At 35.1% G+C, this 144,179-nt stretch overlaps 1 protein-coding gene and 2 long non-coding RNA genes across 16 annotated transcripts; 1 reads left to right on the top strand and 2 right to left on the bottom strand.

Moving 5' to 3' along the window:
• The first annotated feature begins 4,613 nt into the window (after window positions 1–4,613).
• Window positions 4,614–67,254, top strand: LOC136041422 (uncharacterized). 14 transcript variants are annotated; one of them, XM_065726088.1, is made up of 14 exons: window positions 4,614–4,679; window positions 12,674–12,780; window positions 15,748–15,979; window positions 20,587–21,169; window positions 21,516–21,694; window positions 23,264–23,378; window positions 30,573–30,751; window positions 33,810–33,924; window positions 35,750–35,790; window positions 48,823–49,009; window positions 53,153–53,243; window positions 58,143–58,327; window positions 65,438–65,486; window positions 66,701–67,254. In XM_065726088.1, coding segments are annotated over exons 6-11 (597 nt in total). In that variant the 5' UTR covers window positions 4,614–4,679; window positions 12,674–12,780; window positions 15,748–15,979; window positions 20,587–21,169; window positions 21,516–21,694; window positions 23,264–23,305; the 3' UTR covers window positions 53,155–53,243; window positions 58,143–58,327; window positions 65,438–65,486; window positions 66,701–67,254. The 14 variants fall into 14 exon arrangements, 13 of the variants coding, with proteins under 13 accessions (XP_065582160.1, XP_065582161.1, XP_065582158.1 ...); XM_065726089.1 differs by having other exon boundaries at window positions 20,587–20,948; XM_065726086.1 differs by having other exon boundaries at window positions 20,587–21,694.
• A 154-nt stretch (window positions 67,255–67,408) lies between these two features.
• LOC136041425 (uncharacterized) lies at window positions 67,409–116,792 on the bottom strand. Its single transcript, XR_010621025.1, has 3 exons — window positions 116,578–116,792; window positions 104,351–104,512; window positions 67,409–71,129 (listed from the first exon to the last, which is right to left on the bottom strand). It is a non-coding gene; the product is annotated as an uncharacterized LOC136041425 (long non-coding RNA).
• A 14,159-nt stretch (window positions 116,793–130,951) lies between these two features.
• On the bottom strand, window positions 130,952–135,346 carry LOC136041420 (uncharacterized). Its single transcript, XR_010621023.1, has 2 exons — window positions 135,247–135,346; window positions 130,952–131,402 (listed from the first exon to the last, which is right to left on the bottom strand). It is a non-coding gene; the product is annotated as an uncharacterized LOC136041420 (long non-coding RNA).
• Between the last annotated feature and the right edge of the window lie 8,833 nt (window positions 135,347–144,179).

Consider the following 144,179-nt stretch of genomic DNA (forward strand, 5'->3'; position numbering starts at 1 on the left):
GAAAAACATCTAAACATGCATCTGTGATCTTGCTTGGTAAAAAATGCAAAATTCCATTTTTTTTTTTGAAACCTTGACAATAGGCTTCTCAGACATGCTGAATCTGATGGTATGATTTTTATTAAGATCACTTTATTTCTTTGGGGTGTTTCTCTTTTTTTTTAATTGGGCAGATGTTTTCAGGCTCGTAATGTTTGATGAGCAACATTAATATAGATGATTTTTAAGTATTTTGAATGAGTGCCAACATTTGATGATTGTTTTTATATATCCCCTGTTATCGAGAATCTGTTTTTTAGAGTTTGGTTACTATTGAATTGCATTGCTCCTTCTTTACAGTTTGTTCAATAGTAAAAAAAAAACTTCTCGTGAGGAGTTCAGACCAGCAGTTTAAGTAAAGCCCATTTTCAACCTCAAGTTTGAAAAACTTGATCGACAAACACTCACGTACCAACACTGTACTTACGACTATTTCTATTTTAAGAATGTTTGGGATATACCTTCTTTGACGTAAAGTTTGGAAACCACTTTTTGTTTATCAGGCTCAAGCTGACGTGGTCCTGAAAAGTTCGGGATATAATCCAAAGTAAAATTTTCGCGTTTAGACCATCGAGCAAGGTCTTGAGCGTCTAAGAACTCCTCTTCCCTTCAAAAACATCTTGAAATTCTAGAAAAGATGTAAACAATAGAGAACGTAAGACATTTGGTAAGAACATTTAAAAGTTTTAGATACTATATAAAAGTATTCGGGCAATAAATAAAAGTTCTGTAATAAAAGTTCTGTGTAATTTAGTGATTTTTACATGTAGGATATATCATTGGGAGAGGGAGGAGTGATTGGGCCTGGGTGTGTCCAAAAAGGTTAAGGGTATTAAGGTCAAATTTTGGCATATGTTGAGTGGCGTTAAGCTAAATCAAAAGAAACTGTGTGCACCTAGGTAATCAGAAAGACGTATTGTCAATATCTGAGGAGCGGATAAAGGTTTTCACCTGAAATTATCCGGGCTATTAATAATATGACTGCAAATAAAGTACTTGTGACTTGATTTTGTCCAACATCACGAACATTTTCTGAAAGTCTCGTTCTAACACATTGAGACATTTTTCGAGTTCCGGAATATAACATAGACTGGCTCTCAATTACAAAGCTTAAATGTGAATAATTTGTAAATCGTTTAATTTACAGCCCTTGCCTCAGAAGCAGTAGGAGTTGTTTCATCCTACGTAAAATTAGTTGACTTTTAGATTATATTTAACAAAATGGTTATCTAAAATAATTTATCCAATACCTTTGAAGTCAGAGTAGTTAAAAAGTGTGAGGAAAAGGGGTTGACTGTCTTCCTATTCCTTTTATCTGTTATAAGGAGGACTAAATCTTTCACTGTAGTGAGTCTCCTTCAAAGTTTTTCGACGACCCTTTTCAAAGAAAGTGGCTCTAAAATAAGATAAAGCATCTAATATTTATGCCCTTTTATTATAAGCAACACAAGAATATTGCCCCTGATCACAGATTTTCGTAAGTTCAATAATATTTAAATATTCCAGGCCTTTTCCAGTTTGTTTCATTGACCTGACAGCCTGTCCCAAGCCAGGGTGAGAGAAGAGGGTTGGGCGACAGGTTTACTACCTGTCCCTCTAAAAAGGATCCAGCCTCGGATGAACCATCTTCTTCCCTGATAACGTGACTGAACAGTTATCTGAGCAGTTCCTTCCCAGCTATCATAGACTGAGGAAATAATCAGAGAGATTAAACAGTACAATATTGACCTACTGGCCTTAAGTGAAATTTGGCGGAAAGGTATGGGCCAAAAGAACTTACAGGATGTATATGTGTTATTTTATAGTGGTGATGACACTCATCATAGCTCAGGGATAGGAATAATGATGCCACTCGAAGTTCAAAGATCTGTTCTCAAACCCACATCTGTGAATGACAGGATAATGTTAGCTCAATTCGTTACAGAGCACTCCAAGCTCTCAGTGATTGTGTGCAATGCGCCTACAAATAAGGAGGATGAGGATGTAAAGGACAGTTTCTATGAAACATTACACGCTGCCACTAAAGACATCCCCAAGCCTGATGTAGTGTTCGTTCTAGGTGACTTAAATTTAAAAGTAGAAAGTGGTAGACAGTGTTGTCCTGAAGTTGTAAGACAGCATGGACTTGGTCTCGTTAATGAAATGGCCCATTACCAGTGGATTATCTCTAAGTAATGATCTCGTTACTGCAGGAACCTTTTTCGATCACAAAACAGTGCATAAATACACATGGACGTTTCCAGACGGCTCAACTCGGAACCAGAGAGATCATTACCTGGTCGCCCACAGGTGGTGCATAAACTTTTTAGATGTGTGTGGATACAGAGGAGCTGACGCACAGTCTGATCATACGCTTATGGTGGCTCGCGTACAAGTAAACTTCTTGCTCCTCAGAAACCCAGCTCAAACCTAAAGAAGCCATATGATACAGAAAAACTGTATGAACATAAGGTTCAAATAGAGTTTTGCATAACTAGAAAAATAAGTTTGATGTTTCAGGAGTGGAAGCCGGCGAACCTGAAAGCATTGAAAGGAAGTGGGAGACTGTGAAAAGTGTATACACTACGGTTGCTGAAGAAAAGCTGGGTTTCAGGAAGAAACCAAAGGAAAGGTGGATCTTCGACACCAGGTGATAGTTAATTGACGAGCTTATGGTACTCAAGCAGACCTTACTGGCTGCTACCAAATGGAGTGCACAGGCAGCTTCACAAGGAAAGGACAAAGAAATTAAAAAGAGCACTAGGAAAGATAAAAGACTTTTCTTTGAATATCAAGCTGCTTTTTCAGAGGAAGCTGTTAGAAAGGGGGTTTCTAAAACTGTTTACAGACTAACTAAAGAGATGTTTGGGAAACAGAGCAGCCGAATAGCCTTGGTCAAAGACAAGAATGGAATGATTTTGTTAGATCCAGATAAAATAGACGAATGGTGGGTTGTTCACTTTGGAAAACTATTCAATAGACCGAGATCCAGTGACTAACAAAATGTACCTGATAAACCATTTTTACAGCTCGACATCAATACAGATCATGTATGCAGCAAAGAAGCTAAAAAACGGACGAGCTCTTGGCATAGATGGAATCACAGCAGAAATGCTAAAGTATCTAGTAAGAACACTTCTCTCAATGTGGCTCGCCCTTTTCACCAATATATGGAATATTGGGAAAATTCCCCTGAATGTAACAAGGGGATGTTGGTGAAAATGTTCAAAAAGAGATACACACCGTTGTGCGATAATTGGAGAAGCATCAACCATCTGCTGGTATCACGCAAACTATTGGCTTTTATTATATTTTACCGGATTCTAGATGCGCTAAATACACATCTGCAGGAAGAGCAGCATGGTCGTAGAAGCGGCAAATTGTCGAGGAATCAAAAGAGTCGAACACCAAAGTATATCTGCTATTTAAAAAAAAAAGGATAAAGATCCTCCAGAGCCATTGCTGGCTTCGAAGAGGCATTTGACTCGGTTGACTGAGAATGATTGTTGAGAGCCCTCAAGCATTATAGGGTGTCAGAAAAACTAGTGAGCATGATTATTTCCCTACACGAAAAGACTAAGTACTATGTCAAGGCTGGGAATGACCTACCCAGATTTTTCAAGATCACATCTTGTTTGCGTTAGGGATGTGCACTTTCCCTAAATTTTTACAATTATAATGGACTACGGATTAATAAGAAACTCTGGATATGGCCTAAAAGTAAGCAGTAAGCAACTACTAACTAAGATCTTGTGGACGACGTGGTTTTGCTAAAAGATTTTAAACAGGGGTTACAGCAGCTACTTGACGCAATTTTAGAAAATTTATAAAAAGTTGGGCTAACCAATAACATTGACAAATCAAAAAGTATATCCATCATAAACTCAGTGCTTGTTTTCCATCACAAGAAGACAAATATAGAACAGATAAAAGATTTCAAATACTTGGGCTACTGAATCGATTGTGACGGCGGGATAATGTCTGACATTAAAGGCAAAATTTGTCAGTCTACCGGAGTCAGCCTCTCATTAATATTGTTCTAAGGAATTTGAGGTGGGCATATTTAGAACATATACTCCATATGAAAGAAGATCGCCTTCCTTTGACAGACTACGACTGGAAACGAGGGAACAGAAGAAGACGGGGTCACCCAAAAAATACATTTGTGGCGAACTTTTGACGGACATTTGAGGATTAGTATCTGAATGAGAAGATTTCACCACTGCAATATCGTTCCGGGAAGAGTGGAGAGGCTTCTTCGACGCCCTATGCAACATTAATAGCGTCGGAGGAATTAAGGTAAGGCTTTCCAATAATTTGCCGAGTTAATTTTTAGTTCATCTAAATAACTCAAGGAAATAAACGTCACGTCTATGTTAAACTTATCCCAGGGTTTACATAGCCTTGGAAACATCCAGAGCGTTATTGTTTCAATAGAATGTGTTCATAACTGTATTAGTCCTTTTACCACACGAATGGAATTGGCAAAAAAGAAAAAACATAATTTTCACCAGAAATAATTTGGGCGCTCTTAACGCTACCTAGAATTTTCTCTAGATAAACTTCAAATTTTACTATTAACAACAACTTTCCCGCTTTAATAAGGTTAGGAAAATAAAGGAAAGAGAATGGACAAAGCGTGATTTCAGCTTAATATTTGTGTAGATATGTTTACTTGGTTCACAGAAATTCCTGTATTAAAATAATGAACAATAGGCCTACCTAACCATGTGGTAATATAGATTTAGGATAGCCTATTAAACTAGGCGAATATAATGATTGAAGCCATTATAGAAGAATTTTTAGGCATGTTGTCGATTATTTTCTTCCTAAACCACCTTTAAGGACAATTTTAGAGTTTGGTCTTGCCATTCAGCACTATTAAATGTAATGTTTTCTGGTTAACCAAAGTAGCTAGTAAAGACTAATAACACTAAAATAGATACATTCTGAATAAGAACTACCTTTCAAAGTACCTATGAAAAATGAGTAAAGTTAATGAGCCTAGATTCTTGATAATCCCATTGGAAAGTAGGCCTAGGCTATCCTATTTTCAGCAATAAATTTGCAGCTCAACCTACAACATAATTTGGCTAGGATGGTAGTGAATACATCACTTGTTGCATATTGTTATGTTCTTTTATAGTTTTGTCTCTGGGGTAAATTCCATTTTGATCCTTTAATAGGGCACCTATAGGTGACACAGTTCCCAAAACTTAAAAAAAAATGTAAGAAACAATTGTTATTTGAAGCTGATTTGGGTAATTATTGTATTTTAACCTCTATTTCATAAAATTTCATTTTAATTTGAAGAATATAATAGAGTAAGTCATAGGCTTGTCTCATGACAAATGAACAGTAAACACAACAACACACAAAGGATAATATACAAAACTGAACCCCTGAGTATTAAACTCCTTCAACCCCTAACTAATAAACTCCTTAGATCAAACACATTGCAAAAAAAGCAAACACACCAGAATGCACAAAGATACAAATTCATAAAACTCTTTTTAGAGTCAATGAGTAAAATGAAGCATACAAATGTCATAAATAGGCCCTATTATGATCCTGTATACTCTCATAAGGCAACAACTTCAAATAAGGGAAAAATTTTGGTGCTAATTTTTGCACTTTTTCAATAAGCTATGAATCAGATTTTCTTGTTAGATACAAATATGCAATGTTCAACTATTGGTTGTGTCATTGTCTTATACAGCTTAGCAAAGCTTTGCAGGTTAAATCTTCTAAACCTTCTTTTGATACAAAGCAAACTGTAGTTGGTTTTAGATGATTCAGCTATTGAACAACAAGTTTTCAGAATCTTTTAAAAGATCCTAAAGCCCTTCAAATATGTCATCACTAGGGTTACCTATCACTAGGGTATTTTTTAGGGTTACCTATCTCTTTGCAAAAACATTTGCATTTTTTTTTTTTAGGAATTTTGTTTACATAAAATTTCTGTAAATTTAGCCTTCACTTTGAATTAAAATATAAGGTCTCTTTGGCAGCAATAATTAAATTATTATAGAGCATGAAACAGGCATCATGTGATATTCAGTTTACATCAGAGCTAAAATGTGTTACAAACTGAAAATCTGCCTTTTCAGTATCCATCCCCTCATCTTCTAAGGACATAAAAGGGAAATATTGAGAAATGGATATACTGCTCATTAGAAACACAAAGCAAGGTAAATATTAAATGATTCACATACAGACTTAAAGATGATACTTTTTTCTTATTTTAGATGCAGCTCATATACCTCTGTTAGTGTCACTGTTGTTAAAAGTGATTAACCCATAAATTGAATCAGCAATGACAAATTTGAGAATCAATAAACACATGAGAAATTTTGTAAAAGGGCTATATATTATTGCCCTGCAGGCTATGTTTTTAGGTAAGGTTAAATTAAAATTGAATTTGTGCCAAAAAACAACATTATAAAAGTGGTATTTTTGCTTTATTTGTAGGTCTTTTATGGAATCATTTCTATCAGTAAAAGGGGTTTTGTGGAATAAATTTAGGTAGAGAACTTTTGATATCTTAGAAAACTGTATAGTTTAAGTTTAAAGTTACTGGCCCCTCTTCATCACCAAAAAACCTAAGCCTAATCTTCCACACTTATTACTGCCAATATTATGCACTAGATGCATTTGATTTGCAATGAGCTTCTAAAGAGCTAACTACAATAATAAAACACATATGATATATTAGAGTCTGATTAAATTATATAATCTGGACTATTAATTAGCCTAGAATGTGGTGCACATTGTAGAGGGAGTAGGAACTTGTTTTTTTTTTCATGTTGTAATTTGCAGAACCAAATGATCAGTTAAAGAAAACACCCTGCTCCTTCTAATCTAGGCCTATAAGATGTTTCATTAGGCTAGGCCATTTCATATAAGACAAAACTTTTTTAAGCTCTTAGGTATGACCAAACAGAGTAATTGATGAAACTGATTCAAAAAGATAAAAGTGGAGGGGGAACAAGGAAATTGATACTTGGTACATCGTTTTTTGGTTAGTTTTTAAAGAGCCTATTGCTATACAAGACCATTGAATGAGGATTGGGGATGAATTGTAATAAATATGGACCAAATCGTAAAGATGAACAAAAAATTAACAATGTAAAAACGTCCTTATTTTTGTTCTTCTTCTGGAGAACTGTTATTCTAGACTTTTGCACAGTCTATGCATTCTTTTTTAGCCACTTCACTTAATTCTTAGATAGACAGTATAGTAGTTAGGCTACCTACTGAACTTAGGTTATGGACAGGGACCTTTAACTTTCTTCCTAAGAGTCAACTCTAGGATATGTGAGTACATTTCACAATATTTGCAAGGATCTTCAAAGATTAAACAATTCTAATGGTTTGTCTGCATGCTGCTATTAAAGCAACTTGTCTGCATGCTGCTATTAAAGCAACTTGTCTGCATGCTGCTATTATAGGTTAAGCATAGAATATCTAAAAAAAACTAGACTACCTTATTATTGCCTTGGAAATGGAAGCAGTAGCTCAAGCTGAGTTACTAACTGCCAGTTATTGTGTATCAATTGTGTAACATTATTGTGTAACAATTCTAATGGTTTGTCTGTATGCTGCTATTAAAGCAACTTGTCTGCATGCTGCTATTATAGGCTAGGCATAGAATATCCAAAAAACCTAGACTACCTTATTATTGCCTTGGAAATGGAAGCAGTAGCTCAAGCTGAGTTACTAACTGCCAGTTATTGTGCATTGAATTTCAGAATTTGGTTAGCTTTGTCGAATTGCCACAGTATTATTTAGCCCTCTTTTAGTTCCAGTTTCTTCAATTAAAATTGAGGCCCATGGTTCATGCTGCTGTTTTCATACAAAAATAAAATTCTTTCATATTTGATCTATTTTTTGACTGTAAGTTTATGTGTCATGACAGTTCAATGACTGTGTTAAAATGTTTCTACTGAACTGTTAAAAAATTTGATCCATCATTTTAAATTAATGCTTTCTGCTCAATACAGTACAGATATCTTAGAAACCAATCACATTCATTAGAAGTCATCAACAAGGAACAATTGATCTTCTAGGTCTGGGAGAACATCACCAGGGAAATAAGCATGTTAGAAAATTATTATATTATTATTAAGATGCAGTTAGAATAGGCTAGCCTTTCAAAATATTTTCTTGGCTTCTAGAATTTGATCTAGTCTATTCCTGTGGTGTTAAAATGTATCATACCAGGCTTGGAGTTCAATGAATATATTAAACTGTTCTGTGTGAATATTTCTGCTATTTTCCTGAATTCGAGTGAACCAAGGATTAACTGACATAGTTTATTCTGTATTCATTTCTTTTTCATTCTACAATATGTATCAGATATAAAGTTTCCTTTCATGGCATATGTATCTCTAATTAAATTTACATATTGGACTTTTAATATCTTTTCATTACTTTCTATTCATTTCTTTTTAGTTCTACAATATGTATCAGATACAAAGTTTCCTTTAGTATTATATGGATCTCTAATTCAGTTTACCTATGAGACCTTTCAACAAATTCTTGACTTTGCCTTGTTTGGAACAAGCACAAATATTTTGAAATTAAGATAGGACTCAGAAGTTTGCATAGATGACAGCTCATCTGTTTTGAATTTAATTCTGGTTCAAAAATGTCAATTATTTCACCAATATTTTAAGTCATACCAAGGCCTTTTTTACCAAATTAATTGTTAAATTTACAATATTTTAATCTTGTAAGTGAAAGTTGAGGTTTAAAACATTCAACAAGGACAGGCTCCAAACACTTTCCTTCCTTGTGCCTTGTTTGAGCAGTACATGTATTTCTGTAGGTCACACTTTTATCACCTAAAGATTATAAAAGGCTTTAAAAGATCATGTTCTTTGAAGAAGAAAGGGTTAATAATTGTTAAGGCTCCAACAACACCCCTGATAATTTCTTTCAACTAACTCATACTTTCTAAGATTGCTGAAAGTTCTTCTCTTGAATCTTACCATGTCTAGGGCTATATTGGAGGTCATTGGGGGGGGGGGGATCTCAATTTTTATTATGTTCTTTATATTCTAATCAAGAAGTTTTTATTTTCTAATCAAGTGCTTTCATTATATTGTAACCATTGGTATATGTTATTAATCAGGTCATCTTTAAGAATATATATTTAGTAGCTGAATAATGCATAGAAGCCCTAAGATATTTTGATTGTCTCTTTGATTCTATAGAAAAAATTTACATGTTGTTAGGCAGTGTTATGCAAAGCTTCCCTTTGTTTGTTCTACTTTTTTAACTATATCAACACACTTAAACCAAATCTACTCAATTAAAAAACACCACAGATACCATAGAGTGATGAATAGGATACTATATGTCCCTCCTCCTTGATATGGCCTTGGCTAGGGCTAGGAAATATGGATTTGTTTTAGTCAGTATGAGTTATCTAATCAATTTTGTGACAGTTTGGGTTATAACTGAAAAGCAGTTTCATTGTTAATAATTTCAAGAAAATGGATAAAAATGTCAATAAAAAAATCTTAGCTAACAGGAAGAGCAAAATAGTCAGAAAAGTAATCTAACCAATAGAGAAATTCTGGTAACTGGTTTTATCAACTGCTATGTAAAGAACCATTGTATCCCCTTTCTTGATTATCTCTAGGAAATATGTATGTCAACACGTCTGGATAGATTTGACAGGATATATTCTGTTACTACATCCAACTCTTTCTTAAACATTCTCATCAGAAGAAAGGAAGCTGCTCCCTCCTGTTTATGATGAACCTCATGTTACAGCAAAAGTAATCAAATATGTAAAAGAAAAGAGTTGCTCTGTTCACCATCTCAATCATGAACTAAAATCTCTCAGCTTTGGATCTGTTTATTTTTTCAATAAAATAAACCCATGGATTGTTGAATTTAGTTTAACTCTAGAATAACTTGCTCAATTTATAGTATGATGAGATTGGTGGGAACAGCTTTCTCTTTTCTCTCACTCCTTCAAATTTCAGGAATGGGTCATTGGCCATTAAGTCCTACTGTTTTACCTGACAAAGATTTGGGTTTCTATTGTATCAGATAGGCAGGAGATAGAAAGATAGAGCCAGAAATATTTGGAAAGCTTAGAAGCTCTGGCAGAGGAATAAAAAAAGCTTGACAGCTTCTGAATCAATAAACATTTTAGCCTTCAGAATAGTTTAAGTAAAAAGTTAAAGGACTATAAATAAGAAATTCTGTTATTGGGAGTAAAAGGGTCATTGGAACAAGGGGGGGGGGGTCAAGTCACAATAAAGAAGGGGAACAGGGAACAAAGATATTTTATATTTTAAATGAAGACAAAAAGATTTTCTTATTTCAAAATTTGGGGAGTGAGCAATTTTTTTTTCAAAATGTCAAATTATGAAAAAAAGACATTATTTTAATCTATAGGTTGGGGAAAGGGTCAAGAAGGTAATTGTACCCTACCTAATCAGAACCCCTGTATTTGAAGAAAATAGGACTGGATTGAAGGGGGGGGGGTAGTTTGGTTATTCTACTTTATGCTTTTTTTGGAGCAATCAAATTGAGGAAAAATAATTATATTTCGTATTACTTATATTTTATATATTGTTATTTATTTTTTAATCGTTATACAAATTTATAGAAGCCATCAGTCAGTGCAGGCATTTTTTCCTCTTATGGGAGTCCTTTAGGCTTGTAGAAAGAAGGGGTGGTAAAACATAACTCATAGTCCATGCAACCTTTTAAATTATCTCCATAATTCTGGCCAACAGTAATTGGTCAATCCACTGCAGAGTCTGTAGAAAATGCTCAAAAATTCCATGCACTTTGGCTGATAGCCAAGTACAATAGATGTTGCAAACAGTTTCTTTAATTTATATGAACAAATTTAGAATATTAAAAAATTGACATAAGGTCAATTCAAAACATCAAAACTTATAAATATTTAAAAATTTGAGATATCTGTGTTTATAGAGCTCCTGTGAGAATGTTGAACTATTAAAGATCTATTTAGGGAGATGACAAATCTTTTTTAAAGGTTAAAAAAAGAAAATCAGTTATTATTGGAATGGGACTGGAAACCCCCCCCAAAAAAAATTATTGAATCTTGTTATTTTTAGCATACGCTGTCAGCCAGGAGCTTATCTTTGGGGGGGGGGCAAGAGGGGGTCCACATTCAGATGGACATGGTTTATCTTTCAGAGGGAAGCATTGATGGTTCTGGCTCCTTCAATTTGCTTACTGTCAATTATGTTTACTACTATATTTCAATAAAGTTAAAATTCACAAAACTAAAAAATGGTTATGAATGTTAGATTATTTATATCAGTTTTGTGCCCCTAAAATATCTGCGCCTGGGGCGAATGCTCCCTCAACCTCCACTTCTTAAACCACGTTTGGGGAAGGGGTGTTGGAAAATTTTTTGAAAAACACAAACCTAAATGTGTTATAAAGATATCAGAAAATTCAGATGATTCTATTCCGAATTTTATCCCTTTAGTCTAAAGGAAAATCAAGTCTCTTTGTTGAAAGGGGCCATGACAAATACAACCCAAAGCTGATGCTGGACTGTTAATTGAATCGTGTTTGTTAATTAATTTGGTCGAAGTTGAGCTGCTTCTGCTGTTAAGATTGTCTTCACTTTTTTTTGTGTTAGGGGCCCTTCACAGCCACTCTTACGTAGGATGATTATAGTCGCCCACCTTCAACAACAATGAAACACTTAGAATAGCATCTTTCCTAGCTGTAAGATCAATATGACAAAACCGACAAAGACTTAATCTTAATGGGCAATAGTTGGAAACAAAGTTATGTTAAGATGAACTTTTAAAACCAAGTTCTTCCTCTTCAAATTAAAACGTAGATGGGAATCAAGTCTCTTTTCAATACTTTATTTTTCTTCTTGTTCCACTTTCTATCGCTTTTTAAAAGTTAGTTCTGAGTTAAAGAAAGAAAGTAAGGAGCTTTGCCCTTTATTTGTTCTATTAGCTGTTATAACCAATTATAACTGGTACTAATTATATTTTGAATAACATTATAAAACACATCAAAATTGAGAGCTGGTTTGTGGGGAACTGGTCAAAGGAACCGAAAGTTCAGCCATCTTACATTGCTGAGCCTATGGACGCGCTTATTCTGAATTCATGATTTACATAATATGTAGCAGCCCACCTGTCCCTACCCTAGGACTAAATGCGCAATTCATCTTCCACCTGATTGGGGGGGGGGGGGTGTACCAGGCGGTTGTGATGTAAAGATAGCCCATTCCCACCCTTAATCTTCAGTAGGTCATTTTTCTTCAAGCAATAACAAAGAAAAGTTACTATTAAGTAGTGGGTTCAGTTTTTACTAAGGCTTTGATCAATGAGTTGCTGCAGACGATAGTAGTGTACTTTAAACAAGCTTTTTGGGTGGGTGATGGTGCGTTTAATAAGCTCAGCTTTTTTCCAGATTCATCGTTAATATACGTATCTCCCTTCTACCTCCTTCAACTCCCACGTCCATCATAGGAGACTAAGTCTCGCAGTTGAACTCCGCACTTTTCCTACAGCCCCGTGCATTGTCTCATCTCATAAAAAAGAAAAAAAATGTGATATCTGGGCCTTAGTTTCGAGCATGACATCATATGTAGTTATCTCTTTATGACTCTATATTTGCATTTCTTTAGGTAAGCAAGCTGCTAAGAAAGCCACACCGACCACACCTAGTCGACGGGGAAAGAAGGTGGAAGCTGCAAAATCAGAATCGGAAGAAGAAGCCGTAGAAGAACCTAAGGTACGTAATAAAGAAGAAACATTTTTATTAATAATATATCTCCTTTTCTAGAAAGAGGTAATATATAAGAAAATTTATAAAGTTGGGCTAACCAATAACGTTAACAAATCAAAAAGTATATCCATCATAAACTCGTGCTTGTTTTCCATCACAAGAAGACAAATATAGAACAGATAAAAGATTTCAAATACTTGGGTTACTGAATCGATTGTGACGGCGGGATAATGTCTGACATTAAAGGCAAAATTTGTCAGTCTACCGGAGTCAGCCTCTCATTACTATTGTTCTAAGGAATATGAGGTGGGCATATTTAGAACATGTACTCCATATAAAAGAAGATCGCCTTCCTTTGACAGACTACGACTGGAAACGAGGGAACAGAAGAAGACGGGGTCACCCAAAAAATACATTTGTGGCGAACTTTTGACGGACATTTGAGGATTAGTATCTGAATGAGAAGATTTCACCACTGCAATATCGTTCCGGGAAGAGTGGAGAGGCTTCTTCGACGCCCTATGCAACATTAATGGCGTCGGAGGAATTAAGGTAAGGCTTTCCAATAATTTGCCGAGTTAATTTTTAGTTCATCTAAATAACTCAAGGAAATAAACGTCACGTCTATGTTAAACTTATCCCAGGGTTTACATAGCCTTGGAAACATCCAGAGCGTTATTCTTTCAATAGAATGTGTTCATAACTGCATTAGTCCTTTTACCACAGGAATAGAATTGGCAAAAAAGAAAAAACATAATTTTCACCAGAAATAATTTGGACGCTCTTAACGCTACCTAGAATTTTCTCCAGATAAACTTCAAATTTTACTATTAACAACATCAACAAATGTTAACAGCTTTCCCGCTTTAATAAGGTTAGGAAAATAAAGGAAAGAGAATGGACAAAGCGTGATTTCAGCTTAATATTTGTGTAGATATGTTTACTTGGTTCACAGAAATTCCTGCATTAAAATAATGAACAATAGGCCTACCTAACCATGTGGTAATATAGATTTAGGATAGCCTATTAAACTAGGCGAATATAATGATTGAAGCCATTATAGAAGAATTTTTAGGCATGTTGTCGATTATTTTCTTCCTAAACCACCTTTAAGGACAATTTTAGAGTTGGGTCTTACCATTCAGCACTATTAAATGTAATGTTTTCTGGTTAACCAAAGTAGCTAGTAAAGACTAATAACACTAAAATAGATACTTTCTGGATAAGAACTACCTTTCAAAGTACCTATGAAAAATGAGTAAAGTTAATGAGCCTAGATTCTTGATAATCCCATTGGAAAGTAGGCCTAGGCTAGCATATTTTCAGCAATAAATTTGCAGCTTAACCTACAACATAATTTTATTTGCTCCACTATTGTTTTCAATATGATTATGTTATTTAAATTTGTTTTTTCTCACAGTATTAAAATCTCTTTTAACATCAACATGCTTAAGCAGTGGTTTCCAACCTATGGGGCACCCCCTTCCCCCAGGAAGGGGGAGTATGCAGCTGTTTCCAAAATATCGTTTTTGTATACAAACCAAAAAAGTCAAATAGGTGTAAAATAAAAAAATGAATCAGCAGTATATATAATCCACAGGATTTGGCTACAAATAAAGGATGATTTTACCTACTTTGACAAACGAAGCTTTAGAACAGACACCTTAAACAAGAAGAACAATAGAAATTTCTCAAGACAATGGGAAACAAATTAGAATGAATATTTCAGCCCTAGGTCCAAGGGCCATCCTCAGAAATTACAAAACGAAATGAAAATTTTGATTATTTTTTTTTGTAATTATTCAGAAAAAAGATTGCGGGCTTTTTAGGCCTATTTTCTGAGTATTTGCTACATTATTCTCTAATCTTTCTTTTGCATTGATATCTCATTGGCATAACAGCATAGAATAGAAAATGCGGCTGAACCTAAAAAACAGTTTTTTGGGTCCTATTTTTGGGAGGCCCATGTTCCTAAATGACTTTATTTGTCCATAAGTGTCTCTTGTCTTATTGACTTACTGCTGGTAGCTTAAACTAATGAGCAACAAAGTTTTTGGCCTATTTTTGAACCTCCTAAAAACATTTCCATCCCAACAAAAATACTGTTCCAGCTTTTTCTGTCCCTACCATTCCAGGCCACTTTACTTTTGGAATAGGCCATTATAATACAAAATTATTCAGTTTCCAATTAATTTAAAATAAGATACTATTAAATGGCTGTTTTATCTGAAGTACTAATAACCAACCAATATCTTACATACCCCAAAGGAGGCATGCAACAAACATCCTGAAGTATAGTATGTGCAGAATTTCTACTAAACCCTGATTATTAGGCTTCAATCAATACCTTACATACCCCAAAGGAGAAATTTTTCCTTTCTTAATGACTTGCTGTTGCCTGTCAAGGTTGTTTTGTGGTCTTGGGATGCAGGTTTTACCTCCCTAGATTTTTCCATCCTTCAGGATAAGACTAGGGTAAAGACTCCTGATACTTCTTACCAAACACTCATATTTTGTTGTTGAAATTTTACGTTTCTTTGAAAATATTATCAGCCCAGCATAAATCATTTGTTTTAGCTTACCTTTGTCCTAATTTATCATGTATTTCTGAGAAATTCTGTTTTTTTTACTCTTTTTGCTTTGGTAAAAATTGTGTTAGTCTTTTCTTATGTTTCTTATATAGAATTCTGAGGGGAGAGTTTGGAAGGTAAAGATGTATTTAGAGTAAGTTGAACCCCCTTCCAAAAACAATTCCTGAATGCATCATGGGTTTCCTTATTTGACAAAAGCATCAACCTTATTTTTGGAAATCCTGTAAAAAGTTTCAGTAATCCCTATGGAATTGCTTGTTTGTTTGTTGTTACAAAAACATACTTTATCTATAATATAGTTTTTGATCTTGCACTATTGCTTTTGAAAATATCAAAACTATCTTTTTGAAATTCTTTTAAATCTAAAAGAATAATTTTTCAGGAAAATGCACCACAACCTTAAATTACCTTTAATTGCATTGTTCAGCGAAATAAGGATTAAATCCTGTAGAATCTCTGGTTAGTGATGACGATGGTTGGACGTCTCAACGGCATCTCATTCAGTTCGCCATGGCTTTAATGACCATTCTACATCAACGGCTCTTTTAAAGACAGCAGTACTGGGGGGTAGTGACCATTTTTTCGGTGAGAGAATTCCACAAACTCACTATTCTGTAAGTGAAGAAGTTATTGCGTAGTCTAGTGGCAGCTCTCTTCTGATATAGTTTCCAACTATGCCCCCTAGTTCAGGCAGACTGGTCAAGTTGAAATAGCTTATTTAATGGGGAGTTATGATTCAGGAGCTTATGTGTCATAACAATATCACCCCTTTTACGTCTGTGGACAAGAGTGGGGAGTTTCATCCTCTTCAGACAGGATGAGTAGTTTTAAGTATGTGCATCCCTCAATTGCTTTCGTAGCCCGTCTCTGAACTTATTTTTGTTGGTAATATGTAAAATGGCCGAAATGAGTCTTGGAAAATAAATGGAGGGGTATACTGACATTATCGTCAGCATGAACTATAAAAATAAATCAGGCACATACAATTTTTTTTTTTATTTTGAAGGGATGGGGGATAAATAAAAATGATTTTATTTGATAACTTCAATAAAATTACAAACATGAAGCATCTTATTAAGTCTAGTTAAGCATTGTAGACTTTTCCCAAGTTAAATTATTTACCATTATTTTAATTTTCCTTTTATCCAGTTTTTTTTGCGTGAGAAAATAGAGCAACTCTTGTTTTTTATTCCTTTTCGCTGACAAATTGCCATTCTATAAAATAAAAATTGGTATTTTACACTATCACAATTAAAACATAAATAGCTAATCTATTATTCCATTTTTAGCCACGCATCGAAAATCAACTCCCACATTACAAATAAGACAATGAGTGGCGGCTAAAGCGAAATCGCTAAGACAAACCTAACATTTTATAGCAAAAGAGCAGATGGGGGATTGGGTACATACCCATCCAAAAAAGAGAGCCCCCCAATCGCTCCACTGGAGGTCTAAAACTTTTTTTTTTCAAGTTTTGCTATTTATAAAGGCCACTGGACCCGTTAAAATAAAAATAAACCCGATGAAAAGTTTCGTAAGTTCTAAAAAGGAGAAAAAAAACCCAGAAGAATAACGATAAAATGTTTTGTCCTGTCCCGCTTATTTGTTTTCACTATTATTAACGGCCTACGATTTTATTAAACAAGGCCTAAAATTTTAAACCGAACTACGAAGCGTTCATCTTTAATTGTGTTTTTATTCGAATAAGATTTTGAGCAGTAGGACAGTTACACCCTTTGAGATAAAATTGTCAACTGGAATTCATCAACAAGTACTTACCATGAGAAGGATGGAACGGCCCATAAGGAGTGTAGAAAGGTGGTATAAATAGTTGTCGGTATGGCATGGCTCCCCAGCCATGTCTGGGAACATAAGGAATTTGCATGTGAGGCATGTTTAAATGAGTGTGGGATACAGGGAAGACTTTTTTGAGTGCAACCTGCGCAGCACTTCTGGCAGCCTATAATATAATTTTTTATGAAGAAAAAAACAATATTATACAGAAACAGACAAACAAGAATGACTAACAGATAACTACAAAGCAAGGCCGTATCTAGGGGGGCTAGGGTGTTTGACCCACCCCCCCTAAATGTTAGTCCGGCTCATAAAAAACGTAACAAAAATGTATATTAACAAATTTCTGATGCGCTTTTTAAGGTGTTTTTCCCCCTCCCAAAAAAATTCTTTTGCGCCCCCCCAGAAAAAAAAATCCGGGATACAGCCCTGCTACACAGACCGACAGAATTTGCGATTGCTATGTGTCACTTGGTTAATACCAAGTGCCATAAAAATCAACTCTATTTGACACAAACAAAAATGACACAGAAACTAAATAAACATAAATACTACATAAGGGAAAGTATTATACCCTTTTAAAAAGTCTCTTTCATTGCTCCAATGCTACTCTGAGAAATTGTTTAAATCTTTCTACACTAACAAAACACTCGTCTCTCGCTATACCTGCCAGCCATCTTCCCCAAAACGTACAATCTGGATAAACTCCCTTTTGCAACTCACTCAATTCTTCACACGCTCTCATCATACAGCCGACCGTTTCATCCATATCTCCAAACATAGAGTAAATTGAAAATTTTCGCACAATTCTGGTTCACTAAGGTGCGATATTGCCCAACTTTATGCTAGACAGCCGATGGCGGGCGGAGCAAGGGGATGTGTGTGTCTATTGGAGGGGTCTCTCAACCGTATTAGTTCTATAGCCATGTTGATTAACAGCTCTTATGTGATTCCGGTCATGAAAGACGCAAGATGCCAGCTTTCTACTGTAAATAGCAAACTCAACTGAAATCATAGTCCCGTTATAATACAAGATGCCAACATTTTCGGGACCACGGGGAAGTGCTTCTTTTTCAATCTGTAAATAAACATTGAAAACAGAAATTGTAATATGAAAAAAAAAAAAAAAAAAACAACAAAAAAGGGCATTAACAATGCATTTGAAATATTCCACGACCCTTTCAAGAGCCAAAACATCAAAATCTACTTTGCTAAGTCTTATTGAGACTCCCGTTTTGAGACCAATAAAAATGTTTTAAAAAGTAGAGTTGAGAGAAAGTGTCAAATTTTAGCGTAAAGAGCGGGGCGTAGAGGAGGGAGTAGCCCCTTTCATTTACGAAGTAATTTCTGTTCGTTGTAAGTTTTAATGTCGCTCCTTGCTTTCAGTTAAAAAAGCTTGTTTTTTAATATATATATATATATATATATATATATATATATATATATATATATACATATATATCTATATATATAAAAATAAGTTGTCTCTGTGTGGATCTGTGGATGGATCAGGTGACGTCATGTTTGTTCGCATATGACGTCTGAATTATTTCACACTAATACAAAAGAAGAAAAAAACTAAAAAAGGTAAAAACTACAAAAAAAACTAAAAAGAAAAAAAAACTAAAAAAGCTAAAAAACTAAAAAAAACTAAAAAAAGGTAAAAATCTAATAACTAAAAAAAAACTGAAAAAAATAAAAAAAGGCAAAAACTACAAAAAAAATAAAAACTAATAAAAAAACTAAAAAACTAAAAAAACTAAAAAAACTAAAAAAAGGTAAAAAACTAAAAAAAACTAAAAAATAAAAAATAAAAAATAAAAAATAAAAAAAATAAAAAAAATAAAAAAAAGGAAAAAACTGAAAAATAAAAGAGAAAAAGAAAACTAAAAAAATATGAATAAATATATATAAAAATAAGTTGTTTGTGGGTTCTGTCTGTCTGTCGAGTGACGTCGTGTTTGTCCGCATATGACGTCTGAATTATTTCACACTAATACAAAAGAAGAAAAAAAACTAAAAAAGGTAAAAACTACAAAAAAAACTAAAAAGAAAAAAAACTAAAAAAGCTAAAAAACTAAAAAAAAACTAAAAAAAGGTAAAAAACTAAAAACTAAAAAAAACTGAAAAAACTAAAAAAAGGCAAAAACTAAAAAAAAACTAAAAACTAATAAAAAAACTAAAAAAACTAAAAAAAGGTAAAAAACAAAAAAAAAACTAAAAACTAAAAAAGAAAAAACTAAAAAAAAGGAAAAAACTGAAAAATAAGAGAAAAAGAAAACTAAAAAAATATTAAAAAATATAAATATAATATAAATTAGCAATCAACAAAGCACCGAGACACAAATGACGACCGGGACACAGGGAGTATAAATGACGACCAGGACATAAGTAAAAAAAAAACTAAAAAAAATGGTAAAAACTACAAAAAAACTAAAAACTAATAAAAAAACTAAAAAATCTAAATAAACTAAAAAAGAAAAAAAAGAAAAAAGGAAAAAAATAAAGGAGAAAAACAAAACTAAAAAACGAATGTATATACAGACCGGGACACCGGGATACAAATGACGACCGGGACACAGGGAATATAAATGACGACCGGGACACAGGGACACAACTACAATGAGGACGCCGGGGGGCACAGGGGGATATAAATGACGACCGGGACACAAGGAATATAAATGACGCCCGGGACACTCAAGGAGAAATCACAGACTGGAACACCGGGACACAAATGACGACCGGGACACAGGGAATATAAATGACGACCGGGACACAGGGACATAACTACAAAGGGGACGCCGGGGTGCACAGGGGGATATATAAATGACGATGGCGACTCAGGGAATGGTCGATTAGCAATCACCATCAACAAAGCTCAAGGGCAATCATTAGAATCATGAGGTATAGATCTGAATACGGATTGTTTTCCCATGGACCATTATATGTTGCATGTTCAAGAGTCGGTAAACCTGACAATCTATTTATATGCACAGACAATGGGACAGCAAAGAATGTTGTATATTCGCAAGTTTTACGTAGTTAAAAACATATATATATATATATATATATATATATATATATATATATATATATATATATATATCTATATTCACAGGTGGGACATAGGGACACAACTACAATGGCGCGTAACTAATATGGCGCGTAACGACTTACGCGCGCGGGGGGGCTTATATATATATAAGCATATATATATATATATATATATATATATATATATATATATATATATATATATATATATATATATATATATATATATATATATATATATATATATATATATATATATATATATATATATATATATATATATATATATATATATATATATATATATATATATATATATATATATAGAATGAACCAGAACCTTCTATTTTCTACTTTATATTTTTTTTTTTAGCAAGCTAAGGCTCAGGCAAAAGCGATGGAAGAAATGGATTTCAACACAAGGCCAGAATTAGAATATCAACGACTCCTTGCACCGAGCCCTCAGGCTGTACAGGTGCCACCACTAGGACCATTGACACCGCAGTCTCCTATGGTAGCTGCTTCCACTCCACAGCCAGTTTTACCACCTCCAAGTCCTGTGCCTCAAGCTATACCCCCATTTGTGATGCTATATTTTGTGATGCATCACAAATGGGGGTATAGCTTGAGGCACAGGACACAAGGCCAGAATTAGAATATCAACGACTCCTTGCACCGAGCCCTCAGGCTGTACAGGTGCCACCACTAGGACCATTGACACCGCAGTCTCCTATGGTAGCTGCTTCCACTCCACAGCCAGTTTTACCACCTCCAAGTCCTGTGCCTCAAGCTATACCCCCATTTGTGATGCTATATTTTGTGATGCATCGCAAATGAGGGTATAGCTTGAGGCACAGGACACAAGGCCAGAATTAGAATATCAACGACTCCTTGCAACGAGCCCTCAGGCTGTACAGGTGCCACCACTAGGACCATTGACACCGCAGTCTCCTATGGTAGCTGCTTCCACTCCACAGCCAGTTTTACCACCTCCAAGTCCTGTGCCTCAAGCTATACCCCCATTTGTGATGCTATACCCCATACCCATATATATACCTTTATACCCATATACCCCATCAGTGCCACCACTAGCGCCATTGACACCGCAGTCTCCTATGGTAGCTGCTTCCACTCCACAGCCAGTTTTACCACCTCCAAGTCCTGTGCCTCAAGCTATACCCCCATTTGTGATGCTATACCCCATACCCATATATATACCTTTATACCCATATGGGTATGGGGTATAGCATCACAAATCAGTGCCACCACTAGCGCCATTGACGCCGTTGCCTCCTATTGTAGCTCATTCCACTCCGACGCCGGTTTTACCACCTACCCCACAGCATGTGTCTGAAGTACCTCCATTTGTTTCTTCAACTCCAGCCTATGTGGCAGCAGAACAACCACTATTGATCCCGCCAGCGAATCCAGTGTATCAAACTGAAGGAAATTTGGAGGCCACAGCTCTTCCGACTCCACAAGTGAGTAATAGGCTAATGTATTGTCACTGAGATTATTTACTAAAAATCTATTCTTTGCACCATATTATTCTGGGGCTCTTTTGTTTTTTATGGCTGATAGTTCTGATAGTTTTATGGCTGATTGTTTTTTTCATATTTCAATTTCTGTTTTCAATGTTTATTTATAGATTGAAAAAGGAGCATTCCCTGTGGTCCTGAAAATGTTGGCAATATCGCACCTTAGTGAACCAGAATCGTGCGAAAATTTTCAATTGCTGTGATTTAAGAACCAAAACGGGCTATTGATCCCTCTAACAACGCCCCTTCTCCTCACTTACAACTTTTTAGTAGAAAGTTAGGCATGCTACATCTTTCTTGAACGGAAAATATGCAAGGATTTCCAATTCGTATTATTGAAGGACTTTCACGCTGGAATTGCCACCACTGCATTCCCACCACCTAGTTCTTAGCAGTAAGGTCGGCATGTTTTCTATCGGAGTAAAAGATTTGAACTTCTGGGACGATTACCTTGGGACAAAGGGATATCAGAATGATTACTTTCGGAATCATTTACTTTTTCTTCGACCTTTGGACGAATATACTAAAATCCACTAGAAGCTTGTGGGACAAGTGTCTTGAGTCAAAGAAAACTTCCAAGCCCTACTATCTTCCGTACCAAAATGCCTGGACTCTCTTGACGGGTACTTATGACCGGCGAACTTCGTAAAAGAAATATCAGACCGTTGACTTTTTCAGTCTCAACAACTAGGCTTCAAAATTTCATAGTTCGGGGATTGTTTTTCTATTACGGGAAGTGACTTGCCCCTCATAAATCATAAAGCCCGTTGATCCTTCGGGACAGGGGCTAGATACTATTGATGAGTGCCTGTTTTTTGTTTGTAGCATGTTTGCCGCTTTGGGTAAGAAGAATATATTTAGGGAGGGGGCAAGGGGATGACGGTCCTTATTTTTACTCTATGTTTGGAGATATGGATGAAACGGTCGGCTGTATGATGATTGCGTGTTAAGAATTGAGTGAGTTGCAAAAGGAAGTTTATCCAGATTGTCCGGTTTGGGGAAGATGGCTGGCAGGTATAGCGAGAGACGAGTGTTTTGTTAGTGTAGAAAGATTTAAACAATTTCTCAGAGTATCATTGGAGCAATGAAAGATACTTTTTAAAAGGGTATAATGCTTTCCCTTATGTAGTATTAATGTTTATTTAGTGTCTGTGTCATTTTTGTTTGTGTCAATTAGAGTTGATTTTTATGGCACTTGGTATTAACCAAGTGACATATAGCAATCGCAAATTATGTTGGTCTGTGTAGCAGGGCTGTATCTAGGATTTTTTCTGGGGGGAGGGGGCAAAAGATTTTTTCCGGGAGGGGGAAAAATATGTTAAAAAGCGCATCAAAAATTTGTTTATATTCATTTTTGTTACGTTTTTTGTGAGCCGGACTAACATTTAGGGGGGTGGGTCAAACACCCTAGCCCCCCTAGATACGACCTTGCTTTGTAGTTATCTATTAGTCATTCTTGTATGTCTGTTTCTGTATAATATTGTTTTTTCTTCATAAAAAATTATATTATAGGCTGCCGGAAGTGGTTATTGTCCCAGACATGGCTGTGGAGTCATGCCTTGTGTTCTCAGACATGGCTGGGGGGCCATGTCATACCGACAATTACTTGTGTACTATTTGTCAAATGGTAAGTACTTGTTGATGAACTTCAGTTGACGATTTTATCTCAAAGGGTGTAACTGTCCTACCGCTCAAAATCTTATTCGAATAAAAACACAATTAAAGATGAACGCTTCATAGTTCGGTTTAAAATTTTAGGCCATGTTTAATAAAATCGTAGGCCGTTAATAATAGTGAAAACAAATAAGCGGGATAGGATGATTTCATTTGTAGGACAATTTTGCTCTCAGGAAAATTACGGACGCGTCGATTAGCATAAGACTGAATTTTCTGAGAAAACACGCTAAATGCTAAAAGACCTCCAAAATTTTAGGTTTCTTGCGGAATATGGTCGGTTTCGCAAAAGCTCGCCGGAATTCACCTTCTATAGGTGATGCATATCAGATCAGTGCTTATGGGATGCTTGTCAAACCAGAACGGATATATGTCCTTGATGTTTGTAGCATAGTAATGAAACAGATTATAATTGTTGATGACACCAAATACCATGAAGAAGTTTTAGATTATTAACGTTTTGGAGCCTTGGAAAATGGAGGATATGTGAAAACAACTTGCGCCTTCAGTTGACGATTGATCCCTTCTTTACTTAAAACTTTTACAGTTACAGCGCGTATCCTCACCCCCCACCTATATTTTTAGGTATGCATCTGAAAAATATCCTCTTCTTTGAAGGGGGGGGGTGGTTATTTGATTGAAAAAACAATTTTTTGGTAATTTCATTGGAAAAAATTTCCTCCCTTCTATATTTTTCTGAATTGACATAACCGATTATTTGCGTTCTATTCTTCTTCCGCAAGTTCAATTTTATCGTTATTCTTCTGGGTTTTTTTTTCTCCTTTTTAGAACTTACGAAACTTTTCATCGGGTTTATTTTTATTTCAAACGGGTCCAGTGGCTTTTATAAATGGTAAAATTGAAAAAAAAAAGTTTTAGACCTCCATTGGAGCGATTGGGGGGCTCTTTTGACTAATTTTTTGGATGGGTATGTACCTAATCCCCCGTCTACTCTCTTGCTATAAAATGTTAGGTTTGTCTTTGCGATTTCGCCGCCACTTATAACTTATGCCTGATTTATTTTATAGTTCATGCTGACGATAATGTCAGTATACCCCTCCATTTATTTTGCAAGACTCATTTCAGCCATTTTACATATTACCTACAAAAATAATTTGTTTTTCAAATGATGGTAACAAGTGGCATTAAAACTGACAACAAACAGAAATCACCATTTTTCTTCTGAAACTTGCAAACAGTCTTCCTTTCAGTATTTTACATATTAAATTGAAATTAACAAATTTCCATATTTTACGAACATTCATGTCTCAGCTGTAGTTTCAACTTTTCAAACGAATCATCTTTTACTTGGCAAAACTTGTTGACATTATTACCTTCAAACCCTAAGAATATCAAAACAAAAACAACAGTAAATTTCGAACAACCCACAAATGCGCAAGTGAATGTCAATGATATGCCTACAATAAGAATGAACGTTTTCAAACCTTTTAAATGCAACTTATTATGTCAACGGTAAAAAGATATATACTTAGATGTGTTTTTTTTTTTCAAAATAATGCTGAGTTTAAACAGCCTTGGCATTGAAATAAGTTGCTTATATTCCTGTAGAAGCTGAGCCAGCCCCCCCTCCTCCCCCCGCCGAAATGATTTATAAGTTTTTTAGCTGGCCCTTTTTACAATCATTTAGTTACCTTCTTTTACCATCTTTTTTTAGTGCAACCTGAAGACTTTTTTGAGTGCAACCTGCGCAGCACTTCTGGCAGCCTATAATATAATTTTTTATGAAGAAAAAAACAATATTATACAGAAACAGACAAACAAGAATGACTAACAGATAACTACAAAGCAAGGCCGTATCTAGGGGGGCTAGGGTGTTTGACCCACCCCCCTTAAATGTTAGTCCGGCTCATAAAAAACGTAACAAAAATGTATATTAACAAATTTCTGATGCGCTTTTTAAGGTGTTTTTCCCCCTCCCAAAAAAAATTCTTTTGCGCCCCCCCCAGAAAAAAAAATCCGGGATACAGCCCTGCTACACAGACCGACAGAATTTGCGATTGCTATGTGTCACTTGGTTAATACCAAGTGCCATAAAAATCAACTCTATTTGACACAAACAAAAATGACACAGAAACTAAATAAACATAAATACTACATAAGGGAAAGTATTATACCCTTTTAAAAAGTTTCTTTCATTGCTCCAATGCTACTCTGAGAAATTCTCTAAATCTTTCTACACTAACAAAACACTCGTCTCTCGCTATACCTGCCAGCCATCTTCCCCAAAACGTACAATCTGGATAAACTCCCTTTTGCAACTCACTCAATTCTTCACACGCTCTCATCATACAGCCGACCGTTTCATCCATATCTCCAAACATAGAGTAAATTGAAAATTTTCGCACAATTCTGGTTCACTAAGGTGCGATATTGCCCAACTTTATGCTAGACAGCCGATGGCGGGCGGAGCAAGGGGATGTGTGTGTCTATTGGAGGGGTCTCTCAACCGTATTAGTTCTATAGCCATGTTGATTAACAGCTCTTATGTGATTCCGGTCATGAAAGACGCAAGATGCCAGCTTTCTACTGTAAATAGCAAACTCAACTGAAATCATAGTCCCGTTATAATACAAGATGCCAACATTTTCGGGACCACGGGGAAGTGCTTCTTTTTCAATCTGTAAATAAACATTGAAAACAGAAATTGTAATATGAAAAAAAAAAAAAAAAACAACAAAAAAGGGCATTAACAATGCATTTGAAATATTCCACGACCCTTTCAAGAGCCAAAACATCAAAATCTACTTTGCTAAGTCTTATTGAGACTCCCGTTTTGAGACCAATAAAAATGTTTTAAAAAGTAGAGTTGAGAGAAAGTGTCAAATTTTAGCGTAAAGAGCGGGGCGTAGAGGAGGGAGTAGCCCCTTTCATTTACGAAGTAATTTCTGTTCGTTGTAAGTTTTAATGTCGCTCCTTGCTTTCAGTTAAAAAAGCTTGTTTTTTAATATATATATATATATCTATATATATAAAAATAAGTTGTCTGTCTGTGGATGTGTGGATGGATGTGTGGATGGATGTGTCAGGTGACGTCACCTGAAAAAACTGGATTAGGTGACGTCAAAACTGAAAAAACTAAAAAAAGGCAAAAACTACAAAAAAAACTAAAAACTAATAAAAAAAATAAAAAAGCTAAAAAACTAAAAAAACTATAAAGGTAAAAACCAATAAAAAACTAAAAAAAAAACTGAAAAAACTAAAAAAAGGCAAAAACTACAAAAAAAAACTAAAAACTAATAAAAAAAGTAAAAAAGCTAAAAAACTAAAAAAACTAAAAAAACTAAAAAAAGGTAAAAAACTAAAAAAAATAAAAAATAAAAAAAAACTAAAAAAAAGGAAAAAACTGAAAAATAAGCTAAAATAAAGGTAAAAACCAATAAAAAACTAAAAAAAAAAAGGAAAAAACTAATAAATGACGACACTCAAAGAGAAAGCGACCAGGACAAAAAACTAAAAAAAAAGGCAAAAACTACAAAAAAACTAAAAACTAATAAAAAAAATAAAAAAGCTAAAAAACTAAAAAAACTAAAAAAAGGTAAAAAACTAAAAAAACTAAAAACTAAAAAAAAACTAAAAAAGGTAAAAACTAAAAGAACTAAAAAAGAAAAAAATAAATGACGACACTCAAAGAGAAAGCGACCAGGACAAAAGGAATGTTCGATTAGCAATCAACAAAGCACCGGGACACAGGGAGTATAAATGACGACCAGGACACAAGTAAAAAAAAAAAATTAACAAAACTAAAAAGAAGGTAAAAACTACAAAAAAACTAAAAAGAAAAAAAAACTAAAAACTAATAAAAAAACTAAAAAATCTAAAAATCTAAATAAACTAAAAAAGAAAAAAAAAGGAAAAAAATAAAGGAGAAAAACAAAACTAAAAAACGAATGTATATACAGACCGGTACACCGGGATACAAATGACGACCGGGACACAGGGAATATAAATAACGACCGGGACACAGGGACACAACTACAACGGGGACACCGGGGGAAACAGGGGGATAACCTGACAATCTATTTATATGCAAAGACAATGGGACAGCAAAGAATGTTGTATATTCGCAAGTTTTACGTAGTTAAAACCATATATATATATATATATCTATATTCACAGGTGGGACATAGGGACACAACTACAATGGCGCGTAACTATTATGGCGCGTAACGACTTACGCGCGCGGGGGGGCTTGGGGGGGGCGCGAAGCGCCCCCACCAACTAGGTGTTGGGGTGGCGCGAAGCGCCACCCCAACAGCTAGTATATATATATATATATATATATATATATATATATATATATATATATATATATATATATATATATATATATATATCTATATATATAAAAATAAGTTGTCTGTGTGTGGATCTGTGGATGGATCAGGTGACGTCATGTTTGTTCGCATATGACGTCTGAATTATTTCACACTAATACAAAAGAAGAAAAAAACTAAAAAAGGTAAAAACTACAAAAAAAACTAAAAAGAAAAAAAAACTAAAAAAGAAAAAAAACTAAAAAAAACTAAAAAAAGGTAAAAATCTAATAACTAAAAAAAAACTGAAAAAAATAAAAAAAGGCAAAAACTACAAAAAAAATAAAAACTAATAAAAAAACTAAAAAAGCTAAAAAACTAAAAAAACTAAAAAAAAACTAAAAAATAAAAAATAAAAAAAATAAAAAAAAGGAAAAAACTGAAAAATAAAAGAGAAAAAGAAAACTAAAAAAATATGAATAAATATATATAAAAATAAGTTGTTTGTGGGTTATGTCTGTCTGTCTGTCTGTCGAGTGACGTCGTGTTTGTCCGCATATGACGTCTGAATTATTTCACACTAATACAAAAGAAGAAAAAAAACTAAAAAAGGTAAAAACTACAAAAAAAACTAAAAAGAAAAAAAACTAAAAAAAGCTAAAAAACTAAAAAAAACTAAAAAAAGGTAAAAAACTAAAAACTAAAAAAAACTGAAAAAACTAAAAAAAGGCAAAAACTAAAAAAAAACTAAAAACTAATAAAAAAACTAAAAAAGCTAAAAAACTAAAAAACGGTAAAAAACAAAAAAAAACTAAAAACTAAAAAAGAAAAAACTAAAAAAAAGGAAAAAACTGAAAAATAAGAGAAAAAGAAAACTAAAAAAATATTAAAAAATATAAATATAATATAAATTAGCAATCAACAAAGCACCGAGACAAAAATGACGACCGGGACACAGGGAGTATAAATGACGACCAGGACATAAGTAAAAAAAAAACTAAAAAAAATGGTAAAAACTACAAAAAAACTAAAAAACTAATAAAAAAACTAAAAAATCTAAATAAACTAAAAAAGAAAAAAAAGAAAAAAGGAAAAAAATAAAGGAGAAAAACAAAACTAAAAAACGAATGTATATACAGACCGGGACACCGGGATACAAATGACGACCGGGACACAGGGAATATAAATGACGACCGGGACACAGGGACACAACTACAATGAGGACGCCGGGGGGCACAGGGGGATATAAATGACGACCGGGACACCGGGACACAAGGAATATAAATGACGCCCGGGACACTCAAAGAGAAATCACAGACTGGAACACCGGGACACAAATGACGACCGGGACACAGGGAATATAAATGACGACCGGGACACAGGGACATACTACAAAGGGGACGCCGGGGTGCACAGGGGGATATATAAATGACGATGGCGACTCAGGGAATGGTCGATTAGCAATCACCATCAACAAAGCTCAAGGGCAATCATTAGAATCATGAGGTATAGATCTGAATACGGATTGTTTTCCCATGGACCATTATATGTTGCATGTTCAAGAGTCGGTAAACCTGACAATCTATTTATATGCACAGACAATGGGACAGCAAAGAATGTTGTATATTCGCAAGTTTTACGTAGTTAAAAACATATATATATATATATATATATATATATATATATATATATATATATATATATATATATATATATATATATATATATATATATCTATCTATATTCACAGGTGGGACATAGGGACACAACTACAATGGCGCGTAACTAATATGGCGCGTAACGACTTACGCGCGCGGGGGGGCTTATATATATATAAGCATATATATATATATATATATATATATATATATATATATATATATATATATATATATATATATATATATATATAGAATGAACCAGAACCTTCTATTTTCTACTTTATATTTTTTTTTTTAGCAAGCTAAGGCTCAGGCAAAAGCGATGGAAGAAATGGATTTCAACACAAGGCCAGAATTAGAATATCAACGACTCCTTGCACCGAGCCCTCAGGCTGTACAGGTGCCACCACTAGGACCATTGACACCGCAGTCTCCTATGGTAGCTGCTTCCACTCCACAGCCAGTTTTACCACCTCCAAGTCCTGTGCCTCAAGCTATACCCCCATTTGTGATGCATCACAAATGGGGGTATAGCTTGAGGCACAGGACACAAGGCCAGAATTAGAATATCAACGACTCCTTGCACCGAGCCCTCAGGCTGTACAGGTGCCACCACTAGGACCATTGACACCGCAGTCTCCTATGGTAGCTGCTTCCACTCCACAGCCAGTTTTACCACCTCCAAGTCCTGTGCCTCAAGCTATACCCCCATTTGTGATGCTATATTTTGTGATGCATCGCAAATGGGGGTATAGCTTGAGGCACAGGACACAAGGCCAGAATTAGAATATCAACGACTCCTTGCAACGAGCCCTCAGGCTGTACAGGTGCCACCACTAGGACCATTGACACCGCAGTCTCCTATGGTAGCTGCTTCCACTCCACAGCCAGTTTTACCACCTCCAAGTCCTGTGCCTCAAGCTATACCCCCATTTGTGATGCTATACCCCATACCCATATATATACCTTTATACCCATATACCCCATCAGTGCCACCACTAGCGCCATTGACACCGCAGTCTCCTATGGTAGCTGCTTCCACTCCACAGCCAGTTTTACCACCTCCAAGTCCTGTGCCTCAAGCTATACCCCCATTTGTGATGCTATACCCCATACCCATATATATACCTTTATACCCATATGGGTATGGGGTATAGCATCACAAATCAGTGCCACCACTAGCGCCATTGACGCCGTTGCCTCCTATTGTAGCTCATTCCACTCCGACGCCGGTTTTACCACCTACCCCACAGCATGTGTCTGAAGTACCTCCATTTGTTTCTTCAACTCCAGCCTATGTGGCAGCAGAACAACCACTATTGATCCCGCCAGCGAATCCAGTGTATCAAACTGAAGGAAATTTGGAGGCCACAGCTCTTCCGACTCCACAAGTGAGTAATAGGCTAATGTATTGTCACTGAGATTATTTACTAAAAATCTATTCTTTGCACCATATTATTCTGGGGCTCTTTTGTTTTTTATGGCTGATAGTTCTGATAGTTTTATGGCTGATTGTTTTTTTCATATTTCAATTTCTGTTTTCAATGTTTATTTATAGATTGAAAAAGGAGCATTCCCTGTGGTCCTGAAAATGTTGGCAATATCGCACCTTAGTGAACCAGAATCGTGCGAAAATTTTCAATTGCTGTGATTTAAGAACCAAAACGGGCTATTGATCCCTCTAACAACGCCCCTTCTCCTCACTTACAACTTTTTAGTAGAAAGTTAGGCATGCTACATCTTTCTTGAACGGAAAATATGCAAGGATTTCCAATTCGTATTATTGAAGGACTTTCACGCCGGAATTGCCACCACTGCATTCCCACCACCTAGTTCTTAGCAGTAAGGTCGGCATGTTTTCTATCGGAGTAAAAGATTTGAACTTCTGGGACGATTACCTTGGGACAAAGGGATATCAGAATGATTACTTTCGGAATCATTTACTTTTTCTTCGACCTTTGGACGAATATACTAAAATCCACTAGAAGCTTGTGGGACAAGTGTCTTGAGTCAAAGAAAACTTCCAAGCCCTACTATCTTCCGTACCAAAATGCCTGGACTCTCTTGACGGGTACTTATGACCGGCGAACTTCGTAAAAGAAATATCAGACCGTTGACTTTTTCAGTCTCAACAACTAGGCTTCAAAATTTCATAGTTCGGGGATTGTTTTTCTATTACGGGAAGTGACTTGCCCCTCATAAATCATAAAGCCCGTTGATCCTTCGGGACAGGGGCTAGATACTATTGATGAGTGCCTGTTTTTTGTTTGTAGCATGTTTGCCGCTTTGGGTAAGAAGAATATATTTAGGGAGGGGGCAAGGGGATGACGGTCCTTATTTTTACTCTATGTTTGGAGATATGGATGAAACGGTCGGCTGTATGATGATTGCGTGTTAAGAATTGAGTGAGTTGCAAAAGGAAGTTTATCCAGATTGTCCGGTTTGGGGAAGATGGCTGGCAGGTATAGCGAGAGACGAGTGTTTTGTTAGTGTAGAAAGATTTAAACAATTTCTCAGAGTATCATTGGAGCAATGAAAGATACTTTTTAAAAGGGTATAATGCTTTCCCTTATGTAGTATTAATGTTTATTTAGTGTCTGTGTCAATTAGAGTTGATTTTTATGGCACTTGGTATTAACCTAGTGACATATAGCAATCGCAAATTATGTTGGTCTGTGTAGCAGGGCTGTATCTAGGATTTTTTCTGGGGGGGGGGGGCAAAAGATTTTTTCCGGGAGGGGGAAAAATATGTTAAAAAGCGCATCAAAAATTTGTTTATATTCATTTTTGTTACGTTTTTTGTGAGCCGGACTAACATTTAGGGGGGTGGGTCAAACACCCTAGCCCCCCTAGATACGACCTTGCTTTGTAGTTATCTATTAGTCATTCTTGTATGTCTGTTTCTGTATAATATTGTTTTTTCTTCATAAAAAATTATATTATAGGCTGCCGGAAGTGGTTATTGTCCCAGACATGGCTGTGGAGTCCTGCCTTGTGTTCTCAGACATGGCTGGGGGGCCATGTCATACCGACAATTACTTGTGTACTATTTGTCAAATGGTAAGTACTTGTTGATGAACTTCAGTTGACGATTTTATCTCAAAGGGTGTAACTGTCCTACCGCTCAAAATCTTATTCGAATAAAAACACAATTAAAGATGAACGCTTCATAGTTCGGTTTAAAATTTTAGGCCATGTTTAATAAAATCGTAGGCCGTTAATAATAGTGAAAACAAATAAGCGGGATAGGATGATTTCATTTGTAGGACAATTTTGCTCTCAGGAAAATTACTGACGCGTCGATTAGCGCATTCCCACCACCTAGTTCTTAGCAGTAAGGTCGGCATGTTTTCTATCGGAGTAAAAGATTTGAACTTCTGGGACGATTACCTTGGGACAAAGGGATATCAGAATGATTACTTTCGGAATCATTTACTTTTTCTTCGACCTTTGGACGAATATACTAAAATCCACTAGAAGCTTGTGGGACAAGTGTCTTGAGTCAAAGAAAACTTCCAAGCCCTACTATCTTCCGTACCAAAATGCCTGGACTCTCTTGACGGGTACTTATGACCGGCGAACTTCGTAAAAGAAATATCAGACCGTTGACTTTTTCAGTCTCAACAACTAGGCTTCAAAATTTCATAGTTCGGGGATTGTTTTTCTATTACGGGAAGTGACTTGCCCCTCATAAATCATAAAGCCCGTTGATCCTTCGGGACAGGGGCTAGATACTATTGATGAGTGCCTGTTTTTTGTTTGTAGCATGTTTGCCGCTTTGGGTAAGAAGAATATATTTAGGGAGGGGGCAAGGGGATGACGGTCCTTATTTTTACTCTATGTTTGGAGATATGGATGAAACGGTCGGCTGTATGATGATTGCGTGTTAAGAATTGAGTGAGTTGCAAAAGGAAGTTTATCCAGATTGTCCGGTTTGGGGAAGATGGCTGGCAGGTATAGCGAGAGACGAGTGTTTTGTTAGTGTAGAAAGATTTAAACAATTTCTCAGAGTATCATTGGAGCAATGAAAGATACTTTTTAAAAGGGTATAATGCTTTCCCTTATGAAGTATTAATGTTTATTTAGTGTCTGTGTCATTTTTGTTTGTGTCAATTAGAGTTGATTTTTATGGCACTTGGTATTAACCAAGTGACATATAGCAATCGCAAATTATGTTGGTCTGTGTAGCAGGGCTGTATCTAGGATTTTTTCTGGGGGGGGGCAAAAGATTTTTTCCGGGAGGGGGAAAAATATGTTAAAAAGCGCATCAAAAATTTGTTTATATTAATTTTTGTTACGTTTTTTGTGAGCCGGACTAACATTTAGGGGGGTGGGTCAAACACCCTAGCCCCCCTAGATACGACCTTGCTTTGTAGTTATCTATTAGTCATTCTTGTATGTCTGTTTCTGTATAATATTGTTTTTTCTTCATAAAAAATTATATTATAGGCTGCCGGAAGTGGTTATTGTCCCAGACATGGCTGTGGAGTCATGCCTTGTGTTCTCAGACATGGCTGGGGGGCCATGTCATACCGACAATTACTTGTGTACTATTTGTCAAATGGTAAGTACTTGTTGATGAACTTCAGTTGACGATTTTATCTCAAAGGGTGTAACTGTCCTACCGCTCAAAATCTTATTCGAATAAAAACACAATTAAAGATGAACGCTTCATAGTTCGGTTTAAAATTTTAGGCCATGTTTAATAAAATCGTAGGCCGTTAATAATAGTGAAAACAAATAAGCGGGATAGGATGATTTCATTTGTAGGACAATTTTGCTCTCAGGAAAATTACTGACGCGTCGATTAGCATAAGACTGAATTTTCTTTTGCTAAGCCGCAAAGGTCGCACAGAGTCAATGTATAGAGAATTTTAAAAGGAGAGAAAACACGCTAAATGCTAAAAGACCTCCAAAATTTTAGGTTTCTTGCGGAATATGGTCGGTTTCGCAAAAGCTCGCCGGAATTCACCTTCTATAGGTGATGCATATCAGATCAGTGCTTATGGGATGCTTGTCAAACCAGAACGGATATATGTCCTTGATGTTTGTAGCATAATAATGAAACAGATTATAATTGTTGATGACACCAAATACCATGAAGAAGTTTTAGATTATTAACGTTTTGGAGCCTTGGAAAATGGAGGATATGTGAAAACAACTTGCGCCTTCAGTTGACGATTGATCCCTTCTTTACTTAAAACTTTTACAGTTACAGCGCGTATCCTCACCCCCCACCTATATTTTTAGGTATGCATCTGAAAAATATCCTCTTCTTTGAAGGGGGGGGGGGTGGTTATTTGATTGAAAAAACAATTTTTTGGTAATTTCATTGGAAAAAATTTCCTCCCTTCTATATTTTTCTGAATTGACATAACCGATTATTTGCGTTCTATTCTTCTTCCGCAAGTTCAATTTTATCGTTATTCTTCTGGGGTTTTTTTTCTCCTTTTTAGAACTTACGAAACTTTTCATCGGGTTTATTTTTATTTCAAACGGGTCCAGTGGCTTTTATAAATGGTAAAATTGAAAAAAAAAAGTTTTAGACCTCCATTGGAGCGATTGGGGGGCTCTTTTGACTAATTTTTTGGATGGGTATGTACCTAATCCCCCGTCTACTCTCTTGCTATAAAATGTTAGGTTTGTCTTTGCGATTTCGCCGCCACTTATAACTTATGCCTGATTTATTTTATAGTTCATGCTGACGATAATGTCAGTATACCCCTCCATTTATTTTGCAAGACTCATTTCAGCCATTTTACATATTACCTACAAAAATAATTTGTTTTTCAAATGATGGTAACAAGTGGCATTAAAACTGACAACAAACAGAAATCACCATTTTTCTTCTGAAACTTGCAAACAGTCTTCCTTTCAGTATTTTACATATTAAATTGAAATTAACAAATTTCCATATTTTACGAACATTCATGTCTCAGCTGTAGTTTCAACTTTTCAAACGAATCATCTTTTACTTGGCAAAACTTGTTGACATTATTACCTTCAAACCCTAAGAATATCAAAACAAAAACAACAGTAAATTTCGAACAACCCACAAATGCGCAAGTGAATGTCAATGATATGCCTACAATAAGAATGAACGTTTTCAAACCTTTTAAATGCAACTTATTATGTCAACGGTAAAAAGATATATACTTAGATGTGTTTTTTTTCAAAATAATGCTGAGTTTAAACAGCCTTGGCATTGAAATAAGTTGCTTATATTCCTGTAGAAGCTGAGCCAGCCCCCCCTCCTCCCCCCGCCGAAATGATTTATAAGTTTTTTAGCTGGCCCTTTTTACAATCATTTAGTTACCTTCTTTTACCATCTTCTTTTTGTATTGTCTCTTTGTGTCTTCTGTTAGTTATTTTCTCTTTTTGTTTTGCAGTCAGACATCCACCTAGTCAGACGAACCAAGTTCCATCACAGGTAAATTTTCCTTAATTTTTTTTTTAATTTTCTTTTTAACTAACGTTAAGTTATAATTTTTACACAATACCACTTACGTTTTCGGATTCCTGAAGTCTGCCAATTTAATGTCCTTTTCCTGTAAGGACACAAATTTTAACTTTAACGCCATTCATGTTCTTTGTTTTGGATCGATGAATCATCTATGAAGTGAAAAGCATTATATTTTGTAAATTTCAAATTGATTTTGACTAAAATATACAGGTCAAAGAAAGGAGGTGGAATGATGCCGGACACCGAGCCACGTCCCTTTTGGGCAAGGGTTTTCTATATAAAGCTGTAGAAATGTTATTTATAATTTGAGTCATTAAATACCTTACGGGAATTTTCAATAAAGTAATTTTTCTTGTTGTTCAAGATCGGAGGTCGTTAATTTTCCAATGTAAAATATTCCGGTAATGGTGATTCTAATGGTGAAGTTTTCGTTTCGATTCGAAACTATTCGTGAGGTTTCATGCTATTTTTGAAATTCCTATAGATTTATTTCTTCAGCAAACTTATATATAGTTAATGATTCTCGAATTCCGAATTAATCATTCTCAAATCAGATTTAAATGGTAATTCTTTCTTATTTGACAGTTTTTTCTAAAACTAGTTTTTAAGTTTTTGGTTACTATGGGCTAGGGTTCGTTCTTTACTAGGTTGTAACTTTAGCTTCAATCATGATTAATATGCTAGTGCCTGGGTTGCTAGATCCACGTTCTTCACGAAGCTTTTTTACACGTTGAATCTGATGGTGTGATTTCCGTTAAGATTCTATGACTTTTAGGGATTGTTTCCCCCTATTTTCTAAAATAAGGCAAATTTTCTCAGGCTCGTAACTTTTGATGAGTAAGACTAAACTTGACGAAATTTGTATATTTAAAATCAGCATTAAAATGCGATTCATTATAAAATGTGAGTTCATTATGAATTCTACACAAATAGTTAAAATATAAGACAGACTGCGTCACAATGAGCATTTTCGTTTTGACCTAATGGCCAGCTATACTTAAAATATAATACTGACTTTTTTACAATGAGCTTTTTCATTTTGACCTAATGGCCAGCTATACTTAGAATATGATACTGAATATTTCACAATGAGCATTTTCATTTTGACCTGATGTCCAGCTATACTTGAAATATAATACTGACTATTTCGCAATGAGCATTTTCATTTTGACCTAATGGCCAGCTATACTTAAAATATGATATTGACTATTTCACAATGAACCTTTTCATTTTGACCCAACTGTCAATCAATGAGATGTGTCTATTGTATGAAAATGCTTACTTCCTATTCACAAAAGTCATAAGCTTGCCACCAGTAACTACATTGTATCTGACTCAAAACATGACATATCTTAGTAGATTGATTTCAGGAGGACTTGGTTTAGCATGGACATGCTTGGTTGCGGTAACTCAAACAACATTCATGTTGAATATCACAACATGATTGGAATTACCAAACCTGCCAGAGGAAAGGGATAAACTAGTGTCTTTTATCAGACTTTCGATTTGCGTTTGCTTTTGGAGATTTATTAAGGGGAGCTACTATTTTTTTTCTATTTAGCACATTATCATGTTTTTTTTTTCTCTTATTGAACACTTAGATTTATCCACTCGACTCCCTAATAAAGGAAAATGTCGGAGAGAATATGCTGTAACGGGAGGAGGAATCAGGAGGGGAATGACATGCGGGAGAATTTTAAAATGCCCAGCGTTACTAAAACGAGGGGATAATTTTAATACGAGAGGAGGAAGGTTGGATTTTTCATGTCTGAGAATTCTCAATAGAGAATCCTCCTTGGGGGCAATTTTTCTAGGGAGGTTGTTTTCCTCAAGAATAGAAATTCAGCGGTGTAAAGGATCTTCTTCTCTCTCTCTGCGTTCTCTTCTTTAGAACATTACGGTAGCGTTGGCCTACAGTATAGGGTTCGACCGGTGGAGGATATCTAGTATCTCTAACTCTCATAAAGTGTAATAAAAATGTTTATTTACACATATAATACATTAAATGTACACATGACGAGGACAGACACAGAATAAGAACTGACTAAAATAATCTAAAACGTTGGCTTATATACACTGAAACAACCATTGAAGCATGTGACAGGAATTGACCTAGTTTAATCTGTCAGTTACTACAAATACTCAGAATCTATAATATTAATGTAGTCATTTAGGAAGTAGGAATTTCAGAGAACTTAATTATGATTAGGAATTTAATTATATTATCTAACCTACTTTCACTACTTTCAAAGTTTACAGATTTTCCCTCGGGTTTTCAAAATCATTTTTTTCCAAAAAAAAAAATTATTTTCTATCCTCAAACAAAGGTACACTTAATAAAAACACAAAATAAAATAAAATACTGAACAACAAGACACAAGAAAATATTGTCCCAATTGACACTTTATTCATTTCACTTTATATTGTCACGCTCAGTTCGCACAGAATTCGCATAACTACTCCTAATAGAAAAAATTTGAACATCGAAAGATTATCTTTAAAAATAACTTATGTTTGAACATAAGACCTAAAAAAAAAATATGATAATTTCAAATTTAAATAAAACAATGATTTTTTTTTCTTTCTTTCACCAAAGCTTTAATTCTTCCAAAAGTATTCATTATATATAAAAAAGAAGTAAACTTGCCATTTGAGAAAGGTTACTACAAAGCCTTCACTTGCTATATTTATCTTTCTATATTCCCATCTCAAAGAAAGTGTTTCTTCTGTCTAGTTAATCAGCACAAAATCTATCTATCTATTCTATTCTAAAATATTTAACAGCCAAGACGCGAAATTATTATCTATTATTTTCCCAGGCACGGAACTCTTTTCCGCCCTATCGGCTGTTAATATCCCATGTACGGAACTCCTTTCCGCCATGTCAGCCGCTAACTCCTCAGGTACGGAACTCTTTTCCGCCCTATCGGCTGTTAATATCCCATGTACGGAACTCCTTTCCGCCATGTCAGCCGCTAACTTCTCAGGTACGGAACTCTTTTCCGCCATGTCAGCCGCTAACTTCTCAGGTACGGAACTCTTTTCCGCCCTATCGGCTGTTAATATCCCATGTACGGAACTCCTTTCCGCCATGTCAGCCGCTAACTTCTCAGGTACGGAACTCTTTTCCGCCCTATCGGCTGTTAATATCCCATGTACGGAACTCCTTTCCGCCATGTCAGCCGCTAACTCCTCAGGTACGGAACTCTTTTCCGCCCTATCGGCTGTTAATATCCCATGTACGGAACTCCTTTCCGCCATGTCAGCCGCTAACTTCTCAGGTACGGAACTCTTTTCCGCCATGTCAGCCGCTAACTTCTCAGGTACGGAACTCTTTTCCGCCCTATCGGCTGTTAATATCCCATGTACGGAACTCCTTTCCGCCATGTCAGCCGCTAACTCCTCAGGTACGGAACTCTTTTCCGCCCTATCGGCTGTTAATATCCCATGTACGGAACTCCTTTCCGCCATGTCAGCCGCTAACTCCTGGTCCCTCGGTCGACCGCAGTCCGCCCCTTCACCAGCCTCATCTCTCTCGACACAACGCCTCACTACGTCAGTGCCATAAAACAAATTGCTCATCATATTTATTTCCACAAAAATATCTGTCTAAAATATACATCTAACCCTGACATCCTATATAAAAAAAAAAAAAATCTACCTCTCCCCTGGTCACATTTTACGTCAGACCAGTTCTGACGGAGTCCCTTAATCTGTCCTGTCCAAATTCACCATCTACGGTTGCTAATAAAATTCCTGCTTTTCTTTAAGAAGTTTGTTTCAGTAGGGGATCCATTACTGACCCAATTACTCTTTGATTCACATTACCCTGGTTGCTGTTGCCCTCCATAGGTATATCTGTTAAATTAACCCCCGAAATATCTCCCATATTTATCCTGGCACTTTCTTTGGCCATTAAATTACCCACAGTTGTCAAAAATGTTACTACAGAATTCGGATTATAATCCCGACTTGTCGAATGAAAATTCAAAGGGGCTTTTAAACCTTTACTTTTTATATCATTCAAAAATAATAAAGCAATATCTCTATCAAATTCAGGATCAGAAGGATCTAAAATTGGAATTGCGCTCATAACTAAAAGAAATTGGTTAAGTTAAAGTTGTAAAAACAAGGCAATTTTTACTAAGCACTCCTAACAGATTTCCTGCTCGCGTGCGAACTTAAAATGCATGACTTACAATCATAAATTGTCCTTCGACGTTCTTCACTTTTTTCTCTCTAAAACCGGATTCTGCGGCGGGAACCTGGAGCTGGGACGGCGAAACTGGAACGGCAAAACTGGAACAACTAGAACGGCAAACTGGAACAAATAGAACGGCAAAACTGGAACAACTAGAACGGCAAAACGGGAACAACTGGAACGGCAAAACTGGAACAACTGGAACGGCAAAACTGGAACTGCAAAACAGGAACAACTGGAACGGCAAAGCTGGTATCCCCAACGACGAAAACAGCAACAGCTCTCAACTTCCGAAGTCAACCGACGACCAGCACACACCAATATCACGGTCGTGCACGAACCGAAGCAGCTCTCAGCGGAAAGTCTCCACGCCCCAACTACAGCTGACAATGACGGAGTCCACCAAATTTTGAAGATAAACAAACTCACGACACAACCTCGGACCGAAATCCAGAGGATGGTAAGAACTCTATCCTCTCCGGCGAAAACCGCTGCCACCACTTTGTAAAGGATCTTCTTCTCTCTCTCTGCGTTCTCTTCTTTAGAACATTACGGTAGCGTTGGCCTACAGTATAGGGTTCGACCGGTGGAGGATATCTAGTATCTCTAACTCTCATAAAGTGTAATAAAAATGTTTATTTACACATATAATACATTAAATGTACACATGACGAGGACAGACACAGAATAAGAACTGACTAAAATAATCTAAAACGTTGGCTTATATACACTAAAACAAGGAAACAACCATTGAAGCATGTGACAGGAATTGACCTAGTTTAATCTGTCAGTTACTACAAATACTCAGAATCTATAATATTAATGTAGTCATTTAGGAAGTAGGAATTTCAGAGAACTTAATTATGATTAGGAATTTAATTATATTACCTAACCTACTTTCACTACTTTCAAAGTTTACAGCGGAAAAGTGTTCCTGGGGTAGGGAGGTATTTTGTTTCCTTTTAATATCGCAGCAACGAGGGATGTCTAAGCTAGTTCACAATATTTTGGTAGTCGTTGAAAGGGTCAAGTTGAATCTTCGAGGGGTGCTGGAGAATCAGGTGGATTTATAACTATGAATTGGGGAGGGGGAGGTACAAATAAAATGTTCAGTTTACTGCACACGGATGAATGAGCTTAAATACTTCTCGAAGTTTCTTGGCAATCGGATGAACGGTGTAATAATGATATAGGACTAACCCAAGCATGCATTCTGTTTTATATATGAATAATTTCAAAAATCAGGTGCACATACTGTCTTTTGATTTACTCAGATAAGTTTTCTGTTTTCCAAAAGGCTTCGAGCTTGTCGACTATGTTGAAGAAAAATGACTGTTCCGAAATTTCGATCAGATCACTTTGAGATTGCAAAGGGCGAGTAGGGAAAAATGCAGGGGAGGGAGGTCTGTTGCTTGGAATATTGCTGATATCCCTGCAAATTGTTTTTACCTAATACAAATAACAGTTCAAATAGAGATAAATCCTTTTATTAAACAGTGAAAAACAATGACAAAAATTCTGGGGTTTTCGATCAAATGCACATTGACCGTTATCAGCAGATAACCGTCGCAGACCATGTGTTAATAATAATTCTTTTTAATTTTAAAGAAAAAGAAAGGTCGCCGAAATCAAGTATAAATCATCAGGATTGTATGTTAAAAGGCTAAAATACAAAACAAACATATACAATTTTTTTCATTTTTCGCGTCTTGGGGGCTATTTATGTTAAATTATATGTTAAAGAGGCTAAAATACAAAACAAACATATACAATTTTTTTCATTTTTTCGCATCTTGGGGGTTATTTTTACCATTTGTTTGACTAATCAGTAAAAGCTGATCAACTCTGGAAAACAAATAATCTTCCCGAGCTCCATTTAGAAAATTGTTATATAAATAAATTAACTTGTCCATGATGGTTTGTTGACTTAATAAATACTATCAGAAATTGAATTTTAATTTAAACAATGGAGTTTGGAGTTTCATGTCTACTAGTTGACATTATGGTAGCTGAAAGGTCTTTGCTATTATGTTAAAAGCTCTCATCCTTGCTAGAGTTCGAGCCTGTCTCATTGAAAAGGGTGACAAAATGAATAAGATAATAAAATTATTGCGAAACGAAGCTAATGGATGAAAAGTTATACGTGAACTAGAAACTTGTGACTTTTGCCACATTTGTAAAAAAAATTTTGGAAGAACAGGAAGATAAGTCTGCAAACGAAGATTAGAATATTGGAAAGTACAATGATGACAGTGGTCTAATTTGGTTCTGAAGCATGGCCGTTCCGAAAAAAACGGATGGAGATTTGCTAGATGTTTTCCAGAGAAATTGCCTACGGGCTGTTCTGGGTACCCGACTGACTGACTGTATTTCAAACAGTAGGCATTATAAAATATGTGGTTCAATCCCGCTTTCTAGGGCTGTAATGAGAGAAGGTTGAAATGGCTAGGGTACGTTCTATGGACGAAGGACGGCAGATTCCTGAAGATTGTCCTTTTCGGCCAACCGTGTAGGGCTAAACGGAAAGCCGTTTGTCCGCAGTTGGAGTGGGAGGATGTCTTAAAGGCAAATGGGAACTTCCTGGGAGGGTGTAAAGAGGGAGGCTTTTAATAAATTAGGATGGAGAAGGAGCTTGCTCTGCTGGGTTAGCCTCAGTTGGATTTGTGCGGCGATGAGTTGTTAGTTGTATTAGTAGGAGTTGTGCCTTCAATATAACATTCAGCTATCTCATGTCTGAAGGTAAACAGCTCCTCTCTGAAACGTTTCATTTATCCCCTCGCGCCGTAATGAAAAATATAATCCAGCCTTGTATTGCTTATTGCATGGTTCATAATGCGGAATGTGACCCCTAATCGTATATTTCCTTGGTCGAACGAAGATATGACAAAATGCAATACGTTGCTTGAGCTTGTTAATGCCTCTGTATCTGCCTATCTGTGCTTACTCTTATTTGTTGTAATGTGTTTCAAGACTGACATGGTCGGTCCCTTTATTATTTTATCATTTTATATTTCATTTATTGATTCATAGTCTAAACTTTTAAGTTCGATGGGATTATTCTTTTTTTTTGGCTAAAATCTAACTTATTCGTTATTAAGTGAAAAAAACAAGTTTTTTTAAGTTAAAGTAAGGAGCAACATTAAAAATGTAAACGAATAGAAATTATTCAATATATGAAAGGAGTCGCCCCCTCCTAAACGCCTCGCTCTTACAGCTAAAGTTTGACTCTTTCTCATAACTAATTTTTAACACAATAAAAAACTTTAGCGTAAAGAATGAGGCGTTGAGGAGGGGACGATCCCTTTCATATACGGAACAATTTCTGTTCATTTTAAGTTTTAATGTCGCTCTTTACTTGCCGTTAAAAAAGCTTCTTTTTTTATTTAATTTCTGAGCGTTTTGTAATTAATGCATGTTTGTAATTTGACTCACCGCACATGAATAGTTAAAATGAAATTTGCATATTAATTTTTTGGGTAAATGGGTTTTTCATAGTTTTGATCGGAAGATTTTGATAAAAAAAAGGGATAGGAGAGGAGGCCTAGCTGCACTCCAATTTTGGTTACTTAAAAAGGCTACTAGAACATTTTATTTTTTTACGGACGGTTTTATTAGCAAAGTTTTTTCGCCCCCACGTCAGTACCCCGCTCTTCACATTAAAGCTGGAATTTTGTCCCAAATCTTTTAGAATGACTCCTGAATCACAAAGGACGTAGAATAAATAGTTAAAATTACTAAAAACACTTAAGCGTAAAGAGTGAGGTATTGTGGAGGAGGTGATTCCCCTGCTATACGTAATAACTTTTGTTCGTTTTAGGCTCTCATGCTGCTCCTTACTTCCCACTGAAATTTGTTTCTCATTTTTTTTTAATAATGCTAGAAAATCCTTTGGCCTCTTCATGAAAATTTTCTTTCCTCATGTTGAATTCCTCCATTGAAAGATCCTCCCACGTAACCTCCTAAGTCCCCCTGAAAACGTCTGTACACTTCCCAAAAACCATTACTATATGTAAACAATGGTCAAAGATTGTAACTTGCAGCCCCTCCCCCGGGGACTGTGGGGATTAAGTCCTCCCGAAAGACATAATTTATAGGTTTTTCGACCATGCTGAACAGTTTTCAAAATTTTGATTCTGTGACTTTTGGGGAAAATGAGCATAGGAGGGGGCCTAGGTGACCTCCAATTTTTTGATCCCTTAAAAAGGCCACTAGAACTTTTATTTTTCGTTAGAATGAGCCCTCTTGCGATATTCTAGGACCACTGGGTCGATACGATCACCCCTGGGAAAAATAAACACGCATCCGTGATCTGTCTTCTGGGAAAAAATACTAAGTTTCACATTTTTGTAAATAGGAGCTTGAAACTTCTGCAGTAGGGTTTTCTGATACGCTGAATCTGATGGTGTGATCTTGTTAAGATTATATGACCTTTAGGGGATGTTTTCCCCTATATTCTAAAATAAGGTATATTTTCACGTAACTTTCGATGGGTAAAACTAAACTTGATGAAACTTGTATATTTAGAATCAGCATAAAAATACGATTCTTTTAATGTAAATATTGGTATCAAAATTCGATATGTTTTTTTCGGTTACTATTGAGACGGGTCACTCCTTACTGCAATTAAATAAAAAAAAAACAAGTTTTTTTAACTGAAAATAAGAAGCAAAATTAAAGCTTAAAACGAACAGAAATTACTTCGTATATGAAAGGGGCTGCTTCCTCATCAACGCCCCGCTCTTGACGCTAAAGTTTGACTCTTTCTCTCAACTCTTCTTTTTAAAACAGTAAAAAACTTTAGCCTAAAGAGCGGGGCGTTGGTGAGGAAGCAGCCCCTTTCATATACGAAGTAATTTCTGTTCGTTTTAAGTTTTAATTTTGCTCCTTATTTTCAGTTAAAAAAACTTATTTTTTTTATTTAATTTCTGAACGTTTTTCAATCAATGTATGTTTTGATTTTGGCTCTCCGCAGAGGAATGATTAAAACGAAATTTGCATATTTATTAATTTTTGTTGCTTAATGGCTTTCTCATAATTTTGATCGAATGATTTTGAGAAAAAAGAGCGGGGGAGGAAGCCTAGTTGCCCCACGATTTTTCGGTTAATTAATATAAAGGCAACTAAAACTTTTTTTTTTGTAAAAGATATGCGTAACTTATAAATTAGCTTACGTAAAGAAGTTTTGTATTCTCATGTTTTTATTACATATATGAGGGGGTTCGCCCCCTCGTCAGTACCTTGCTTTTTACACTAAAGCTTAAATTTTGTCCCAATTCCTTAAGAATGACCTCTGAATCACCAAAGCCGTAAAATAAATAGTTGAAATTATAAAAATACTTTAGCGTAAAGAGCGGGGTATTAGGAGGAGGTGAGTCTTCATATGGGTAATAATTTATGTTCGTTTGAAAGTTTTAATGCTTCGCTTTACTTCCAGCTGAAAAAAAAACTTTCATATTTCTTTTTTCATTGTTTTTTTTTTAAATAATGCTAGTAAATCCTGCGCTCCCTTCATGGAAATTTTCTTCCACCATGACAAATTCCTCAATGGAAAGCTCCCCCAGCCTATTCCCCTATTCTCAACCCCTCCCCCAACCAAAAAATTCTACTGAAAACGCCTGCACACTTCCCAATAACCATTACTAAATGTAAGCACTGGTCAAAGTTTGTAACTTGTAGCCCCTCCCACGGGGACTGTGGGGGAGTAAGTCGTCCCCAAAGACACAGTTATAAGGTTTTTCGACTACGCTGAATAAAATGGCTATCTCAGAATTTTGACTTTGGGAAAATAATTAGCGTGGGAGGGGGCCTAGGTGCCCTCCAATTTTTTTGGTCACTTAAAAAAGGGCACTAGAACTTTTCATTTCCGTTAGAATGAGCCCTCTCGCAACATTCTAGGACAACTGGGTCGATACGATCATCCCTGAAAAAAAAAAAAAAAAAAAAAAAAAAAAAAAAAAAAAAAAAAAAAAAAAAAAAAAAAAACACGCATCCGTGATCTGTCTTCTGGCAAAAAATACAAAATTCCACATTTTTGTAGATAGGAGCTTGAAACTTCTACAGTAGGGTTTTCTGATACGCTGAATCTGATGGTGTGATTTTCGTTAAGATTTTATGACTTTTAGGGGGTGTTTACCCCTATTTTCTAAAATAACGCAAATTTTCTCAGGCTCGTAACTTTTGATGGTTAAGACTAAACCTGATGAAACTTATATATTTAAAATCAGCATTAAAATGCAATTCTTTTGATGTAGCTATTGGTATCAAAATTCCATTTTTTAGAGTTTTGATTACTATTGAGCCGGGTCGCTCCTTTACAGTTCGTTACCACGAACTGTTTGATTTTTTTGCCAAGAGCTTGCATTTTGTTGGCTTTAAGTTTAATTTAATATATCACTGTCTTTTCGATAGTTATACGTTTTAGCATTGCTCTTTACTTTTCTTTAGTTTTTTTTTTTTGTGGGTAACGGGACACTTTTGAATTAGTTTCTATTCGTTATTATCGTGTATACTTTTATTGTGTGTTATTTGTAAGAATATGTGTAATGTTTTTTTTTCCGCTTTCATGCTTAAGAGACGAAATATTTAATTACCATTTAGAGCCGGGCAAAATTTGAATGTTCTGTCAAACAGCCCAAACAAACCTTGCTTTGTGCATTAACTTCTTAACAGTATTTTAATTAAGAAATTGAGCGTGGATGGGAGGGTTATTTTTAGTCATACAGATGGAAAATATTTTTGGCTTAAGATTTTCTATATTGCTATTGCCATCCTTACCCCCATCCTCCAGACACCTTTGATTATAGATATATTTGAATCCATAATTTTAATAAAAAGAATAGGCTTACTGTCACGATCGGTTTGTTTTAACTGCCCATTTGCTTAAATAAATGCATGTCTAGATCATTTATCAAAATTTCTTCTTTGTTTTTTTTTTCTTATAAAAAAAAATCGAACATTACGAACTAATACAGCCGTTCGGCAAAGTTTCTAGCTAATCAGAGAAAAAATTGGGCCATCTTGGGGTAAAATTTATAAAACTCTTTAAGTCTGTTTCGTCCTGTCAACTTACACAGTAAATTGCAAGCGGATCGGATTCAGGGGCTTATTTTGAATGTCACAATTTGGCACATTTTTTTTTTTTTTTTTTTTTTAATGTTACTTGTCTTTGTTGAAGTCTCTCTGTCTTTGTTCTGTGAGTTTCAGGCAAACTCACTGAAACTCACAAAGAGAAAATGCTCTGTGAGTTGCATTTTTTCAGATGTTCTTGGGTGAAGTTTCAAGCAAATTGAAAAAAAAAATTGTGTCCGACAAACCTATGTTTTTTGTTTTATTTTAGTTTTCTTTTGTATTGTGGTCCCCTCGATCCACTGATACAACTTTGAAGCCGGTGGAAAAAATGTCCTCCCCTTTCTTGGGTCCCATTTTATTGGCCCTTGACCCAGCCTATATCTTTGTTCCTGGATTTAGGGTCCCCTTGACCCAACCAATTAAAAAAAAAATTATTTGCCTTTTCTCGAGTCCTATTTTTGATGGTGCTTCTGGCAATTTTCATTTCTACGTTCAGGTCTTCTTGGCTGATCATAGATATAAAGTTCCGGCCTATTTTTGGGTATCCTAACACCCTTTCCCCTCAAAATTTTAGGATTTCTTGGCCACGAAAGTTTCAAGGAGACGGCCAATATCAAACATGCTCGACTTTTTTCTGCAATTAAATGAATAAAAAAAGTTTTTTCAACTGAAAGTAAGGAGATGCAATGAAACTAATAACGAACAAAACTCTAACAAATAGAAATAACGTATATGAAGGGGTTGCCCCCCCCCTCAACACCTCAATCTTTGCGCTAAAGTTGTTTTAGTACGTTAAAAAAGCTTCTTATTGTTCCAATTTAACGACTCTTGTGTTTCAGGAGTGATTCTTGAAAAATTGGGACAGAATTTAAACTTAAGCGCAAAGAGCGAGGTGCTAATGAGGGGCCAAACCCATTCATATCCGTAATAAATTTTTTTTAATGTCACTCCTTACTTTCAGTTGCAAAAACTTGTTTTTTTATTTAATTTCTGATAGTTTTTTAGATAATGCAAGGAAATCTGGCCCCACCTCCTAGGAGAATTCCACCTCCCTACGGAAATATCTTTCAGACAATGTAATCCCGGGGAAAATGTGCCGTGGACAATTACTCCTAACAGCTCCACGCGTAAAATTGAGGTGGAAAAGAAAAAGCAAGAAATACCACTGGGTTGATACGATCACCCCTGAAAAAAAAAACCTGCATCCGTGGTCTTTCGTCTGACGAAAAATACAGAATTCCACATTTTTGCAGATAGGGCTTGAAACCTTTACAGTTGGGTTCTCTGATACGATGAATCTGATGGTGTGATTTTCTTTATGATCAGTGGCGCCATTTGGGGGGGGGGGCAGGGGGGGCATGCCCCCCCCCCTGATTTCTGGAGGGGCCCAATTTCAACCACGTAATTCTTTGTTTATTCGTCCTTGTTCTACTTTTTTCTCTTTTTTTTTACCGTATTTCTACTGTGAATTATTACTAAATAGAAAATTCAAGATACTCGACGATTATTGCATTTCAAGAAAGTATCCTGTTTTTGCCGTTCTCTCTAATTAATTTATGGTCACCCTTTTGGCAGGGGTTTGTAAAGTCCTTTCTGGGCTCGGAGTACTTCTGTGACATTGAAGTCTCTCCAGTGATTAATGAATCCCGTCAGTCGGCACATTTATGTGTAGGCTAACATCTGGAAAAGAGGGTATCCAGACCAGGGTGTCATTCCAGTTTTGTATTTAGTTTCTCGTTACCCTTCATCAAATAAAGAACCGTGAAACAGTGTTGAGTTGTGTTCAAGTTCAAATCGGATTATTGAAACATGAGTTCATCCGGTGCGAGTGGTGCAAAAAAAAGGAAAATAAAAGCCCAAAGGAAAGAAGAAGAAATAAAGATGCAACGACGATTGGCTTCGTTTTTCAAACCGTCTGTAAGTAAATCTACCACATTTTAAATTTTGTTTCGTCGACCAATCTTACTGAACGAACCAGAACAAGAGCTACGAGCTCATATGGCACTTGTTACGAGTGTTTTTCTATTTAATTTCTGATCATTTTTTAAATAAAGCCAGGAAATCTGGCTTCACCTCCACGGAAAAATCCCCCTTGGAAACATCCTCTGAACAATACAATCCTGGTTAAAATTTACTGGGACAATTACCCTTAACACTTCCAAGCGTGAAATTGAGCCAGTAAATAGAAAGCAAGATATATAAAGAAATTTTGTATAGGAATTCTGGAAAATTTTTCCAGTACACAATTTCCCCTGAAAAGTTCATCCCCTAGAAAATTCATTTTCCATGGAAAATTCTCCCCGAGCTAAGTCCCCCAGCCAAAAAAATCGTCCTCCCCTTCCCACCCTAGAAATGTATGCATGCTTCCGAATAAGAAATACTATATGTAAACAATGGTCACATTTTTTAACTTGAAGACCTTTTCCCAAGAGCGCTGGGGTTTCATGTTATCTCCAAAGACATTATTATTAGGCCTTTCAACGATGTTGAACAAAATAGCTATCTCAGATTTTTGGTCAGGGGAATTTGGGGGGAAAATGGCGTGGGAGGGGGCCTAGTTGCCCTCCAATTTTTTTGGTAACTTAAAAAGGGCACTAGAACTTTGAATTTCCGTTAGAATAAGCCCTCTCCCGATGTCTTGGCCCACTGGTTCGATATGATCACCCCTGGGCAAAAAAAAATAAATAAATAAACACGCATCCGTGATCTTTCTTCTAATATGAAGCACAAAATTCCACATTTTTGCAGATAGGAGCTTGGAGCCTCTACAATAGGGTTCTCTTAATACGCTGAATCTGATGGTATGATTTTATTATGATTATATGAGTTCTAAGGGTGTTTCAGCCATTTTTTGAAAATCAGGCACATTTCTCAGGCTTGTAACCTTTGAAGGGTAAGACTAAACTTAACAAAATGTATTTAAAATCAGCATAAAAGTTTAGTTCTTTTGACATATCTATTGGTATCAAATTCCGTTTTTTAGAGTTATGGTTACTATTGAGCCGGGTCGCTCCTTACTTACAGCTCGTTACCAAGAACTGTTTATAAGATAATGCTCAGACAAATCTTGTTGAGTTTCTTCTTTTGAAGAGGAAAGATAGAACAAAAAGCGACAAAGATAAGAAATTTCAAACCTAATAAGTTTTCGTCCGCATGAATTACTATGGCTAGCTTCAGTTTACCTTGCTTCAAAAAGTGTTTAATCACCCGACAGCAGTACTCGTGCATCATATTTTGTGTTTATTGATTCTAGGTTAAAATATAGAATCAAGGGAATGATAGCTTTGCAAGGTAATCCTACATAAACAAAAAAATAAATAAAGAAGTGTATCACAGAAACCTATAAAACCTATAAAAACCTACAAAACATAAAATTGAATAGCACATTGGACTTAATTGAATGAAATAAAAAAGACATGTTTTTTCAACTGAATGTAAGAAGAAACATTAAAGCTCAAAACGGATAGCAATTTTTAAGTATATGAAGGGGTTCACCCCCTTGTCAATACTCGCTCTTTACGCTGTTCAAATTTGGTTCCAATTCTTTAAGAATGACTCCTGAATCTCAAAGGCCGTTTGATTAGAATAAATATCTCTTTTGAAAGTACTAACAAAAAAACTTTAGCGTAAAGAGCGAGGTATTGACGAAAGGGTGAACCTTCTCATATGTAATAATTTCTTTTCGTCTTAAGTTTCAATCCTGCTCCTTACTTTGAGTTGAAGAAACTTTTTTTTCATTTAATTTCTTATTCTTTTTTTAATAATGCTTGGAAATCCAGTGCCCCCTTGATCGAAAATTCAGCTCCCCTATGAAAAGTTTCTCCATGGAAAGATCCTCCTACATAACCTCCTCTGCTCGAGCTGCCCCCCCCCCCCCCACCAGAAAAAAACTGAAAACGTCTGTATACTTCGCAATTACCTATACTATTTATAAAAAAGGGCAAAGTCCACAAATTGAACACCTTCCCCCAGAGACTTTGGACAATTAAGACATCTTTAAAGACATATTTATTAGATTTTTCAAATATATTAAACAAAATGGCTGTTAAACAAAATGTAAATATATTTAAACAAAATGGCAAAATGCGGAGAGAGTTCTACGAGGTTTTGGACAGAGTGTTAAATGAGTTTGAAGAGCGCTTTTCTGTCCAGCTGCCAGTGCTAGAAGCCACACGTTGCCTTAACACCAAATCCAAAGATTTTATGGACTCAGATTTACTTCATGTGATCGCGACATACTTCGATCAGGCGGGAATCGATACTATGCAGCTGAAGTGTCAAGCTTTAATAGCTCGTGCATTTGTGTCGCAGCTTCCACAGAAACCGGCAAACGCTTTAGATGTCTTCGAACGCCTCGGAGGATTGAAAGAAGCTTATTCTGAGCTTATTAAGGTCGTCAGGGTAGTCCTCACACTCCCGCTCACAACGTGCTCAAATGAACGTTTTTTCTCTGTGTTGACGTTTGTGAAGGACTACCTCCGGACAACGATAGAAAACGAGCGACTTTCGCATTTGCTGCTTATATTCTCTGAGAAAGCTGCAGTGAAGGAGCTCAATTTTGAGAAGCTTGTCGACGACTTCGCAAAAATGAAGCAAAGGAGATATCCATTGCTGAAGTAACTGTACGTAAGTTTCTGATTTATACAGTAAATGTTCTATTTTGGTACTGTTTTTGGTCCCTAAATAAGCTGCAAAATGCGAACCCCAAAGGTAGTACGGTACCTAAAGGCATGTTCGAAAATTTTAAAATTTTTAAGGCTGGATGGGGGGCCCAAAATCGATTTTTGGCCCCCCCTAAGGTTTTCTGAAATGGCGCCACTGTTTATGATTCTATGACTGTTAGGGTAGTTTTCCCCCTTTTTAGAAAATAAGGCAGATTTTTTCAGACTCGTAACCTCTACTTTGTAAGACTAAATTCAATGAAATTTATATATTTAAAATCAGCATAATAAGCTGATTTTTTTTATATATCTATTGGTATTGAAATTCCATTTTTTAGGTTGCTTTCCAATCACCTTATGTCCTTGAAAAGAATTCTAATTTTCAATCGAATGAGCCCCCTTCCAAGTTTCTACGACAACTTTCTGAATGAAATGAGGAAAAATAATTCATGTGTGATGTCAGTGCATTTTTACTCTCGGTGTGGTATTATTTACCGGTATTAATATATAAGTACGGCATTTTTAGGCCCGATAAAAAAAAGAAACTAGTTAATCTATAAAATCTAAAATTAAAGTAAAAAAATAAAATCGAAAACTAAAAACAAAACAAACCAATATCTATGCATACAATTAATAGTATTTATTCGAACAATTACGTGTTGCTTTGCTTTTGCTTGTAACGAGTAATTCTGCTTTTGTATGGTCACGAGAGTTACTCGTGATTGGTCATGTAAATACTCTGTGGTGTATTTTATATATATATATATATATATATATATATATATATATATATATATAGATATTGGTTTCTTTTTATATTTGTATTTTTTATTTTTAGATTTTATATTGCAATTTTAATTTTATTGATTATTTTTGTTTTTTCTTTACTCTTTTAATTAGTTTCTTCTATGTTTAGCGCTGGAGACGCCTAGTTATATACTGGAGATATATCCATCTTTTAGTTCGTCTTTTCCTTTCCTTCTATTGGCCGTAGACCCGTTGTTTTCTTCTTCATTTTGAGATTTGTCTTTCTTTGTTTGTCGTGACTGGCCAGTTCGGCTTCTGATCTTTCATTTGAAAATTGCTTATGTAGTAGAGAATTTATAATAAACTTGTTAAATCACGAGTAACGCTGAATACAGACCGCTGCACAAAAATAAGACTATCAAGTCTTCGAGGGTTCCTGTACTAGCTTTAATTGAATAAAATAAATGATGCATCATTCCTTTTTCCGAAAAGCTGAATTACTACACATTGCAATCGTATCAAAAATTTAGAAAATTTATTTGATTCCAATTCCATTCCTCGTTTCTCACCATTCTGATTTCTGATATTGATTATTACCCCATCACTAATTTACTTCAATTATTTAGAGAATAAATTGGATTTAATTTCTTAGGAAGAATGGCATCAGTTAGTGCTAGTCAACCATTCATGGTAGTAGCTACGAGAATGTGCGGACAATTTGTGGGAAGGGAAAAACTTTATAAGTAAGTGAAATTTCATCTTTTCCATAGAAAGTTGTGACAAGTTCTAAAGTTTGTCAAGTTCTAAGTCTTGTTCTTTGCTCGATCTCGCAACGTCACTTAAAACTGTAATTTTACTTATGTAGTGGAGGTTAGAAAGCAAATTTCTTTGGTTCAGGTAAAGTATTAAAAGTTTGACTTTCTAAACTTTATACTAAACTATGTTTTGCAGTTACTGTTGTGTTTCTTATTATTATTATTGTAATTTTGAAGTCACTGCTTTTTTGTGATCTTAAAATGTGAAATTTTTTAAATAGTTGTTATGCAAAGTTTATTCGGAAGCATAAATGGCTGATACAACGGTTTCAACCTTGTAAAGAAGGTCATTTAAAGAATTCCACTCATTGTATTAAAGCTATTAAGGCAATTAAGAATGATAGATCAAGTAAGACCTTTTTTTCGAATTGTTTCACATTGATTCACGAAAAACGAATTAGTTGTAAAGAACCTGATCATTATTTGTCTGCAGCTGTCCAATAGATTCCAGTTTACAAACCAAGTTTAAAGCAAAACTGCAATCTAAGTAGTTATACAAAATGTAGATCTACCATATATTAAACATAGATTTACCATGGCTGAATCTCTGCGAGGCAGTGAAGCTAAGAATCAGTCTAAATTTTAGATTTTTCTATTGTTTCTTTTCAGCGTTAGGTAGACCAGGCTCTCCTTCTATTCTTCTGGTTTATTCAGTGTTATTTGACCGAGAACTTTCTTGAGCGAGATCGGCGGTTTCTTAGTTTCCGTATTTACATTTTTTTTCATAGAAGACAGCTATTAGTCATACAGCCGAAATATTTGGTGAGGTTGTATTTTGTAAACTGTTTTCCAAAATTTCTCACCGTGGTTTATGTTCCAACTGATTGGAGTTTTGGTCTGTTATTTATCTGCTCTCCGTCAGTTTTAATACATCAACAAGAAACATAAATTTTCCTATCATTCCATAGCTGAGGCTCAGATCCATCTATCTACCAAGTAAATTTTTGAAATTTGGTGCATATAATTTTTAAGGCACTTGGTATCTACCATGTGACATATAGCGATCGCAAATTCTGTCTGTCTGTCTCTCTTGGTTTTGCTACTTTAGGCACTTCCAGGTAAGCTAGGACGATGAAATTTGGCAGGTGCATTAGGAACCAGACCAGATTAAATTAAAAATTGTCGTTTCCCCGATTCGACCATCTGGGGGGGGGAGGACGACTAAATCGAAAAAATTAGAAAAAATGAGGTATTTGTGAGATACAAACGGGTGATCAGATCTTAATGAAATTTGGTCTTTTGAAGGATATAGTGCTTTAGACCTATTTCTCTAAATCCCGACCGGATCCGGTGACATTGAGGGTAGCTGGAGGGGGAAACCAGAAATCTTGGAAACTGGAAATTTTGGAAAAATACTTAGAGTTGAGAGATCGGCATGAAACTTGATTGGAAGAATAAGCACAAGCTATAGATACGTGATTGACATAATTGGAACCGATTCGTTCTTTTTTGGGGAGTTGGGGGTTGTTAATTTAAAAAAAAAGAAGAAAAATTGAGGTATTTTAACTTAAGAACGGGTGACCGGATCTTAATTAAATTTGATATTAAGAAGGGATTCACGTCTCAGAGCTCGTATTTCAAATCCCAATCAGATCTGTTGACATTGGGGGGGGGGGAGTTGGAGGGGGAAATCTTGGAAAACGCTTGGAGTGGAGAAATCGGGAAGAAGCTTGGTGGATAGAACAAGCAAATGTCCTTGATACGTGATTGACGTAACCATACTGGTTTTGCTCTCTTTGGGGAAGTTGTGGGGAGGGGTTCAGTGATTTGGCGAGTTTGGTGCTTCTGGACGTGCTAGGACGATGAAAATTGGTAGGTGTGTCAGGTAGCTGCACAAATTGACTTGATAAAGTCGTTATTCCAGATTCGACCATCCGGGGGGCTAACGGGAGAGGAAAAATTAGAAAAGATGAGGTTTTTATAACTTACGAGTGGGTGATCGGATCTTGATGAATTTTGATATTTAGAAGGACATCGTGACTCAGAGCTCTTATTTTAAATCCTGACCGGCATTAAGCCTCTGATTTTCTTTTTAAATCAATTTATTAATTCTTAGAATTTTGTTAGAGTTCATACCATATGAGCTCTTAGCTGTTATTTCAAATCCCGACCAGATCTGCTCACATTCGAGGGGGAAACGGGAAATCTTGGGAAACGCTTATAAATGTCGTATATGCTTGATTGACGTAATGGGACTGGATCCACTCTCTTTGGGGGAGTTAGGGGGTAGGGTTCTGTGGTTTGGCGAGTTTGGTTCTTCTGGACGTGCTAGGACGATGAAAACTGGTAGGCATGTTCTTTTAATCGGTTCAATCACTTTCAATCAGCATGTTCTTTTAATCGGTGATGTAGAGGTCTCATGGTACGACCTATATATGTATCACCACAACTGCAAGGAATCTCATATACCCCTGGTGGATCTGAAGTAATCTTATCCTTGCCTTTATTCAAGAAGGAGGAAATAGTTCTTCCAGAGGGAAGGACTTCTTGAACAAGCTTGAACAAGCTTCTTGAACTAGACAAAGCTAAAGGAGGAAGATAATTTCTCTGCATTGGCCCATCATATCTTTGAAAACCCTTCCCACTCCATTAAGTTTGACCAAGCCCAACTTATTGCTATTGTCCCACAACTCTTAAAGCAGAAAATCAGAGAAGCTTTGGAAATTGCTAAAAATAAACCAGCCATCAATAAAGACAATGGTGAGTTTCACATTAGCGAAATTTGGGAACCAATCACCCATAAATTGAAAACTAAAAACTCCACCCCTTTCCTAAAGGCCCAACCTCTTTAAGATCCACTAGGACAGCAGCCATCAACGCCTCTACCAAAATTCGGGCCATTGCACAACAATAACTCCAGGTTCGGCTCATAATTAGTGTTGTTCAGTGTTTTTAGTTTTATTTATTTAGTGATTTTACTTTCCGGCAAGATATTTGAATTAACCTGATGATGACAGGCACAGGTCCTGTCGAAAGTATCGTTAGAAGAAAAATCAATCACCTGACATCCATAGCTTAGGTAAGCTTATTACCTTCTATCATCATTAAGATTTCTCTCCTCCCCCCCCCCTCCAATCCCATATGTCCCCAGATCCGGTTTGAATTGAAAATTTTTGGTTTTCCCATCCAACTCTCCCCAATGTCACGGGATCTGGTCAGAATTTAAAATAAGAGCTCTGAAGCACAACATCCTTCTAAATATCAATTTTCATTAAGGTCTGATGACCTGTTCATGAGTTACAAATACATCATTTTTTCAATTTGTTTTAATTGCACCACCCCCACTCCTCCAAAGAGTGCCAATCCGGTCTGGTTATGTCAATCACGTATCTAGGACATGTGCTTATTCTTTCCACCAAGTTCATGATATCTCCACTCTAAGCGTTTTCCAAGATTTCCGGTTTCCTCCTCCGACTCCCCCCTCAGTGTCACCAGATCCAGTCAGGATTTAAAATAAAAGCTCTGAGACACGACGTCCTTCTAAATGTCAAATTTCATTAGGATCTAATCAACCGCTCGTAAGTTAAAAATACCTCATTTTTTTCTAATTTTTTCCGAATTGCCCGAATTAGGTCCCACTCCCCAAAGAAAGCGGATCCGGTCCAGTTATTTCAATCACGTATCTAGGACTTGTGCTTATTCACCCCACCAAGTTTTATCCTGATCTCTCCACTCCAAGCGTTTTCCAAGATTTCCGGTCTCCCTCATTTCTCCCCAAAGACTCTGGATCTGGTTGGAATCTAAAATAAGAGATCTGAGTTACGAGATCCTTGTAAATATCAAATATCATTACAGACCCAGTCATTCCATCGTAAGTTAAAGATACCTTATTTTTTTCGAATTTTTCAGGATTAACCCCCCCCCCCCACCACTCCCCCAAAGAGGGCAGATCTGTTCCGGTTATGTCAATCACGTATCTAGTACTTTTTTTAATTTTTCCCACCAAGTTTCATCCCGATCCCTCCACTCTAAAGCGTTTTCCAAGATTTTGAAGTTTCCCCCTCCAGCTCCATCTAATGTCACCGGATCCGGTCAGGATTTAAAATAAGAGCTCTGAGACACGATATCCTTCTAAATATCAATTTCATTAAGATCCGAGCTCCCATTCGTAAGTTAAAAATACCTCATTTTTTCTAATTTTTCCGAATTATCATGGTAAATACCAATTACCATAAAAAAGGAAAATATTCGCACTATCTGATGCACAATTTTGGTGCAAGTAATGACGAAGACCAAACTGTTTTTCCAACAACACTGCTTTTCTATCATACATAGTAAGAGAAGATAACAGTGAAAGTTGTAAAGATAGTGAGTAGCACAAACACCCTAAACTGATATTTTGGCTATATATGCAAGTCAATTTTGAAAGAGTCTTAGACATGGGTGGATCTGAGTCTTGGCCTTACCTATGGGAAGTGAGGACGCTGAGATTTTCGAAATTTTAGCCTGAAAATTTGTTTTATATATGAGTTTTTGAGTAAGTTGTTTCCTTTTCATTTTTTTAGTATCGTGTTCGCCGATGGTGACTGTTGCATACAGAGTCAAAATATCTGTTTAGATCGTATTCATGATTTGGTACGGTTGTATTGTGATTACAATGACATTCAATCATTAATCTTTGTTAAGTATGAAAGCCTCCACATTGTCTATCTCAATAAATATTATATTGGGAATTTTAAGAGTTTTAAATCTCTCAAGACCTTTTCAAGTTTTTCATTTTCTTTTTCTGTTTTATGAGTTAAATGAAAAACGCAAAGGTGCCTTACTCATCATTTGCTCACACTGCCATCACTGTATTTTGCTGCTAGATTTTTTTTTTCATTTTAGGGGAATTCTTCCGTCAGTTCGAGAAATCTTTTCGAGAGAAGGGATCCAGGGTTTTTTTTGGCGGGATGACTCCTCGTTTAATCGGGGGAGTCCTCGCTCTAGTCATTAGTGGTTCTGCGGCTTTTGCTGTCAATCAGTTTGTGAAGAGAGGAAGGACTAGAGAATATATATCTCTTGGTGTTTCGGTAACGTTTATTTTAACTATCGTTTTCTTTTAATTATGTGAAGCTACCAAATTTCGTAATCTTTGCTAATAATAGTATTTTAGCTTAGAAAACAAAATCGTGCGAATATTTATTTTCGGTACGTTTATCTTATTTTTTCTTAAAAGAAGTTTTGTTTGAATTAGACCGGTACAATAAAGTTAATTGCTATGAATGTACTGTTGGTGGCCGGCGTTTGACCCCCCCCCCACATCGTGGAAATACCCCCCCCCGGAAAATGCCCCCTGCATAAAATACTCCCCCTTCCCGGTAACTAACCCTCTGGAAAATACCCTCCTCCCCGTAGAAACTAAGGCTTTTGAAATTTGAGAATTTTAGTTTAAGTTTTTTTTCCGTAAGGGGAAGGAATTTTGGTACTTGTGTATTATGCGTCACTCACTCAAGTTTACGCTGTGTAAAACTCGAGAACGAACTGGTATCTTCGTTAGTTTTTTCGTTACTTAAGAAACAACTTTGGGCTATAGATTTGCACATTAAGGTACAGTCAGTCTGCATATTATGAAGAAAGAATTGAATTCGGACTTCGAACTGTCCAAATACTTTAAGAACTTTAGCGTAAAGAGTGGGACGTTGAGGAGGGAACACCCCCTTTCATATACGGAGTAATTTCTGTTCGTTTTAAGTTTGAATGTCGCTCCTTCCTTTCAGTTAAAAAAACTTGTTTTATTTATTTAATTTCTGGACGTTTTTGAATTAATTTATGTTTTTATTTTGGCTCTCTGTACATAAATAATAAAAAAAAATTTGTATATTGATTTTTTTTTGGCTAAATGGCTTTCTAATAGTTTTGATTGGACGATTTTGAGAAAAAAAGGAGGGGAGGGGAGTAGGCCTAGTTACCTTCCAATTTTTTGGTCTTGTAAAAAGTCAACTAGAACTTTTTACTTATTATGAACGTTTTTACTATTAAAAACATATGTAACTTACGAATTAACTTACGTAACGAACTTCTATATTCGTATGTTTTTATTACGTATATGAAGGTGTTCACCCCCTTGTCAATGCCTCGCTCTTTACACTAAAGCTTAATTTTTTCCCCTATTCTTTAAGAATTACCCCTGAATTATCAAGGCCGTAGAATAAATAGTTGAAATTAATAAAAATTACTTTAGCGTAAAGGGCAAGGTATTAGGAGGAGGTGAACCACTCATATGCGTAATAATTTCTGTCTGTCTTAAGTTTTAATGCTGCTCCTTACTTTCAGTTGAACAGACTTTCTCATATTAATTTTTTCATTGTTAAAAAAAAAAAAAATGCTAAAAGCCTTCGCCCCCTTCATGGAAATTTTCTTCCACTAAGACAAATTCCTTCATGGAAAGTTCATCCACATAAATCCCTCCCCCCCCCCCCCAACGAAAAAATCCCCCTGAAAGCGTCTGCACAATTCTCAATAACCATTACAATATGTTAACACTGGTCAAATTTTGTAACTTGCAGCACCTCCAATGGGGATTGTGGGGGAGTAAGTCGTCAGCAAAGGTATAACTATTTGGTTTTTCGACTATGCTGAATAAAGTAGCTATCTCAGAATTTACTAAATTGTCCCGAACAATGTGATTCCTTAAGACTTAGGAGGGGCCTAAAATACCAGAATAATATTTCAGGTTGCGATGTATGTACTTGCATTTCTAGGGCAACATTTTTTGGGGAAATGTGTCTTTGGGGAATGCCGCTACCTCCTTTTCCGCCTTGGTGCTAGTAAGTATAGGATGTGATATTTATTATAAAAATAGGAAATTACTGGATCATTGCAGCAAATAACATATTTGAAAAATCTACAATTTCCAGTGTGCTCTTTACGCATCCTGAGGATTTTGCCAATCCCTTTAATAGTAATATGTAAGTGTAGTTTTTACTTCACACAAAAACTATTTCTACAATAATAGAAGACCCATTCTTCCCTTTGGGATCGATTGTACATGCTTAGTTCCCCTTTATTATTCCGAATGAGAGCGCACTAGAGGTTAAATACCCTATATTTATCGATCATAAGTACTTTTCACCAAAAATTTGAAAGCTGGCCTTGAAAATTCACTTTTAGGCTTTTGTGAACTCCCTCCCCTAAAAACACTTTGACCTTCCAACCTCCCCCAATAGCGTGTATACAGTGGTCCAATGCTGCATATTTGTTTTAACCGATTAAACGCACTGTAATCATAGTCCTTGTTGTATTCGTGCATAGCCCATAGTCCGTTGTTTATGCACTCTGCAAACATTCGGGGTTAATATCATTTGGTAAAATGACCTCGGAGGAAATTCATATAGCTTTTCTATAGTTTTCTGAATTTGGCTTTCTGAAAATTTCTACTCGCTAGCATATTTGCCCTCTTTGGGGGAAAATTTCTGTTTTACAGCACAAAAAGGTAGAAACCTGCACTTGAGACTGGAAACTTATGGGCTATGTATATATATATATATATATATATATATATATATATATATATATATATATATATATATATATATATATATATATATATATATATATATATATATATATATATATATATATATATATATATATATATATATATATATATATATATATATATATATATATATATATATATATATATATATATATATATATGTATACGAAAAATTAGTAAAGAAAAAACGGGTTTAATTTCTATAAAGCAGTGAACAAAAATAAAATATATAAACTACACTTTAACTAAAAGAATAAAAATACTCCGAATATTTCGGCCCCACGTCCGGAGTCTTTCTCAACGGAAAAAAATTAAAAATTACAAACCTACAATTTAAAACATTTTTAAGACATAAAAAAAAATACCACGAAAAACACAACACCACGAAAAAAATATAAACAATAAAAAAATTAGAACAACTCACATTATAAAACAAAACTCCTGCACTGACGGTAATAACTTTAGAATAAAACTAAAGCAACTGTATATAATGAAACTTTCCTCTGCCACATTTGATGTATAAATGGGAGTCTATTAAAAATGAAAACTATAAATACCTGCAACAAAACAAAAGCAGGTCAACCAACCCCAAATCCAATCAAAATCTTACAGGTTAATGAAACAAAGTTATGAATTATAAATTGAATGGATTTTTTCATTGGCTATTTTAGCTGCAGTCCGTTGACTTCTTACAGCATTGACCTTGCTTTGACTTTCGTTCGCAAGGTTATCACTTGTCTCGGGACAATTATGCAAATCAGTACTCGTTGAAGTTTTTGACTGGTCTTTAATTTAACTACTATAAATTGAATGTAACTTAAAATCCCCTTCATCTCTATTAATACTAATAACCCATACATAATTTTTTTATTTCTATTATTTCTCTGAAACTTGGTAAAAGTCCTACAGACTTATCAACAATTTTTGTCTGATCAAGTAAAATATTGTGATGAGGAAAATTATACACGTGTTCTGCTATAGCGGATTCAAATGTTTCAGTTTTTTTCGGAATATTTTTATTTTTTTACTTAAAGTGTAGATTATATGTTTTATTTTTGTTCACTGCTTTATAGAAATTAAACCCGTTTTTTCTTTACTCAATTTTTTTGTAAATGGAAAAGCAGTGTGAAAGAGATATATATATATATATATATATATATATATATATATATATATATATATATATATATATATATATATATATATATATATATATATTGTTTTTTTTCCAGGGATGATCGTATCGATCCAATGATCATAGAATATTGCGAGAAGGCCCATTCGAACGGAAATCAAAACTTCTAGTGCTCTTTTGTGTGGCCGAAAAATTTAAGGGCAGCTAGACCCCCCTCCCATGGTCCCTTTTCTCAAAATCGTCCGATCAAAATTTTTAGATAGCCATTCGGTTCAGCATAGTTGAAACGCCGAATAACATTGCCTTTGAGTATTATCAAAGGTTTCTCCAGGGGCTAAAGGTTTCAAAAGTTACGCAATTTGCCCATTGTTTACTTATAGTTTTTGTTACTGGGAAGTATGCATACTTTTTCGGGGGAGGGGATTATCTGTTAGTGGAATTTTTCATGGGGAGAAAAGTTTCCATTTTCACCCGGATCGCATTGTCTACAGAATAAATCCTTAGGCAGGAGGGGTATTTCTCTGGAGGAGTGTCCATTTGGTACTCCTCGAAAACACCTCGCTCTTAACTCTAAAGTTTGAATTCAGTCCCAATTCTTTAAGGATGACTTGTGAAATACTGTGTTCATTTAATTATATTAATAAGTTTTTTTTTACAGTGCTAGAAAACTTTAACGTGAAGAGCGGGGTGTTTTAAGGAGTAATCCCCCTCATCCACATAATAATTTCGGTTCGTTTTAATGTTGCTCCTTACTTTCAGTCAAATAATTGTTTGTTTTTTATGAAAGGAGCTGCTTTTGATATATTTATTTCTATAAATACTTAATTATTTAGGTTTTCGGTTGCTATAGACCCGTGCAGTTCTTTACTTAGCCTAATATTATTACATTCCTACGAACATTTACTACGAACTGTTTGATGCTATAAATCTGTTTGCTTTTTACAGTAAGAATGGATGAAATGAATGGTTTTATTGCAACTTAGGTTTGTTAGGTCATATCCGTCAATTTTGTTTTAATCTGCGTAGGAATTTGTTGGCCTGAAAGCCTTTAGAGTTGTGCCTACTGTTTCTACTGGATCGAACAGGCCTGTCTACGAGACCTGTTTTATCCAGGTCTAGTAGACAGACCTTTTCTGTATACATCTTACGTTTTTTAGTGAATATAGCTCATTTCTAAAGAATGTTTTTTTTATTCAATGAAAAGAATATAAATTAAAAATCTACTAGAAAAAAAATACAAGCTAGTGTTTGTTTTATGCTTCAACATCTATAGACAAATGTCAAGAAAATCGATCAGTTTCAAATTTGCTCAAAACACAGTTTTATATGTACTTTGTTCGATCAATTTCTGATTTTGAACCTTTATTTTTTCAGATTTTTTACCACCCTTCAACCCTCTTAAAGGCTTGAGTGGCTTTTGTGATTTTCAACAGTCTGCCTTTTTATTATGGTGTCGGAAACATTAGTTACATTCAAAATTCTAGGTTTTTTTTATCATGAAGTTTAAAACTGTTACTGTCAATTCATTAATTTTGTATGATTTTAAATGAAATGAAGTCAATATAAGAGCGACAGAAAAGTGTCCTTTTGAAAATAGTAAAACTAAACTGAAATTCACAATTTTATTTGATCTTGGAAATAGTTTATTTTTTCCCCATGAACTTGATTATTGTTTGTTTCTTTTCAATCTTATGAAAAATAAAACGCACACTTTGTTGTTTTATGTAAAGTACAAATGACATCATAAGAAATGATGACAGTAGTCTCGCTGTTATTGGCGTGAATTTTTGTACGCGTTAACTTCTTTTTATTTAAATGTCATTTATTCATGGATAGCAATTTTTTTTGTTTTAAATTTGACTTGTTGCGTTGATTTATTTTGCTGGTCTTAATTTTTAATCCCTCTAAAGTTTTCTTATTATTATTTTTTTTACCGTCCCATCTTTTGAAAACAGATTTAAAGTGGTTAGGTTGTCTCTATGTGCCTAGAATTCCATTTATCTATTTAGATTCCATTTCAAATGTCTAAGTTTGTTTTTGAAGTATTTCAGTGCTCACCTTCATTAAAGCTAGAGAACAAAAAAATTGAAGATTGCAACCGAATTTCTATGTCACGCCCTATTTCCTCCTTGACTTTAAATCGTAACAGCCTCAAGATAAGATTTTCGTCTAACGGTTTTCTTTTTCTAAGCATTCTAAAGGACGACGAAAGAAGATTTCTGACTTCGCTTTTTTTACTTTTATTTTCTTTCTTTAAATGGGTGGTGAGGATTTATTTGGATAATTTATTGTATCATGGCGCTATGCACGTCAGGTGTAGTATGAACATCAGTAGGAACCATAGGGGTTAAACACAATAGTGTTTCCTCAGTAAAGAGTCATGTGTAGTTCCTTTTATTTTTTTTTGACCTCATTTAGAACGGAACGGATAGCCTTATAAAATCCAAGAAATCTCATTCAATCAATCATTTGGAAATTTTTCTTGTGCCCTAAGGATCGAAGTTGATCGAAGATAGCCTGGTGCCTCACATATTCCAAAGTCCCCTTTTAGCCCTCATTGAACCATATAAATACTTCAGCATTGCCCTTTTGATACGAGCAGTCGATAGACCACAAAACTTTCTTTTTTTTTGGGGGGGGGGATAATATGGATTTTATCACAAGGAAGAGCTCAAATTATGTAAATAGCCCATATAAAACAAAATCTTTATGTATGTCGCAAGTTTCTATATGAAATAAAGGTAAAGAATACAGCATTGGATTTTAACCATCTCGATTGGTGGTGCTGATCTCCATTTCATGGCTCTTCAGTCAGGAAGTGCAATGGGGGACAGGGGACCACCCTCTTGTGCTTTCCGACACCCTTCCTGTTTACGTTCCCCAGGTTTCTCTAGGTACCCTTTAGGGGTGGATCGACTCTGGCTGAGTTTATAGAGCAAATCAATGACCCCGTTCACATCAGTGACCGCGTTCAATCCAAATAATCAGCGACACTAAGTCCTCAGGGTTAAGGACAGTCCTCTAACCCCGTCCTAAGGGAAAAAGGGCCTCAGGTATCGCGTTGTCTTGATATGTTTATCAGTATGCTACCCACAAAAATCAAGGGCAAAATAAAGTGTACATAGGGCTTTTGATCACTTTCCCTGATAATAAACGATTTGCGTATTTCTCTCGATATCCAGTCGCCTGTCACAACACAGAGGAACTTAAATTTACGACTAACCACCGCTGAAGAATTTTGACCTTAAGTGGAATCATTTTAGTCGTACCTCACGATTCCTATGCACTTTATTGCTGAGAAGATTTCGTGAGTCGTTCCATCAATGCAGCTAAACTGAGTAATACCCATTATGGACACACTGAACATTTTACTGGTTAGCGTAATTTTGAATGCATATTATTATATGGAATTGCTGTGTATTTACTTGTCTGTATGATTATATAATAACGAAAATTACATTTTGATATTTTGTCCCGTGGATTATTGCCATATGTTCTTATTTCTAGGTTTTAGCTTCCAGGTTTTGTCAACAACGATGGCTATTAACAACTCAAGGTAACATTTGGCTGTACTCTATAGGAGTTTGAACATTGGAATGAATTATTTATTTCTCTTCTCAGTTTTCTTGATTTTTTTATTATTATTCAGGATTTATTTCTATTGCTCGGCGTCAAGGATTTTACAAACAGTATTTCTTAGGGGTGAAACGTCATTTAGCTGTTTTGATTTAAGGGATTGTTATTGACAATTTCTGTTGTTTTTAAAATAAAGTTATGGTTCGATAACATCATAGGAATAATATAAAAGGATGAGATCCTTTGGTACAATGTCTTCAACAGTCTGAGCTCAACTCGAAAACTTTTAAGGCTTAACTTTTAATGAAGGTAAATTAACTGTTTTGGTCTACTGTAATATTTTGTCATTGGCTTAGATGTATATTAAATGTTTTCCATCTTCCAACATGTTGGGGTGACATTTTTCAAATTTTCTAGTTTATAATAATTCTATAAGAATGTATTTAGCCTGTACATTTCTTTTAATATTTGTTGCCACATTGTCATATTTTGTGGGACGTGGCTGGTGTGTGTGTGTGTGTCAAATTTATTTTGCATAGTGTTTGGTCAATCTTTTGAGAATTTTCAGAGTAATTACATAATAAAAAATCGCTTAAAAGTAATGAGCGAAAACAGACAGATATTACCCTAAATGTGGTAGGGGTTGACAACTCTCTCCCTTCTTCCTTACTTTTTTCAAATATTTAACTTATGCTTTACTAAAGTATATATCTGTCCTGTGGTTGCGCAGTGATTTGACCTTAGCTTGGTAATACGGGACCCAGAGATCGAATCACGCTACAGGAATGCACTGCAGGGCCGATGCAGGGACCTTAGTAGTCAAGAAGCGTCGTTAATTCTTAAATAATAATAATAATAAAGTATATATCTACCCGTTAGAAAATGTGAATTAGAACAAAAAGATAGCATGATATCTATGCTATTACGTAATTTCAATAATAATTTTAGGAATTACAATGGAATAAGAGACGTATTATTTTAGAATCTGTGAAGGATAAATAGGAAAGAGGTATCTAATTCACATCGTAATTTCTTAGTTTCTTAGCCAGTCTATTTCAGTCCAATTATTGGTGCTGAAACTATAGATTTTGTAACTGGCTAGTGGGTTCTGGAGACTTATATATTGTTTTGGTGTATATCCTGCTTGTCAATGTTTGTGTCCTTGTAGTTCTATAGTCCTCTCTTACTTTTTAGGATTGTGGCTGGTTTGCCTCCTTTTACTCCTTTGTATGGAAACTGGTATGAGTGCTGGCGCGACCTCAAACAAAAAAACCAGTTGATGCGGGGAGCAACTGTATTTTTCAGAGTTGTTCCTGGGCCACAGATTATCATTAACGATGTTGCTTGTCCTAGGGGACCGACAGTAACAGAGCTACCAGATCATAAGATGCTTTAAGAAGATTGTTTAAGAGAAACATGCTCTGGGAAGTCTGCACTTTGTGGAATTTTAATTTTATAAGAATTTCGAATTAATATGGAATTTTCATGGCTACATTAAAATTATGAAGTGAAAAAAGGGTTATAATATCTCAAGTATCATATCTTATAGTCACTGCACACAATGGTTAACGCAATATAATTCATTTTTGACCATCAGAGTCGACACAGTGCGAAAATATGGGGATTTTAATGCTGCTTCGTCTTAGCTGTACTAATCTATCTTGCTCCGTGTAAGATTTACGCTTTATTTTGAACAATGAAGTGAAATACTAACCTAACATGAACTATAAATGCGCTGCCTGGGAAACGTGAAGTGTTGCAGCAAGCTTTGTTTGATTTCATTAACAAAAGTGTTTTGGGAGTAATTTTGTTTTTTTTTTCCGACGTAGTACCTTAAATTAGGTTGTTTTTTTTTTTTCAAGACGACACTGCCTTTCTATGACTAACAAATAAACGTTCAAACGAGGATAAGCATATTTATAAGACAGTGAAAACATATACAAAAGTCTGGTTATTTCGACTATATATGCAGTAATCGTCATCAGATATATTAAAGCATTAAAATTAAAACTAACATATTTATACCGAACAAAATCATTACTTCTGGTTTATTCACTAGATTTGCCTGAAAGAGGTCAATAACTGGGCTCATAATATGTTACTATAAATTCTAAAAAATGTCTTTTGCAATTAGAAGGCGAAGAAGATTTTGCCACCTTCATTAGAAATTCAGCTTACATTTAGGCAATATTAAAGGTGCAAATTTACGACTCAAGACTTTGGATGTTTTTTGCTTTTTTTCGCCATCGATCAAATCATTTGATGCCTTCTCTTAAAACTTTTAGATATGGTATGCATTTCCCAAGAAAATTGTTTTCTTCAAAAACAAAGGTGACACGTTCCTTAAACTATTGCTGCTGACAACACACCGTTGCAACAAGCCGCCTGATGCCAACACAGCTACGCACGCTCTTCCTCCATCACAGTCTATTCAAAACCTCCTTCTTTACACCCTCACAGGAAGTTCTCATTTTCTTTAAATCTTTATTTATGACATCCTCCCAACCCAGACAAGGACGACCTGCTTTCCGTTTAGCCCTAGACAGTTGACCGAAAAGGACACTCTTCGGTAATTTCTCATCCGCAGAACGGGCCCTAGCCATCTCAACCTTTCTTTCATTATAGCCCTAGAAAGCGGGAGTGAACCACATTTTCTTCATCCACTTTTTGGAGCTCCCGTGCTTCAGAGCCATTTTTGGCCTCTGTCATCGATGTAGCTTCTAATATTTGAATCTTGGTTTGCAGACTTATCTTCCTATTCTTTCAAACTTTTTTTTTAACTCTGAAAAAACACCCTGACCCTTGGCTAATCTACTTATAACATCTTCACTGCTCCAACCGTCTTTAATTATAATACTACCAAGGTAAGTGATGCTGCCCAGCTGATCAATTTTTTCGTTACCTATTGTCAACTTTTCATCTTCACTTATTCCTAGCCTTAGTGACTTAATCTTCTTAGCATTAATTTTCAAAGCTAATTTAACACCCTGACCTCTCAAAACCTCTAAAAGTTCATTCATTTTGCTCAAACTTTCATCTAGGATGCTTTAATCATCAGCATAATCTAAGTCCAGGAGACTTTTTCCTCCCAAATTCATTCAGTGGTCTCCCATCGCCTTTCTATCAAAATGATCCATATAAAGATGATATCAAACTACGCTGTTTCTTTTTTTGACCAAATTGACACCCAATCAATGTTGCTACTTTTATGAATGTGTTACCGTGAATGTTCAAATCTGGTTAGTATTGACATTCAAGGGTGAATATCCGAAATTCCTTTTTTTCTGCTTGGATTCAATTAGCTTTACGAGTCAGCTTTTTCAGTCTTATGCAAGCTTTGATGATAAAAGTTAAAGCTAGGTTAGTTTAAATTAGGCTATAAATATCAGAAATGGGTTAAAAACTTAACCTGTCACCACCAGACCTTGCATAAAACTGAAAAATTGACTTGCAACGCTGACTGAAATCGAGAAGAAGAAAAGGTATTTCGGACATTCACCGGTGAATGTCGGCATTTTGTCTAGAAATTAGAGAAAATTGCCATCACATTTGATTCAAAGGGGAAAAGAAAATCAAAATGACAAAAAAAGAAATGGCATTATCAAAACTGTCGAAATACATACTTAAGATGTAAAAAGAACGCATACAAGCAAAAAATATAATAGAAGCTGATCACCCAGTTTCGAAGTACTGGCCCAACACTTGATTCCGTGCATAATGTTTAACAAAACCCCTTAGAAAATGTCTTAGTAAATCAATCATATCATAGTTATCAACATATTTCTAAGAAAAGATGAGTTTAGAAACCCTTGTAGATCTTTCCACTTACAGGGAAAAAGAAACTTTCAAAGTAACTATCTATTTTTTTTTTTTGTCACTCCTTAATATTTTTATCTTAGGCTTAGTTTACATTGTCTGAAGTGACACATAAGAAATGTAGTGATTACATAAGACACAGAAAAATCAAGTGACATGAACACATATGACCAATTGGTTGAACACGTCAAACCCCAAAGAACAACAACTCTTTCAAACTTAAAAATAAACTTTTTAAACTTTCAAAATTGAATTTCGTTTGGCTAACGTACCTAAAAAAACAGATTTTAGTTGTTTTTTTAAAGCCAAAAGTTAATATAGATATACTAGAATTACCAAATCCAGCATCAAGCAGAAAATGGAATGACTAAGGCCAGAAAAAAAAGGTAGTTAGAAGATTTACTGACGAAATTCTGCCCCTTAATCTGTTTCTCCTATTCCAATAATGAACAAAATCACTAATTTATGATTTTCTCGAAGATTAGAAAAACACAGATAATAGCTTTTGGTAGAGGAAAGCCAACTTAAGGCTCAAAAAAAGAAGCTTAAAACAAGAATTAAAAAAAATATGCAGGTCTTTTTTCATTGATACTGGTATCAAATTTATAGACTTTTTTTGAAAATTTCAACAAAAAATCTAATGTTAGCAATTAAGTAAGCTATGTCAAATTAAAAAAAAAGAAGATTATTGCACACTGTAAAATAATCAAAACCGTGTTTTTTTTTAAATTTATAAATAAACAATTGGAATAAGAATAATATTATAGACTATAGACAAAATTATATAGACTTTCAAATTATAGCTTTTGTTTATGTTCTTAAAACCCTAAAAAGCCAATAGCAAGGGTAATTGTCCTATCCAAGGCCACCTGTAGCCTACTATCTATGGCATTTCATATTCAGAAGGGAACAAAAACCAGGATCATTCCGTCTAGTATTTCTTTTTCCATAAAAAAACAGTTAATTAAAATTAGTTAATTGAAATCAATTAAACAAAATGCAGTAAGATAAATAGAATTGAAATTAATATAAAAACTTGTGACTGAAAGAATTTAAATAAAGACCTTGGGAAAGTATACACAGCTAGTTGTAGGCGACTGTTTAAAGTTATGTATAATCATCTTTTGAAAAGATGCAGCTTCCTCATGATACATTACGTCAAAAACTGTCATGTCAGAAAATGTCATTATTATACACTATGTCTAAAGGCGTTACGTCAAAGCATCATTCCTTGTATTCATTTTTTATCTAGAACTTGGAGAAAATAATACCAGATTACCTAAATAAAAAATATTATGCATCTTTCCCTTGCTATATATTGATCCCAATTCAAGAGGTTGTCAACTCTCCTTTTTTTAAGAAAAAAACCCTTTGAAGTACTTATACAGTCGGCTATGCTCATATATCAATGCTGTGATTGCATTTAATTCTTGAACAACTCACAAATATCATCAAAACGACCAAGGTAGGTTATTTCGATCACAAAGATATCTCAATAATAAGAATCTGGTATTTTATCGTCGTTCCCAAGCAGTTTGCACTGATAGAAGTATCTCATCCTTGGGTATTCCCAACTAAAGTTGTATATTTGGCCTGACATTTTCAGTGCTAGCATTGGACTAACTTCAACTGTTATTACTCCTTCAGGACATTTTATCTTCATACGGTTGCGCTTCAAAACTTCAGCAACGACTTCATTTGTAGAGCACTGATCTTGAACAACGAAAACTAGGTTCTTGATTATATCTTCTGAGCACTAAACGTCTGAAAGACCGCAAATTACAAAGGGTAACCATGATGGACTAACCTGAAAAAGATTAAGATTCATAAATGAAGTTTAAAACTTTAAATAAATCATGGCATTGTACTAAGATAAAAACATAGATAAAAAAAGACAAAAAGAAAACGAAAAAAAAAGTTGATGTTCTTTCATTGGACAAATACACCATTGGAAATTATTAATTATGTGTGCGTATCAGACGAGAAAAAAAAATTGAATTTTCAAATGTTTTGCCAAAATTTCCAATTTTTAAGGTTTGCCACAGAGAAGTACTTAGAATACTTAAGAAAAAAAAAAGGTTCATCAACACCACTACCTTTTCTATTCCATTTTTTTTCTTACCATATTTGTCAGTAGAAGTCTTTAGAAGACTAAGAAAACAAAACAAAAAAGCAGCTTCTCCACTACCTTTCTGTTCTGTTTGTTTTTTCTTACCATCTTTGCCGTTTTTTAGCAGACTAAAAAAAGAAAAAAAGAAGGGAGCTGGTTTTCCACTACCTTTTCTGTTCATTTTTATTTTCTTAATGTCCGCCGCGTTTTAAGAAGACTAATAATTAAATAAAAAAAAAAAAAAAGTGGTCGTATGCCCTGATTCGCTAGAATTTGAGACTACTTTTACAGTTATCGGGAACTAAGTGAAATTGCATACAGTCATTCTCTCAGTGCCTCCAACTTTAGTACAAAATGAGAGTGCACGAAAGGAGTGGTCACAAATGACTGCAAATGTCTTAAGTTTTATTGCAGTTTTTTTTACCATGTTTTAGCCAAAATCCAACGGTGTCAACCCCTAATCCAGAGATGACCAACTATTATTCTCATTCCAGAAGATACAATTAAATACAGTAAGCGAGTAATAACCTGCTCTTTTAGTGGAATAAGCACCAATCATTACTCATTTGCAAAGCAGATTTGATGAAAAGGGTGTATTCAGCCTGTTTCTCCATGAAACAGCAAAGAGTGAAAAGACAAACGAGGGGCCAAGTGTCCGCTATTTCAAATAGTTAACACTGTGATGAATTGGCAGTATTTGTGGTAATAAAAATAGAATTTGTAAAATATACCCTAGACACCAACTGCAGGACACTGCTCAGACTATAATTAATTTTTAAGTACCAAGGACAGTGAAAATGAAATCTCACTGTTTGGCTTCGTTAAATGAAAACTTATACGCCCAGCGGATGGGGTGGGAAGATGTGGAAATATTTAAGGGAAATTGAAACTTCCTGGGAGGGTGTAAAGAGGGGGCTTTGAATAGATTGGGATGAAGGGGGAGCGTACATAGCTGTTTTAGCCTGATGCAGCTTGGTGCTAAATGAAGTTGTAGTGGTAGTAGTATACAGCCATATGTATTTTTCAAAACTATGATAAATTAAGAATAGGAACAAAACAAAAGTTCTTTAAATGCCGGCACACAGTTTTCAGTAGTAGCAGGCATCAAATATAAAAACAATTAACGCAGGGGGGGGGGGTGAGATTTTATCAATAAAAAATATGGCACCAAGCAGCCTTAAAAGATGTAAATTTCCTTTGAAAGTTAAGTTGTCTTTATGAATCAATAGGCTGTCATTAATTCATTTTTTTACGAAAATAAATTTTACTAACTATTTTCGTAACTTACTCTTATGATTCAACATGGCAACACTGATGAAATATGGTGTTGTCCCGAAATTTCAAAATTAAAAGAAAAAACAGAGAAAAATCTGAAAAAAAATTGCAGACCAATAAATTTTTACATTTTATTGTCCTTGGTACTTTGAGTATGAAACTAAATACTGAGAAAAGCCAATTTCAAGGATAAAGTAGCCTTTAAAGCCATTTTCTCTACAGAAACATCTTCTCTACAGGAGGGGGGGTGTATTTTTTTCGAAGAATAGTTTTACAAAGAAAAAACAACGCAAAAGCCCATCATAAATTTGTTTCCACGCACTTATGCTTGTTTTTGCAAAGGTGAAAAACCCATACGGGTGGCTTAAAACCTGGTACCCCCCCAGCTGGATATGGCCTTTTCAGAGCATAAAATAACAAGATCCAAGAGCTCATGTGGCACTTGTGACGAGACAAGAACAGCTAAGAGCCAGAGCTCATATGGTATGAGCTCTAACAAAATTCTAAGGATCAATAGATTGATTTAAAAGGAAAATCAGAAGCTTAATGCCGGACAGGATTTAAATAAGAGTTCTGAGTCCCGATGTCCTTCTAAATATCAAAATTCATTAAGATCCGATCAACCACTCGTAAGTTAAAAATACCTCATTTTTTCTAATTTTTCTCTCCCTTTAGCCCCCCAGATGGTCGAATCTGGGAAACGACTTTATCAAGTCAATTTGTGCAGCTCCCTGAAATGCCTACCAATTTTCATCGTCCTAGCACGTCCAGAAGCACCAACCTCGCCAAATCACTAAGCCCCTCTCCCAACTCTCCCAAAGAGAGCGAATCCAGTACGGTTACGTCAATCACGTATCAAGGTCATTTGCTTATTCTATCCACCAAGCTTCATCCCGATTCCTCCACTAAAAGTGTTTTCCAAGATTTCCCCCTCCAACTCCCCCCAATGTCAAAAGATCTTGTCGGGATTTGAAATGAGAGCTCTGAGACCTGAATTCCTTCTAAATATCAAATTTCATTAAGATCCGATCACCTATTCGTAAGATAAAAATACCCCAATTTTCACGTTTTCCAAGAATTCCGGTTTTTCCCTCCAGCTCCTCCCAATGTCACAGGATCTGGTCGGAATTTAAAATTAGAGTTTTAAAGCACAAGATCCTTCTAAATATCACATTTCATTAATATATGGTCACCCTTTCGTAAGTTACAAATACCTTCTTTTTCCAAATTACCGCCCCCCCCCCAACTCCACCAAAGAGAGCAGATCCAGTCCGGTTATGTCAGTCATGCATCTTAGACAGGTTTTTATTCTTCCCATCCAGTTTCATCCTGATCTCGCCATTTTAAGTATTTTCTAAGATTACCCCCCCCCCCCCTACTGCCTCCCCCAATGACGCTGGATCCTGTTGAGATTTAAAATAGGAGATCTGAGTTACGAGGTCCTTCTAAATATGAAGTTTTATGAAAGTCCGATCACTTCTTCGTAAGTTAAGAATACGTCATTTTTTCTAATTTTCATAATCAACCCCCACCCCCCCCAATAGATCAGATCCGTTCCAATTATGTAAATCACGTATCTAAGACTTCTGCTTATTTTCCCCACCATGTTTCATCCCGATCCCTCCAATCTAGGCATTTTCCATGATTTTAGGTCCCCCCCCCCAATGTCACCAGATCTGGTCGGGATTTAAAATCCCCAATCACTCGTTCGCATGTCAAAAATACCTCATCTTTTGTAATTTTTCAGAATTGACCCCCACCCCAACTACCCCAAGGAGAGCGGATCCGTTTCAGTTATGTCAATCATGTATCTAGGACTTGTGCTTATTTTCCCCACCAAGTTTCATCCCGATCCCTCCACTCTGAGTGTTTTCCAAGATTTTAGGTTTACCCCTCCCAACTCTCCCCCCCACCCCAATGTCACCAGATCTGGTCTGGATTTAAAGTAACACCTGTGAGACACGATATCCTTCCAAACATCAAATCAAACAGTTCGTGGTAACGAACTTGTCGGGTTCGTAAGTAGCGACCCGGCTCAATAGTAACCAAAACTCTAAAAAATGGACTTTTGGTACCAATAGCTACATCAAAAGAATCGCATTTTAATTCTGATTTTAATTACATAAGTTTCATCAAGTTTAGTATTACCCATCAAAAGTTACGAGCCTGAGAAAATTTACGTTATTTTAGAAAATAGGGGGAAACACCCTCTAAAAGTCATAGAATCTTAACGAAAATCACACCATCAGATTCAGCGTATCAGAGAACCCTACTTGTAGAAGTTTCAAGCTCCTATCTACAAAAATGTGGAATTTTATATGTTTTGCCAGAAGGCAGATCACGGATGCGTGTTTATTTGTTTGTTTGTTTTTTTCCCAGGTGTGATCGTATCGACCTAGTTGTCCAAGAATGTTGCAAGAGGGCTCATTCTAGCGGAAATTAAAAGTGCTAGTGCCCTTTTTAAGTGACCAAAAAAATTAGAGGGCACCTAGCCCCCCTCCCACTCTCATTTTTTGTTCAAAGTCACCGGATCAAAATTCCGAGATAGCCATTTTATTCAAAATAGTCGAAAAACCCAATAACTATTTCTTTAGGGACAACTTGCTCCCACACAGTTCCCGTGAGAGGGGTTACAAGTTACAAACTTTGACCAGTGTAACCATATAGTAATGGCTATTGGGAAGTGTACACACACTTTCCGAGGAAATTTTTTTGTTGGGGCGAGGGGTTGAGGGGAAGGGGTTACGCGGGGGATTTTTACTGTTTTTTACTGTTTTAAAAAGTAGAGTTGAGAGAAAGAGTCAAGCTTTAGCGTAAAGAGCGGGGCGTTGAGAAGGGAACAGTCCCTTTCATATACGGAGTAATTTCTGTTCGTTTTAAGTTTTAATATCACTCCTTACTTTCAGTTAAAAAAAACTTGTTTTTTTTATTTAATATCCACAAAAAGATGATTCATAGCTTAAATAGTTAACTTAATTAATATAATAGTTCTCATTTTATCTACTTTCGTTTTAAAACCTCGGCATATTCAATGAAAGAAGAATTTACATGCTCTTAGCTTTTTCTTTGAGCTTAATTTCCCCTTTCCCTCTTAGGTAGCTCAGTAGGCAATTTCTGTTTGAAAGGAATTCTTCATAAACATGGTTTCTTTAACAGAAGATTTATTACCAAGGATTTTGTTGAACTTTTGTTCCCAGCTGAGTTAGGTCGTTTATTCGTTTTTGATATTTTACGACCTCTACAGCTCACTCCCAGTTACTGGAATTACGGTTAAAGGAAATAATAAATCCTTAAGGGTTTCCTTATTTCTTGTTTTTACAACTCTAAAACCAATCTAAATAAGTCAAATTTTTAACCCTACGAGGTTTTAGTGACAATGCAATTTATTGGCTTTTAACCTGTTTAATTATGAGGATAAATATGGATGGGCACCAAATACCTCAAATACAGATGGCCACGAAATACCTCAAATAAGGATGGATACCAAATACCTCAAATATGGATGAGTACCAATTGCCTCAAATAGGGATGGACACTAAGTGTGGATGGGCATCAAATACCACAAATACGGTTGGGCGCCAAATATGGATGGGCACCAAATACCTCAAGTACGGATGGACACCAAAAACTGTCAACTTATTCAATACTGATCCCTCATAATTCTGAGATAGCCATTTTATTCAACGTAGTCGAAAAACCTTATAACTATGTCTTTGGAGACGACCTACTCCACCACAGTCCCGTGGGAGGGGTTACAAGTTCAAAACTTTAACCAGCGCTTACATATAGTAATGGTTATTGGGAAGTGTACAGGCGTTTTCAGGATGATTTTTTGGTTGGAGGCAGGGGTTGAGAAGAGGAGGATATGCTGGGGGAACTTTCCAGCGAGGAATTTGTCATGAGGAAAGAAAATTTCCATGAAGGGAGCGCAGGATTTACTAGCATTACTTAAAAAAAAACAATGAAAAAATAAATATGAAAAAGTTTTTTTTTCAGCTGGAAGTAAGCAGCAGCATTAAAACTTAAAACGAACAGAAATTATTACCCATATGAGGGACTTACCTCCTCCTAATACCTTGCTCTTTACGCTAAAGTATTTTTAGTAATTTCAACTATTTATTCTGTGGCTTTTGTGATTCAGGGGTCATTCTTAATGAATTGGGACAAAATTTAAGCTTTAGTGTAAAGAGCGAGGTACTGACGAGGGGGCGAACCCCCTCATATATGTAATAAAAACATGAGAATACAAAAGTTCTTTACGTATGCTAATTTATAAGTTACGTATATCTTTTACTTATAAAAAGATTCGTAAAAAATTAAAAGTTCTAGTTGCCTTTTTAATTAACCGAAAATCGGAGGGCAACTAGGCTTCCTCCCCCGCTCTTTTTTTCTCAAAAACATTCGATCAAAATTATGAGAAAGCCATTTAGCCAAAAAAAATAAATATACAAATTTCGTTTAAATTATTCCTCTGCGGAAAGACAAAATCGAAACATGCATTGATTCAAAAACGTTCAGAAATTAAATAAAAAAAAACAAGTTTTTTAAATGAAAGTAAGGAGCGACATTAAAACTCAAAACGAACAGAAATTACTCCGTATATGAAAGGGGCTTTTCCTCCTCGACACCACGCTCTTTACGCTAAAGTTTGTAATTGTTTAAAAAAGTAGAGTTGCGAGAAAGAATCAAACTTTAGCGCAAGGAGGAAAGGCCCCTTTCATATACGGAGTAATTTCTGTTCGTTTTAAGTTTTAATGTCGCTCCTTACTTTCATTTAAAAAACTTGTTTTTTTTTAATTTAATTTCATTAAGATCTGATCAACCGTTCGTAAGTTAAAAATACTTCATTTTTTCAATTGTTTCCGAATTAACGGGACCCCCACTCCCCCGCAGATGGTAAAATTTGGAAAAAGACTATTTCTGATTTAATCTGGTCCGGGTCCTGATACACCTGCCAAATTTCATCGTCCTAACTTAACAGGAAGTGCCTAAAGTAGCAAAGCCGGGACCGACAGAATTTGCGATTGCTATAAGTCACTTGGTTAATACAAAGTGCCATAAAAAACGGACGAATAAAAATAACACTTGGATTTTTTCTTTCATTTGACTGTGTAAGACTTTTGTGTTCTATTCTTATACTTTGAAATGACGTTTCAGCTCTTTGTATAAATTGATTAAAATAAGATTTTTTTCAACTTAAAGTAAGGTTCAACATTAAGACTTATAATGAGCAGAAATTAATGCGTATATGAGGGGGTTTCCCCCCTCGTCAATACCTCAATGTTTAAAGTAAAGTTTAAAATTTTTTTCAATTTTTTAAGAATGACCCCTGAATCACAAAGGCCGTTTAGTTAAGAGCAAGGTATTGAATTTAGTGTAAAGAGCGAGGCATTGACGAAGGGACGAACCCCCTCACATGCGTAATAATTTCTGTTCGTTTTAAGTTCTAATGTTCTCCTTAATTTCAGTTTAAAAAAAATGTTTTTTTATTTAATTTAAGATTGTTTTTCACATTGTTTGGGAAATTCAGCACCCTCTTTAGAGAAAAATCCTCTTCCCCAATGAAGAATTCCTCAATGGAAAGATGTTCCCACGTAAAAGCATGGGAGGGGGCCTATTTACCCTCCAATTTTTTGGTTAGTTCAATAGGGGACTAGAAATTTTAATTTTCGTTCAAATGAGCCCTCTCAAAATATGCTAGGACCACTGGGTCGACATTATCACCCCCGAAAGAAGAAGAAGAAAAAACAACAACAAAAAACACGTATCCGTGATCTTTCTTCTGGTAAAAAAATGCAACATTCCACATTTATGCAGATAGGAGCTGGGAACCTCGACAGTAGGGTTTTTGAATACTCTGAATCTGATGGTGTGATTTAGATGAATATGCCATTAAAATTCTATGACTTTTAGAGGGTGTTTTCCCTATTTTCAAAAAAGAAAACAAATTTTTCAGGCACTTAACTTTTGATGGGTAAGACTGAACTTGATGAAACTTATATATTTGAAATCAGAATAAAAATCTGATTCTTTTGATATATCTATTGGTGTCAAAATTACCTTTGTTAGAGTTTCGGTTACTATAGAGCCAGGTCGCTCCTTACTTACAGTTTTCACTACCAACTGTTTGATTTAGTGGCTTTAATTACTTGTTTCGCCCAAGTAGCGTTATCAAAATAAACTGAAAACGAATTATTGAAAACAGGTCGAAAATCAAAGAACAAAATAAAACTCACATTTCTTTCTCATTTAAAAAGCAACTGTGAGTGACTATGTGTTTTACAGTTTTATATTCTAATTTTATGCTTCAATTGCTGTTTGACCTTTTTGTATGAGCTTAGCAGGCTCATTTTTGATATTACCGCAAAAAAAAAGTGCTCCCACCAGCCAGTCCATAATCAATTTTTTTAATTAAGGACCTTATCTTCACGAGCTAACAGGGGATTGTTTATAACAACCGGGACGGCAGAAACAAATCTATGAGCTCAAATCATTGACAATTATTAACGTTTCGCACATATATTTCAATATATTTTTCTAGATTGTTTCTGTAGACATAAAGCACCAGGTCATGGACAAAATTAGAACGATCGCAAACAATAATTAACAATAGTTGGTGTCTAAGTTATGCCTCTTTCGGGAAGCCTTTCACCGCTCAGCATAACAATTTAATTCTCTGCAAATCCTCTCAACTTCCCTGATTCGACCAGTCTTACAAGATATTACATGTAAATGAAATAAAACAATACAATAAATATAATGTATCAATCCAAATAATAAGATACAAAAATAACAGAGGAAGAGATAGAAAAAATAAGTTACAATGATACTAGAAAGACAAATGATTGGGGTATCTAGGGCTTCCTCAATAAACATATTTAATAGTAATCAATTGCAGTTGGCTTTCTTCAAGGATTATTTGGTAATTAAATGTTAGAAATTGGATTAACATTGTTAGATCACCTTACCAGTGAAGAACGTCTTGGTTTACTTTATCCAACTTGTCCTCCATGACCCAGAAACAGTATTTAATAGGAGAAAAATACTTTTATTAGATTACTGGGGAGCATAAACTAAATTGTAACCATCGTGGTATCTACCAAAAGGTTACAGAGCCTTAAAAAATCTAGTCAGAAGTAACAGAATTGACTTAAGAAACAGAAATAATGTCAGGTTTACATTGGGTTTTCTTCTGATTAACATTAATCGGAAGAAAGACCCAATAAGAATGAAAATCAATTCTGATTACTGGATTAATTTTTACTGACCAATCATAGACCACTTTAAATTCTTATGATAAGTAGCTTATGTTATAAAATGGGAATGTGCATCCATTATAAGAAGCAGCAGAAGTAATTTAAAGAAGCAAATAAAAAGAATAATTAATAAAGGACTAAGAAACTGATAGAAGGGAGGCTGTAGAAACAAAAAACGCATGTTTGCTAATTTTTCAATAAACAGAGATACGGGCAACATAAATATTGACCCAATCTAAAATATTCTTTTGAGAAATGAACCGATAGTTAAAAAGAGATTTAGGATTTTACAAAATCACCTGGGGACGAGATTACAAATCAGACCAAGAAGAATAGTTCAATAATAGCTAACAATAAGATTATTTCACAACAGAATAATCATCTTCATTTCCATTTTTTATACTTATTTACTCAGTTGCTTTGGTGTTCTCATCAAAGTAACTCTATTATAGCGTCGTATATAAATTATGGTTGTTTAATCTGGGCTAGTAACTTTCAGTCTAATTACAGGAGAGTTCAAGTGCAACAGAATAAGCCAATTAGAATTCTAGGAAATTATGATCGTGGAAGCGCTAGCACTGTGTCTATATATAAGAAGTTTGATATTTTGGATGTTGGAAAAATCAGAGACATGCAGATTGGTATTTTAGTATATCAGTGTCTACATAATTTAGGGCCTGATATTTTTAATGATTTTTTTTAGCTTGGGTTCTTCCTACCATGATTATGACACGCGAAATTCAAATAATCTTGTTCATGAGTTTCGGAATACTTCCCGGTCGGCTCACGTCATCAGATACATGGGACCGTCCGTCTGGAATCCATTCCCACAGCAAGTTAAGGAATCAGAAAGTCTGCCTCAGCTGAAAAGACGCCTCAAGGCCCATCTTCTGAACAATTAGTAATGTTGAGTATTTTAGATTGAGAGAAGGGTATCTCCCCCCATTTTGTTAAATAGTTTTTGTTTTGTTTTCTTTTTTTGTAGTTTATTTTTCTTATTTATTTTTCTCTTTGATGCAAGTGAAATATTTTATAAAAATGGATCGTAATTGATGTCAGCTATGCTTACAGGCCATTGCGGCCTATTTTTTTAGCTGATGAATAAAATTGTTTGAATAAAATTACCTACCTACCTACCTTTTAGCTTCTGTGACCTACGTGGATCAGTTGCGAAATTGTGTTTTATTAATATAGGTGGTGGTTTTATTTGTATTTAGTTTCTTATTTTTTCCGTTTTTTATCTTTGTTTCTTGTCGCCTCGTTTACATACAGACGAAATATTCGCGTCGCATTAGTTTTACATCTTATTTCTCTACTGTGCATTGTCGTTCGTTATTTTTCATTGTTTTTTTTTTTTTTTTTTTTTATAGTTGGCCAGTTCGGCTTCAGATCTTTCATTTTAATTCATTGTTTTTCTTGCCATGGACAAGTATATTGGAAGCACCAAAATCAACAATGAGAGAATATAAGATGATCCTGAGATTCGTTAGCGAAACATATTTAGTACTAACTATTTACAGTTAATAAGTAAGTAAAATAGGTAAGACGGCACTAAACCCTTAAGGTCCAAACCGGCGGTGCTGATCTCCGTTTCATGGCCCTTCAGCCAGGAAAGGCAATGGGGTGGGGGGTAGGGGGCCAACCATCCTGTTCTTTCACACACCCTTCCTGATTACCTTCCCCAGATTTCTCCAGGTACCCATTTAGAGCTGGGTCGACTCTGGCTGAGCTTACAGAGTCACGCCACTAACCCCCATCCCAAACTAAATAACTGGTCATAACTGGGAATGAACCCGTGTCCCTTGGACACAGAATTCCCACGCCAATATGCCAACCACTCAGTTGGCTGTTAGTGAGGGCTACTAGGCGTATATAAATGTCAGGTTGAATTTTTTAACTACGTATTTTTTTTCTTTGCTCTAATCACAATGACTAACTATTGAAATATCTATAGATGATCACCAAAAACTAAAAAAAAAACATTTCGCCAAAACAAAAATAATGACCTAATTTATAATATAAGGAATGACAAAATATAAGGAAAACACAAAAATGTTGTGCAAAAATTTATGTTTATGTCTAGATGATGCTTACATATTTACATAATATATATATATATATATATATATATATATATATATATATATATATATATATATATATATATATATGTATGTATATATATATATATATATATATATATATATATATATATATATATATATATATATATATATATATATATATATATATATATATATATATATATATATATATAAACGTTGTAAAGTCTGCACATCGTTATTTTGAAAAACTCATCTTTAACTTGCAGACAGTACGATTTTCTAAGCTTTTCTGTCAACGCTGATATAGCAATTGTTTTAGAAGTTCTAATATTTGATCCAAACCTGAGACCTAAATAATTCAGAGAAGATAATACAGTAAAAGTTTCTGGGTGAACCAGTCCTGGGAAATATATAAGTAAAGGTACTTAAATAAAAAATCTGAGTACTTGTACTCTACTTAAGTAAAAATGTCTAAAGTGCTTAACACTTATACTTAAGTAAAAATTGAAGTACTTAAGGGTACTTAAGTACTTTCTACATGACACAGAAAAATTATACCGGCATGACGCAAGCCGATGCGACGAACTGAGCTGCCTATATATTAGTGGATGAATGGATTTTAGTCTTTGAGAACAGCGGCTCCCGGCCCGACGCAAAATTTCAAAAAGGACGCTAGCATGGCGGAATTTTCAGAACTGGGAACTACAATATATATTGAACGGAAAAAGCTTGAAACTAGAAAACATTACAATTAAGTTTACTCATTGTCAAAATATAGAACCTGTTTGAGATATCAGCAGAAGATAGAGAAACAGGGTGATTTAGGAATAGAAGCTATACTTTTAAGTATAGAAAATAGTAAAGAGAAGTTGAATCTCCCTCCAGATCCGGGGTTAGTTGTACCTGTCACCATGCACCTCAATGTGGTTGGTTATCAACAACATGGACAACTTATATTTGTGAGATTTCCCATTACCAATCAAGGACAGCCTGTGATTTTCCAGGATTTGCAAGTGAACCCACCTGCAAGTGTTTCTAGCTGCCAGGGACAAGGTCATTTTAGTCCCGTGTCAGGAGGATTAACAAATATCAGCCATTTTCCAATTGTGACAAACTATTCAGTGCCTACTTCAAATACATTTCAATCCCTTCAAGAATGGAATGAGGACTTCCCTCCTCTACCATCAAGTGAAAATAGTGAAGAAGAAATGAGGGCAGTGAACCCACTAGAAGCTTAAGGTGTTATCAGTGAGGCAAACCCTGACAATCCTACAAAACCTGGAATGAAAAGAAGAGATGTTTCACCAGTGTCTGAGAACCTGAATCAACCTCAAAACAGAAATTTGAAGCGGAAGCTTAATGAAGTACAAAGTAGCATATATCAGAATCCTACCATGTTGAACAAGAAAAGTGTTGAGATACAATATAGTGATCTTTTATCCATTTCTGTGGAAGCTCAAGCAACAGAGGATAACCAGAAGTCCCCAGATGATTTCACAATTGCTAAGTTTTTGAGCTCTATTTTTGGAAAGGAAAAGTTTGAATTTGAAGTTAATAAGACAAGAGGAAGACTTTTAATCCATACAGAAAAAGAGGAGATAGCAGCTAAACTGTGTACAATAAGTCAAATAGCAAAAACTAAAGTTAAAGTGAATAGACAAGAAAGCCTGACTCGAGGCACTGTGAAAGGTGTTCCTCTACACCTCTCAAATGAGGACATTCTAGCAAGTATAAGGTCAAACATTAAAGTTTTATCAGTTGTCAGACAGAAAAGATTTAACAAAGAATTGAACAAATTAGAGGAGAGCCTTGCAGTTTTAGTTACGTTTAAATTAAACCTTCTTCCCTCTAGCATATGGTTCTGTGGAAGGAATAAGGAACTTGATACTTATAACAGAAGAGTGATCCAATGTCTTAAGTGCTAGAAATATGGTCATATCCAAAAGGACTGCCATGTCAACCAACCAATCTGCCTGCGATATGCAGGAAAGCACTCATCAGCAGAATGTAATCTTAAGAATAACCAAGTCACTACCAACAAAGACATGTATAAATGTGCCAATTGTCTTGGAAATCATTCTTCAACTTCACCAGCCTGTCAAATTAGAGTGAAAAATAAAGAGATTCTGAATGTGGCTGAAAAATATCAAGTTAGCTTTAAAAGAGCTCAAGTTATATACAGAAGTTATGCCCAGGCAGTTCATAGTAGTGGAGTAAAACCTGAAAGAACCAATGTAAATAGAATACGGACAGATACCATAGAATCGGTGAAACGTCAAACTATAACAGACACAGTGAATAGAATCTTGATTGCATTGGCTCTATCCTCTGAAGTGCTTTCAATAGTCTCAGCTCCAATTTGCAGAAAGAGTGGAGACGATATGCGAATTTATGGATAAACTCAATCTGAAAACAGTTGACACCAGTTTTAAAAGGGATCCATGTGCTAACAAATGACTTTACACCTGAAAATACTATCATCGAATGCCAGATCACTTGTGAAAGTTAATAAGGACCTTCCAGTACAGTTTTGTTTGGATAATCAAATAGATATCTTTTGTATCCAAGAGACATTCCTTAAACCTTTTATAAAGCCACAGTTTCATGGTTATAGAACAGACAAGACAAAACAGATCGTGATAAAGAGGGAATCATTATTGGAGTGAGAAATCACATTCGGTTCAATCAACAATGGGTTAATTTAAGTCAAGGAAGAGCCGAGATAATAGAATGCAAAATATTTATAGATCGCCAGAAGAAAATAAATATTTTCAATATTTACAACCCTGATGGAAGTGAAAACAATTTAAGAGAAGCATTTGAACAAATGATACAAAGTGTACCTAGTCGAGAATTGATAATAGCTGTTGGAGACTTTAATGCTCACAGTGAGAGCTGGATCACATGTGGCCGATCCAACAATGCTGGAGGAGGTATTGAAGATTTTCTTATGAATAATAATGACCTATGCCTTTTAACCCCAAAAGGTTTACCTACCCACCTCAACCATAATACTGGACAATACAGCACCATAGACCTAGTGTTCCCTTCCCCGCATATTGCTCCTACTACAAAGGTGACATCTTTAAAGAATACAATACTGTATAGTCACCATCTTCCAGTGATGATTGAGTTAAATCGTTGTAATAATATACAAGCCACCAATAACGTAGCACATAAGTTCAATTTGAAGAAGACTGATTGGAAAGCTTTCTCAACTGCATTAGAAAATGTCTATATTCAGGAGCAGTTAAAGGAGGTGTCTTCATCAGAAGAAAAGATTAAGATATTTCAAACGGTGTTAATGGATGTTGTGGATAAAGTTGTTCCCAAAATTAATACAAACAAATTGAATCACAAAGTTACTAAGTGGTGGAATGAAACATGCACCAAAGCAAAAGAAGACCTTAAAGATGCGAAGTCCAATTATGAATGCCTTCCTATTTTTCATGGATATGTAGAGTACCAACGAAAGGCTGCTGAATTTAAGAAAACAGTAATCGCTGCTAAACGAAAAAGCTGGATTAATTTCCTCAATAAGTTAGATTTTAGAGTCCCCGTATCAAGAGTCTGCTCAACAGTTAAGAGTCTGATTAGTGGAAGTCGCGAAGATCAAAGAAATTCTCCAATAGCATACAAGAATTCCACCCTAGTTACCGATCAAGAAATAGCCGAAGCAGCTGTATCCCTACTTGACAGTGTCATTGGAGTACCTGATCCATTAAGTGACTGTGAAATAGAAGTGAAGGCTAAAGCTAAGAGATTTTCTAAAAGTCATCGATCTATAGCTTATAATCAACCTTTTCTTACACAAGAAATTGAGAAAGTTATCAATCATCTACCACTCACTGCTCCTGGAGAAGATATGATTTCCCCCCAATTTGTGAAAGCCCTGACAAAAAACTGGGTTGCTGCTTTATTAAATATCATAAATGGGTTGTGGAATGAAGGACAGTTTCCAAAAATCTGGAAGGATGGAGTAGTTGTTTTGATACCGAAAGTGGGCAAAGATAAAAGTAAACTAGGGAATTATAGAACAATAACTTTAATACCTGTGCTAGGAAAAGTGTATGAACGATTGGCGAAACAGAGAATGAACCAAGTGATTGAATTGAATAGAGGACTCAAGAATATACAGTGTGGATTTAGACGTAATAGAAATACACAGGATGTGATGGTGATGTTCATGAATGATGCTGTTTATGCTTTAGAAAACAAAAAAGTGTTACTGGTGGCATTTTTGGATGTAGTATCAGCTTTTGAAAGTATTGTCCAACGTCATATATTAGAAGCAATAATGGCTACTGCAGTTAAAGGTCAGCTCCTAGAATTTTTTCTTTTCTTGATTTATTAAATTTTCTTTTCTTTATTTATTAAATTTGTCTTTTGTTGCATTGATAAAAGTAATCCAGGAGGTACTCCAAAAGAAAAATGAAACAAAGATAAGAATTGGTTAACTTTACTTAAGGCAGGAAAAAAGAATACAGAAATGAAAATACAACAAATCTCCTTTATTCTCTTAGGCCTACAACAGGAGCATTAAAACAAAAAATGAAGAAAAAACCAGCAATCTGAGGTCCCTAGGATAGGAATATTATTCTGGCTAAAGGCGCTCAGGGTAGCAGACCATCAGGATATTGTTTTCAGAGAAGAAAAGGATCAAGATTTGGAAAGTTCCATTTTCTGAATAGTCCATGTTAGTCATTTTAAAAAAAATCCCCATGGATTTGCATGAAAAACTTCAATCCCTTCCCCCTCTCTATCCTGTGCTGTGGTTAAAATTCAGAGAAAAAGTTGTTGGTTTTAATTTCTCAATCAGAAACAATTTATCATTATTTGTTTAATGACAACATTTTTCACACCTAGTTGCAAAAAGCTTATGGCCTAACATGTCTTTAGTCAAACATTTATGTTAACCTAAGTCTTTCCTTTACAGTTATGTATATTAAACATCCTTTAAATAAACAAAAACACTGGTAAAATATTTTATAGGATATTACACAAAGACAATGCAAAATAATAATCATAAGCTTACAAAATTAAAACGCATAAATCTGAAAAAAAATAATACTTTTTCTTGTACAAATTATTCTTTTGAAAATTTAGTGTAGAGGATTTACATCATAGTAGAAGGTTGAGATAAGAAGATAAAAATTTTATTGATTGAGATTGATCAGGACTGAGAGTCTAAATTAAATCCCTGAAGGTAGGCTATTTTTATAAGGTCCTTGTCTACCTTTAATCTTTCTACACTTCTTCCAGGCATAAGAAATTAGAAATGAGACTCCTTTTAATCACAGAAAAATAGTGTTTTTTTTTTCTTTCTTAATTTTAGATATAGCAGAAGCCTCCTATTGATTGACTCTACAAACATCTTAAGGTGGATCTCCGAGGTTTGAAGCAAATTCTATTTCCTATAGCATTGAATACGCAACGAGATTTTCTCCTTTCTCATTGGCTTAATTGCTCTCTTGAGGGTTGTACCAGAATGTTTAAATACTGTTAAATATTACGACCGGATTTAAAGGGAATTTAAATTTTTTTTCACATGTCTAATTGGTAACAGCTGACCATTGAAATTTGGTTGGTTACAAGTCAGATAACAGTTTAGCATTTGAATTTTCACAATGGGCAGAAAAAAAATAAGAACAAATAAAGGATGGGAAAACCTGAGACATTGGTAAGTTCTATTCCAACGTTATTGTAGATTATATTACTTTTATTCATGTACAAGTTCAAACAGTTCGTGGTAACGAACTGTAGAAAGGAGCGAAGGGGCTCAATAGTAACCAAAACTCTAAAAAACGAAGTTTTGATACAAATAGTTACATCAAAAGAATAGCATTTTAATGCTGATTTTAAATATACAAGGTTCATCAAGTTTAGTCTTACCGGTCAAAAGTTACGAGCCTGAGAAAATGTGCCTTATTTTAGAAAATAGGCGGAAATACCCTCTAAAAGTCACATAATCTTAACAAAATCACACCATCAGAGTCAGCGTATCCGAGAACCCTACTGTAGAAGTTTCAAGCCCCTATCATAAAAAAGTTGGAATTTTGTATTTTTGCCAGAAGACAGATAACGGGTGCGTATTTTTGTTTTTTCTTTGTTGTTTTTTTCCTCAGGGATGATTGTATCGACCTAGTTGTCCTAGAATGTCGCAAGAGGGTTCATTCTAACGTAAATTAAAAGTTCTAGTGTCCTTTTTAAGTGACCGAAAAACTGGAGGGCACCGAGGCCCCCTCCAACGCACATTTTTCTCCAAGGTCACCGGATCAAAATTTTGAGATAACCATTCTGTTTAACTCAGTCAAAAACCTAATAAATATGTCTTTGGGGATGACTAAATCCACCTCAGTTCCCGGGGGAGGGGCGGCAACTTATAAACTTAGACCATTGTTTACAGATAGTAGTTGTTAATTATGAAGTGTACAGACGTTTTCAGGGGGACTTTTTTTGTGTTGGGGTTAGGGTGGGTCGGGGGGGGGGGCTGGTTACGTGGGAGGATCTTTCCATGGAGGAATTTTTCATGAGGGAAGAGAATTTCCATGAAGGGGTCGCAGGATCTTCTAGCATCATTTATAAAAAGACAATGAGAAAATATTTTTTTTTCAACTGGAAGTAATGATCAACATTAAAACTTAAAACGAGCATAAAATATTACTTAACCGACATTCTTGTTGAAGGTTTTCGCCAAAGTGAAGCCTGCATAGCCTTCAGTATTTACAATACATCGGAGACGGCGATTCTAGTGTTTTTTACAAGCTAAGACAAAGTGTTTCATACGGATCATATATCTAAAAAGAAGAATGTGCCAATCACGTGACCAAGAACTATACAAAATACCTCCATAATGTTGTGAAGACAAAAAAAGGGATGCACAGCAAATTTCTTTCAAATGACATAATTCTAAAGCTAACCAAAAATCTACGAGGTGCAATAAAAAAGAACTCGGCTGATGGTGGGTCTGCCGAAAATCTAAGACAACTCTTACGAAGAGGCCCAGAGCATGTGTTTCGTAATCATAAACAGTGTGATTCTGGCTGTGCCAAAAAGAATGGGGTCTTAGAAACTGTGGAGAACCGCTATAATAACCTTCCGAAAACTATTTTGGAGGATGTAAAAGCTGGCGTGGAAAATATTTGTAAAAAAGCGGACTTATTAAGAAACGATGCAACGACCAATCTTGCCGAGAATTATATGTCTGTTGCAGTGAAATTCGTCGGCGGAAAACAAATAAGCCGCTCGAAACGTTGGTCATACCATGCTAGGATAAGTGGAGCAAGCCTCTCCTACTCCTTGGGCCCGAAATGGCAATCTTCTACATGGAAAAAAACATTTGGCTACTGTCCTTGCAAAATAACAAAGGAATACACGGTGAAAACTTCTAATCTTCGGAAACGGACAAAAACAAATAAGAAAAGATATTACGCAACCATGGGTGGGAGATTTCTGGCCAAAAAGAAAGAGAATCAGAGTTTGCCTAAAGGCCATCAAAATTACGGACCAAATTGCAACAAGCCTGATATGAATCCAGAGGAATTTGAAATCGCAAAGGCTGATTATGTTGCAAAAAATATGAATCTGGATGGAGCCAAACTGCAGGAGATCTACGTAAACACAAAGGGGCAAAATGATAACTGGATATTTGAGAGGAGCAAAAGGATTACTGCCACTTATTTTCATAGAATAGCTTCTCGAAAAAAAAAATACTCCAACCGCACCCATAGTCAAGAATATCCGAATTAATTCTAATTTCAAATCTATTCCAATGCTTAGGGGAATTCTACTGGAGGCTATTACACTGACGGCGTACGAGCAGAGAGAGGGAGTATCATTAATAAAAGGAGATCAAATGGGACTACTCATTCATCCAAATATCCAGTTTCTTGGAGCTTCTCTTGATTGTCGCTTAGAAAACGGCACACCAGTTGAAGTGAAGACTGTCCATAATATTCCCAGAGGAATGACCATAAGGGAAGTGGCATCCCAAAAAGGATTGGTAAAGAACTTTTTCCTATGGTCACACAATTCAAAATTGGAGTTAAAGAAAAATCACAAATACTATGCTCAAATTCAAGGTCAGCTAGAAATCACCAATCAAGAAGAATGTCACTTGGTGGTATATCACCATGAGCATGATGTGGAAATTTTAACTATTCCGAGATCAAAAGAGTATTTTTTGTTTATATTACCAAAGCTTCAGGAGTTTTGGAGCGATTGTTTACTTACGGAGATATTAGACTCGCGATTGATTAGGAACATGCCACTTAGAGAGCCTGCCTTAGTCCGGGCTGCAGAAAATCGCGGAATGAAACGGACTTTGGAGCCAGAAGACAGTGGATGTGAGAAAATTACTTGGTCCGACACTGAAAGTGAATATTGAAAGTGGATTTTTCATTGACATGTGAAGAGCATTGACATGCGGATAGTATAGAGATTGTTTAGGGGTCATAATGTATTAGTAGCAGTATTATTAACCTTAACCTATTAGGGTTGTTTGAATAGTAGACTATTATAGGTTAATTATTAGTGTTGGTGAATAGCATATAAATTTTAGTAAGTAAATTCTATTTGAGAAATTTCAGCATTCTGTCGAAGTCCAAACCATGTTGATAAATAAACTCTAATTACGTTGAGATTTAGTTGCTACTTTAGGCACTTCCAGGTAAGCTAGGACAGCTAAATTTGGCAGGCGTATCAGGGAGATTAAATTGGAAATAGTCATTTTCCCGATCTGACCATCTGGAGGGGGTGGGGGCCGGTTAATTCGGAAAAATAATATTTTTCGGGGGCCGGTAATATTTCAGAAAAATTTCGGTTAATAGAAAAATGAAATATTTTTAACTTACGAACGGGTGACGGGATCTTAACGAAATTTGATGTTTGGAAAAATGTTGCGTCTCAGAGCTCTTATTTCAAATCCCAACTGGATCCGGTGAAATTGGGGGAATTGAGGGGGGAACCTAAAATCTTGGAAAACACTTAAAGCTGAGGGATCAGGATGAAACCTGATGGGAAAAGTAAGCACAAGTCCTAGATACGCGATTGACCTAACTAGAACGGACCCGCTCTCTTTGGGGGAGTTGGGGGGGAGGGGGGTTAATTCTGAAAAAATGAGGTATTTTTAACTTAGGAAAGAGTCATCAGACCCCAGTGAAATTTGATGTTTGGAAGAATATCGTGTCTCATAGCTCTTATTTTAAATTCCGACCGGATCCGGTGACATTGGGGGAGAGATGGGAGGGGGAGCCTAAAATCATGGAGAAAGCTTAGAGTGGATGGATCGGGATGAAACCTGGTGGTAAACACAATCGTAAGTCCTAGATATGAGATTGACATAACTGGAACGGATCTGCTGTCTTCGGGGGAGTTGGGAGGAGGATTGTTAATTCTAAAAAATTAAAAAAATAAGGTATTTCCGAGTGACGAAGGAGAGATTGGATCTTATAGAAATTTGATATTTGGAAGGATATCACGTCTCAGAGCTCTTATTTTAAATCTCGACCGGATCCGGTGAAGAGGAAGTTGGGGGGGACCTAAAATCTTGGAGAATGCTTATAGTACAGGGGTGGGGATGAAACTTGGTGGTGAAACTAAGTACAAGTCCTAGAAACGGGATTGACATAACTGGAACAGATCTGTTCTCTTTAGGGGAGTTGGGGGAGGGAGGGTTAATTCTAAAAAATAGAAAAAATTAGGAATTTTAACTTATGAAAGAGTGATCGTACCTTTAGGAAATTTCATATTTAGAAGGACCTCGAAACTCAGATCTCTCATTTTAAATCCCTACCAGATTCAGTGTCATTAGGGGTGGGGGGACCAGCATTACTGGTACGGATCCGTTCTCTTTGAGGGAGCTAGAAGTTGTTAATTTGGAAAAATTAGAAAAATTGAGGTGTTTTTAACTTAAGAATGGGTGACCAGACCTTAATAAAATTTTATAATTAGAAGAAACTCAGGTTTCAGAGCTCTTCTTTCAAACCCCGACCAGATCTTTTGACATTGGGGGGGAATTGGAGGGGGAAACTGGAAATCTTGGAAAACGCTTATAAACGGCGTAGATACGTAATTGCCGTAGCTGGACTGGATCCGTTTTCTTTGGGGGAGTTAGGTGGTGTGGTTCAGTGCTTTGGTGAGTTTAGTGCTTCTGGACGTGCTAGGACGATAAAAATTGGTAGGCATGTCAGGGAGCTGCACTAATTGACTTGTTACAGTTGTTTTCCCAATTCGACCATCTGGAGGGCTGAAGGGAGAGGAAAAATTTGAAAAATTGAGGTATTTTTAACTTACGAGTGGATGATCGGATCTTAATGAATTCTGATATTTAGAAGTACCTTGTATCTCAAAGCTCTTATTTTAAATCCCGACCAGTATTAAGCCTCTGATTTTCCTTTTAAAGCAATCTATTGATTCTTAGAATTTTGCTAGAGCTCCTATCATATGAGCTCTTGGCTCTTCTTGACCTTGTCACAAGTGCCATATGAGCTCTTAGCTCTTGTTTTTGATGAATAGTATATAAATATAAGTAGTTTCAAAAATTTATTAAATACCCCTAAGGGGTTTCCTTCCTCCCTTACCTGTATTTATGACCCCAGGGCAAGGGTGCCTAATGTTTATTATGTACCTTCAGGAACATATCACTTTAAATGACATTAATTTAATAAGTATATGCATTACTCCGTAAAGCAAAGTATATGATTACCCCGGTTCCAAACCGGGGTAATCAGTCATTTATGAACGAGCTTATAAATCATCAACTATATGAGATGATGGAGAAAAACCAAAATATTCTAAGATACGGCACTATTAGGAATAAAATAAGATCCCGTGGAACTAAAATGGACGAATATCCGACGAATACAACTTCAGATTTAAAAAAATAATGTTCGTATATTTTATAGCCCTACAATCGGCGTTTCCTTACTTTTAAGAGCCAATAATGTCTAAAATAATGTGTTTTAAAGAATAACGTTCTTTTTAAAAATAATATTCATACATTTTATAGGCCTACAATCGATGTTTCTTTACTTTTAAAGGCCAATAATGTTTAAAATAATGTGTTTTTAAGAATAATGTTCTTTTTAAAAATAATGTTCATACATTTTATAGGCCTACAATCAGTGTTTCTTTACTTTTAAAGGCCAATAATGTTGAAAATAATGTGTTTTTAAGAATAATGTTCTTTTTTTAAAATAATGTTCATACATTTTATAGGTCTACAATCGGTGTTTCTTTACTTTTAAAGGCCAATAATGTTTAAAATGATGTGGTTTTAAGAATAATATTCTTTTTAAAAATAATGTTCATACATTTTATAGGCATACAATCGGTGTTTCTTTACTTGTAAAGCCAAACTCTTATCTGCTTTGTAACCTAACAAATTCCAATTCGTATGGTGTTAAAATGATATTGCCTCAAGGTGTTGTTGCCAATTATACATGTTTTCAACTTCCTTTTAAATCTGGTCTTAATGCTAAGGAGATGTCAACATTCTTAATGATATTCTGGCAAACCCCTCAAGGAGTGCTTAAGCCAATGAGAAAGGAGGAAATCTTGAATACTAAGAATTATTGCTAAAAATCATCTGTTATAACTACAAACTTAAGAATCTTTGGGATTATTTGTCGGTATAAGATCTACAAAACGACACAAAAATCAAGGCTATATGATTCGTACAACCCTTTTAAACAGTAAAGGAAGAATATCTTAAATGACAAATTTTAAAGGAAACTGATGACAATAAAAAAAAAAATTCACGGCCAAAATTTTTTAAATCTTGTGGCAAATGGAGAGGCTACTTTACAATTCTCTACGTCTTCTAAAAGTAATTTTATTGCTACTTTTAAAAATTAGAGGTGTCCCCACTAATTAATTTCTTATGAAGCTCTAAAGAAAAAAAATGCAAATTTGTTCGGCCTATTCATGTCAAAGTTTTCAATGAAGCCACAGTAATTTTTTCATCAAAGAATCTGCTCGTGTCTGTTGTTAATACGCATTTCACTGCTATAGGAAAATAGCATTGGCTTCAAACCTCGGAGATCCACCTTAAGGTGAGTTTGACAGAGCTTACTACAGTGTGTTTTCTAGTTAGTTTATTTTGAATTTTCTTTTGTGTATTTATTAAAATTGTTTTTTGTTGCATTGATATCAGTTAACCAGTAATAAAAGAAGTGGGTAGGATTATCCTCAGTGCAGTTCCACTGTCAGTGATTAAAAGCAGAGTGAAAAAAACTTCTTACATAGTTAAATACCATTTTCGGGGATGCATCTGGCTAGGCAAGGGTGTTATAGACAGCCTCAGCCTAATTTTGTATTTTTCAGTAATCACTATCAAACAGTTCATGGTAACGAACTGTAGTAAGGAGCAACTCAGCTCAATAGTAACCGAAACTCTAAAAAATGGAATTTTGATACCAATAGTTACATCAAAAGAATTGCATTTTACTGCTGATTTAAATATATAAGTTTCATCAAGATTAGTTTTGCCCATCAAAAGTTACGAGCCTGAGAAAATTTGCCTCATTTTCGAAAATAGGGGGAACCACCCCCTAAAGGTCATACAATCTTAACGAAAATCAAACCATCAGATTCATCGTATCAGAGAACCTAATTGTAGAAGTTTCAAGCTCCTATCTATAAAAATGTGGAATTTCACATTTTTTGCCAGAATACAAATCATGGATGCGTGTTTATTTGTTTTTATGTTGTTTTTTTTTTTCTCAGGGGTGCTCGTATCAACCCAGTGGTCCTAAAGGAGGGCACCTAAGCCCCCTCCCACGCACATTTTTCCCCCAAGGTCACCGGATCAAAATTCTGAGATAACCTATTTATTCACCATAGTCGAAAAAACTAATAACTATGTCTTTGGGGACGACTTACTCCCCCGCAGTCCCCATGGGAGGTGCTGCAAGTTACAAACTTTGACCTGTGTTTACATACAGTGATGGTTACTGGGAAGTGTACAGACCTTTTCAGGGGTATTTTTTTGGTTTGAGGGAGAAAGTTGAGGGGTTGTTACGTGGGAGGATCTTTCCATGGAGGAAGAGAATTTCAATGGAGGGGGTGCAGGCTAGCATTATTTAAAAAAAAACAATGACAAATAAATATGAAGAGTTTTTTCTACTGAAAGTGAGGAGCAGCAGTCAAAACTTAAAACAAACAGAAATTATTATGCATACGAGGGGTTTACCTCCTCGTAATACCTTGCTCTTTATGCTAAAGTCTTTTTAGTAATTTCAACTATTTATTCTACAACCTTTGTAATTCAGGGGTGATTCTTGAGGAATTAGGACAGAATTTAAGTTTTAGTGTAAAGATCAGGTATCGACGAGGGGTGAGCCCCATCATATACGCAATAAAAACATACGTATATAGAAGTTCGCTATGTAAGTTAATTTGGAAGTTAAGTATGTTTTTACTTATGAAAACTGTTCGTAAAAAATTGAAAGTCCTAGTTGCCTTTTTAAGTAATCAAAAAACTGGAGGGCAGCTAGGCCTCCTCCCTGGCTCCTTTTTTCTTAAAATCTTCTAATTAATTGCAATTAATTTATAGGCAAATTTTGTTTTAATTAATTATGTGCGGATAGGCAACATCAAAACGTGTACTAATTCAAAAACGTCTAGAAATCAAATTAAAAAAACAAGTTTTTTTAAATGAAAGTATAGAGCAACATTAAAACTTAAAACGAACAGAAATTACTCCGTATATAAAAGGGGCTTTTCTTCCTCAACGCCCCGTTCTTTACGCTAAAGTTTCTTACTGTTTTAAAAAGCAGAATTAAGAGAAAGAGTCAAACTTTAGCGTAAAGAGCGGGGCGTTGAAGAGGAAAAGCCCCATTTATATGCGGAGTAACTTCTGTTCGTTTTAAGTTTTAATGTTGCTCCCTACTTTCATTTAAAAAAACTTGCTTTTTTATTTAATAACTAACAAGAGCTAAGAGCCTACATGGCACTTATGACGAGGTCAGAAGAGCCAAGAGCTTCTTCCCACTAAGTTTTATTACGATCTCTACCAAAAGCTATCATCTGTGTTTTCAAATCTTCTTAAAAATCCTAAATTAGTGATTTTGTCCATTTTTGGAATAGGAGAAATAGATTAAGGGACAGAACTTAAACAGTAGGTTTTCTAACTACCAATGTTTTTTTCTGGCCTTAGTCATTCCATTTTCTGCTTGAAATTGATGATGGATTATATAATTCTAGATTCAAGATTCAAGATTTTATTTAAACTTCTGTACAACACACACAATATAAAAAAAGGGTCAAGCTGGAGACACAAGGTTGATTGACAAAGACCCGGTATAACAATATAGCAAACCTATTTGACAAAAAAAAGAAATAAAAACAAATACATAAAATAAATGTAAATAAATCCACGACTCACCACTAGACGGGAACCCACCCACAAAACAACTGACACTCGGCAAATATCAATCCGAAAAACAAAACAAATACAGTGTCCAAGCAAGGGTAACCGATGACCGGCAACTTATTTGGAAAAAAGAAAAGAAAAATCAACATCAAACAAACAACTATTTACTTTAAGATTTTTGTTTATCACTGATTTTTGAATTTATTTATAAGGATAGAATGAAGTTGCTTTTTTATATTTGGGAGAGATTTACTGTAGTCAATATATGATAGATAAAGATGCCATGAACCCATGATCGAGAAAGATGGCGAGAACCATGATCTCTCAGTGGTTAATTTCAGGTACTGCATTCTCCATTTATTACGGGTTTCATAAACATGGTTAGGTTGCTCAGGGAAAAAATTTCTCTCACGAAAGTACGAAAGCGGTTCTGAGCGGTCATATTTTACCTTGAATAAACAATGAAGAGTGAATAATTCTGAAACAGGCAAAATATTAGTTAATAAATATATAGTTTCAGTTTTAGATTTATTTGGATAGGAAAAAGGCGACGGTAAATATCTTTGCAAAATTCGAAGAGCCCGGTTTTGAAGAGTCTGTATCGGTTGTGTATGATATTTGAATGTTGCCAAATAAATCAGGGGACAATACGTAAGATGAGAATGCACCAAGGCAAATAAATGAGTCGTAGAACTTCATAGGTGAAAAAAGCTGAAGCCTCCTCATTACCCCAACTCCTTGGTCAATTTTAACGCGTGATCTATTACAATGTTTTTTATAAGATAGATTTTCATCAATAGTTATGCTAAGATACCGGAGTGAAGTTACCCTTTGAATTCGAATATCTGTAGCCTGATCACTTATAATTGAAATTCCTTTTGCTTTGTGTCCAAGTCTACTATTAATGATGAATTTCGTTTTGGCGACATTCAATGACAAAAGATTAGCTTTTAGCCATACAATCAGCTGGGAAAACACGATTTGCAGCTTCTCTTTGATATCCTCTTCCGACTTCCCTGCAAGTGTTGATCTGGAATCATCGGAAAAAAGGACATTCAGGCTGTTGGTTTCTGTTGCTGATGGAAGGTCATTTATGTATATTAGAAAGAACAGTGGTCCCAGAATTGAACCCTGAGGAACACCAATATTGTGCAATAAGCATGGATCCGAAACTGTTTTATTCATAGTTGTTACTTGGGATCGACCTGTTAGGTAAGATGCGATAAATCATGCGCTGGTCCTCGTATCCCACTATGGCTTAATTAGATTAATTAATCTAGTATATCTATATTAACTTTAACTAAAGCCTAATACTTTACTTTACCCCTCTCCCCTTGATGTGCAAATATATAGCCTAAAATATATATTTCGCATTTACTCTGTCCCTTTTCTTTGTCTTTTTCCACGCTAAGGTGAAAGAAACCGGTTTACAGTGCGTCAATGCATGAACGACTTGAGTGGTAGTGGGTATATCATACAAGTACCTTATGTTTAATTGCTTATATTATTATATGTCATGTAATTATATATTATAATATATATATAAACATTCCATATATATAGATATATATATATATATATATATATATATATATATATATATATATATATATATATATATATATATATATATATATATATATATATTATTATTATTATTAAGATGGTACATGCTTAACTCCTGATTTAACATAAAAAAAAAGGCTGCTAACCTCATTTCCTACATTAAGCGCAGCGGTATTATTCTCGTAAATGTCACTAATAACTTTAAAGTATTTGTCTGGTATACCATATAAGGATAAAACCTTTGCTAAAACTCTTTTACCAACAGAATCAAACACTTGCTCATAGTCTATAAAACTGAGGACAAAAAGAGTTTCAATTATGAACCTGAGCGAATATTTGGTCGACACATCCTCTACCTTTTCTAAAACCGCCCTGTTCTTCTCTTAAAACTACATTGTTGTATTTCTGTTTTGTTTCAGCTTTCAATTCAACAGCAATAGTAGCATAATCCGACTTCTTCAGAGACACCTCAGCTCTAACTATTTCAGTTTCTGAGCCATTGTTGCACAGAACCAGATCAAGTGTTGTTGCTTTATCTTTTCCCCAAATTTGAGTTGACTGCTTTACAAACTGGTCTAGATATTTGCCATTTATTGGTATTAGAATTTTTTTGGCGGGACGGTGACCCAACTTATTCTTGAGCATATTGTGCATCCCAATCAATCAATGAGTAGTTGAGATCACCCACTATAATGCTAGAAGTATTTGGTCAGCAATGCTCATATATTTGTGAGAAAAGAAGGTCGTCACTTTCAAGGTGCTTGATGGACTTCAGCATATAATTCTGATGTTTATCATTTTTAGATTTCTCTGGGTTAGCTGCTGCCGAATACTCTCTAATTTGTTTTTCAATTAAAAACAAAAATAAATAATTTGTTTTCAATTAGCAATAACTAAAGCCAACCGAAAACAGATGAATATTATATACAACCCCAAAAATATTTGAGATTAACACACAGAAAATATAAAGCCAGGGCCTTTTAGAAGCATAGATGAACAATTTCGACCCCCCTGCTCCATGGTGAATTGTAATAAGTTTTTTAGAAATATGGTCAAGGCAGGATGAGCCAATTAAAGTAATTCAAAAGGGGTTCTGTAACAGAACGTATTTTACTATTATTTAATACCGGTTGTTTTTGCATTGAAGGCTTTCGCAGACATCAAAAATAGAACAAACAATAGTTTAAACTATTGTGTATAATTAATTTTGATAAAGATTTGTATGTTAACAGTCCTCTCTTTGCTAATACCCTGTTTTATTATTAGACATAACCATCTCATAAATTTTTTGGCTGTAGCCTAGCAAAAACGGATTCTTATAACCATTGATTCTAAATCAGGAGGTTGAAATTCCACAGAAAAAGGGTTGATGAGGAAAAACTAAAGGTTTGCCTGCAAAACAAAACATTTTAGTAATTGACGAATAGGATTCAATAAAATGTCATTGAAAATAAAAATTAACATAAACATCAAAAGTCTAAATGAAACCCAAGCTAATCTAATGCAGATGTAAAAAGCTTCATTTTCTACGTAACTATCTGAGCACATTTTTAAGAAAACTTATTTTTTGAATATCTCGATAATCTAATAATTTTGAATAGATAATTAAATGCATGAATATATTTTAGAGTTGAAAATAAATACATAGAAATGTACTAACCGGTGACGAGCCCCCCCCCCCCCCCCTCCCCCATATCCATTAAACATACCTTAGCCAAATATACTCTCATAGAAGACAATTTCTTTGAGATTAATTGCAAAATCTTTAATTTCTTTCTTGAGAACCTAACATAATAAGAGAGAAATAATTAGGCCAATTGATAGAGCTTAAATTTCTTGATGCGACTATTCATATCAATGAGAAAAAAATTAATGATAAAAAAAGTCATCAAATTTTTTTCGAATTACCACTACTGAAATACACTCAGTAGCGAATGCAGGATTTTGAGAAAGAATTTAAGACAAGAATTTTCATCTTTTTTTCTTTTGTTTTAGACAATAACATCCAAATTTGAGTATAATCGCACAGCATTACAGCCAAGGGTGGGTATTCCTTTGATATAGGCTGTGACAAATTCCAAAAAATATAAACAATAAACGTGCGAAACTAAATATCTATCAATGGAAGGATTAGACACTAGTGGCGTAATTTTGAAAAATTCCGGGTGGGGGGGGGGCACAGTTAGAGGTAATTTTTCCAAATCAAACGATATCGACATTGAAAACTAAAAAATGAGCCAAATATTACCATAGAGGCAAAGATATACTAAAGAAAACTGATCTGTTTCTCTGGATACTAGAATAATATAAGCTTCTTAGTTTTCACAAGATTTCCTGCAGAAACTAAACTTCAGCTGGAGGGGGGGGGGCAATCTTGGGTTTGAAGAGGGCAGTTGCCCCCCTGTTCTATAGAAAATTACGTCCCTGACAGACAATCATCATGACTGGTTTTACTGATATTGCAATATTTCTATCGTGAACACTTTACGTAAGCCGATAACCCCGAAATGTATGTGCATTTATAAAAGAAATGGATACTAGATCGACCAATAAATTCTATTCATTACCCAAAGTTTCCAGAAATTAATCACTCAATTTATGCAAAAAAGAAAAAGTTAGACAAAATGGAATTTGGAACATACTTATCACGATTTTACGTCACCAGAGCAAATATTTTACCGTTAGCAGATTTGACTAACGAAGTTTCCGGAAGTCAAAATACCCCAACGAAGTAAAACTTGGAATTATGTTCCTCTTTTATTTAACACAACGTGGACATTACAAAGACAGCAACACAAACAGATGAAAATATAGCTACAGTGGTATAGAGCCAACATTGTAGAGAGAATGTCGAATACCCAAGGTAAGCAGATTCAAGCCTCTAATGCTCAGTTATGTGGCTGTTTTCTATCGAGCTTTCTTTGAGGAGAAGGGGGAGCCTCTGAGTCATATTAGGAGGCAAGAGTTGCATTCAGTAATGTAGAAAGCATGAAGCTCAAATATTGAATTTCAGTTTGTTCCATTGCTGTCATTTTAATTGCCACTGTCACCAGAGCCGGCCATCTTCAGACAAAGTGGATGGAGTACAGTAGTGGTTCTGGCCTCTCTTGCGCCCAGGCCAAAATCTTGATTTCTGCCCCTCCTGTCTCTCAAAATCTTTCCAGACCAATTTTAACAAAATTATTTTCAATTTATTAAATAATTCATAATTTATTATTTAAATTGTTTGCTTATTATCAAATATTTTAGCTAGTATTATTTCCTGATTATTATTATTAAGTTAAATAAAATTTCAATATTACAAAATGATTTAAACCACCAGATTACTTATTTGGAATTTTTCGCCCTAAAGTTTTGTAACCGGGGCAAGCTCCCCCTCTGTACTCCTTTAAACTGCTTCCGATGCTGTCACATTAAAACAGGTTACTTAAAACTCAGGGAGTACTTACTAGGGTTATTTGGTCCAACTCTTCCACAGTCAGCATTAACAGACCGTGCAAAAAAAAAAAAAAAATATATATATCACGGGAATTTATCAGTTCTTTCTTTCACGGAAGAAAAACAGTAAACAATTACTGCACTGCCATGTGATACCTTTGAGGTTCACCATGTCTGTTCTATCATACACTTTTTTAGTTTAAGCGGCTAAACTATTTTGAGTTGATTTATCGGTCTATTCGTAACTTTTAAAGCTAGTGACTAAGAGAAACACATTACAAACAAAACTATAATTTATAAGACTTACTTTCCAAGAAATTTTAGAACAAAAACCATTTAACTTTTCCCGTCTTCACCGGAGACAGAGATATTCAGTTTTAATGGAACTTACAACATTAGAAAGTATGGATTTTAATAAATTTTAGTTTTTCGATTAAATGGAGCAAAACTTTCTTTTTAATCAAACAGTTCGTCATGACGAACTTTAAGGAAGGAGAGACGCGGCTCAATAGTAACTGAAATTCTAAAAATTAATTTTATGCCAAAAGGGCCAGGACATGCGGAGGCGCACATCTAGAGTTAAAATCTTTGTACCTTTAGTCTTAACTGAAACATCAATATAGGTGAGTTTGACCGTATTTTTGACTAGTGTTGTTTAAACTGTTTATATGTTGTTTTTTTTTTTGCAGCAACTTAAAGTTAATATTGTCATATCCCGTAGAACGTATATCTGGTGTCTCAGCCCCCCTCCAATTATGATTCTGGATCAGGTCAGGCCCCAGTGCAATTTGCACCTATAATACTGATAAAAAAGAACAACGCACTATTCACTGGTTAGAAACCAGTTTAATGAGATTTGTAACTTAAGGGGATGTAATGTGTACGGACTGCCCTTTCCTGAACATTAATCTAGAAAAAAAAAACTTTGTTCGATTTAAGTTGGATTTGCATATTCAACTTAAGCTTCACTCGTTTTGAGATTTATTTAATCATTTATATTAGTACCTGCTGTATATTTTTATTTGTTATGATTATTTATCAACACTAGTCAAAAATACGGTCAAACTCAACTATTATTGATGTTTCAGGTAAGAATAAAGGTACAAATATTTTAACTCTACATGTGCACCTCCACAGGTCAGGGCCCTTTTGGCCTAGTATATATTCTGGCATTGTTTATAGACAATTAGACATAGGTATCAGTGCACAACGCATTCATTTAGCCAGTGTCATTGTTTTTGACACTGAAAGAGTCACGTTTTAATTTTCAAATATTTTGCCACGCATTAATAAGCAAACTTTTGGCATTCGAACATTCAAAAAACTACACTCAGAACTACAGTAGATGAAAACTGTAGTTATATGACCTATATAACTGTCAGCTATCATCCCCAATCAATTCTGCTCCACCTCCCCCTTAAGACTCCCCTTCAAGACCTCATATATTCGTTAATTGATATCCCATGTTTAGCTCCGCCACCCCGTATTTTTGTGAATTGACAATCCATGTGTAACACACTATATTTTGCTCCGCCACCCCATATTTTCCCCACTACCCATATTTTCGCGAAATTACACCCTCGTTTTAAAAACAAGACCACCTGACATCGAGCATAAAATACAAACAAATGAAAGACCAACGAGGAGAAGTTGCAAAAATTACTTAGTTATCAGATGCATTGGTGCCAATTTTTGTTTTACCTCAAAATTATTCCTGGTAAAAAAAATTGAATTTTATATAGGTCAGACAACTTCAAACGAATGCTTTAATTACAGCTATACTTAAAAAAAAGCATTTAATGAAAAGCATTTAAAAAAGCATTTTTTCTTCGATTATTTGACATGAATTTATTTAAAGCTAATGTTTGGTGATTGAATACATACAATTGGATACTGTCTTGTATAATATTAAGCAGGTGACTTAAGAAGACGATTTTAAGACAACTATAAAAGTTAAATTTGTAAACTTCGACAACTCTCAATAAAATTATTCGTTCTGACAAGTATTAATATGGTCTTTGCTCGGCTTTTCACGAAACAAAACTAAGAAATTACGGGGGCAGCCGGTTGTGATGAAGGGTGGGGGGCTGAATATTGATAGATCACAAAAATCTTATATTGCCAGCAAGTTCTATCATACACACGAAATCCCCAAAAATCATAAATCATCAACAAGCTTCACCATTTTTTTCACCATTTCACCATTTCACCATTTTTTTTTCTTAAGGAATAAGTGTTGTTTTGTTTTTTTTTTCCAAACCGAGTCTTTAAACCTTAGTTTTATTTCAGAAACTAACATTTACTTTTATTTTTAAATTAATGTTTTAGCTTTATGCTTTAAAAATTTAATATCAAAATTTGTCTTTTTATAAGATTGAAATGTTTCAAATTTAGATTTAAACATCCCCCCCCCTCCGTACACCCATGGTCTGCATTGTTTCCTGCATCGTTTTGCATATCAATATTAAAATCTGAAAATCGTAATAGCTAATCGATTCAAATATATTTTAATCCAGTTTACGAAGCTGACTGTTTGATTTGAGAGACGTAGTTATTTTTAATGCCATGTTTTTATAATTAACTACTCCATGATTTTCCCACAGTTCTAAGATTAAATTTTATTGAATATGCTTGTGGACGAAGTATTTGTGCAACGTTAAAATGCTATTCTGACAGAAACTACCAGAGATGTTAGATAAAGACCCCCCCCCCTTACCCCTGTTTCCCTGCTAGAGTTCAACTCATCAAAAAAATGAACGAAAGTTTAACTCATAACTTCATGACAGGAATAAACTTTTTCGATCATGAACTTCCCAGTTTTTGTTTTAGAATAAACTTGCTGTTAGATATGTTCTCTATGCTTTCTGTAATACATTGTCAACTTCTTCCCAATTTCACCCTATGAAACTTGATTTCGGAAAAAAAAACAAATTAACTTCTTACCTTACCACAAGCAGCAGACTGAACAGCAAAACAGAAAGTAGTCAATGGTAAGAGATTGCCATCCATTTTAAATTGAGTAAGAGCAGCAGCATGACCTTCAATTGGCAGACTCGCCTTCCTTTCAATTGAATACAGCTGCATTGCATCAACAACTCGGGTTTGCTGCAATACAAAAAATTGTAATTCTATGCTACCAGTATAATATGCTAACTATATTTTTCGGTTCTTCTTTTTTTTCTGTATATAAGAAACGATATAGGAAACGCAGACTGTTACTTTATTCAATTTTTTTTTTTTTGAACTGCAGGTATCAAAAAAGACCCACCAGCTCAAACGTTTATTCGGCACCCTAAGCGCCAGCAATGGCTCTAAAATCGTTATTCCCGACGTGGGGCACAAGCCTCACCGGTGAGACATGGCAATATTATAATGGGTCATGGGCAGGACGTGCACCCTTCGGCTGACTATACTTTATAGCCTTAATTTTGACAAAAAGATTTTTCCGTAAGAATGATGTCACATTCATATGCATTTCAAGAGCAAAAATTTATATGATAGCATGGCAATGGCGTCGTAATTGCATAAAAGGAGTTGTATTTAGATAATGTTTTTGAATAGTATAAAACATGCCAAGAAAACGAACCGAATTTTTTTTTACCAGGTTTAAAGCTTCCTTCCAGTGAATACACGTTAAAATGAGAATAACAAAATTTAAAAATCACGAGGGGGGAGGGGTCAGGATTCTAGAAATGCCAAGGTGGGGCATGGACCAAAAGCGGATGGGAACAACTAACTGAAGGATCTATCTCTTTTCATTTTTCATATGAAATGCTGACCCTTCATGTCGACTGAGTTGACCAGCGTTGCAACTATAACTCGATTTCGTGGTAAAATAATGAAAATTGCTTTTGTTCAGGGATGATTTTTAGCTACCTTTAGGGTAGCTTTAGTTGCTTCAACCATGTTTTTTTTAAATTTTTGCCTTCAAGAGAAAAAATATAAAATTAGTGATCTCCTATTAATTGTAGAGCGTATGAGATTGGTTTTAATGTGTAAAATTGTATTATTTATTAGAATTGTGTTGCATACGTATTTCAATTGCTGTTTGACGATGCTTAGCTGCCGTATTTAGATTCCCGTTTTTCAATGCAGGCAGTTGCTGCAGGCAAAAAGCCCCCCTCCATTAGCAAGTCAAGTGTTACTGTTCTGGTTCAGTGAATACTGACTGAAGTGAAACCCAAGCAAGCTAGTGACTATAGAAGGCATAGAACAACTGAGTGATACGAACGCATATGACCTATTGGTCGAACGCGTCAAACCCCAAACAACAACAACAACAACGACTGAGTCACATTGCATTTAGGTCCTACAACGCAGTTTTTCTCTAATAAATAGAAAATCTTTAATCTACAATTTCGACTTGCTTACAACCACTGTATAATTATTAAACAATAGTACAAATTCCTATACTCTTCATTAAAGATTTTCGGGACCCATCAGTCGCATAACTTTCTTCATGACTTGGTCTTCACACAAACAATGACGCATTTCTAGCAAATTATGATTGGATTATGAGAAACTTATTGCTTTGACGTTGTGATAATCTGATAAATGTGATAAATGTTCAACTCTGCAGTTAATTTTATTACAAATTCAGCAACGAACAATCATGTAGTCTTACTGAAACTCACACAAAATTACTAGCGGCTCAAATAGGCTATAGTTTCAGATGCTTCAACACTGATACTCAGAGAAAGCTAAGGAACAGAAACATCCCTCAAAACTATCAACGGAAAGTAGCCCTCGCTGTTAAGATTCTATACCACTATTATCGCCTGAAAAGACGTTTTCAATGCAATATTTTTTCATTACTTTAACCAACATAGCTGAGGGATTTGATTTTTGAGTTTGTGTCAGGACAATTTTACTGCAAGATTATCAAGAAAATTTTGAAAAAGAATTCCTTGAAAATTTTCCAAATTTTTTTGAAAGAAACAAAGAAAAGTTTCTTTAAAAACAATGACAGTAATAATTCAAATTTGACGATACAAACCACTTGCCAAGAACAATTTCTATTTTCATGTCGTCTGCATTGTAGTCTGTAGTATTTTCATGTAGTTTGCATTTTCATGCCAAGTGCAGTTGTTTCTCACCAAACCCAGAACATATAAGGACTAGCCACCCCACATAAAATCGCTCTTTACTCTAGAACCAATAAATGTTCAAATGGGGATAAGTTCATTTATTTAGACTGTGAAAATAGGTACAAAAGTTTAGATATTTCGATCCCATATACAGCAATCGTACAAAGCATATTAACACTTAAGAGTAATTTTACTGATGACGATTGCTGCATATTTGATAGAAATACCTAGACTTTTGTACCTGTTTTCACTGTCTAAATAAATGGATTTATTCTGATCTGAACGTTTATTTGTTCGTCATGGAAAGGCGGTGTGTCTCGAAAATGATACCTAATTTAAGGTATTACGCAGAAAATGTCTTTAATCTAGAGTTGTGGGTAGTTTCTAAGTCCTCTCTTTAATGATAAAGAGTGCGTTTAGAGACGAGGGAGGGCTTAGAGTTAAAAGCCATGGAGACTAACCATTCAAATTTGCTTAACAATCAATTGACCAACGGACATCTTAGTGGGCATTTTTATTTTGAATTGAAGCAGTTTTTTATTGTGATCGATAGGTTCTTTTCTTAGAAATTTGGCATACTCATGGAAGAAGAGACAAGTTTTGAAACTCTTCAAGTTCAACCTATGATACATTACTTTATTCCCTGTGACACTATCAACAACAGAAAACTAAAATTTAATAAAAATTGACATTGCTTTGGTCTATCCCCATCTGGAATATGACATGACTACTATGTTAACCAATTTTATTGATGATTTTAATTTGCATGAGGATGTCCAAATAAAGGCCACCAAACTAGTAATGCACCTAAAACTATATTCAAATTCCTCTGAAGGTGGTTTGGCGAAACACATTACTTGGCATATGATGCTTGAATAACCTTCAAGGTGCCATTCTAGTAGTTTGTTCAAAAAAAAAAAAAACTGCTAAAACAATTTTACTTCTGACAAGTTTTTTTTCTCTTTAATCTTTTTTGGCATATCCTATCTAATCGGTTTAATTTATTTTTTTCTATATTGTAAATTATCTCTCTTTTTGAATTATTGAGTAAGTGACTCATATGTTTTCCCCTTCCTTATAAGTTAAGGAGTCTACAGGGGATTAGCATAGTGAATTATTGCTTACACATTTCATTATAGATAGTTCTTATCTTACCAAATTCTTCCTTATCAAGCTAATTTAAAATTCCTTAAACTTCAAACACAGAGAAAACAAGGCAATATAATTTGAGTTTTAAAAAAATGATGATTTTCCCAATTTTCCACCCCCTATTCCTTTCCCCTTTGTTACAATACTGACTGAAGGTAACTTTAAAAGGCTTAAAGGCAAACCAATTGATAAAAAGTATGCAATAATTTTTTTCAAATTGTTCAATATAAATATGGAATAGCTTATTTAAAAAGACAGTATTTGTGACAGCATTGAGAAATTCAAAACTGGCCTTGACATGAGTCTAATCAATTATCCAATTTGTCTCCTTTACAAGGGATTCCTGCATGAATTCTACATGTTCCTCAGCCTTATCTCACGGAGGAGAAATTTCAAGCAGGCCAAATTTGGACACAAGATTAAACAATGATAGATGAAAGGTAGGATTCCTTGACCAATTTCTCGAGTATTCAATAGACTATTGTGTACAATTTTGATAAAGATTTATATGTTAACAGTCCTCTGTTTGCTAATACCATGTTTTATTATTAGACATAACCATGTCATAAATTTTTTGGCTGTAGCCTAACAAAAATGATTCTTATAGCCATCGGTTCTAAATCAGGAGGTTGAAATCCCATAGAAAAAGGGTTGTAGATGAGGAAAAACTAAAGGTTTGTCTGCAAAACAAAACATTTTAATAATTGATGACTAGGTTTCAATAAAGTGTCCATCTAAATAATAATTAACATAAAAATCAAAAGTCTTAATGAAACCCTAGCTAATCTAATAATTCGGTTTGACTATAAAAAATAATTAGGTTTGACATTATGCTACTGAATTTAATATAATAAAAGAGAAATCACAAATGTAACAGCACAAACACTAAAAAAAGAAAAAAAGAAATGGAAGACTGTTTTCCTACATTAGTGATTAATATAGATCAGCACTTGAATGAGGCCTTAACCCTACTCATCCATACAATCATATAGGTCAAACAGCATAGCCATACACAATCAACTATAAAGAATAATCCATGGACAGGCAGTTGTGTCGTCAGCAAGCATAAGTCGTCATTTACCAAACATTAAAAACAGTAAAAAAAAGACAAATAATTCAGAGGCAACAACCCAACACAAGGGCTCATCAGGAGAATACACACTTGCATATAGGGTTTTGGCACTTTAAATTCCCTGCCCAGGCAAGTGGCATGCCTACCATAAATTCCCTATGGTATCCCTGTGCTAGGTATCACCCCCAAAATATATGAATATGAAAAAACAAATGTTAAACAACCAAGTAACACCAAACCAAGCTTATCATACTTTGGTTCTGGCCCTTTTATATTTATGTTACCAATTCACAATCTATATAAATACTTAACAACTATTAAAATTTTCACTATATCAAACTATTCTCTATTTATGTAAATGTGACCTAGATAAAAATCAAGGAAATGAATACAAAATAAGACCATTTAAAAATACGATATATGCAAAATCCTCGTGAGATCCACTGTCAAAAATTAGGGAAACACCAAAATCAGTAACAAGAAAGATCAAAATCAACCAAAAATTTCGTTAAGTATTTCAAGATAGCTCTTTTGGTATTTATTTAAAAGTTTGTTATAATGAAAACTAAATTTTTTAAATTGCCAAGTTAATTCATTTGCAGAAAAACCCCTTAGAATCAATTTTTGGCTTAAAATTTTATATCTATTTTTAAAATCAATATAATTACTACATATCCTTGCATATCTAAGTAACTGGGAGTAAAATGCTGAATATGTGATATTTGAGTGTATATTACTTTCAGGGAACAGGAAATTAATCACTTCAAAATCGAAATCATCAGTTTTATTTTACATTTTAAAACCTAATTTATTATTATTGGAAATATTAATATTCAAATCTAAGAAATGATATTCTAGACCAGTGCCATGACTAGGTTGAAGAGTAAGCTCTGATGGATGTATATTTTTAGAAATATCAATAAATTCCTTACAATTTAAAACCAAAATATTATCTAAATATCTTTTATTATGAGACAAAACATGTTTTAAATTATTTGGATTATTCTTATCCATCATATATTTATATTTGAGTTGACTTAAAAACAAGTCAGCTATAAATGGGTTGGTATTTCCCCCATGGGTATTCCCATGATGAGGATTGCATCATCCTTGAATTGTTTAAATCTTCTTGATATTTGAATGTTCTAACTATTTCCAACATGAATAAAACCAAATACTAAGATAGTAAACAAAACTTTAGGCATGAGATACTGCCCTATGTGTGACATATGATCTAAAACAAAATATCTGAATAGTAGGTAGAATATTTATGAGTCCTCAACCACCAAACAAAGGCACCCAAAAAAGAAAGTTATTTTTATAGAAGAAGTGACAGGGCATAATTAGGATGGGAATCCTTAACTTGCTCTAAGCTGGGATTTGAAGGTAATTGGAGGCAAAACAAATGTTTTAAAGCAGAATAATCATACCTAAATAGGCTAGGATCTGAGGCAGTGAACATTTAATGGTTGGCTACTTCTGAAGGAGTCATGCTAAATAAACAATAGCCCCATTAGATTATTCATTTTATGCTCTTTCAAGATATCATTATCTCTTTCCTAACATTGTGCCCTCCCCCTGATGGTCCTAGATTTAGCCCTAATGATACATTCTTCTATTAGTTGAATCTATGATACTGTAAATCATAGATTTTTTTTTACTAAAAGGTTTCTGTAGTTTTGACTTGATAGAACTAGTTTCACCTGAATGGAAACAATGGAATTGCCATCATTAATACTATTTTGAAATTATTTTATAAGTGAGAGACAATGGAAGTAAACATGATAATCAGATCGATAGAAATATGCTGCATATTATCAAGAAGTAATTTCATTATAGCAGTGTCTTCTTTTAAATTTTTATTACTCCTGGGCCTTTATGAATCTAAAACTATCTAGGAAGGGGGGGCATTATCAGAAATAAAGCATGATCTTTAAGTAAAGCAAAAGTAAATATTGAATCTAATGGCATCACTTTTATTTTGAACATGTCCCCTTCATAAGAGGAGAATGTACTATCTCCAGGCTAAATTATTTCTAAGTTAAAATGTGAAAGGAAACAGTTTTACTGTATTGTAGACAACCAATCATATTTAACCAAATCCCAATCATCAGCAACATTTTAGCCCAAAAATTAAGCAATGTCTGAGTGCTAGGGACAGGGCACAACCACAGGTTTTTTGTGCATTAAAACTTAGCTATACTTTCTTTCCATCTAATTACCTCATTTTATCACCAAATTTTGGAGATTTTCAATAAGATATCACTGAAAATATCATTTATCAGACTTTTCATCTTTTTTTACACAGTCTACTATATTCATGACTAAACAGTTTCTATCAAGAAAAACAGTCGATTTGGTTGATATATATTATTAGCAAACTTGCAATTTCTAGCATAATTCTCAGGGTATAACTGAATAATTTACCTTTTAAACTACTGAAACAAATAGGCTAATTAATAGAAAACATTGAGTAAGGAATTTCTATAGATAAAAGAAAACCTCAGCAAGTCTTCAAAAACTTTTTGTAACCTGGCAACTAAACAGATCAAAAAGTTGAAGGAAACGTTTTAGGATGTTGGGAATACCCCTAAGATTTTCAAACATCATGCCTCTCAAAAATGTCACCACAGATGTATGGTACACTGCATGTATTTTATGTATATACTGCATGTATATACTCACTGTCTTTTAGAAAAGATACAAAAGTTTTGAAAGATACCCCACCAAAGAGATATCTGGCCTACAGGAGCTTTATTACACTAGAAGACTAGCTAAGCTGAAATTTCCAGCACTTGTATACCAGGGTTGTATACACACTGTTTGAGTAAAATGAACTCTTGTTATTTCAGAGGGAATGCAGAATACTCTTTTTGCACATCAGTTTTGTTTCCATTAAACATAAGTACTAAGCATATTTGTCGATACTAAATAGAATTTGACTGAAAACAGTTTTGTTATACTTTATTTAGGCAGAAGATCTACTTTGCAAGGTTTTTCCTTTTACAACAAAACAAAAAATTAAGTCAAAGCTCTCTAGAGCAAAAAGGAGAAGAGGTAGGTACTTCAAAATGCCTTCCCAGGTTTCATTTGCCTAGCCCAACACAAAGTTTTTTTTTTTGTAAAAAACACGAAGTTTTTCTTATGTTTAGATGTTGTAGATTTTTTATGTTATGTTTATAAAAAAATATTTTTTTGCTTCTTTTTTGTTGTTTGTATTTTTTTTTCTGTTTACAAAGGCTCCTGGACATGGGACTAAAATATTCGGATTAGTTTAATTTTTTTAGTTTAAGTATAGTTTAGTTTTTATATTTTATTTTTTGTTCACAACTTTGTCGAAATTAAAACCCATTTTATCTTTGCTTAATTTTTCGTAAATGGAAAAGCTGTGTGGTCCAAGAAATTATTTTGCCTAACCCCTTTCCAATATAGCAAAAAAAAGAGTCTAAACTTGTATTTTACCAAAGTTTCATTTTCCTAACCTAACTTCTTTCCAAGAAATCAAAAAGTAGCTAAACTAGAATTTTACCGTTTTCACTACCTATCATGGAAAGGAGTGAAGCTAGGAAAATAGAAAATTCAGGGATAAGTCTACAGACTAGAGTATGTCCAGGGGAGGATCTTGAAGTAATTACCTCTACTCCTTCTCCCAGTTTAAATGTATGACCAGTCCACCTCATAGGGAGACATATTAAAAAACAATTCTTACTTCATTATACGCAAAATAATCAAAGTTAACATGTTTTCAGCAGAAAAGTCTTTCTCTTCCCTTCTTTTTCCAGTTTTTTTTTCAGAAATTCATAATTTTTCCAATTAACATTTCATTCAACTTTGAAAAATTGGCTATATGTGCTAAATGCTGTACTATCTTCAAAAATAATGTACATGTTGCTACTGAACATGTAGTGGTGGAAGTACAGAAACATATGTGTGGTAGAAATAAATGTATGTGGTAGACCAGATATATTGACTTATGTGCCACATTAAAATAAACTTCTAGAAACTATGTACAGCAAGGATTCAATCATCTATAAAAATAAAAAAATGTAGGACAGTATATCTTTTAGGGCAAATTTGAAAACAGACAAAACACTTATAAAAAAGCATGGCTTTATTCAACAAGAGCTAAGAGCTCATATGGCCCTTGTGACAAGATTGGAAGAGCCAAGAGCTGAAACTGCATGAGGTCTAGTAAAATTCTAAGAATCAGTAGATTTGAAAGGAAAATTGGAGGCTTAATGCAAGTCAGGATTTAAAATAAGAGCTCTGAGACACAAGGTCCTTAAAAATATCAAAATTCATTAAAATCTGATCACCAGCTTGTAAGTTAAGAATACCTCATTTTTTCTAATTTTTCCTCTCCTTTCAGCCCCCCAGATGGTTGAATCAACAAAAATAACTTTATCGAGTCAATTTGTGCAGGTCCCTGACATGCCTACCAATTTTCATTGTCCTAGCACATCCAGAAGCACCAAACCCACCAAAGCACTGGACCCCTCCCCCTAACTCCCCCAAAGAGAGCAGATCCAGTTTGGTCACATCAATCATGTATCTACAACATTTGCTTATTCTACCCACCAAGTTTCATCCCAATATCTTCTGATTTTTTTCAGATTTCTGGCTTCCCCCTCCAACTCCCCCCAATGTCACCAGATCGGGTCAAGATTTGAAATAAGAGTTCTGAGACATCGTTTCCTTTTAAATATCAAATTTCATTAAGATCTGGTCACCCATTCTTCAGTTAAATATACCTCAGTTTTTCCAAATCAACACCCCCAAAGAGAGCAGATCCATTCCAATTATGTCAATCATGTACCCAAAACTTGTACTTATTCTTCCCATCAAGTTTCATCCAAATCTCTTCACTCTAAGTATTTTCCAAGATTACTGTTTACCGCCTTCCAGCCCCCTATGTCACTAGATCCAATTAAATTAGAAACTGAGCATCTGAGACATAAGATCTTTATATATATCAAGTTTCATTTAGATCCTATCAACCATTCATTAGATAAAGAAACCTCAATTTTCATATTTTCAAAGATTTCCAGTTTCTTCCTTGATACACCTGTCAAATTTCAATGTCCTAGCTTATCTGGAAGTGCCTAAACTAGCAGAACCAGGATGAACAGACAGACTGGCTGAATTTGCAATTGCTATATGTCACTTGGTTGATACCAAGTGCCATAAAAACTTAATTGTAAAACTGGAAAAAAAGGGAAAGAAGTTAAGTTCACCCACTGGAAAATATGTTACATAGGATTGTTTTGCATATTATGAAGTAAGAATTGTTGTCTCCATATGGGGTGGAATGGTCATACATTTACACCTTTTTCCTTCTAAAGAGCAGTATTATAATAATAAAATGCTGGCAAAATAGAACTTATGCTAAAACAAAATAAAGCAAAATTGTTTTCAGTAAAATTCTAGCTTAGCTTATTTTCACTACCTATCTTGGAAAGAGGTTAGGTTAGGAAAATAAGACTTTGAAAGATAGGTCTACAGACCAGAGTAAGTTATGGGAATGTATTTCAAAGAATCTACCTCCACCCCTTCTCTCCCTAGAAGGCAGTGAGCTTTGATGAACTTTAAAAATCCTTATGTTATGAAAGTGAAACCTTGCAAAACAGATCTTCTGCTTAAATGAAATACAAGAAAACTGTTTCTAGCTTTACAACTTTGCATAATCCTAATTTATGAGGTTTCAAAGATCTGTAAACACATTTCCTAAATTTAGAAAAAACCATTAATATGGCCTAAAACTATACTAAAAAAACAGGAATTAGAATTTCAGAATTAAAACCAGAGAAAAGTGAACTGATAACTAAAAACTAAGGTAAAATATTATTTTTGTATAAATTTCAATCAATAAAAAGTTTGGTAAATGTATGACAGTTCACATTATTGACTTACCAATAAAGTGAACATACCCCTTGATGCCTTTTTTATGCTCTTTACAAATATAATAATTACTTCTATTGCAAATTCAAATTTAAGCACTTTTTGAGCTCTTAAAAATGACAAATTTTCAACTAAAGTATGATTTAATGGAGATTTTCCAACACAATAATACTACATTTTCTCAGTGCTGTATTCTTGGTCATTTTCAACAAAATGATACTACATTTTTTCAGCACCAAAATTATTTAGCCTAAAATAAATTTAGTTTAGGTCAAAAAGTGCTTAAATTTCAATTTATAATACAAGCAATTATTATATTTGTAAAGAGGGCATCAAATGGTATATTCACTTTATTGGTAAGTCAATAATATGAATTGTTATACTTTTACCGAAATTTCAAAAAGAAGGAGAGAAGTAAAGATAGTGAAGTTCTCTATCTTCTAGTTAACAAATATATGTTAACTAGCCTGTTTATTTTTTTGCAAATTTCTAAGAATCAGAAATCAGGAGAATACAACATGGAAGCTTAATAATACCTTCCCAGAACATGTTTTAAAGATTTTCAAAGATAGGAGAAGTATTAGAGGTAGGTAATTCAAAATGCCTTCCTGGGACAAGCTTTAGTCTATAGACCCATTTATGAAACTTTTATTTTTCTTAACTTAATCTCATTGACAGGAAAAAGTAGACCAGAATTTTAGGAGACATTTACAGGCAAATTTTATGTTTTTTCATGGCTTTGTCCACATTTTCTATAATCCATCCCCAGCTTACCTATATATACCCTAATGCTAGGCAATGTAGAGTATATAAAGAAATAAAGTCAAACCATAGTTTTGCTAGACCCTATTTTATGCTAAAGCATAAATAGCATAGTCCTAGAAGTACCTAATATATTTACTAGTTCTTTTTTCCATCCACTGACAAGTAGTAAGCTAAAGACACTTTAAGCTCAAGTTAAAAAACAAGCCCATGTGGCTGCATAAATTTGAACCCTGGATAAATGTAGGTCAATGAACATTGAAACCTTGCAAAATAGATCTTCTGCTTAATTGAAGTACAACAAAATAGTTTTCAGGGTAAAATTCTAGTTAATTGACTTCTTGCTATCTCAGTAAGGGTTTAGGTTAGAAAAATGAAACTTTCAGGGATGAATCTGAAGACTAAAGTATGTCCCAGGAAGGTATTTTGAAGCAACTACCTCCACTCCTTCTCTCTCTAGAGGGCCCTGACCTTTGATGACCTTTAAAAATGTGTGTTATAAAAGTGAAACCTTGCAAAATATATCTTCTGCTTAATTGAAGTACAAAAAAATTGTTCTCACCTTCATAACTTTGCTCAATTCCATTTTATAAGGTTTTAAAGATATGCAAATACATTTCCTAAATTTTGAAAAAAAAAACATTGATACAACTCAAAATTCTACTCAAATAACAGGAATTGCATTTTTCAGAACTAAAGGCATAGAAAAAGAAACTAGTAACTAAAAATTAAGGTAAAATGCTGTTTTGTCAAAATTTCAATAGGTATAGACCTGTCATGTAGGCAAATTTCAGAGCCCTCTAGAGGGAGAAGGAGTGGAGGTTGGTATTTTAAAATACCTTCCCAGGACATACTTCAGCCTGTAGACCCATCCCTGAAAGTTTCATTTTTATGAACTAAAATGAACTTATTGTTTGCTTTTGCTTATATATTAATGCTAATGCTTGTGTGCTTGCTTGTAGTTGCCTTTTTATGCTTTTGTTACAGGTGCATGGGTCAAATATAGGTATTAACTGAATAGTACATCAAAGAAATCATTACATGGTGTCAGAAGTTCAACAAGGATAGTACACCATCTCCATCAATTAACTGGTCAAGCCCCAATCTAAAATCAGAATGGAGAAAATTTAAGAGAAATTGTGAGCTCATGTTCTTTGGTCCACTAAGTGGAAAATCAGATGCAGTGAAATGCTCATACTTACTGATCTGGACTGGAGAAAAAGGACAGGATGTGTTCTGCACTTGGACCTTAACTGACGCGGAGTGGAGGCAAATAAGCCAAAAGTATGTGTAGACAAGTTTGAGAATTATATTCAGCCAAGTGCAAACCCCATCTTTGCCAGATGCATCTTTCATCAAAGAAATCAAGCGGATGGAGAGACCATTGAGTCATATGTCACTCAGTTGAAAGTACTTGCCAAGGATTGTGAATTTGATACCCAAGAAGACCGGCTAGTTCGAGATCGGTTGGTCTTTGGAGTTAAGAACGCAAGAATCCGTGAGCGGCTTCTCAGCGAGGGAGCCACACTTACCTTGGCTAGAGCAATTGAGTGCAGTCAAGCTATAGAAACTGTGCAAGAGACCCAACCACTCATGCTTAACAAACAGGCACAGATTCCAATTAAGCAGGAGGTGGAAGTGGTTCAAAGACAGAGAAATTCCCCTGCATGCTATTTCTGTGGTGGCCCATACTCAAGAAGCCATAAGTGCCCAGCAAAAGGGAAGCAGTGCAGCAAATGTAGGAAGATGAACTATTTTGCCAAAATTTGCAAAAGCAAAGTAGTACATGAACTTGAAACGAGAAGCGAAGCGGAAGATGGGAGGGAATTCGTGATTGAGTCCATTTCCACAGAAGAAAAGGTGGAAAAGCTGTATGCTCTGATAAAACTGACAGAAAATGATAGTGAACTGGCGTTCAAAATAAACAAGGGTGCCAAGACCAACATTTTGCCACTCAAAGACTTCAACAAATTGGCAAGAAAGCCAGCACTGCTGCCGACTGCTGATGTGCTGACCAGCTACACCGGAGAACAGCTAAAGATACTGGGGACAGCCAACCTAAAAGTTCAGTACAGGAACCAAACCCCCCAGACCCATATCTTCCATGTGGTCTGCACAAATAGAGCACCCATCCTCAACCGCCAGTCCAGCGAACGACTTCAGCTGATCAAGTTTGCCATCAGTGTCAGCAATCCAGCCCCATCCAAAAACTCTTAAACGAATTCAGAGATGTCTTTGGGGGCATAGGGACACTGCCTGGAACCTACAAGATATATCTGAAAGAGGGTGCAACCCCTACTATACAACCACCGAAACAGGTTCCTTTTGCACTAAAAGCTAAGTTCAAAGAGGAGTTACACAGACTGGAGTCACTTGGAGTCATAGAAAATGTGACCAAGCCAACACAGTGGGTGAATTCCTTGGTTCTGGTGAGGAAGGCAAATAAGTCACTCAGGATCTGTTTGGACCCTGTTGATTTAAACAGAGCAATTGAGAGACCGCATCAGCCTATACCCTTATTTGATGAAGTAGCAGCGAAGTGCAAAGGTGCAAAGAAGTTCTTTAAGATGGATGCCCGAAAAGGATACTGGTCGATGGTGTTGGACAAACCATCCTCTGAGTTGACAACATTCAACACCATGTACGGCCGGTATAAATGGAACCGATACCCATTCGGAGTGATTTCAGCACAAGGCGAATACCAGCGAAAGATGGAAGAGGTCTTTACAGAACTGGATATTGGGCTGATCGTTGATGATATTGTAGGCATTGGTTGTAGTGATGCTGAACATGACGCCAATCTGAGGGCAGTACTCCAAGCCACAAGAGACAAGGGAGTGTGGTTCAACAAAGAAAAATGTGTTTTCGACACTACTTCCATCATCTAATTTGGACACAGACTAACAACAAGTGGCATCACCCCAGACCCAGAGAAAACCCAGGCGTTAGAAAACATGCCTGCACCCCGAAACCAGGAGGAACTACAGACATTATTAGGAATATACAATTACTTGTCTAGATACATCCCCAACCTGGCTACACTGAACAAACCCCTCAGAGACCTGTCCAAACAGCAGAAGTTTGAATGGAATACAGGCCACAAGGAGGCCAAGCGAGGGATTCACAATGCAATCTCCAAAAACCTCTCCTACTTTGATCCAGAGGCCAAGGAGATAGATGTGATCACAGATACATCCCAGCAGGGTCTGGGTGCCCAGCAATCAACGGACGGAGCAACCGTTGCTTTTGCATATCACTCTCTAAGTGAGACGGAGCAGTGTTACTACCAAATGGAAAAAGAGATGCTTGCAATAACCTTTGCTTGCAAAAGATTTCACCAGTATCTGTTCGGAAGAACGATCTGCGTGGCCACAAACCACAAGCCCCTTGAGTTGATCTTTGAGAAGTCTATACAAAGGGCACCTCCAAGGCTGCAGCGAATGATGTTGGCTATTCAGCCGTATAATATCAAGCTTAGATAAAAACCTGGAAAGACTATCCCTGTAGCGGACACCCTATCCCGCCTGTACCTTGCGGATACAGACATTGAGTTGCAGGTGGACATGGAAATTCTGGTTCACTCAGTTCTTCAGACTTTACCCATAGCAAGCCAAAGGCTAGCACAAATACGTAGAGAAACGACCAAAGACAAAACACTGAACTCCCTGCTGGAAACAATACAAGTGGGTTGGCCAAACAATAAAAGAGCCTAGACAGAAAACTTGGACCCTTCTGGAATTATCGCGATGAGTTGGCAGAACTTGATGGCCTTGTTGTTAAAGGGGAGCGCATAGTCATCCCGAGATGCATGAGAGCAGGTATATTAGGCCAATCACACTATTCCCATCTAGGAGTGGTGAAGACCAAAGAGAGGGCAAGAACGTCTGTATTCTGGCCAGGCATCATTCGAGATATCGAGAGGCTGGTCGACCAGTGCGAGGTATGCGCCAAGTTTGCCATGAACCAACAGAAGGAGCCAATGATCCTGCACAAAATACCCGACTACCCATTCCAGCATGTAGCTGCTGACCTGTTCCAGCTCAACGGACAGGATTACATGGTCACTGTCGATTACATGAGTTGGTTCTTTGAGGTTGATCGCCTGACAAACACCATGTCACGGCAGGTCATCAACAAACTGAAATCTCACTTCGTCCGATATGGGATTCCCGAGTGACTTACAACTGACAATGACCCCCAGTTCAGCGCAAAGGAATTTGAGCAATTCATGACTGACTGGGGAATAATACACTCAACCTCAAACCCCAACTACCCTCAGTCCAACAGCTTAAGTGAAAAGGCTGTTCAAATAGCTAAAAGACTCATGTTGAAGGCCGCTGAGAGCAAAAGTGACCCGTATCTGGCACTATTGGAGTATTGGAACACACCCACTGATGGATTTGCCCCAGCTCAAATGATGGTGGGACGCCAACTGAGATCACTCCTGCCCAGCATCACACAAACTGTGCAACCAGGAGCCTTCCAATTTGACCAATTCAGATAACAGAGGGAGAAGGCCCAAGAGACACAAAGCAAACACTATAATCAGATTGCAAAGAATATGGAACCACTGAAAACAGGTCAGAAAGTGTGGGCCCAGTTGACTGACCAGGGAACCTGGAAGAAGGCAACAGTTTGCAAGACTGGTGACAGCCCTCGTTCATACTATGTGCGTCTCGAAGAAGGAGGGACATTCTGCCACAATAGAATACACATCAAATCAAGACAAGACCTGATGGTGACTGACCTGCACGATGGTGCTAGTTGCCAAGTCGAAACTTCGAGCGTCTAGCCATTGAAGAATGTTCCTGATCCCTTAGCTGATTCCCAAGAGACTACGGACTCCCCTACAGTGGAGTCTCCAACACCAAAGCAAGGTGTCAAAAACAAAGAGGCAGAGGCCACGGATCTGTCTCAGGCAGAGCAGATTAACCAGGGAAGAAGCGCAATGGCAACTTGTTCTGGTCGTCAGGTGAAACCCCCAACAAAGTTGAATTTGAATAAATGAAGGGAGATGAAACGAATTGATTGTACTGTATTAAAAAAAAGAAAAAAAGAAAAAAAAGGAAGATGAAACAAACTTATTGTAATGAATTAAAAAAAAAAGAAGATGAAATAGTCGTTCTGGTCGTCAAGTGAAACCCCCGGCGAAGTTGAAGTTGAGCATATACAAAAAAAAACAGCATTCAGTCACTTGAAGAAAAGAAGGAAGATGGAATGAACTTATTGTTTGCTTTTGCTTAAATATTAATGCTAATGCTTGTGTGCTTGCTTGCAGTTGCCTTATTATGCTTTTGTTACAGTTGCTTGGGTGAAATATACGTATTAACTGAATAGTACATCAAAGAAATCATTACACTAACTTAAATCCTTTCCAAGATAGCAAGAAGTCAATTAACTAGAATTTTACCATTTTCAGCTTCATAACTTTGCTCAATTCTATTTTATAAGGTTTTGAAGATATACAAATACATTTTCTGAGTTTTGAAAAAATAACATTGATATGGCTCAAAATTCTACTGAAATAACAGGAATTACATTTTCAGAATTAAAGTCAGAGAAAAAGCAACTAGTAACTGAAAATTAAGGTAAAATGTTGTTTAGTCAAAATTTTGATGGGCATAGACCTGTCACGTAGGCAAATTTTAGGGCCCTCTAGAGGGAGAAAGAGTGGAGGTGGATACTTTAAAATACTTTCCCGGGACATACTTTAGCCTGTAGACCCATCCCTAAAAGTTTCATTTTCCTAACCTAAACCCTTTCCAAGATAGCAAGATGCTAATTAACCAAAATTGTACCAACAATCGTTTAGGTAATAGGAACATTGACCTAAATATAAAACAAACTGTGAGATAAAACTGTTTTTCCTTATTTTTTGCATTAACCCTAATCTTGTGTTGCCGTAAGTGTTAATTTAAGGGACCTATCAAATTTTTGGGCTTATTATATTTAGCATTTTAAGTAATTTTTTCTGTTTTCTATGTGTTGGTGTAATTGAATGGAGCTTCCAGAATTTTTTCTCTATGCTCCTCTGTTTACAATCTTGAGAATTGTGCATGCTTGATGAGAATCGTATTCTTCACTGTTTTGATTATACAGTGTTGCTTACCTACAGATGCGCAGTGTTTTTTTTTGTTTTTTTTTTTTTCAAAACGCCAAAGATTACGTAAACAGAGTTGTTTCATCTTCTATATTTGGAGAAACCTGCGCAGAAGAGAGCGATAACGAACACAAAGGGCCGTGTTCGTACCGGCGGGATATCCATTCTTAAACTGCTGGAGATAGGTGATTCGAGTATCTGCATTTACCACAGGTCCCAATTCCCCCAAGTTATGAAAACCCCATGATGAGTTGAAATCTGTCGGCTGAACGTTATTTTTCCCGCATTTTAAAGAGAGCCAACCTTATTTTTTCTCATGCCATGCCTCCGCCTTGTGAAATTAAGGCCGCATCAAGTAGGAGATCAAAAAGGACGCATATACTTCCGAAAAAGGGAACCGACAAATGTCTTGCCTGCGATATTGCATTAGAAAATGATTCTTATGCCATTGTTTGTGATGGGTGTGACAAGTGTATATGTACCGAGTATCTAGACATGCCCAAATCTGAGCATCTATTTATCACAAAAATCTCCCGAAGCAGAGATATCTGCATTAAGTGCCCAGCATGTAAATAACCATCAACATCAGTTAACACTCAAAATCAAAGTGTTGAGAATATCGTACAAGCTACAATAAATGATAGCGAGATCCAGCGCCTCTTTTCCGAAGAAGGGACAGGCAACGTAAAACCTTTAAGATAGTTGCGTATGAAGTCCCAGCTATTCATCATGTCTTATCTTGATCAAAAGTAATAAGCTCAGAGATAGTCACATCAATAATTTGAAAATACTTCTTATCCTTACAAACTCTCTGCCATCTACACTCCCTCCTCCTGTCATTTTTACTGCCTCAAGTCTGGACATCAGAAGGTCAATCACCAACCGCTCCTGCGAGCTGTGCAAGGAAATACAATTTCGTGGTGATGCATCAAAGACAGAGAGAAACAGGAGAAAGGCCTTAGTCGAAGAGTTAAAAAGAAGAAAAGCTCAGGTGAGCCTAACCTCATGATCTTCAAGGGCAAAATCATTCCAAAAAGCGAGGCTGAACATCGCAGTTGAGAAGCCCCACCTCGCCCTCCTCCAAACCAATCCGTGATGAAAATAGTTACGTCATTGCTTCTTCATGTAAATAGTTTTGTTTCTCCATTGCCTTGTTTTGTTCGTCGTTTTGATAAACTGTCAGTTGATATTTCTTGTGAAGCTTCATTAAATCCTTCTCCAAAGATTTCTCATGTCCATCTAAGTGTTTTTTTTCTGCTGACAAATGTTCGATCTAATAATTTGTTCGTGTCATGTTAGAGTTCAGCAGATTCAAGTTTTTTAAGTGCCATATCTGAAGTTACCTCTGGATCTCAACAGCGAAATTTCCAGATTCAGAAGGTCCTTCCTGGAAATACTTTCCGTGTTCTTTCATGCAATGTTGACAGTCTGAAAAATAAGCTTCTTGAATTCGGAGTGCTTCTTAATGAAGTATCAGCAGATGTTGCGGGTTCTGTCTAACTGTTGTCAAAACATAGGCTATTTGTGGTTACTAAAACATCCCTACAGATCTCGGGATATCCACTATTTAGAAGCTTGAAGCACCCAAATTGTCGAAGAGGAGTTGGTGTTTATGTAAGAGACAGTATCCATGTTAGTGTTGTAAACCCTTCTATGGTTGATATTTCTTTGATTGAAAGTGTATGGCTTGACATCTCCATTGCTAATAAAAAAAATCCGTCTTGGATGCATCTATCGAAGTTCAAATGCTCCTTCCCTTGAAGATAGTGAGTTGGCTCTCAAAACTATTATTGATGAAATGGCATTTTCAATATCCCCTCCTAGCTCATCTGAGTTAATAATCACTGGAGATTTTTAATTTTCCTGCAATTGAGTGGGTGGAAGGAACTAGACATTCTTCATCTAATATGAGATATTCACTTTTTTTTTTATCTTGCCTATCAAATAATTTTCTTCATCAGACTATTGATAAGCCTACACGTCATAAAGCTGATCAGAGTCCCTCGCTGCTAGACCTCGTTAAATTGCATGATTTCGATTCCCTCATTCGCAAAGATTATTTACCGCCAATTGCTAGTAGCGATCACTTAGTTATTCTGTCTGTTTTGTCTCTTAATATTCGTTTTCTTCTGCAAACTGGTACCGCCAATTGCTAGTAGCGACCACTTAGTTATTCTGTCTGTTTTGTCCCTTAATAGTCGTTTTCATCTGCAAACTGGTCAATGCTTATCACCGGTGACATTAATGTACCTTGGTTAAACTCTTATTGCTCTTGAAAAGAAACACTCTAGGGTTAATTTTAGAAAACAGCCTAAAACACTTCCCTTCCTCACTAAGGAAGTTAAGAGGCGGATTAACCAGAAATCTAGAGCTCAGAAACGGTATATGAAAAAGAGGAACCAGGAGATTCTGTCAATCTACAAGGCAGCACGGAGTCGTGTAAAAGATTCTGCCAAAAAACTGAAATCTGCTTACGAGGAAAAATTAGCCTCTGATATCAAGTTAAACCCAAAATCTTTCTGGAGACATGTCTCTGCTAAAATCCGAATCATCACACTATTCCTAACCTTGTTGCCCAAGGTGTACTAAACTCATCTCCGACTGACTTTCTAAATAATCAATTTGCTTCTGCCTTTACTTGAAACTCAGGTACCTCCTCACCAGATCCTCCATCGTAGGAAGTGCTTTTTCCCATGCCTGATCTGTCAGTAAGTGAAGTAATGGTTTTCAATAGGCTTTGGAAGCTTGATGTAAATAAGTCAAAGGGACCAGACAGTCTTCATCCACGTCTTCCTAAGGAATGTCGAAAAGCTCTCAGTTACCCCCTGTGCATGTTGCTTCGGCTATCTCTTCGAAATGAGGAACTGCCGCATGATTAGAAAACATCTTATATAACCCCGATCCATGAAAAGGGAAGAAGAGACTCTGCAGAAATTACCTTCCCATAAGTATCACTTCTGCAGTTGTTAAAGTGCTTGAAGATGTTGACAAATGCCATGTCATCCATTTTAGCAAACACAACAAGAATCATAAGTATTTCCTTCAAGACAACTTTCTTTCTGCTGTTTCCGACGAAAAAGATCTTGGAGTTATTGTTGATCACCAATTAAAGCTCAGAAGCCATGCTAAGTCTGTTTCATCTTCTGCAAATAAATCCCTTGGTATCATAAAAAGAACCATCTCCAGCCGATACCAAATAGTTTTTATGAAGTTATATAAAGCGCTTGTACAAACACGTCTGGAGGTCAGAATGCCATTGACAGCCCCTTTTTTCAAAAAAGATAAGTAGTTGCCTGAGGATGTCCAGCGTCGTGCCACTAAGATGGTTAGCAGCGTGAATAAATTTTCATACGAAGAAAGACTACGTCATTTGAAGCTGTCGACACTGAAATACCGAAGGAAAAGAGGTGATATGATTTTAACCAAGAAAATACTTTTCTAAAACACCCTTCCCGGTCTCTTTGCACAGCCTTTGCATTTTGGTACTAGAGGACATTCAATGAAGCTGCCCATGCAGCATTCCACGAGTTGACATAGAAGTCATTTCTTCGGCCAAAGAACCATTAATCTGTGGAATCAACTGTCCGAGTAGACAGTTTCTGCAACTTCAACCGACATGTTCATGTCCCACCTTGATAAGAAGTGGCTCTGCCAGGAGTTTCTTTACAATTGGGAAGCTGCAGAGTCCTCCACAAGAGTCTAGATCAACAACTAATATTTACACCAAACAATTTTTTTTCATCCCAGGAGCATAACAAAGATAGAAAATTTTTATATCACTCCAAGCTGCGATTTAAGTTAAATTCAAGGTAAGCTTCCATTCTTAACCTTTTTATCTTTAACCTGTTATAGAACTGAATGCTTTGAACTGCAATGTTTTAGATATGATTAATTAGACTAGCTTGCTTGCCCACCAAACAGGGATTTAACCTGTCAAGGCTATGTTTATGGCCAACTAGATACATTACATTCATGTGTAGTGCTAAAAAAAAAGCTTATAAGGCCTTAAAAATATGATTAGTTGTTTAGCCCTACCTGTAAATGTCCTTGGAACTCAGATAGATGTCAGTAGAAATCTTCTCCAGAATTATAAAGTAAAATAATTTGCATAATTGGGTAGGATCTTCCGAAGGTATTTTCGCTTCAGAACTTCAATAATGGTCTAAGTCATTTAAGTCCTTTATTTTGACATTATTTAAATCCCAAGTGCTCAATTCAATTCATTACTTTGTATTTTCCTTCTCCAGAAAACACTTTGGGATTTTCCGACTTCTCTTTAGAGAAATGGTTGATTATAGCCTTGCTTAGCTTCAATCGTATATACTGAGAACTGAATTTGCATCCAAATAGAAATAGAATAGAATTGTTTTATTTCATTGTCTACTTCTTCTTTTTAATAATTTAGGATTTAAACAGAGTCGTTTAAATTAAATCATGTTTAAGAAGACTGGTCTGGTAGCCTAGCAACTGGCCTCAAAATGTATTTATGCTTGAGTATGATTTATTTCTCTCCAATGGTCCAGAAATTTGGGAAAACTCAACTGAAGCCTGACAAAATAATATGAACAATCCAAAAGCAGGAGACAAGGTTATGTACATGTATTGTCGGTCAAACTTTGACTAAGAGTGGAAAAGAAGGTAAGAAATTTCCAAACAAAATGGAAAAGTAGTAACAATAGGAAAGGAGCCTCACAAGGCCCTTTTAAAGCACATATATACAAGGAAGTGACAAAAACTCGATTGCAAAGATAAGGAAGACTTGGCCGAATGCCAAGGACTTTTTACCTGGGATAAGAGTGCTTTTCAAAACTAAATTTTTGCCCGTGACGAAAGTAATGAAGAATGTTAAAACGTCTAACGAACAAAAATTAAATAAGAAATTTAATCCAAATGTGTGCCTCCGGCTCTTTACGGTAATTTTGATGTCACGCTATCGACCAACACAGGTTGTAAGCAAAAGGTCCAATACGCATTACAATTTGCACTTGGTACATGTAACCTGAAGCAGGCAAACAATAAAACGGATACGTAAATCATGTCTTAACTCTGAAGAGCTTTTGACTTGGATCATCAGGCTATCTTGATTTGCCTTTTACTGAATAACTGAATAGTTTGAAAAAAATGTCAGGAACTACCCTACGGTAGATGATGATGGAGATTTATTTCTGGAATAAAGAAATTTATTTCAAATATGTGCCTCCGGCTCTTTCTGGTAATTTTGATTTCGTGCCATCGATCAACACAGATCTTTTATGCATTTTTAGGTTTTTGATCCCCATTATCGTCGGGTTTCTAAATATAGCTGACATGGTATACTAAACTGACAATCCACATTCATTTTTTTTTCAGCAAAGTGCAAATTATGCTCTAGTCTTGCGAAGGTATGGGGGTTGTCAAAGACATAATTTCCTGACCTTTCAGATACGTTGAACAAAATAGCTATATCAAAAGTTTGATGTGATGCGTTTTGGGAATTGATGGGCGTACAGGGAGGGGGGGGGTATTGTTGTTGCCCTCCAATCCCTTTGACCAATAAAAAGGGCACTAGCCCTTCCAATTTCCAATCGAATTTGTACGACAACAAATGGCCATTCTCATAGTTTTTATCAGATGCATTTCGTGAAAATACGAGGGTTGGGGGATATCTACCCTTCGATCGCTCTGTCTTGAAAAGAACACTAAAACTTCTGATTACCAAGCCGGATAGGGGGCACCAAGGGGTTTGCCGGATACTATGGATATATAAACAACTAAATTAAAAAGAAATTTGTCGGTAATTTTGAAGCAAACGTTACCAGGGTCTTAACCTAGCTTAAATAGAAAGTTGATGATAAGGACCGCAAGGTACATCAAAACAATACACAATAAAAACATATACAAGTACAAATTCACGAGTTTTTTGTTGTTGTATATAAAAACTAATGCTGGAGTAGATTTTCTTTTAAGCAAAGCATGCAGTTTTATCTACCCTTCGGCTTTCCTAGAAATGGCTCATTAATTGCCATAGTACGTGATATCCCTCCACCATTTCGGTTTATAACGCTTCGAAGAAATGTTATCGTTGGCAATTAAATTTGAAAATATGTTTTTCTTGGGTTTGCCTTAAATACTCGTCATAAGAAACTGAATAAAAAAAAAATTCCGGAAAGTAAGGAGCAACATTAAAACTCAAAACGAACAGAAATTATTCCGCATTATAAGAGGTTGCCCCCTTCCTCAATACATTGCTCTTTACGCTAAAGTTTTAGCAAATTTAAAAAACTTCCTATTCTAATTAAACAGCCCTTGTGTTTTAGTATCAGTTCCTGAAAAAAAAATTGGAAGAACAGTTAAACTTTAGCGTATACAGCAAAGTATTGAGAAGGAAGGCAGTCCATTCATATACGGAGCAATTTCTGTTTGATCTGAGTTTTAATGTTGCTCCTTCCTTCCTATTAAAAAAACTTGATCTCTTGTATCTATTTAGTGATCGTTTTTCAAATAAGGCCATTAAATCTGACTCACTCTTCATGAAAAATTCCCCAAGGCCTTGTTGTTTACTTCCAAAAAGGCTTTTTGTTAAAAAAGCTTAAAGTCATGTTGTTCCCATTGACAACACTGTTTTGTTTGGGCAACATCCGTTTATCCGGAAAAAGTTTAATTCCCTCTTCTTCAGTCCTTGGCAAATCCCAAATATTCATTTTAACTTCCATGGTCAGCCATTATTCTCTATCACTACATATGGCAAACTTAATAAATTTCATTTATGGTCAGAGAAATCAGTTCTACTCAGATCAAGAACTTGAGTGGGGTTGCTACAATGCATATATACCAGGCATAGTTATTGGATCTTTCAACTATGTTGAATAAAACAACGATCTTAAAATTTTGACCAGAAAACTTTGGGGGAAAAGGGTTAGCTTGACGAGCTACATATTAACTATTCCCCTGAGGGTAAATAACTAATTTGTCATATTACATACTAACTTGATTGCCTTAAATCACTCTTGCAAGCAAAAAGGATGAATCTTATAGATACTGGTTTCTGATGATGAGAGCTCAGCTTATTGGGCCAACCACATAGTTGGAGAAAACATTGTTCTTTACCCTGCTATTGACAGGTTGAGCTTCAGGGGGGTACTATTACGTTCTTGAGGAACAATCTATCTGGAAAAGGTTTGGGATGATATCCTGGTCACAAATGAATGTCACACTTCCGAGTTCTCTTGTCACCCAATTTACAATGATGGCCTTTTCAAATTTAAGTCTTGGATTACTAATGAAAATGGCTGCCTCTCAAGGGGAACAATGACATTAATCTTGAAGTCTCTAACTTCTGAAATCTGATTAAAACAAATTGCATAGATTCCTTTAAGTTTAAAAAAAACGTGGGGCGTAACACATTATACCAAAGAGCTGGGAAACTCATTAGTTAGATCTTAGGTAATTTAACCATGGTGAAAATTCCCAAGCATCACTAACATTGCAGCGTCTTTCGACATCTTTAAAAGAATAAAAAAAAAACCATCAAAACCAGCTGGATAATTGACAGACCTTATTAGTAGTGTTAGAGGACCGAAGCTGAAATTTCACTTGAAGTAATTTCTAATCGGCATTGTTTTTTAAAATTATTTCAAGTCAACAAGTTTTAAGTACTTGTCGGCGAACCGTCTAGTGCCAAACGAAAAACAGGTCGTACCCGATTGGGATGGGAGGATATCGTAAGTAAAGATTTAAAGGAAATGGGGGTGTAAGTATAGATTAATACCTGGGAGGGTGTAAAGAGGGAAGTTTTGAATAAAGTTCGTGCCTGGGTTGGCCTCAAGCGGTTTGGTGCTGCAGTGACTTGTTAGCAGTAGTAGTATTTCATGTCAAAATCAAATCTTCGGTAAGAAGGCGTGGAAAAATCTAGGCAGGTCAAAGTAGGCTTTTCAAATTTGATTAGGCAATATCATTCCTGACATTGTACCACTTCCTTAACTCTCTTTAACATTTAATGTATCCAAAATAAGACAAGTGGTCAATCACCACAGTTTAGACGGCATTGGTGATTTTCAGCTTTCCAAGGGAAAGAAAGGGTTTCCCCTTGTGAAAAAAAAATCTTTTGTGAACTACGAGTACAGTGCACAGAAACCGTAGCCCCTCCACCTTGGATACGGCCTTGCCTGACAATTTTATAATTGTTGGTTGTCATCTTTGGGGGCTTTGTAAAATTTGACTAATTAGCTTCGCTTATTCATTTATTTGGCTAAATGTGGGTACATAAGACAAAAATTTATTGTACTAAAAACTTCACAACATGAAACGACCAAAATAAAATACAAGAAAATCCTTGTTGTTAGCCAGCTAAGATGGGTTGAACGGGCAAAAAAGTATTTCTGTTTTGATGACCTTGCTAATTTAAAGTGTACCTAATCTTTTAGTATACTCTATGTGGTGCAATTGATTGTCTCAAGGTGATGTGTTTTAAATAAGGTATGTATGCATGCAGGGAGAGAGGGTCTTTGGGACCATGAAATTTTGAAGTTCCAAGATGTTAAAAATTCTTTTTTGTTGCTTATTACAAATAAAAATACAGATTAAATATGAAAATATACGCCCTCCCAAGGACACTCTTATAATTATTGCTCTAAATCGCTTATATATAATTTATTGGGTCCTCTTCTGTATTACTATCACCCATTCCGAAACTAATTTTTACAAATGTTAATAAAAAAAGGCTTATAGAAATTAATAAAAAATTCATATAAATTACAAAGAAAATTTTACAGCCATTGATAATGCTAAAATTAATACTGTAATAATTACACCCCTCTCCCCTCTCTCACAGTCTAAGTTTTCAGCTTCGTCAGTCAACTTTGAACATGCGTCATTGCTGACTGATGGCTTACAACCAAGTTACCGATTACTTCAAATTCCAAAAAATGATATTTACATCTTTTTTACTATTTGGTAAGCCTAACTATGGTTATAATACATGTTTGTTTGACCCTATTTTTAGTCATTAAATGGTCTTACTCTTTGATGCCAAACTTTTAACAACACCCAGTTTTAATGGTCTCTTTTTAGCAATATCCAAGAGTACACTTTAGAATATTCTTAGATTTCCACAAATATTCCAATTAGAAGTGACCGGTTTTCCAGCTTTGAACTCACTTCCGGAGCATAAATCCACTCCTCTAAGTTATCAAACTTAAAACTGAAAGAATCACTTCACCAATTGATTGCTTCAATAATTATATTTGAAGTATTGTTCTATTTTATCATTTCGTAATTAGTATTAATAAAATCATTGATTGATTTTATAATTTAGCGCAAAGATGCGGAATTTCTTTTTCTATAAAAAAAAAAAACATTCCAGGACTATGATTTTGAGCAAGATCACCTTTCCAATTGACTTAACCATTTTATCAGGGTTCTTTAAATAATTCCTTTCTTTAAGATCGGCAAGTGGCAAGTACTCGATAATCTGTAAGCATACAAACAAAATAAGAAAGTTTCACTTCAACAAGCTAACAATTTTTATTAAGATTAAGAAAAATAAAATGTCTATGATTCTCTTTTTTGTGTCTTGACTCAGGAAGCGGTTCCTTGGCTGAGGAGGAGAGACCACACAATGGGGTAGAGGAGCTTAGATGAGCAGTAATTTCGTTTAGCAAGGGATGAGCAAAAAATATAATAGATTTGAAAATGTTAAGGGTTCCATTTCTTTTAAAACATGAAAAGGGGAGAAAAAAGAGAATAAACAATAGTTTTACTGAAAATTAACTTTACTTAAGGTTGAGAACCCTTGGTTTTTATTTACACTTTATAATTATAAGGGGCCACGTCTGCTGCAACGCCTTTTTCTGTGAAAATAAATGCTATCACACAAAAAGACGGCAACAGTGTACAGACCTCACAGATTTAGTTTCACAGAAACTTACTGCTCAGCTCTCAATTTTAGACCTAGAAAAGAAAAAGGACGTTAATCGACTGGAAATAAAGATAGAGATGGAGATGAAATCAGCTTTTTGAATCTAAATGTATTTGGAAAACTTCCCTGAAAATGAGGATCAAGGTAAAATAAATGGAGATATTTTCTGGTATGTATTTGTATATGGGTCACAAATAGAAGCATGGTCTCAAACGGGTCACAAACAAAAATAACGGTTAATTATTCAACTTTCTTTTTTTTTGTTTAAATATTTTAACTGAGATTATATGAAAAGTTTTTTAGTCTTACATTCAAAAGGTTCTTGGACTATTTTTGACTTAGATTAGGTATTCTCCTCTCACACCACACTGCCTTTCTATGATGAACAAATAAATTTTCAAGTGGGGATAAATCCATTTATTTAGACAGTGAAAAACAAAGACCAAAAAAACAGGCACAAAAGTCCAGATATTTCTATCATATATACAGCGATCGTAATCAATAGAATTACTACTGATGAGGCAGTAATCGATAATCAGTAGAATAAATCTACTCATTTCTGTGAAGTGATTGTGTTATTTTCATTAAGATTCAATGACTTTTAAGGGGTGTTCCCTTTTATGGCCCATTTTCTCAGGCTCGTAACTTTTGATGAAACTCATATATTTTAAATTAGCATAAAAGATCCGATTATATCTATTAGTATCAAAATTCCGTTTTTAGGGTTTTGGTTACTATTGAGCCAAACTGCTCCTTTCTTACAATTTGTTACCACAAGCTGTTAGATAGTCTTTTTCAGGGAAAAAGAAAGTAATAGTTTAAATCTATTCGGATTTTCTTTAAAAATTTATAGCTTGGCCTGCTATTTGTATGCTGGAGAAACTTTTTCAACGATTTTTAACAGCATGCACCCTTTTAAAAATCTGGACACAAATAGTGGTGTTAAATTTAGTTTTATACAGTTTTGTACAGTTGCTTCATAGATTCAAAGAGTGGTGATTAAGGAACAACAAAACGCTACAACAAGAGGTTGCAACCACTTACGCTCCCTGGTATTCCATTAGAAAGAGAAAGCTTTCAAAAACCTTACTTTTTCCCATATTAAAAAAAAAAAAAAAATCCAGAGAACCAAACTAAACCAAATCCAGGTCAGAAAAAATTTGAGAACTTCTCTTATTTTTATGTTAGTTTAAGGAACGCTAAAAATATGCTCTAGCTGCTACTGTGTTAGTCATAAAAAATTTAAAGCAAGGTTTTCCCAGATGGGAACGTTGGGCGCTAATGGGTTAAGTTAAAAATTATTAAAGCACGTGTAAAAACAGAATTTTGACCGCATTTCGGCAAAACGCCCTAAATTGAGATAAGGAGAAACATCCAAGACCATCTATTTCAGAAATGAACAGTATCATCATAAGAAAACGCTCTATCTCGACTTAGGGTTCATTTTTGAGAATATTTGTCTCATTTTTTCCTGCTTAACGGGGAATTTTACAAAGAAAAAAAAAATTACATAACTGGTTCTAACGACAGGAATCTTCAGAACTGATCATTTGGAACTGGATTGAGCACTGGAGGTCAATATACTGATCAGGCAAAATTGATGAAACCCTATAAATTCGTTTAGAAGAAAAGCTAACGCAGAAAAACAATAATGCCTAGACACTGTCAACGAGTGATGAGAAAAATATCAATTATTCTTGATCGCCTACTTTCATAAACATTTTTTTAAGGCCGTGATTAAGTAAACTTGAAAATATCGAGCTTCAAAATTGAAGTTAGGTTAGCCTTCTGTCTTTTAATTCTCTAGAGACCGTCGGTTGTCAAAACTTAAAATAGCACCAATTATCAAGTCTTGTCAAAAGTTTTGATTGACAGCTTCCTTTGGTGAGATGCTTCAGCCGACAAATAGTAATATATTTGGCTGCGTCTTGCAAAGCTTGGTTACCGACCAAGGGAGAAGAGAAAATGAGCAAAAGAGCACTATCATTCTCAAGTCCAAAATGCCCATGTATATGCAACATTGACGGCATGCATAGAGTCCATTTTAAAATTTATTGTTTTTTCCACTTTTTTTTCCTAGGGATAGGCTATATAAAATACCTCAGTTGATTAATTCGAAACTAAATACCAAAATTAGTTGAAAGCTTTCTTCGAGAATTCTTAGAAAACCAAAGGTCTCTTATAAATTAAATAAAAAAAATGAATGAAAGTAAGGAGTGACATTAAAACTTAAAACGAACAGAAATTACTTCGTATATGAAAGGGACTGCTTCCTCGTGAACGCCCCGCTCTTTACGCTGAAGTTTTTTACTGTTTTAAAAAATATAGTTAAGAGAAAGAGTCAGACTTTAGCGTGAAGAGCGGGGCGTTGATGAGGAAGCAGCCCCTTTCATATATGAAGTAATTTCTGTTCGTTTCATGTTTTAATGTCACTCCTTACTTTAAGTTAAAAAACACTTGTTTTTATTTAATTTAATTTCTGAACGTTTTTTAATCAATGCATGTTTTGATTTATGCTCTCCGTAGATGAATAATTAAAACGAAATTTGCATATTTATTTTTTTTTGGCTAAATGGCTTTCTCATAGTTTTGATCGAATGATTTTGAGAAAAAAAGGAGCGGGGAAGGAGGTCTAGTTACCCTAGTAACTTCAACTGATATAATTCCTACAGTACATTTTATCACACAGTTTTTGTTCATCATAGCATTTGCATTTGCAGATGACATACAGCATTTGCAGATGAAAATCTTGCGTCACGACGGCTTTCGGCCTCAATGGTTTCTTTTTCCGCAGAGAAAATATTTTCATAGCTCTTATTAATTGCGTCATTATCTTTATTTTTTGTCAGTCAGAGTACCAATGTCAACTTCCATCTGTTTTTTTTTTTAATTTCAATAGATCTGGTCGGGATTTAAGTAAAGCTCTAAAGCAAAAGATCCTTCTGAATACCAAATTTCATTAAGATCTGATTAGTGTTCGTAGGTTACAAATCCCTCATTTTTTCTAATTTTTTCGAATTAATTTTAAGCTTCCTTCAGGTGAATACTAGGACAATTTTGAATATAACAATTTCAAACAATTCGTAGTAACGAACTGTAGTAAGGAGCGAACCGGCTCATTAGTAATCAACACTAAAAAACAAAATTTTGATACCAATTCATGCGTCACAAAGGTTGTATTTTTATGTCGATTTTTAATATATAGGTTTCATGAAGTTTAGTCTTACCCATCAAGAGTTCAGAGCCTGGGAAAATTTGCCTTATTCTCAAAAAGAGGCGGAAACATATTCTAAAATTTCTGCTCTTTACGCAAAAGTTTTGACTCTTTCTCAGAACTCTTATTTTTTAAAACAATAGCAAGTTTTAGCATAAAGAGTGGGCTGAGGGGATACTGCCTTTCATATACACAATAATTTATCTTCGTTTTAAGATATAATGTCGCTCCTTACTGTCACCTAACAAAACTTGTTGTTGTTTTTTAGTAACTATCACAAGGACATAATAAATGCTGAGGTGAACCTCCTTGGTCCAAAATCGATTCGGAACCAATGAACCACTACAGCTTACGGAAAGATTTCACAAAGGCTCGAATGAACACTTATTTTAATTTCGCAGTTTGAATTACAATCTTCTCTTAAACAAAAACCACAGTAGATTTTTCTGAGAACAGAAGTAGAGAAGTACAGTAGATTAACAGAGGTACAAACAGTATATTCTTGCACTAGCTTACCCCTGCCACACGTTGCTGTGGCACTGCGCACCGCAGCAACACGTGGAATGTCAGCTAGTCTCACCCTAAATATAAAAAATGTAAAAAAATAAACAAAAGAAAACATTTGTAGTATAATAACTATTTGATAATATAATAAATATTACCTTTAATCTTTTCAGCCTCATAACCAACTCTCTTATAAGTGGAATATTCTGATGGTGGTAGAGGAGCATTGAAGCTCCTGCACCTAAAATTGCTATACCTAAAAGAAAAAGAAAACAAACTATTATCAAGAAAACTCAGGTCAGTAGAATAAAATGCCGTAAACTAAGGCAATAAATGGCCACCCAGCATATACGATGCTGGCCAGCACTTCTGAGGATAACGCAATGAAAAATAAATTTATGCTCCCTCTCTCTTTCTTTCTTTCTTTCTCTCTCGTACATGTTCTAACAAAAACCTCAAATTTAAATAAATATTAAACTTGTTTTGAAATGATATGAATACAAATGTTCTGTATTGATTTCAAAATCTGATAACACCTTTTTTACATTTTAATTTATTTTAGTTCGGTTTTCCTCTTTTGGAGTTATGATTGCAGGGTAAGATTTCATATTTGAATATGTGAAATCAATGGCAATTGTATATGAGTTGTACTATCATGAAAGTGCACAGAGATATTTTATTTCATGTAAATTTGAAAAAAACAGATTTTACGATTCAGCCGTCAAAAGAAAAAAGACATTAGCAAAAATAAAAGGATTAGTTCATGTTTTATGACGGCCAATTTCACGGATCACATCTGGTTTCTATCATGTTTTAACAATTGCGTTTTGTCTACTTTGGTAAATGCTTTTGTTTGTCAATACAATTTTTCGTTTAAAAATTGTTTATCCATTTTGCTGAAGAATGACACACATACTCAACACTTCGCTCTTTACGCTAAAGTTTTTTTATTCTTGTAAAAAGTAGAGTTGTGACAGAGTCAAACTTTAGAGTAAAGAGCAAGGTGTTGCGGAGGGGACAACCCCTTTCATATGCGGAGCAATTACTGTTCGTTTTAAATTTTAATGTCGCTCCTTACTTGCAGTTAAAAAAATGTGTTTTTTATTTAATCAGTAATGAAGGGGACAAGGGTTTTTTCATACCTGGAGGTTAAGCAACGGATGGGGGACAAGATAGGAACGGGTTCAAAAACAGTACATTGCAAGCGGTATCTGAATGGGGGGTGTCTTTTGGGGAAAATGTTTTCCGTGCGAAGGTTTATTATTGCATTTCTTTCAAAACGGAGGCAAAAGATTCCTCTCCTGTGCTCAAGAGTTTCCAGCTTGGCGTTTTTTAGAAGGAGCGAGTTTGGTACCTTAGCATCTTTGAAAATTATTCTCAGGGCTCTTTTTTGAATGGATTAAATTTTTTTTTAGTCATCGCGGTAGATGCAAGGATGCCAAACTGGACAGACAGATTCAAGATGCGGGTGGAAAAAGAAAGTATAGATCCTTAAGCAATGGGATGGGGGGACGTTAAATTTGTTCAAGAGCTTAAGGACGGACATGGACGCATTAGCTCTATGGACACTATTTTAACGTGGATATCCCACTTTAAATTAGAGGAAATTGTACCCCAAGTAATTTAATGGAAGACACACAAATAACTGAGGGGGATAGGTTTGAGGACAAGGGGTAAGGTTTTAAGGAAGAATATTGGCATTATCATAGATTTAGAGGGGTTTACTCTCATCCTAAGACCGCAGCGTCATCTGCCATATCATTGAGGATACTCATAGGGTTGCATACTAAGTTTCAGTTGTCGGTTTCAACAACCGTTAGGTCATCCATAAATTTCCATCTGTCGGGAAATTCCGTAGCGAGGCTATTTAGTAAAAAGGAGGGGGATCCAGGAGAATACCTTGGGCTACTCAATTGTGGGCAGGGAGGGAAATTGAATAATGAGTCTGATATTTGGCTATCTGTGATCTATTTGATAAAACGGGGGCAACCAATTTAACCAGGTAAGAATCAATATTGAAATCAGTTACAAGTTTATCAACTAAAATATTATGGTAAACAATGTCAAATGCTTTTTGAACGTGAATGAAAATTAAATTTAGCCAGCAATTAGGTTTTTCGAGAATTTTCCCAATTTTTATTCCAATATTTTCCCAATTTCCGAGAATTTTGCAATTTTTTGCCACAAGACGAATCACGGATGCGTGTTTGTTTGTTTTTTTTTTGTTTTGTTTTTTAGTTTTTTTTGTTATTTTTTTCCCCAGGGGTAATCGTATCGACCTGGTGGTCCTAGAATGTCGTGAGAGGGCTCATTCTAACGGGAAATTAAAAATTCTAGTTTCTTTTTTAAGTGACCAAAAAATTGGAAGGCACCTAGGCCCCCTCCCACGCTAATTTTTTCCCAAAGTCACCGGATCAAAATTCTGAGATAGCCATTTTATTCAATATAGTCAAAAAACCTTATGATAATTATGTTTGGATTAGTTTTTTCATTTTATGAAAAACCTAATTATGTTTTTGGGACGACTTACTCCCTCACAGTACCCGTGGGAGGGGCTGCAAGTTACAAACATTGGCCAGTGTTTACATATAGTAATGGTTTTTGGGAAATGTACAGCCGCTTTAAGGGGGATTTTTTTGTTGTGGGGGAGGGGTTGAGGGAAGGGGTTATGAGGGGGGACTTTCCATGGAGAAATTTGTAATGGAGGACGAAAATTTCCATGAAGGGGGCGCAGGATTTTTTAGCATTCTTCTCAAAGAACAGTGAAAAAGTAAACATGAAAAGTTTTTTTCAACTGAAAGTAAGGAGCAGCATTAAAACGTAAAACGAACAGAAATTATACTTGCATTAACATATGGGGGGTTCTCCTCCTCCTAATACCTCGCTCTTTATGCTAAAGTAGTCTTATTAATTTCAACTATTTATTCTACGGCCCTTGTGATTCAGGGGTCACTCTTAAGGAATTAGGACAAAATTTAAGCTTTTGTAAAGAGCGAGGTATTAACAAGAGGGTGAACCTCCTAATATACATAATAAAAACATACGAACTTAGAAGTTCTTTACGTAAGTTAATACGTAAGTTACGTATATTTTTACTAATAAAAACGTTCGTAAAAAATTAAAAGTTCTAGTTCCTTTTTTCAATAACCAAAAAATTTGAGGGTAAGTAGGCCTACTTCCCCGCTTCTTTTTTTTCTCAAAATAGTCCGACCAAAACTATGAAAAATCCATTTAGCCATAAAAATAAATTAATAAGCAAATTTTATTTTAATTATTCATTTGCGGAGAGCCAAAATCAAAAAAGATATTAATACAAAAACGTTTAGAAATTAAGTAAAAAAAAGTTTTTTTTGTAACTGAAAGTAAGGAACGATATTAAAACTTCAAACGAACAGAAATTACTCCTTATCATAATTACCCCCTTTCATATATGGAGTAATTTCTGTCCGTTTGATTGTAGGATTTATACTAAAATTTCTCCTTGAATTAATTCTTTGAGCAGCTTCCTCGGCTGTTTCTTCTGCCATTGTAGGATTTATACTGAAATTTCTCTTTGCATCGGCCCCTTATATACTTAAATGACATCATATGCGGACAAACACACAAACATACAACTTATTTTTATATGTATAGATAGATAAATCATCAATGGACATTCCCAGCATCTTAGACAACCGGTTGAGTTTTTTCTATAATAAAAAAGATGTAATATAATATAATATAATATTATTATATTATAATATATAGATGTGCAATATATAATGTAATAATTGTAATAATATTACCATTATAATATAATATAAAGTAATATAATAATAAATAAGAAAGATATAATGAAAACAAATCTTAGACTCAATTTTTCCCCTTAATTCAATTAAATAAAACTTATTTAAATTAAAACAAATCTTAGATTTAATTTTTCCCCTCAAATCAATTAAATAAAACTTAATATAAATAAATTGTTGAATTTCTTTTTTCATATTTAATGCACTCCCTAGAAAAAATGATATGGATTTTTGCATTGCATTTTAGAGTAAAATAAATGGCTATTTTAGGCTGTTACCATCAGCTCATCAGAAAACAGACCTTTTTTAACATCCTTCTACTTTACTTCTGTTCCAGTGAATATAGGAAACATATAAGAGAAGGTAAGCGCTGTTGTCTTAGAAAAAAATCGATGGAGAATAATTAATCTATAGTAATTTAACAAGGACCTCCGCCAAGTCGTTCTCTGTGCTCAAAAAAATAAGAAAGAGGAAAAAAAAACAAAAAAAAAGGAACAACAAAATCTAACCTTCTTAAGTGAACTCTACGAGAAGAAAAAAGACACTTAATCAAACAACAAAAACCAACTTGAAATCAATGAAAGAGAAGTTACCATTTAGATTGAATAAGTATCCTTTGCCTTGCAACAGATTTCGCCTGTCTATAATTTCGGTTTTCATTAGATATGCGGAAAGGCTGTCTTAATCTAGACTGGGTGAAAATATTCATAGAGTCTTTTAATATTAAATTGTTATAAATTGGGCTTAAGGAAATATCTCCCGTGTCTCTATTTATAGCAAAATTTCTATTCAAATGTTTTTTTTCTCAATTGCCTCTTTAAAATATTGCGGTGGGCCATTTACTGTAGATATAAAAAAAAAGTTTTTTTTAAAACTGAAAGTAAGGAGCGATATTAAAACTTAAAACGAACAGAAATTAATCTATATATGAAATGGTCTCTTCCCCCCTAAACACCCCGCTCTTTACGCTAAATTTTGACTCTTTCTCTCAACTCTACTTTTTAAAACAATAAAAAACTTTAGCGTAAAGATTTGGGCAATGAAGGGGGAAAAGCCCCTTTCTTATACGGAGTAATTTCTGTTCGTTTTAAGTTTTAATATCGCTCCTTACTTTCAGTTAAAAAAAACTTTTTTTTTTTAATTTAATTTCTGAACGTTTTTGAATTAATGCATGTTTTGAGATTGGCTCTTCACACGTGAATAATAAAAAAAAATTGCATATTAATTTATTTTTATGGCTAAATGGCTTTTTCATAGTTTTGGTCGGACTATTTTGAGAAAAAAGAGTAGGGGAGTAGGCCTAGTTACCCTCAATTTTTTTGGTTATTTGAAAAGGCAACTAGAACTTTTAGTTTTTTACGAACGTTTTTATTAGTAAAAATATACGTAACTTGCGTATTAACTTACGTAACGAACTTCTAAATTCGTATGTTTTTATTACGTATATGAGGAGGTTCACCCTCTCGTTAATACCTCGCTCTTTACAAAAGCTTAAATTTTGTCCTAATTCCTTAAGAATGACCCCTGAATCACTAAGGCCATAGAATCAATAGTTGAAATTAATAAGACTACTTTAGAATTGAGAGTGGGCGGGATAATATCCACTTTTCTCTCCGATTTGCACACCCAATGCCTTAAAAAATAAGCTGATAGCATAGAATATCAGGGAGATAAGTTTCTTATAGTGCCATATTCAAAAGTATACTTTGATTTAATTGGCTTTACTTTAACGTATGCTTGTAAATCAACCATTCTATTTGCGAAAAGATGTCCAAAATTCTTGATTAGGTAAACTTGATTTAGCAGGAAAAAACTGATTACATCGTCCCGGCAAAATTTTCGACCAATCAGAAGTCCAAAAACTGCATCCGAAGATTTTTTACAAGTGAACTTTCTTCGATCAGAGCTAAGGATGACTATTCCTTTTATGGTCATCATTAATCGATTCAATCGGAACAGCAATCTTTTTTAACTAAACAGCATGAAATATGTATGGAATTCATTTATGGAATGAGATAAGAGTTTCAATGTCGTCCATTGAGGGGGAGGATGGGTGCATATGCCCCCTGCATTTTGAAAAAAATATCTTTTTTGGTATTTCAATCAATAAAATTTAAAGGCAACAAGTTTATCCCCTTGCTTTTGAAAAATATACTCCCATGAATTTCTGTGAATTGAAGCCACTTGGGCTTATCCAAGGAAGGGACTATAACCTCACAAGGGCTTTTAATTGTGGAGTAAAATTTTCAAGCTCCTATCTACAAAAATGTGGAATTTCGTATTTTTTGCCAGAGGACAAATCACGGGTGCGTGTTTATTCGTTTTTGTTTTTTTTTTCTTTTCCCCAGGGGTCATCGTATCGACCAAGTGGTCCTAGAATGTCGAAAGAGGGCTCATTCTAACGGAAATGAAAAGTTCTAGTGCCCTTTTTAAGTGACCAAAAAAATTGGAGGGCACCTAGGCCCCCTCCCACGCTCATTTTTCTTCAAAGTCAACAGATCAAAATTTTGAGATAGCCATTTTGTTCCTCATAGTCAAAAATCATAATAACAATGTCTTTGGGAATGACTTACTCCCCTAAGGTCCCTGGGGGAGGGGCTGCAAGTTACAAACTTTGACCAGTGTTTACATATAGTAATGGTTATTGGGAAGTGTACAGACGTTTTCAGGGGGATTTTATTTTGTTCGGGGGTGGGGCTGAGCGGAGGGGACAATGTTGGAGGAATCTGTCATGGGGGAAGAAAAATTCAATGAAAAGGGCGCAGGATTTTCTAGCATTACTATAAGAAAACAATGAAAAATAAACATGAAAACGTTTTTTCAAATGAAAGGATGGAGTAGCCTTGAAACTTAAAACGAACAGAGATTATTACGCATATGAGGGGTTCTAAAAATGCTTTAGCATAAAGAGCGAGGTATTTAGGAGGAGATAAATACCTCGCTCTTTATGCTAAAGTATTTTTAGTAATTTCAACTATTTATTCTACGGCCTTTCTGATTCAGGGGTCATTCTTAAAGAATTGGAACAAAACTTACGATTTAGTGTAAAGAGCGAGGTATTAACGAGGGTACAAACCCCCTCGTATACATAATAAAAATATAAGATTATGAAAGTTTGTTACGTAAGTTAATTCTTAAGTTACGTATATTTTTTACTAATAAAAACATTCTTTAAAAATTAAAAGTTTTAGTTGCATTTTTAAGTAACCGAAAAATTGGAGGGCAACTAGACCCCCTTCTCCACCCCTTATTTCTCAAAATCGTCTGATCGAAACTAAGAGAAAGCAATTTAGCCAAAAAAAGAATGAATATACAAATTTCATTTTAATAATTTATGTGCAGAGAGCCAAAACCAAACATCCATTAATTCAAAAACGTTCAGAAATTAAATAAAAAAAAAACTAATTTTTTTTAGCTGAAAGTAAGGAGCGACATTAAAACTTAAAACAAACAGAAATTACTCCGTATATGAAATGGGTTGTCCCCTCCGCAATCCCTCGCTCTTTACGCTAAAGTTTGACTCTTTGCCACAAATCTATTTTTTAAAACAATTAAAAGCTTTTACGTAAAGAGCGAGGGATTACGGAGGGGACAACCCATTTCATGTACGGAGTAATTTCTGTTCGTTTTAAGTTTTAATGTCGCTCCTTACTTTCAGCTAAAAAAAATTAAATAGGTCTGAATACGGATTGTTTTTCCCATGGACAATTATATGTTGCAAGTTCAAGAGTCAGTAAACCTGACAATCTATTTATATGCAACATATATATATATATATATATATATATATATATATATATATATATATATATATATATATATATATATATATATATATATATATATATATATATATATATATATATATGTATGTATAATATATATATATATATATATATATATATATATATATATATATATATATATATATATATATATATATATATATATATATATATATATATATATATATATATATATATATATATATATATATATATATATATATATATCTATTCACAGGTGGGACAAAGGGACACAACTACGCGCCAACAATGGCACGTAACGAATTACGCACGCGGGGGGCTTGGGGGGGGGGCGCGAAGGCCCCCACCAACTAGGTGTTGGTGGGGGCCCCCACCAACAGCTAGTAATATATATTAAATCCCGAATTTTGTTTTTTAAAACTTATATACACATTTTAGTCAGAATTGTATATATATATATATATATATATATATATATATATATATATATATATATATATATATAAACTTACCAAAAAAAAAGAAAAAAAAAACTAAAAAAGAAAAAAACTAAAAAAAGAAAAAACTAGAAAAAAAGAACAAGAGGTTTCAGTTCTTTTCCATTTTGTCTGTCACTGTATATTAATCAAGCATTCAATAATACAATCTGTATTGTATGAAGCGAATATTTTACCCAAGTATTTTACCCATATTTTCCACTTACAAATGATAATATTTAGAAAATTACTTTATATGAGAAAAGATTATTTCATCTGAAAAAAATTATATGTACAAAAAAAAATGTGTATGTTTTGTTCCTATTTCCTTGTCTTTTCCTTTTTTAATTATTTCTACAAATTGCTTGACCAATCAGTAAAAGTTGTTTCAATTTGTGAAGCAAATAATCCTCCCAAACTCCATTTACAAAAGATGACACTTAACAAATTACTTTATGTAATGAGCTTCTCAGTGTGGACTTGTTCCCTTAGTAAACACTTCCAAAAATGGAATTTTAATTTAGACAAGGGAATAGTAATTAGACACAGCAGGTCTTAAAAGTTTCATCACATTAGACTTAGCTTAGTAGCTCAGACACCTTCATAACCGCGTCGAAAGGTCTAAACTTTACCACCGTTGGAGCATTTGACTATTTATTCATAAAAGTAATTAAGTGAAAGTGATAATAATGCTATTGTGAAGCAAAGCAAATTAAGAAACAAGAAAGGGATAAGCGAAGCAACAACTGGCAATAAAAGAAATTTCGGGTATTTAACGGTGCCTTCAACTTTAGATAATTCTTCTGTTCTTAGATTTTTGTGGACAGCCAGAGTGTAGCTCTTGTCGTAAGTAAAAACCCTTGACTAAAGGAAAAGCAAGGACAAAACTAACTGGCTACTAAACATAGTCTCAGAATACAGCTCTGGTGAATCAAAACCCTTTATATTACACAGCATAAATTTTAAATTAAGGAGAGAAAAATGTATTTCAGGTTTTCTTCCTATTGGCTCTTACGTGGAATTTTTTTATTTTTTATTTTGAGGCTGTCAAGATACAGTAAAA

Source organism: Artemia franciscana, unplaced genomic scaffold, assembly GCF_032884065.1.
Source record: "Artemia franciscana unplaced genomic scaffold, ASM3288406v1 PGA_scaffold_218, whole genome shotgun sequence".
Classification (NCBI taxonomy): Eukaryota; Metazoa; Arthropoda; class Branchiopoda; order Anostraca; family Artemiidae; genus Artemia; species Artemia franciscana.

Coding starts and splice junctions, on each gene's coding strand:
- LOC136041422 (XM_065726080.1), top strand. CDS start 6,176: ATGGATATACTGCTCATTAGAAACACAAAGCAAG. Junction 30,752..33,809: donor CAGCTCTTCCGACTCCACAA/GTGAGTAATAGG, acceptor ATTATATTATAG/GCTGCCGGAAGTGGTTATTG. Junction 33,925..35,749: donor TGTGTACTATTTGTCAAATG/GTAAGTACTTGT, acceptor TTTGTTTTGCAG/TCAGACATCCACCTAGTCAG.